Genomic DNA, 143,747 nt, shown 5'->3' on the forward strand with positions numbered 1-143,747 from the left:
TGAGGGTCCCAAATGTTTTTGGAATTTCAAGCCTGTTGCAAAATGACAGGAATCCACAAGATGTTGCTTTGAGGATGTTCATGGAAAAGTACAGAGAAGGTCGGGAGGAGCTCCATTGTGTCTTTGTGGACCTGGAGAATTGTATGAGGAAGTCAGGAGTGATAGAGAAGTGTGGTGCAGGACATGTACGCCAGGTGTGAGACGGTGGTGAGGTGTGCTGCAGGTGTAACAGAGGAGTTCAATGTGGAGGTGGGACGGCACCAAGGCTCAGCCTGATCCCCTTCTTGTTTGCCATGGTGATGGACAGGTTGACCGATGAGGTTAGACAAGAAGCCCCTTGGACGATGATGTTTGCAGATGACATTGTGATCTGTGGTGAGAGCAGGGAGCAAGTGGAAGATAAGCTAGAGAGGTGGAGGTTTGCCTTAGAAAGGAGAGGACTGAAGGTTAGCCGCAGTAAGACGGAATACATGTGTGTGAATGAGAGGGAGCCAAGTGGACAGGTGAAGTTACAGGATGCAGAGATAAAGAAGGTGGAGAATTTTAAGTACTTTAGGCTCAACCAGGGCAATGGAGAGTGTGAGAAAGAGGTGAAGAAGCGGGTGCGGGCAGGATGGAATCAATGGAGAAAAGCGTGTGGTGTGGGACAAAAAGGTGTCGGTGAGGATGAAAGGGAAAGTGTCCAAAAGGGTGGTGAGCCCAGCATTGTTGTATGGTTTGGAAACAGTGGCACTGAGGAGAAGACAGGAGGCAGAGCTGGAGGTAGCAGAGATGAAGATGCTGAGCTTCTCTCTGGGAGTGAGCAGGATGGATAGGATCAGAGGGACAGCACATGTGCTCAGGTGTTTAGGAGACCAAGTCAGAGAGGCTAGATGGAGATGGTTTGGACATGTACAGAGGAGAGAGAGAGAGACAGTACATTGGTAGGAAGATGTTGAGGTTGGAACTGCCAGGCAGAAGGTGGAGAGGAAGGCCAAAGAGGAGATTGATGGAGGTGGTGAAGGAGGACATGAGGTTTGTAGGTTTGAGAGAAGAGGAAGCAGAGGACAGGGTGAGATGAAGGAAGATGATCCGCTGTGGCCACCACTGAAGGAAGAAAGAGAAAGAAGAATAAGACGAAAAGCCATCCATAATATGCAAAGCTTTCAGCTGCTCTCCTCCAAATTCTGGAACACTTTTCGAATTAAAACACAAATCCTTCCATTCAAAGACATGTACTACCTCCAGCCACTCAAACGCGGTCTTTTATTCAATTCATTCCTTCAGTTGTATCCTTTTGTTTTATGGACTGAGGTGTTTTATTCCCTGCTCTTTCAGTGTCATTGTCAGCTGTCCTTGAGAGCATGGAAAGGTGCTTATGAATGCAATGGATCATGATTGTTATTACAGTCCAATGTTGTGTCTCAGTGGCACACGTCAGAGAGCGGGTGGGGCAGTGCTTGGTTCTGCTACCTCACGACATGAAGGTGGTACAGTAGGTTTAATTCCAACTCATAGTCCAATCTATTCCGCTTGCCTTGGCGTGTATTTCCTCAAGGTTTCCTCCCACAGTTCAAAAACATACAAGGATTAATTGATCTTGCAGCATGTTGCAGTTCCATTGTGGAGCAAGCCGAAGTAAATAAATGAGTTCCGCAAAATTGGTTCGATAATTCAGCCACCCATAGTGGGATCTTTCACTTGCTAGTATCTCAGATCTGATCATATTTTCAGCCTTAGCAAAGAGTTCATGACATAGGTGGTTGCAGTGAATACAGAGAGCTGTGATATTTTTACGCCGTTGTCTTAGATGCAGAGAAGATAGTGAGATTATTTCATAGGATGTGTTTGGATAAGATGCAACTTAATTTGTTCCACAGAATACAGTGAAGTTTCCTTCCTTTTCAAAAACCTTTTTTTTTTCTGATTCAAGAGCCAGAAACTTCTCTGTTTCACGCTGCGGGGCAACAAATGTCACCGAAAGAATAAGTTTAAAAAAAAAAATAAAATAAAATGGATAAGTTTGAAACAAGATCATCTAATATTTTGATCTTACGGGAGATGGATAACCAAGCAGAGAACCTTTCAAATTGTCACAGCTCTATTGGGGGTCTTTCTACTCAGCTATCGCACCCACACTGCTGCTGCTGCTGCTGCTCCGTGCTGCACTCCCCTGTACTGTTTCCCCCTTCAAGTACCAATACAAGGCACTTCACTTTTGACACAGCTCATTTTTGAAGGTGGTTATAGGGGGGGGAAGCTCCATAGTAGTGCATATCTTTTTGGAGTAAGAGATTACGCACTTTTCACACATCTCATGGAATCAATTACTCTTAATACTAGTATATATTACAAGAAATTAGAACAATCTCTTGTGTCCTGAAGAGAATGAAAATTCCCGATGAAGCTTCATGCATCATCACGCGTCCGCAATGTGCTATCTGTGGTTTAGCCTACCGCGCCACACGGACCTGGTTTATCCCACACATTTAGATGTTGGATCTGTGGAATATAATAGGTTGATGTCAATAAAATGTTACGTAATTCTGAAATTATGTTCCGGACAAATGGTTTTCTTGTGACTCTGGCTTGAGTCGCCATTATATTCCCTTGACCACGCCTTCTTTGTTGTGACTGGTCAGAGGCAGTGAGCCCAGCATGTATTAGCAGTAGTGATGGGTGGATGAGGTATCATGAAACAGTATTGTAGGGTTGATGAAACACCTTCACCTTCACCTTCTTCTGCCGCTTATCCGGGGTTGGGTCGCGGAGCGTTCGGAGCAAGGAAGCCCAAACTTCTCCATCCGCACAAACCTCCTCCAGCTCTTCCCGGGGGATCCTGAGACGTTCCCGGGCCAGACTGGAGACATCATCTCTCCAGCCAGTCCTGGAACACCTCCCCAGGGAGGCGTCCAGGGGGCAGATGCCCGAGCCACCTGAGCTGGTTCCTCTCGATGTGGAGGAGCAGTGGCTCCACCCCGAGCTCCTCCCGGATGACCGAACTCCTCACCCTATCTCTAAGGGTGCGCCCAGATACCCTGCGGAGGAAACTCATCTCAGCCACTTGTATCCGCGATCTCATCCTTTCGGTCATTACCCAAAGCTCGTGACCATAGGTGAGAGTGGGAACGTAGATCGATCGAGAGCTTCGTCTTGTGACTCAGCTCCCTCTTCACCACAACGGTCCGATACAGCAACCGCATCACTGCTGCCGCTGCACCAGACCGTCTATCAATCTCACCCTCCCCTTTTCCCTCACTCGAGAATACTACCTATATAACAGTTGGGCTACACCTAGAATACTACCTATATAACAGTTGTGCTACACCTAGAATACTACCTATATAACAGTTGGGCTACACCTAAAATACTACCTATATAACAGTTGTGCTACACCTAGAATACTACCTATATAACAGTTGGGCTACACCTAGAGTACTACCTATACATATTGAATGATTTTACTCAAAGGGAGTTGATCCACAGGGCATTTGGAAGGTGCTGCATTGCACACCAGAAAGTTTCTTGCAGCACACCTTTATGTTTCTATTTAGCCAGCTTCCACTTCTTCAAAAAGCGCCAGGTTAATTTCTGCAAGCAGATGTAGGCGACGACGCGCTCCCCCTCGTACGTGTAATTATTTTTCTTCTCATTTTCATCAGAATCCACAGTGCTGAGAGTGTTTGTAATGCTCCTGGAGTCATCATTATCCTGGAGATACTAGCCTTGAGCAGAAAAGCAGAAGCAGCTGTGGAAGCCTCCTAATTGCTGGAAATATCTTCTAGCATCGCAAAATGTGGTTGTCTTCTTCATGATGTGCAGCAAAGTGAATGCGCACACAGAGTCACCAGCCCACGCTGACACGCAACACAGTCTTAGAAGGTTTCAGCCAGGTCCTGTCGATGGGTGTTAGAGAGAGTCCTTAACTCTTCGGAGAACATGACGCTTCCAAGCGTCAACGTCTAATGCATTATTACGTTCAAATAATCTGCATTTTTAGGAAAAGCCTCCTGTAGCACACGTGCCGCGCCAGTGATTCATGCTGTGATCTTCCCATGATGCACCTCCAAGGACACTGTACTGTTCACTTACAGACTCTGACTGTATATGACTTTACCTTGACGCAAATTGCAAGCTAACTGAGGAATCATTTTGGACTTGGAGCAGCTACCACCGTTTATCCCTCCACTCTGCTGGTCCATAATGAAATTTCCCTTGGCAAAAAAGATGTTTTCGCAGACTGCTAGAAAAAGAAATACGTTTCAAGATGTTGCATTATGACCAAAGACAATTCGATTGGCGGTTGCACTGGATTTCAGAAGCATTTCCTCGGATTGTTTTCTTGGTTCAGTGGCGGAGGAGATCATTTTCATAGTTTCGATGGTTGTGATTTCATCGATATTCTTTGACTATCCTAACTGACTCGGCTTTGATCATTGCCACATTTTTTGTGTTTGCGAAATCTTTTTAATAGATCGAGCCCCATATCTGTTCTGAGGAGTTTGACTTGTTGTCAAACCTGGATCACGTTCAGCGATGAACTCATGACCCAAGTCAGTTTTATCAGGGCAAAGGAAATGCTTAACAATTTTTTATTTATTATTATTTGTTTGCTTGTTTATGCTAAGTGAAATTATTACATTTTTTCTAGTGATGTATAGATGAGGCTTCTTGACACAGTATTGAAGGGTAGATGAGGTTTCATGAAACAGTGTCCTGATTTTCAGAGGCCACCAGATGGCGCTGTCTCAATGTAAAATTTCTGCATTTGAACAACTAATTCAATAAAACCTCTCATCATTTCTAAACCAAAAGCTCCATCTAGTGGCCTCTGAGAATTGAGGTTTCATGATACCTTATGTTGTCATCACTAACCTTAACTGTTGAATCATAATCAAACATTGTCCACTCATTCGTTCATATTCAACAGCGCTTCTCTACATCACTACTCCTACGTCATTATGAAACATTTCAGTTGAGGAAACATGTCCAAAATGTTTCTCTTTTTCTGTTCTTTTCTTTTTTTTATTTGAAAGCCACCTGTCCTTTGAAGCCATCCATGTCCAACTTTTGTGAGCACAGTTGCAGCATTGCCCCAGGGATGTCAACAATGGTCAGTCAACCCACCACTTTGTTGTAGACCTGAATATCTGAACAGTTGTTTGACAGATTTCCGAGACGTTTGGTACACAGGGGCTGACAGCCGGCAGTTGCAGGTGGAGGCTTTTTTCAATGTGCTCTTTAGCATCCTGTGGGAATACGAGCTTAAAAAGGTATGCAGAATGTGTGGCGTTTTTGATGTCTGACAGGAACCTGCCTATCTTTTGCTGTGGCAAGTCAGGCTTCGATATGGAGTTTGGACATGTTGTATATGCTTGTTTCCCTTTGTTTCGTCACCATTTACTGTCATTCAGGAAAGAATAAATAAACAAATGAATTGATTTTAATTGAAAACTGCTCTTAGAGTGACAAGGAACAGATACTAGATACTAAAGTTAGGCAGTTGTGTAGACCCAGCACAGCCACTAACCTCATCCCTCAGAAGCCCTCGGTGATTCTTCTGTGGCATGTGAGCCAGTTACAATGCTAGTGCCACCTGCTGTCCCTTGGAGAAAATATGGATTTGACTGTCAATGAGATCAGAGACACCAAGGTTGAGCTCAAGCACGAGGAAACAAATAACATACACAATCCGCAGGGGAAGGTCCTTGGATGAAGCTCATCAATCACTGGCAGCTCTACAACCAAAAACTTCATGTGATGGTGGTAAGGAACACACATGCAAGAATTGCAAAGGCACCATGCAAGATAGATGAAAGAGATGAAAGGGTAAAAGCACAAAAAAGACAGATGTGAGTTTAGACCAAATGAGAGTTGACCGAATACCTTTGGGAGCAATGGTTGATGTTTTGGAACTATTGACAGGAGTCCGCAGATGATCAAAGGATATTTATTGTAGTTGTTGATCACGACACCAGTCAGGTTATTCAAGCAACAAGCGACACAAAATAAGGAAGTGACTGCAACTATCAGTCACATTTCAAATGCCAATAAAAGGGTATCTTGTTAACAGTCATTGCTCGGACACATTTCTCTCTTTACCAATCGAACATTTCAGTAACCATTAAGGGTGGTTTCACACTGCGCGCTCTGTCTTGAGAGAAAGTGCAGAAGTCCGAACACAACCGAGTCGGGTTTTGGCCGCGGCTGGAGAGCTGCACCTTGTCTCTGGAAACTCTCCATTGGGGGTGAGCTTCTCACCTCGGGTGCCTCGACGCTAGATAGATGAACAAACAGTTGATGAGTAGAAAAAAACCAAAAACAACACCAGAGGAGCAGAAGTGCTAGGCTGCACAGCAGGGGGCAAATCAGATTCAGGCCACCTGAGACAGAACCCGCAGTGTGAAGCCACCCTTAGTAACTGAAGAAAGCAACTGACCATTTCGGGGTTATGAAGGAGCCCATGTGTAACTAAGGAAAATGTTTCTCCCTGTCTGTCCTTGAAGCAGTTACAATATTGCTTTGTTCTCTAACACACACTGTATTTTAAACAAAAAAATAAAAAAAATAAATGAATGAATACTTTTACTAGAAAGCCACTGTGCAGGTCCATGAGCTAGAAATTGAATGTGGTGACATTGGTTCGGTGAGACTTTTAACATGTTGCAAGACTTTGAAATCTGTCGGCAGAAAATGATCTTACGGATGATCAGTCAGGCAGAAACTGTCCTCCATCTGCCATTGAGCGAAAAAAAGGAAGAGGCCTTTTTTAATAAACGCTGTAAATTGTAATGATAATAAGGAATGGAAATTGACTTCCTCACACAACTCACTTCGGCTCCACAAGAAAATTTCCATCAAGCGATAAGTGTTTTATCAGTACCTCCCTGCTTTCACTCTTGAAGAAAGCTTTTCATACATGAACGCGTCCGCTCGTAAATGTAACTTCACTTCCAGCCAGGAGGCAGCACGACTCTCTACCAACCACGTCACAAAGATGCATTTTATAGCGACCGAAAATACAGCTTTTCAGACTCGTTGTTTGATTCATAACACTTCCACCAGTGGTTTACCGTCCTCAAGCGAATGCAAATGCAAATTGGCTCCAGGACTTTCATGTCGGAAAGATTCTTTACACTACAGACCATTAACCTCCCCTGATGTTATCCCCACTCTTTGCAAGACTTTGCCTTCGATGACAAATATAGGTGTGTGTTATCAGCTGAGCTGGACCAATTGCTTGTTTTGTTGTGCCGCAAAGATTTACGGGGAAACTTTTGGTGCATTAAACATGATCCGTTTAAGCAAGTTTACTTCCTGACACAATTACTCAGGCACCAATTATGCAGCATTTAAACATCTGTTATACATACAGTACTTTTTAACATACATTAAGTCGGACTTCAAAACAAGGTTCATGCTGTGGTCTGCTTTCAATTTGCATTTATTTTGGTGACTTCCTCCCTTTCACCTCCCTCCTCTGAGATGGAGAGACTTCTTTTAAGACAATACATTTTCATTTGTCACTTGCACTGTGAAAGAAGTGGAAAAAAAATGTCACTAGAACAAGTAAAGTAACATTAGATGGTACGTTTTTGAGACAACAAAGGCAGCCGTCAACACTGCATGTTACTGGATGTCACCATGAATAAAACACAGAGCAGTTTGACTTTAAGTAGCAATTGACATGTTATATGTATAAAAAAAGGAGTTATAACCAATGGCTAACCACAACCACCATCTTTTTTTTTTGTTTTGTTTTAATGTGTCGTGCTACCGTGGAAGGCGCAACGTGCTTCAGTTGAGTGTGTGTGTGTGTCAACATGCAACGCTGAAGGCTGCCTTTGCCGTCAGTATGCCTTTCCCAGCATCAATACATGATGCCACGGGAGTGAGGATGGCAGCAGATTGTAGTGAGACTTACTTATCCTATTTAAAAGTAAAGTCAATAAATATTTCCACCCTTCGCTCCCATGTTAGTCTGTCATGTCGCTCTTAGACTGACTACATTCCGTTCCACTTTACAGTTCATGATGGGAGCGATCAGCTCTCCCCACAAAGAGAAAGATTTTAGGTGGAAATTGTTGCCTCTGGCCATTTTCAGATCCCACTGTCACTACCCTGCTCCCGCCCCACACCCTGTGTCAGTGCTCTACGTTCATTTCATCCGTATTTCTGCACGTTTCCACAGTGCTTACGGATACAGACCAAATGGAGCCGTCCCACCAGAAACTGTCGGGGGGCAGTGTCGCTCTTTCTTCCTGATATGTAGCTTAAATGAGAGACAAAGAAAATATAGCAATGGCGGAAATCAGTTTTGTGAAACAGGTACATTATCAATACTTCTGCTACAGTCGCCATGTTTGTTTTGTAGCTTGTCGTCATAAACCTTTGACTCAGGGCTGCTGACATATTGTTGAACGGCAAGACCAACGTAAAGAACGCATGAAACGACTGACGGGAACATCATTTGAAATATCCGGGAACCATTTTGTATGTAATGGGAGCATGAATGGGAGTTACGATGTTTGGACCTTTCCCTTCTGGCTCCTACCATTGGTCAGGAAGGAACCAAATTATCACTTCAGTTTTCGTTCTGTTGCAGTTCACATCAATCACTGATGAATGTGCACCACCACATCTAGAAAATAGATGGAAGAACTACAATAGCTATGTCAAAAGACAAGGCGTTTAAGTAAACTTCATATGAATCTTTGTAGCTCAATACCTATGTGTTATCTCTGAGTGCCTCTTCAAAAGGATGTGGGTGGAGGCTGAATGAAAGGACAGATCGCATGACACGGCTGGGGATAAGAGACCTGAAGAGTCGAGAAAGAAAGCAGTGACGGCTGTTGAGCAAAATTCTGACAGCTTGACATCTGCATGGGTGGCTGTGAAGTTTGCATCTGAGTGTGCGTCTTTGCACTTCTGAAAATTATAAATGGGAAAATGTGTGTATTAAGTACAGTCCCATCTGACTGAACCCAAGGCTGTGGGAGAATATTTGCTTTGCGTTGGTCCTTGTGTTACGTGGAATGAAAGGGTCTTTATCGGAGCATACTGCGTGGATGAGGTGGTTAACACCAGAAAGATGATGTGTGCCTTTAAACGTAGAAATATCTTCCACTATATTTATCTACACGCAAACTCAAGGGCAGCATGAGGAAAAATACGCCTTGAAAAAGAGTTTCAAATGAATGCTGTGCCGACCATTTGGGTCTAAATGGATAACAGTAGTGGCTTAGTCAAGCGACTGTAGAGCTTCTTAGTGTTGTGATTGGAAGGGACCAGGGCGTATTTATATGCAGGTGAGGGGCGAGGACGTTCCCTGGAAGGCAAATAGATAAATACTAAAGAAACGTACTTCACTGAATGGCATTAAAGTCCTACTGAAACTCAGCTCCCGCCACATTGCAGCACAATATAGAACGATGCTCAATGTGAGGAGGCTGTTGGCCACTGTTTAGTTTCTGTATATTTTCTTGTGTCTTTTAATGTTCGGTATCAATAAATTACCATCACCAATATTGTTCTTTTCGGTGTTGAAAGAAGGAAGTTACGTGATTTTAGTTTCATGTGAAAGTAACTGGGAAACCATCAAAGAGAAACGCACTTGTCTAGACTGAGAGGAAGAGAATATAAGCTCTTCCAGCACCACTTGAAACAAAGTTGTATACAAGAGGGGGGAAGATAAAATGTCAGGTTTGGGAAGAACGTGCCCCGATTGAGATTCAGTGCCTTCTTTTTTAATCACCGATTCAAGCAACGCCGCGCTGAATACTACCAAGGTGTATGAGCCGGAGTGTGTACTTGTGTGTATCATGAACAGAGTTAATGGAACCTTACATCCATCTCGACACCGCTCCAAATTTAAATGAGACATTTTCTCTCTTTGCCTTTTAGCAATGTTGCATATTAAATAGCTGGGGAAAAGCAGAAAGGTTATACATCTTTTTTTTTCCATGGAAAGTGTTTTTTTTTTCTTTCTTTCTGCTTTTTCAAAGACTGAAAATGCACTCCAAGTGAAGGTGCAGTCTGAGATCAGATAAAGTTCTTGGCATGTGGGTGACAAAGGTTCTTCAAACAAGTTGTGATTATAGTAGGCTGACATTTGTGGATATGACAGAAGATCTGATGTTATATTTGACCCTCCCAGTTGGTCAGAGACACTTAAACTGCAAGAATTCTCTATAACCCTGAGAACCCCAATACTAATCCTACCAGACAAAAAAAAAAAACAAAAAAAAAAAAAAACAATAAATATATTAAATAATCTTCACAAGCTGCATTTAGCATTTAACAGTTGCAAATATCATTATTTACCTGCTTAATTCATGACAATGGGAATAAATTCAGCTGGGTCAGTGTTTAGCATGCTGAAATACGTTTTCATTAAAACCTTTTGAGCTGCACTGCAACTGACAGATGTGTTCACACCAAGCGATTCACAAATAGAATCAATGAGAGCGTGGGATGTGGCATGTTTGAGGCGACAGGGTCACATACAGCTTCAGTGTGTTTTCTGCCAACATGTTGCAAGAGTCATTTTCCGCATTACCGTACATGCAGAAGTTGCAGTGCGCTAACCAATCAGGGCCCAGATTTACGCTGGTAAAAGCAGAGAGCAAACATTCAAGCACATGTAGAATAAGCCCATGTTTGAGATACTAACTCGGTAGATAAAGGCATACAGTTCTTCCTCTCCAGTCTAACTTTAGACTCACCCCCAGTACTTTTTTAAGGCAAGTTGAGAGGCTGGGGAAAAGTGAGTCTGGGTGTGTGGTATCAAGTGTCGTGTTTGGTGTGAATGCACAGTATGTACAGCAGGTCGCTGTATCTTTGGGGCATGGGTTATCACCATGTCATCAGGTTTATTTTCACATTAAATTGTGAGATTTCGAGTGAGAAACTCCCTGGGTGAGAACAAGCTTTGTCATAATGAGCTGCCGTTATGAATTCACCTTTTTTTTTTCTCTGGATGACATAGTCAAGATGGCTGTGCTTAAGTTTACCCACCCTTGATATTCTGGGGACCCTGAGGTGTGATGATGGCTCAAAATGTATTTGCAGTAAAATAGAATGGTAAAGAAGACTGTGATTTAAACTACTGAATACAATAAAATGGAAAGGCGACCAACAAATTTGATATGCACTGGTACCCCGGTTGTCGACCACAGTCCGTTCCAGACGGCCGTTCGAGAAGCGATTTGTTGGAAATCTAAATCAATTTTTACCATTACAATGAATGGAAAAAGAAATAATGCGTTCCAAGCCTTAAAATAGTCTTTTGTAGGAGTGAATGTAGAGTGTCTGATGCAGGTGCGCTGTTCCTCTATGTGTGTGGCCGCTGCATGTGGGAGGGGTTGCCGAGTGAGTGAGGTCTCTCCAGAAGTGAAGAGGTGCCCGGTGCGTGTCCAGCTCTGAATGTGCGCTTCTGTGCAGTTTGGCTGTGACAAAGTCATAAACCAAGTCACGCTCTGTCCCAGACTCGCCTCATCCCTGTCCCAGCTCCAGCCCACAACAGGACATCAAACCCTGGAGTGGTGTGGAGAGCGAGCACCTCCCCTGTGACACTCTACCACGGTCCAGAGACAGGAAAGGTTTTACACCTCAATATGAAGAAAAAACAGTCAGTAAATGTAGCTAACGGGACACGTCTGCATACAGAGGCTGCGTTATACACAATAACAAAGCGTGTCATGGGTCAGCTGTTCGCTTCACGCTCTGTTTTGCTTTTTCCGGCTTTTTTCGGAGGCATTTTCTGGATTTTCGTTCGAAATTCAAAGCAAAAAAATCTCAAAATTTTTCTTCAAACTCCGATTTGTTTGAATTGCGGGATGTATTAAAACCGAGATACCACTGTACAAAATTAGGAATTGAGTTTTTAATGGCTCTTATAGTGAAGTTAAGGCCTAAGGTAAGGTTAAGGTGTTAGCTAAATTAAGGTTAATAAGCTCAGTAAGTTAAAGGTATAAGGTATAAGGTAGAACAGAATTGGTCCCATCACTCTGACTAATAAACAGGTATGGTGACATAAACGGTTCCCATGATGCTTTGCAGTTCAGTTAACTAATCACAGTGGTTGATCACTACAACATGGTTCCGCCTCCACAGCCGGTCAACTGAGCAGTACAGCGCTCCGGAAACATTACAGTAAGGTGAAGAAGAAGGAGCCAGAATACATATGGATGAAAGAGTGCATTTTAGCACTTTTATGTGACGTGGCTCAATTGTCCGCAAAATTCTGTATTATAGTGATCGAGGACAGTGATTGGTTGACTGGGCTGCAAAAGCATCATGGGAAATCATTGTTACTGAGCTTGTAGTTGAGGGTGATGGCTTCTCATCTGCTACATTGCTTTATCTAGCGTAGCTATTCGTACGGATCAACTGAACTGAAGTCGGAGGAATTGTGCTTAGTTACGTATTTTGACCTTTGATGTCAGACAGCCAGTCAAAGAGTCAACCCCCTTTGTCAAAAAAAGTAGGCAAGTCATACTGTCGGTTTGCGACCCCTGACTAGCCCATTGTAGTCACTTACATGTAGTTTAAACCGATAGCCTGGGTGGTGCCGCTCCTTTGCACTACAACACAGCAGGGGGACGTCTTCCTTAACTGAGGCACTCTGTCCAACACTGGAAACTGGTGGCATGTGGTCTGAAACATCCATGTAAACTTGATGGATGGACTCGATAAACTCGATGAATGTTGTCGGGACCCATGGAGTCCAGGATTAGGGTTATGGTTTTGACGACATGCATTTTTCATTTCAATAAGCTACAGTGATTCCAAGTTCCCACCCTGTTCCTTTCATCCTCCCTTTACCCTTTCCATATCTCCTTGCATTTGATGTTTTTCTTTTTTTTTCACTGCCTGTCCAAATCTTATTAAAAGTTTACAAAGTTGTCTGACGCCTAGTTCTGAGAGGAATAAGAGACTAATACCTTTTTTCCTTTGGGCCATTCCCTAATCTTCTTTCATTTGTTTATTTGCTTCAAGGGAAGCTGTAACTGTGACTGGCAGCTGCATCCTCTGATGTTTTGCAACTTTTACAACAACTAAGGACACCTTGATAAGATCTTTTTTTGATCATGACTTGCATGCATGAAAGCTCAGCTGTTCAAAGTTGGAGCCCTTTGGCGGTATAGCTTTGTCCCAATAGTGATTAGGCAAACTTTCATTCAAGTGGATTTGTGTGTGCCGCCACGCTTGCCCACGTGTGGGTCCTTCAGACTTCAAGGTCAGTGGAAAATAAATAATTTCACAGCGCCATTCAAAAGGCCATTTTTGGACACCAAGGTAATTTCCTATTCCCTCCCTCCCCCCGCTCTCTCTCACTGTGGCCGGCTTGCCTGTCCGGAAACATAGTCCATTAAAATCAATGAAATATATGCACTACATCATTTATTCGATCCTGATCCCTTAACATCTGCTTTTGTGATTCACCTCGTGCGATCCAATATAACATCCGCCTGTTTTGCTTATGCCTTTATTAGCGTCAATGAAAGGCCCAGAGAGTTCTTCCTCCTCCATCTGTACACAGTGTTATGGACGCCATAATTGGCTTACACCTGAAGCTGATGGATGCCATTATGTAGGATTTAAAAAAAAAAAAAAAAAAAAGTTTGTTGAGCGCTTCGATTGCCACTTGCCTGGTGACTTTTTCTTCAAGGTTTTATGACCATCTTGCTGTTATGTATTAAGTTTCCATGAGCATAAACGTAAAACTGCAAGCAAGAGCCACAGACGTTGTCATGGCATCTGTCCAACAATGTGGACGGATTTAAGGGCTGCGAAAAGAGAGTGAAAAAGAAAAAGAGAATTCCCCATAAAGCAAAACCTTGGACGTCATACTTCACATAGGGCTGTGAAGATTCAGCTCCCCATTATTGCATCTATAAAAACTCATATTATTGAGGGGTGTCGTCAGTCTTTCATCTCACGCAGCCCTATTTTCTTTGTGAGTTGAATAGTTTAATGGATATATATATGGCGAACTTCTCCGCCTGGTTATCTCGCCGGTGTAGATGCCGGGGAAATTCAAGGGCGGAGAACAGCGCGATACGGGCTTGAATGTCAGCAAACATCTGTGGTTTCATTGCTCCGAAGCTAGTTTGCCCACAGGCTTCAGGCTTCAGAGTGCGAGGAACGAGTAGCGGTTAGTCCTGAAATGACGGTATGAGTATCCAATAACAGGACGTGTACAAGCCACGGTCAACATCGAAGGCTCGAAGGCCTCGCTGTCCCCAACTCGTGATCTGATTGGCTATGGCAACTATCCATCAACTATATGTGTCTCTTCCTCTGAGGGCACCTGCGCCTGCACTGTTGCTGCTGAAGGCCTCGGACATGACGACGCAAGCTAGCTGAATTCTGATTGGATGAAAACTCTAACCTGGAAAAGAAGCACTGGGACATACTATGACATGGGTATAATTATTATATATATACTATATATAATGTATTCTAGACATGCTCATGATTTCTGGTTATGTCAGGCCAGCAAAGCAGGCCTTGCAGGTCAGAGACCACTTTCTGGCCTCTGCCATTGGTAAGGAACAGCTCAGTGCATGATGAAGGTAGCCGCGTCCTGTTATAGACAATTCGCAGCATATGGTTCACAGACAAGAGGGTCAATGAGAGCAGATTACTCTGAGGCAGGCAGAGGCGTCAGGCAAGACTGCGTCCAAAGGTCATGGTCCAGATTCAAAACAGGACAACCCTCCACATTTGACCAAGACTGTGGGAACCACAGAGGGATTGTACAGGTGCAAAGTGGGTGCATTGAACCATGTGAGGGACTGGAAATGCTTCTAAAGTCTAATGTCTCAAGTGGAATGTTACAATATTCAAGTGTTTGTCTTGAAACTGCCTACAACCACATAAATGTAGGAGAGTGACTACAGCAAAAGCAACTAGTGGATAGATTTTTGGTTTCCATTTGTCTGTGGAAAAGTAATGCTTCCTCTCAAGGCCACGAAACAAGATCCAACACTAAAAGGCCCAAAGGTTGCTGAAAAAATATATATCCATGAGAGGGTCTGGGGAAACGGGTGAAACGAAAACACCATAAAAATAAGGGGGAAAAAACGAAGGGAAATAGATGGGGAAGTGATCGCTCACCAAAGTTGCATTTGAAAAACAGTAACAGGAGAAGATAAAAACTAAGTACCAAAACCGTAAACTTTAACAGGACTGTAAACAAGTAATGGAGTCAGTGGACCACATGAAGCAAACCTTCTCACAGACAAGAGATTCCCCAGAGCATTGGCAAGAGAGCAGAATATCACAATGTATTCGGTGCCAGAAGAAATTGGTGATGATAATAATCGGCTCTTAATGAAAAACCAAGTGGAGCTACAAAGAGCCGTCTGCTCATGGTGAGCATCCACAACCTATTCTGGTCACTTTCCAAGATGAACTGAAGAAATGAGAGGTGTCAGGGCGTCTGGCAGGCTTGGAACATCATGTCAGGTGACCTGACTAGGATCACATTTGATTACGACTAACTGGTTAAGTCTATAAAGGTAGAAAGACGACAGTACACTTGCAGCAACGCATGTCTTGCCAAGATGGCACGCGAGTCAATTGAGTTTTTATTTTAAGTTTGTGTGAGCTGCTATAAATGTGAGAAGTTTAACTAGACTGGATCTTTTTTTTTTCAATGTGAGATTTGATTATTGAAGTGAAAAAAAAAAAAGAACGGTCATCTGGTGCTGGGGCCACCGTGGTTGGGTGTTGTCTCAGGACCTTGACGGATTGCTATCATCGGCTGCTAAATGAATTCCAGAGACCATCTGTCTGCCAACCATCAGAGGATGAGGATGGGAGATGGAACAGGACTACAACCCGAGGCGTAGAGCCAAGTCAATATCGGGATGGCTTCAACAGACGGAAAAACGCCAGGAGAAAATACACCTGGTCCTGACGTCAGCGTGATCAAGACGGTGACCTCATTGGAATAATTCAAATGGGACATTGCCAAAATATTGATGATCATTTTGTACCCAGGAATTCTTCCTGACACAAGAGGGAGAGCCAGTTATTAAATCAAAATGGTTCCTAACTATTCTAGCAGCTCCACATGTAAATGCGAAGTTTATATAAATGTTGTGTTTGATCTTGGGCTTTTAGATGCGAGATGATGCCTCGCATGGTGAGATTCTCGCAGTGCTGTTTTGAGGTCGATTTAGTCAACGCCTCGCCCCAAAACATCATTGCCCTTGTTCATCTCCATGTTATGCAGAGCTTCCTCCATTCACAGTCCATTAATTCCAATGCTCCATGTTAGAAAAAACAAAGGTGTTCCGACTCATTCCACCTTCATCTCCGTCATTCCATTACCACTGCATTATGTGGGTTTTTTTATGTGCCAGCGTGATTTTTCTCAGAGATGTATTCTATTTGATACTTGTCACAGTATGAGGGTTTCACAGTCTGAGTCACAAAGGATGAGTCAATCACAGCAGGCGACCTGAGCGGGGAGACACATCTGAGACATCTAACTATCTCATTTGATGAGGCTTGTGATAGAGGTGCTCCTCCAACATATGCACAGAAACAATTGCCATGTCGTAAAATTTATGTGACAGTTTGAGGTTGCGGCTAAATGGAGCCAAAAGGACCACGTCAACTGCAAAAGTCAGACTAATGATCCTATTGCCACAAAACTTTCGAGCAGTGGATTTGTCCAGAAATAATACCCGATTCTTCTTCAAACATTCAGAAAGTCTTGTAAAATTCCACACTGATAAATATGATCATCCATTCCCCCAGTGGAATAATTTGAACATGAGTAAGGCTGTGTCCCATTTCTCACCCTAACACTTGTTTTTGACCCTCACACTTGGTTTTGCACATTCACGCGTAAGTGTAGTGTGTCCCAATACTCCTAAGACTGAGGGCCCTCGCCATTCACCACCAAAATGATCCCTTCAAACCAAGGGCGCTCTGGAGCTGACTTGAAATTAAGCGTGAATATGAAGTGTGGATAGATTTCCAGGATACAAAAGTACTTTATTTAAAAACAATGTTGGATAGGAGAACAGGGACATTTTAGTAACAAGGATTACTCTTTCATTTTTGTACTTTCTCTAGCATCACACATTAGTGACCCAAGTGGACACATTTGGGACAACAAGAACAATACAACATATATGTACATCACTATGTTTTTATTTCTTCCTAACAAACAACAGTCAGCTAGCATCCAGGCTAACGTTAACGTCATCATACCTCTAACAGATCTATCACCGCAACATAGGGGCAAAGCTGGCTTCGGCTCCGGCCATTTCTACTCCGTTGGATCACAGTCTAATGGAGAACCCTTCTATACCAGTGGTGGGTATTACATCGATCACGATCTACCAGTTGATCACGATCTACTGGTCGATCACAAAGGCAGATCTGGTAGATCACAGAGCCGTGGGCAACACGTGAGCCCAGATGAATCTATTTTCTGTTTCAACGCTTTCAAAATAACTAACTTATTCAACTGTATGTTGATTCGACTCCCTGCATGTGAGGTGCCATCACTCTCAACAGTAAACTCATTTATGGTGATTTGAACCTGAATAGTTCCCATGATGCTTTGCAGCACAGTCAACTCTCCAGCGTCTTGCTAGAGAATTGACTGGGTTTCGCATTTGTGCACTTTAATGTCAACAACACACTGATGTCTGATTTGACGGGTCTAATATAAATGTCGCCATTATGTGTGTTCAGAGTGCGTTTTCATCACCGATCTATGCTGGACCCTTTTTTCAGAACTTGTCAGAAGCGATTGTCACCTGTTCTCAGGCATTTTTAAGCCGTCATGCCTGAATTACTCACCTTTCTACAGTGTATCAGTGAAAAAATATGCAATATGAATTCATGCAGTAGCAACTGTGACCTTGCAACCTCCTGTTTTGGAAGCTATGTGAAAAAGTCACATTCCTCTTGTAGCCTCTTTTTCTAAGCCTGCTGCGGAAAGAGACAAAATCACAAGCAACAACAAAGAATAAGGCAAACAATATAGAATACTTGATATTTTTTAAAAATAAATATAGTGGTACCTCAGTTCTCGACCACAATCCGTTCCAGACGGCTGTTCGAGAAGAGATTTGTTCGAAATCTGAATCGATTTTTCCCATTACAATGAATGGAAAAAGAAATAATGCATTCCAAGCCTCAAAATAGTCTTTTGTAGGAGTGAATGTAGAGTGTCTGCTGCAGGTGCGCTGTTCCTCTATGTGTGTGGCCGCTGCATGGAGGGGTTGCCGAGTGAGTGACGTCTCTCCAGAAGTGAAGAGGTGCCCGGTGCGTGTCCAGCTCTGAATGTGCGCTTCTGTGCAGTTTGGCTGTGACAAAGTCATAAACCAAGTCACGCTCTGTCCCAGACTCGCCTCATCCCTGTCCCAGCTCCAGCCCACAACAGGACATCAAACCCTGGAGTGGTGTGGAGAGCGAGCACCTCCCCTGTGACACTCTACCACGGTCCAGTGTGGAGACAGGAAAGGTTTTACACCTCAATATGAAGAAATAAACAGTCAGTAAATGTAGCTAACGGGACACGTTTGCATGCAGAGGCTGCGTTATGCACAATAACAAAGCGCGTTGTGAGTCAGCTGATCGGTCCGCGCACGTTATGTTTTTTCCGGCTTTTTTCGGGGCCGTTCGAGTTCTGGATTTTTGTTTGAATTCCAAGACGTTCGAAAACCGAGGCACCACTGTACATGTTTTAACATAACATGGTCAGAAGCCAAAAGTGACACCATTGCTGGTCTCAAGGAAGACCAAGTCCAACTGACACAGCACCCTGTTGGGTTCCAAGGACACTGACTAAGACGGATGTGACTTCCCCACTGAAGGCAAACAAAAGCTTGCTCATCTGGTCAATGAGAAGACTTCCTATCTTATGTTCATATTGTCAGCTGAAACAAAAGAAGAAATCAATATTTGCCATTCAAAAGGACGCAGTAAACTTTCCTCACTACCCTCCTGCTTTGGGGGTGTTTTTCAGCCAATGGACCAGGGAACCAAATCACAGCAAACGACACCATAAAAAGAGCAATACATTGGGATTCTCAACAACAACAACAACAACATGTAGCAAAGCAATTTGGCCTTGGGCACCAGCGGGCACTTCAGCACGACTCCAAGCAAAAGCAACTGTGGTGGAGAAACAGTTAGCGGAAAAACAGCATTAGTGTTTTCCTGTGGCCAAGTCAGAGTCCTGCCTTGAATTCAACCAATTCAGGGAGAGAGGAAGGGCAACCTGAAACCAGTCGGAGATCACCGCTTGCTTAAATACTTGTGGGACATGCATGAAGCTTGTTAGTCAGGGAGCATCTTATTGTTGTAGCCATTCTAATGGTTACTGGGATCACTCTTGTACAGTACATCATCTTGCGTTCTTTTGGTCGACACATTTGCAGTGATGAAAAGATAACGGAATAACGGTTCGCGTTCCATCAGTGCATGTGAACAAAGCCTTTTTTTCGGTGTCTAAAACAAGAATTTGACTCTTTCTGCTTGCTTATCTAATGATAAATGATAGACTCATCTATATCTTCTTTATGGAAACAGTCATATTCAGGGTCAGTGTTGAAGCCTGAGGAGCATTTCCACTTGCAAACAGGAAAATTTTGTAAACGCTGATTCCTTAAATTCAATATTAATATGCGTTCGGAGTGTTTGGGGGTGAAACAATCTCTTTATCATCCAGCCAAAACACATTTCATTATCGCTCGACTGTTCCAAGGGAGAGTTTATATAATATTCCCAAAGCTTGGCTACTGTAGAATTTATGCACTGAGTATCTGTGATCCTCTGTTCTACTTCTCTTTTCTTCTGTCCTTTTCCACAAGCAGAGTTATCTGGAGGAAGATGAAAGGATGACTTTTGCTCATTGGTATAAATAAATGGAGAGAGAGTGGGGTGGGGTGAGGCAAGGCCGTGTGGGAGGGGAGATATCCTTGGGGCGAAAGAAGAGTAGGAGAAAGGGATGAACCTACCACACTGAAGCAGTGAGTAGCTATTGAGAGAGTCAAGATGGAAACTCAGAGAAAGAGAAATAGACGGATGTGAAACTGAAAATAGAGAAACATTTTGAAAGGAGCGCGATTGAGAGATAAGTGTTGTTGAAGCCTCATCATTTAGGGTTCCATTAAATGGTTCTAATCGTGTAGATGGAGCTTATATAAACGCCGCAGCAACCATGAGCCCAAAAATGGATGCAATCTTCAGGCGGCACACCAGAAAGGAAATTGTAATTACAAGCTTTCAATTGAGTGCGACTCTGGTTGACCTTTTATTGATATCGATGATGCTAATGGGGTATAAATGCATTAAAAATATCAGAAGCGCTGGCATCTTTTATTATCAGCTTTATATTTTTTAGCAGTCTTGCAGTCTCAGCTCTGTTGTTGTATTTACGATGGTCGCTGACTACTATCTGCAGTCATTTCTATACGTGTGTTGCCGTGTGATACCCGCCCTCTGCCTGTGCTTGCTGTGTGAACCTGCGGCTAACTATTATTTCTTGTCTAAATCGTTGGTTTCGTGACATTTTATTAGCCAAGGCAGGTGATAAATTACCACATTTCCCACACTGAGATTACTTCTTTGGCTTTCTCCTGCGCTCTTCTTCTTGCCACACACGTTTATGTTGCCCTGGTCCCAATATCAATTATCAGATAAAATGGACCTGAGAACACCGAGGTACAGTATGGTGATTCTGCGATCACTGGTTTCTGTTCACTTTGATGATTTTCAAAGCGCGTTCACACCAACACGTTCCGTTCCTACGTGGAAAAGCTCTTAAGAATATTCAACTCATAGGACTCAGCAGTCTATTGCAAGACGGCAGGAGACAGTACTTCTATTTTCTGCTCCAACTCTTGCCTTTTCTAGGTAAATCTGTATATTCCAAAGACGAATCCATCAACTAAATCAACCCCCTGTCTTGTTGTCCCTCTGAAAAATCCCTCGTCCATGCCGAGCTAGTTTATTGAACTAATCTATTTGCCTTTGACACGTGTTTAATTCCACGTACAGTGTGTTCATGAAGACTTCCTGCGTGTACCACAGTCCATCAGACACCAGGGATCGTCTTTGCAGCTCGTGAGCTCCCACAATGTATAATTATAATATCTAATCCTTTGATATCCTTTTAAATGTCAGACTTTGCTTCACTGACTTTTATTTTAATCCCATTCACCAATGTGACACATCTGATTTAGTAATGGTTATTAGAAATTGATTCAACCAGCGAGCGGACCGAGGATGGATTTGGGATGATAATTCGCTCCATTTCTAAAAAAAAAAAAGTGTATTTTCTTTTAATTTCATGTATGGAGAGGTACAGGACTTTCTATTCAACGTCAAAATAGAGTCGCTTGTGGTGGAGCACCTACACCTTTTGGCTTTTATAGTAACGTTACATACGGATCCAGATATGGACGGAGCATTATGTCCGTGCTCTGCATTCATTTCATCCGTATGTCGGCACGTTTCCACAAAACTTACGGACCAAACGGAGCCGTCAGCTAGCTCCAATGAGACACGAAGAACACAGAGCAATGGCAGAAATTCTCTGTCCTCCAGTCATGATACATCTAACAGCCTCACCACCAACTGCCTCCTACAATGCTGCCTCCACCTCATGTTTAGTGCAAGAGGTACATTAACAACAGTCACCATGTTTGTTTCGGAGTTTGTCGTTGTCATAAACTTTTGACTTTGGGCTGCCCCCCCCCCTCTCTTGGTGGATATATTGGAATACCACCAAAAGCATGTGATCAGTGACGGTAAAAGCTGTTACATGTAAAGGTAGCATAGATCTTTATCATGAAGGAAAAACACAAAACTGTCAAAAACTGACACAATTTGTACGTGAAATAGAAACGTGCTTGAAAAATGTCAAGATTACTTGAACAACATATTTCCACAAATGGATATATTACTGCAATTCAGTTGTTTTATGCACAATAAATAAAACAAAATACTCATGATAATAATAATAATAATGAAGCCTAAATAACTGACAGAATGGTGGACGTAATACAACTTTGGACACCTTTCTATTTATCATTTTGCATAAATATAGGACATTAATTCAGGACGCACAAGCAGGATTATTTTTTTTCCAGTTTCACATGCCATGGCACGTAAAAAACAACAACTGTTTTTAAGCTTCTCCATTGCTTAAAACCCAGTGTAATGAACAATTCAAAACCGTGCTTTCACTGCAGCTCAGTAAATATAAGCAACCAAACAAGCACATATGGACAGATCAGGATTAACATGAGAGACGCAGAGCATTTTGTGTCTGTCCCGCAGAAATACACTGCGTTTAAAGGCAGTCCAGTGGCTTCCCCTGCTAAACTGCGTGGGAGGGACCAACCTGTCACACTCATGTGACTGAGAAGATTTGGATGGGGTTTGGTCTGATGGGAGTCAGCGTTCAACCGACCAGTCAGTCACCTTCATAGGGTTTGACACCAGGCTGCTTTCCCTCTAATTTGGACTTCACATTCAATCCCGTTTCATTTTCTCATAAATCCCGTTCGATCCCGCCTCCCTCCCTTCGCACCAATTAGGTGGTTGTGTTTTAATTTGCAGCAGCAAATGAGCTATTAGCTGCCATTGACACTTTCACCGTGGAAATCTGGAAGGAACTGAGCAGCTGTGACACTTTATTCTCATTTATGAGGGCACACACACACACACACACACACAGCCCAAATGTGAACAAAGCTGCAAGCACCTACTTTTGGAAATACGATTAGCCAAGCAAAAACATGATCTGACAGGGCTGATGAGAAACAGTGACACGGAACAGATGAGCGAAGCCAAATCGCTCTGTTCCGTCGGTGTTAGAAAGCTGTGCAGACGTTGTGGTAACATATTCAAAAGGAGTTTGAGATGTCTTTGCAGTGCTCTCAGCAATTGCGATGGCAGACAAACACAAGCCAAAGGCATGGCGGTGTAGCTTGTCAAATCCAGTCGGAGGTTAAGACACAATTATTTTCAACCAAAGTGGGGAGTGGCGAACACTGCTGGGCCAGATGGGAAGAGTAGGTCATGGGGGACGAAGAAGTTGGAGAAGAAAGCGATAAGGTGGATATAAAGGGAAGATAAAGAAGAGAGGGGGCGAGGGGAAGCGACAGATATGAGAATCAGAAAAGGTTAGCTGGCAATGTGATTCCACTGCAGTTTTGAAGGCTGTTGGACCTGTGGGGATTGACCGTACGAAGAGCATGACAGGAGGCCTGTGGCACACAGCGTCAACCTCAGATCCCACAGAAAAAAAACAAAACAAAACAGTGGGTAACAATAATGATGCAACACGTACAAAACTCATATCAGCCCATCTAATGGGCAGACGACCTAAAACTGTTCTGTCACAAGCAGGATTTAATGGGATGCTTCAGTAGCATGGTGTCTTTTCAGTTAAAAGTTACACCCGGACCACGTCGACTTGTGTTCAAGTCATGCATTATTCTAACAAGTCGCAGAGTCTTGGATCCTGGATTTGGGGAGTCATTTATTTCTCTGATAAAAACCAAACCAAAAAAAAGAAATAAATAATTGCTGACAAATTGTTGGCAATAAGTTGTAGAGTTGGTTTCTTGTTGTCAAATTCATTGGTATCAATATATATATATATTGATACCAATGAATATATATATATATATATTTGACAATAGCACAATAAATCACGATGGTGGCTATATTCAAATATATATACAGTGGAAGCTCGGTTTTCGAACGTCCAGGACTTCGAACAAACTGGAGAACAAAAATTTCGAGATTTTTTTGTGCTTCTGATTTGGAACGAAAATCCAGAACTCGAGCGCCGCCAAAAAAAGCCGGAAAAAAACACAACATGCACGGACTGATCAGCTGACCCACAACGCGCTTTGTTACTGTGTATAACGCAGCCTCTGTATGCAGACGTGTCCCGTTAGCAACATTTACTGACCTTTTTTGTCTTCATATTGAGGTGTAAAACCTTTCCTGTCTCCGCACTGGACCGTGGTAGAGTGTCACAGGGGAGGTGCTCGCTCTCCACACCACTCCAGGGTTTGATGTCCTGTTGTGGGCTGGAGCTGGGACAGGGATGAGGCGAGTCTGGGACAGAGCGTGACTTGGTTTATGACTTTGTCACAGCCAAACTGCACAGAAGCGCACATTCAGAGCTGGACACGCACCGGGCACCTCTTCACTTCTGGAGAGACCTCAGTCACTCGGCAACCCCTCCCACATGCAGCGGCCACACACATAGAGGAACAGCGCACCTGCAGCAGTCTCTACAAAAGCCTATTTTAAGGCTTGGAGAATATATATATATATATATATATATATATATATATATATATATATATATATATATATATATATATATAGATAGATAGATAGATAGATAATATAGATAGATAGATAGATATTAGGTTAGATGTTTTTATTATTAAATGTTGTTGGTACAGCGTGTAACTTAAATATTGCGCGCCCCGCTACTTTTCATAAAACACACCCTGCAACATGCTCATTCGTGATTGGATGATGCAACAAACACGTCATCACAAGACACTAGGTCTCTTATGTGTATGGATATATATATATATATATATATATATATATATATATATATATATACTTGTGATCCTGAGCTTTTTATGGCTGACAAAAACAGATCTTGGACACAAGCAGCTGAAATGAGTGTCCTAGGACGGGTGGCGGGCGTCTCCCTTAGAGAAAGGATGAGGAATCCTGTCACTCGGGAGAGACTGGTAGTAGAGCCCCAGCTTCTCCGCATTGAGAGGAGCCAGATGAGGTAGTTTGAAGGTGTTTCAGCAACGGCCCGCTGGGAGGAGACCGATGGGATGTCCCAGTACCAGGTGGAGAGATTATATCTCTTCAGAACACAAAGTTTAAAGTCTTAAACTTTACTGTCATTTGAGAGACTCAGAATTCTGTTGTTGCACTGAAAAGCTGGGCCAACAGCCCACCAGCAGTGCCAGGTTGGTACTCAAATCCTCACCGGTAGCTTCAGTTCGGTACGTGACAAAACTTGAACCGGTACAGTGCGAAAGCTCCATCAATGTTATACTTCAACAATTGTGCAGAAATCTTTATTTCTTTACGCTGTGTATGTCTTCTTATGCTGTGTACCCAAAGTGAAGTTTGATTTTATTGATTCGACTCTTTCTCTAAAAGCCGCCCTTTTTTCTCTCACTCCAACAATTTCCTTCCCCTCTAACAAGTTGCCACTTCTCTTTCATCTGCACTTCACTTTCCACACTTTTTATTCTGCAGCGTTCGGGCTTTTTTTGAGGGGGGGAGCTTTTAATCTCTTACTTTGTATTATTCCGTGGCCGTCTCTTTGTGTTTCCCCTCTTGCCTTATCTCTTCCCTCCGCGTTTACTTTGCCAATCAAATTCCGATCACATCATTATATCAAAGATGCCTACCCTCCACAACGTTCTACTTTCATGAGATGAAAAATGCTCAGAATCTTTTTCTGAGCTGCGGCGGAATATTAGTCCTGTGCGTCACTGACCCTCTACTTGCACAAGACGCTTTGTTCGACTGTTAAGCATGAGCTAACAGGCGCTTTGAAGCCGCACTAGTTCAAGGATCCAGGTTTTCTGTGTCATTGTAAGTTTGTCAGTGACACGAGCGTCGACGCACCGAGCTCTTCGGCGTCCGTTGCGAGCACTTCAGCGCCGTAGCTTATTAATTAAACCCAGCAGTTTGGCTCCCTTGTTTGTATTGATCCACTTAGCAATAGCATTCATATTAATGAGCTCGTGTGAGATAACTTCATGGGAACGAATCACCTGATGACATTCAGGCCATGGATTGCTCCCTTATCTTGGTCAGAAGTGAGACGATAACAGAGAGGCAGAGGTTATTGTGACAACAGCCGCTTTGGGACGACGGCTCCTGCAGCAAATTAAAAATGGCTGATCACAATGGACGTTAATGAAGCAGCCTGTAAGGTCCGTGGAGCGCTCACGATCTTGATCACTGAAGCACATGTATCAAAAGGCGAAGGAAGAAGGTAACCCGATCGCGATACAATTGCCATTCAGACTCCTGCTCAGTGAAGCAAAGCTGTGTACAATGGAGTGAGGGAAATATGACATGGTTCACTGTGCTGCAGATGGAGGAGGGTGGACTCAAGAACTACGACTGGACAAAAGCCTCTAAAAGCCCTGCACTTGTAGTTTATTCAGACAGTTAAAACAAAAAAATATATAATTTTTAAATACTCCCAAAACTTAAGGTTCCGCAAAGCCAGTCGTTTCTGTTGTGACCATTTTCAACATGGAAACTGGCAAGTGTTTATATTGTTCATTGATTCAGTTTGAGTCACTGTACACGCACTTCCATTCTTCCATTTTCACCTACGTGCAAGCAATGATTTTATATCTACTGTAAGTAATTTTACCAAATATTACGCTATTCATTCTTACGAAGACTGTCTTCTTTAATGCAGAAAAATCTCTCTTTGTATAACTGAATTGAATATCATTGAAGTTATTTGTGGTCAGGTCTATTCACATTTACTTTTTACTAGAATGTAGAATACATTCTCTCAAAAAGTTTATTTTTTTTCCACAATCTGTGCTATCCCAGAAACCACATCTGTAAAGTTCAAATTCATGTCGGTCACCTCGTCGGTTTCCTGTCACCTGGTCCCCTCATTTCAAACATTGCATTTTCAACATGTCCCCTGTCCCTCCTCACCGCAGGTCTCAAACTCGATTGACCAGGGGACCACCAGAGGCAAAGCCATCATTGGCAATAATAAAAATAAGAGCCAGCGCACCAGTTTTTGTGCAACATTGTTGGATAAGCATGTTCTTGTCCAGAGGTTTCCCAGCATGCATTGCAGGACTAAAAGTTGATTTCCAATCGTGTGTATTTGTCCTCTCTGGGTGGAAGTCTAAGGTTTTCGCCAGGAATTTTTTGAAGCGCTGCCCCGAATCTTCCCGATGTCTATTTGCAGAGGTGGTGCGTTACGATCTTTTACATATTGCGTGAACACTGATGTCATCTCATCATACTGTCAAAATCAGAGTTAGAAAGTTTCCCCTTCTAGATACAATTTTTCTTCAGTTCTTCAGTTCTATGCATTAAATGCGAAAGTCGTGCCTCACAGCTCTATGCACTAGCAAGGCCACTGACATGTCGCACTTGAATAAGCTCTAAATGTAGCACATGGAGAAGTTATTTTATCAAAAATAGACACATTGAAGCAGCGCTATTGAGGCTCCTCTGTTGCTGTTCTAAGTCGACTGACGTCTCTAACTGTCGCTCCAGTTTGCTGTGCGAGGTAAGGGACGTCGGAGCAATATACAGGCCTATTTATGCTCAGTGTCTCTCAGAGATCCGGAGCCTTCTGTTCCACAAAGCTTATGGATACGGACCAAATGGAGCAGCACCAATGGAAAGCGTGGGGGGCACTGTTTCTGTTGCCAACCAACACGTAGCTCTCATGAGATAGTCTTTGTCCTCCAGTCACGATCTATTTACCTGCCTCTGTTTTTGTATTTTGTGCAAATGTTACGTTATCAATACTTCTTCCACAGTCACCATGTTTGTTTTGGAGTTTGTTGTTTCATCTGGGCTGCTCCCCCCCAGTTGATACATTGGTGAACAGGAATACCGACACAGGGAACACATTGAAGCATGTGATCAGAGACAGTTGCGACGTTTGAAGCGGGCTAGTCCAATTCCGTATGTAAAGGGAGTCTAAATCACTTGTGTTTTTTTTAGCTTAAAAATTTCCACACTATATTTTCAACATTTGTTGTAGGAGAAATGGAAAGGGGTGGCATGGCAGTTTTAAAGGGAGAATGGTTTTGACGGTCATTCTTTTGTTCGGGGGATAGTTGCCATGTATCCTCCAGGCCACACATGACTCACTGGACACGAGCTCGACACCATGCTATAAACCATTCGTCATAGCAGTAAAAAGGGACATTGGGAAGATGGGTGTCACTAGCAAGACAGGTTTAGTTGGGGGGCGCAGACTTGCAGTGGCAACCCCTTGATGGAAAACGTAGAAAGGCAGAGAAACAGATTCATACACAACATCTGTAAGAACATTGGAGCCTCTGGAGTATACGTTTTATCCGTCTCTAGGACTGAGTCACACAGGTAATGAGTTTCTCATCCAAAAGGATTCAACACAGATGAGTCACAGAACGCACCATTTCTGTCTTTTATCTGTTCATATTGCGGCAGTGTAAGAGCCTAACTCAGATAAATGCCACTATTATTGGTCCTGCCTCTCACTACTCACCCGGGTGCCATCCGTCTGTCGTATCCAACATGCCTTCACATTTACAACGTCTGACTCCCACAAACAGGCTTCTTCTGTCGCATCTGTATCCATCATCCACTGCATAATGAAGTCAAAGAGAAATTCCGGGCCGCGCAGAGTCAGGCTACCTGCTCTCTGAAATGGAGCAGACTGAATTTTCTGCTAAAGTGGCTCAGATCGAGTTTGGACATCAATTCCATACATCTCTGCTAATGCACGCACTTGGCTGTGCTGAGACAATCTGGAGTGAGCTCGATATAAGAACCTGCAGCGATTATGAGTTTCGGTCCACTCAGATAGATGACTGCGAATGCAAATGTGCAAGATTATTATAGACCGGTACGTTTTTGCACAAAACAATTTCATCTGAAGCCACCAACTGTATAAACCTTCACGGCTGAATGATGCTGTGCTCCTCATCTCAACATCGAGGACTGTCCACTTCATAAACAGATTCAATTTTCATTTCACTTCAAACTAGTGATGGACAGGTGTTGAAGGACTGATGAGGTTTCATGAAACAGTGTCCTGACTTTCAGAGGCCTCCAGATGGCACTGTGCAGCTGTAAAATGTTTGGACTTCAACAACTAATGCAATGAAACCTCACATCATTTCTAAACCATCAGCGCCCTCTAGTGGCCTCTGAAAGTTTTGACACTGTTTCATCAGTTCCGCAATACTGTGTCATGACACCTCATCTACACCTATCACCACATCTGACCTTTATAGAGACTCAGAGAGCATCAACGTTTTCCCCATTGTTTAAAAGTTGCTTTAAAATCAAAAGAATTACTAAAATATAAACACAAAACAAAAGACTACTTTTATAGTTGTTCAGGATTTGCATAGAAATTTCCTTAACCTGAATTGATGATTACAAAGAGTCACAGTGACTGAAAGCTACACTTTATATCCGTGCATAAATTGCAAATTTATCTCAAAAATACAATGCAGGATTGTTATCAACTTCAAACTGTAAGGAGCAAATAGATGAATATATTTTTGTCAGGTCTCCCATCCCTAATATTGGGGTGGGAGACCAAAAAAGTGAGGTTAAGGACTAAGAAATTTGATTATAATAAATCCCATCTCTAGAGTCCAGAATCATTTGTGTTGCATGTCATTTATTATTCCTTATCCTGCTCACATCTATGTCTGAGCATTTTTTAGCTGAGGAAATAGGTTCCCTCCTCGCAGTGGCAGTCGTCCCTGAATTTAGAATTTCACTTGTCTTGATGCGCAGCTTTAAAATGCTGTTATCTGATTCGAGCAACCACTTGCATGTACACGTTCATTTCTAAATGAGTGTGAAGGCGAATGTTGATGAAAATACATGCCACAGGTTTTATTAAAACCAAATGAACATCGTATTTTAAGTGCCGATCATCGATTTACTCATAAAGTCTGAAGTCGCGTTTGGGCAGATGCTCCGCTCGATATAATCAGCAATGAGTTCCATGTATGTGGAAATGTCCAAAACTTTAATATTAAACCGGATCTTGTTTTGCAGACACATTCAAACTCCGCACAACTGACACGTCCGATTTGAATCTGATCCAAATGCACTTTCAAATTGTCTTCAAAATAAATAAATCAAAGTTTATATTTATTGGCTTTTTTTCTGCATCTTCAAAGTATTTTTTTGTTATCCGGACATATAATAACATATAATAACCTCCCCCCGTAAATCAGATTTCGTTTTCCATAAATGACTCAGTCGAGTATTAGTGAGCTGAGCGCACAGTAAAGTGAGATATAACCATTTAATGTATAGTACAATTTTAAATATGTATTTTAAAATGTACCCAGGGTACGGATTAACAGTTCTTAATACATTAGCTAAGGAAGCAGAGAACACAGCCTCATGAAGCATCATGCGGCTCATATCTAGCTCAACAGAAGAGAAGATACACGTGATCGGATTTACTTTTGAAACTAGTTTGGATGGTAAGGCGGCAGCGGAAATGAAAGAACTATCAGATTGTCTTGCACCGCCTAGCCCACTCCCCTATTGCTGCTTTAGCGCGTTTGTTGCCATGCAACCATGTGATTTATTTCCCAATTAAGACTTGGTGAACTTGCTTATTTATTTCAAGTAATAACACAGAGCACATAAATTACCTTCCACCATATTGCGTCCTCCTGTTTGGTTTAAAAAAAAAAAAAAAAAAACATCTTGCAGCAGCTTACAAAATGGGAAAGTAGTGCATCAGAAGTACTTTGTTGTTTAATTGCGCTACAAATATTCTCTGAAAAAGAGCTAGCTTGGCATAATAAGCAATTAATTAGCCTGGAATTCATCCCGTACAATGTGCGATAATTCTGTGAAAAAAAAAGAAAATGAAGATAAACTACGGCGGAGCGATGGGACAGTCGGCAGGAAGGTGAAAATACAATCAATTAGGAGGCGCTCATGATTTATATTGTGTATTGATACCAAGGAAGGTTCATTTACTTTCTTCTGCCTTGTACTGATATCATTTGTTTCCAGTGTTTTTGCAGTTATTATAACCTATGAATCTTGCTCTCTCCTGTGACATATAAACCCAGCAGCCTGGCCCTTCTTGGTAGCCAGTCTATAGCTGAGGTGTTAATAATTAACACTGACTATAAAATGTTCATGGAGATTTCTCTATCTGCTCCGGAGTGGATTCTTCTCCGCTCACGTTCTCGGCGCCATTCGTCTTGGTGTTTGGATAACAAATGTTTGCGTCTAAATGGCCCCAAAAAAGCCAGGCGCGCTTCTCTAATAACAGGCGTCTGCGTTGAAATAACAGAGAGGGAATAATTCCACGGGATTTTCCTCCCATCGCTTCTCTACTCTCAACGCAGAGTTGAGAAACCCACCTAGCACTCATGAATGCCAGTGTGGTATTATCCTGGCGTTCTGCCTCCATCCATCTTTAAGACTACTAAAACTTCATTCCGGCAACTCGGTCTCGCACGTCATGACGTCCACAATAACAAAATGAACTTACGTTAACCCGTAAAACTGCTAGTAAAATGATTTGCCTATGAGGAACGTCTTCCGTGACACTCTCCTTCAGCACCCGCTGCTCACCTCATTTCTCTTTGCCTCCTCTTATTCCCTCTCCAGCAATTAGGTGCCGATCATTATCAATAACTGGTCCACATGATGAACTGCCATTGTGGCCATGAGTCCTTGAAGCTGTGGCTGCTCAGCAAGACACAGAGCCTTGAAGCTTCTCACATATTGATTCAAGTCATTGATCCACATGCTGCTGCTCCATCTGGTTTTACCTTGCAAAAAGAAACGCCGAGCACCTTCCCCTGCTGTGCACCTCGAGAACTCGCCCTCTTGTTGGGTACCTCCATCAAGTATAGAATCCATAAGCTCCTCCACCGCTGATGTTTGTGATGGTAGAGAAGAGTCATGCCCAAAAGATTGAGCCCTGGATGTTGTGTAGGAGGGTAGATGAGGTTTCATGAAACAGTGTCCTGATTTTCAGCGGCCAGCAGATGTCACTGTCTTCTGTAAAATGTTTGGTCTTGGAAAAACCAATAAATCAAAAGCGCCATCTAGTAGCCTCAGAAAATCAGGACACTGTTTCATCAACCCTGCAATACTGTTTCATGATACCTCATCTACGCATCACTGGTCAAGGCCATTGGCTGCATTTGGGGTTTGATGCAATTCTGTTGTCCACCACTGGGTGCAAAATCTTAGCATGGTTAGACAGCACTGGATGCGTGAATTCCCACTAGTCGCCATTGAGTTTTACCTGGAAAAAAATTGCCTCTAAATTGAAAATGGAGACACTCCTCTAAAATAACTGAAAATGTGGAGGATTTTGCTCACATTTTCACTCATGGCTCCAATGATATTTTGCCAGTCCGGCTATAATACTTGCAGGATTTAACGCTACATAAAAATCAAACAGTTCTATTTCATGCGGTTCTCACTGAACAAACATCCATATCAATAATAAGCAATGATGGCTTTGATTATATGCTCACAATGAAACAACATGACGAATGACATGCAACAACAAAAAGCACTAGACCAACCACTTCCTCCCTCTGCGGTCTCGCCTCCCCACCACTTGGTGATTGGTCCTGCAGTCAATGACCCCCTGAACTACGGCCGGTCTGAAGTCAAGAAATGATCTTCATTTTTGTGAATCTGGCTGATCCACTTTTTGTTGCTCTCTTCCTCAGAGAACCTGCAGGACCTGGCACAGCGTGAATACCAGACGCCTTCTTGGGTCTGCTTTGCGAACCTACCATAAACAGCGTGACACATATGGCTTCTATTGAATCAAGTCAGTGATACTGGTACGCGGACATTAAATAACAATGTACAGTATACTCATTTCCTTCTTATTAGTGATCTGTATCCCCTTTCCTTTTTCTATTTTCTGTACATAATAGCTTTGTTTGAGAGGGGAAATATTTTCAAAGCTGTTGGAGTGAACAATAGAAGTCATCTTTTTATTGTTCTTTAACTAAAGATGTTTTATTTCCAAATAAGTGGGAGCCAGGATCTCACCCTCCCGTACAAATCATTCAGCGTCTCTGGGTTTGGTTCTGACAGAACTCTCAAAACTAGGTAAAGTCATTATCAGTTTCCATTTTTCAATCTCACTCCGCTTTCATCTGCCTTCACTGCTTTATCTTCTCTTGTTCTATTTTTCATCACAACTTTATCCTCATTCATACCCTCAAACGCTCTTTAAAATTGCAGACGCAGGACCCTAGCCTCCGAGAGACGGGAATCAAAAAGAAATAAACAGAAGTGGTCAGGGTGATCAACAGAAAAGAATTGACACCTCATATCGCCCCTTAAGCCACATTTGGATTTTTTTTTAGAGAATGCTGGTGTCTGTTCTGAGAGGGATAAGACTGTTTTTGTGTGTGCCGAGGCTTTGGAGTCAGACGAAAGGCAGCCACCTGATCCTCAATCCCCTCACATTTCAGCAGGCTAATGAGAGAGTCGGGCTTAAATCTTGGCCATGCGTCTGCTTGCAGGTGTTGCTTCATGTGAATTAATGAAAATGTTTCATGAACCGCAGATTTTGGGGAAGAAATATGATTAAAGTCTCGTGGACTACTTGCAATTTGAAGAGTGTGTGGAGCAGTCGTGGAGGACCATGGGTGATGATATGTTGGGGGTGTGGGGTTGGGGGCTTAAGGAGCGGGCTCTCGACGGCTAATCACCACGTACATTTCAAAGGCTACAGCACCAATTAAAAGTGGTCAGGCTCAATATGGGCGTTTGAGCTGCCACAGTCTGGGATCACACAAGCAACCTGAAAATGATTCAGTCCAGTCGTCTGCTCCAAGAAGCCCAAGTTTCAAACAGCTGCGCTGTGATCTGAGGAGAGTGTTGAGCGAACGCAGGATCAGAGACTGTAACTGGGACAGGTCAGAGGGGATTTACTGGGTCACAGATAAAGGACAACCATTTGTGAGCCTCCAATTATCTTGTCTGTCGATGTGAGGGATCAGTAGGTCCTTGATCTTTGAGTCTTAACATTGAATCAAACGTAAGCACTGCCTTTATTTAGAGTGATGTTATGGGCTGGTATTAGTTGTTCTGTCCCAAGTCCAATTATGGTATTGAAAGCATTGAAGTTCAAGCCAAATGCCGAGGGCAAGGGCTTCGGTTTAAGTGTTAATAAATAGGGGTTTTTGAAACAGTTCATAGTCATTAATCACATTTTTATTATATAAAATTACATAGACTTAACTGGGGCAATTCCCCACTCATGAGCCAACTTTGTCCTTCCATCCAGAAATGCGTGAATGACATGCATGCGTGTCGAAATGTGTATTTGACTTTACATTTCAATGTATTAACCCTGAAGCAGCAGAGAATGATTCACAGCAGTTCAATTTCTACCTGTTGCATCAGTGTTGCTGTAATGATCCAAGATGTGGAGTGGAACCCAAGTGCAGCGATGAGTAACTTACAGGAGGCAAGGTACAATATTTAATTCGCAACAATAAAACCAGAACAGAAAGAGTCACCGAACCGGGAGAATTAAACAAACTTAAATCTGTAAACAGAGAGACAAAAACACAATGAACAGAAATAGTAAATCACCGAACAAACCAGGAAAAATGTGGAAACAGAGGAAGGAACAAAACACGAACTAAGGCACCCGGTTTGCAGAAAGAGTCATCAAAATAAGCAAACAAGCGCGCAGAGAGTGAATGAACAAGGAGAGACAATTTACCACAGGAACAAGAGGAGACGATCTGGCACATGTTGCTGGATTCCAGGTGTTTTTATACTCAGGTGATCGGTGGATGATTGGCTTCAGACGTGTGCCACAAAACAGGAAGGAAGGAGGGAGACACAAAACGGGAATCAAGAGACAAAATAAAAGCAGTGACAGTTGCCTCACACCACCGTAGCATGGTCCATCTCTGTTGCAGCCATTGCATTGGATACACAGCAGTTTGCAGGGTTAATGAAACAGTGTCCTACTGTCCTCCTTGACACTTGACTCTTGGCTTAGAAAAGATGTGAGGTTTCATTGAATTAGTTGTTCAAGACCAACCGTTTCACAGCAGACAGTGCTATGTGGTGGCCTCCGAAAATCAGGGCACTGCTTCATGAAACCTCATCAACCCAGTACTGTGTCATGAAACCTCATTGACACATCACTAGTGTCCTGACTTTCAGACCAGATGTCACTGTCTGCTGTAAAATGTTTAGACTACGAAGTCAATGAAACCTCACATAACTTCCTAAGCAAGAGTGGCATCAAGTTTAGGCAATGTTTTCTTGAATCTGTATTCTTCCATTGAGCGAGCATTTAAGTTCCAAGGTCGCAACGTGCTACTAATATTACCATTTATACACTATAAACAATAAAAATCCCACTCAGGTTGCAGGCAGTTACAAGAGACGCTCTGGTCGTCATTGACTTCGCGCTTGCAAAACGAAACAGGTTTAAATTAGATTCAAACGGCAGGATTGTGATTCATTAAAAATAAGAATTAAAAACAAGCAAATAATACTGATTCAAAAAATATCAACTGAGAGCAATAAAGCTCTAAAAAGCATCTTTTGTACTTCAAAGCCCAAAACTGAGAAAATAAAGTCAAAAAAATAAAGACAACACTTCATGGAGCTTCATTTTCCTCATTTAAATGAGCCAACTGCACCTGTTTTCAATCAGCAATGTTCATCCTCTTTGTCTCTATAATATTGTTCACATGTAAAACAATCTTTTCAAATCATTGCATTGTTTCCATTTAGCCATTTCTAATCTCACACATCGGCTGCCGCGTCAGCCTTGGGAATAGCAAAAACGCATTACAGATCAATTTATTTAATTGATAAAGAAAGTTCACCGGCACGATCAATTATGATACGGGAACAGAAAAATAAATTGTGCATATTTTTTTGAAGAATGGCAATAAACAAGTGACTCTGGAAGGATGGCTGAAGAATCCATTATTATCCAGGGTCAGAATGAGTCGACGCATCCGTGCGAAACCAATATTTCCCTCCAGTGGTGTGTGTGTGTGCGCACTGTGATATTGCACGTGTCTTTTTTTTCTTTATTCAAATGAAATACTGTATGTCGGCATTGTGGGAGTTGGAGGTGAAGTCAAGCATGGTAGGTGTTTTTATTACATGATTAACAGTATTAAGATTCCCCTTCTGTGAGTGCGAGTCAATGACACCTTGGCGCTGTGATGAGCGTATAACCTGTTCTATTTCCTACACCTCCACAAATCAAACAATACAGAATACTCATCTTTTCATCTCCATCTTTGTCCATTTGTAGACCTGGTCTCCAGCTTGTGTGTGTAAACATGAGCATGTGTGTCTCTGCAGACATCTGGATACAAATCTGTTTTTACGGAGGGCTTCACTAAGTATTTGAGAAAAGCTCACAGCTTTCCTTTCCAAAGATCAGACTCTGGCTGCACCCAGTCTTCTCCCATGATACTTTGCAAGCGGAATTTTTGGAAATACTCCAGGCGGTGGCTAAAAGACAGAGAGAAAAACAGAAAAGTGCGATAAGCACAATAATATTCTCAACACACAATAGCAAGTAGACAGCATCATACTTGGAGATGTGCACATTGACAGTACTTTCTGTCACTTTGAAAGTTTTAACTTAGTTTAATTTAGTTTAAAGAGCTGGAATACTATATTCAAGAGTGAATTGAAGAAAGTTGTTTATCACAGATGTTTAGTTGAATGGTGCTGTAATAACCAGACCTCCACCTCCGGTGTTTTTGTGCTCTCAATTGAGCAAAATAACTCACAAATGTAGATGAATATATGACGTTCAGAGTGACTCAAGCTCATGAGTCAAGGATCACTGTTGCAAATTATTGGTTGCACTGGTTAATTTAATTTATTATCATACTTAAATTGTAGTCCTTAAAAATAAATAAATCAATAACAGAAACCCTTCGCGGCTTGGCCATTCTTCAGTATTTCCAGTATTAAAAACGTGTTTTGTGTGACACACATATTGAACCGAAAAGTGAATTAGTCTCTCTCTGCCTTTCCATTTGAATTCACTGGGTAATTCTTTCAGATAACTGAAAGCATCGGGAAATTAATCATTCAGCGCATGGCTAATTGTACGTCTTCTTCATCGTCTTCAATAAAATGTGGACTTGAAAGGTTGTCAGGCAAATTCATTTCAATGGCCAACTTTTAAGCACGTTCGTCTTTTCTTCTTGCAAAACAACTTCTTGAAGTGCGGAAAAGAAGAAAGTCTTCAGGAAAGTACATTTTATCACAATCTTTGTTTAAATTCTGAACAAAAAAAAAATGATTTCACTTTGAGTCCTTGAATTTTATCTCAAAATTAATTTGTGCGTCAATCAGGTTGCATAGACACGTTTGTATCTCTGTCTTTGTGGAGGACCACTCACGACACAATGACTTCCCCAGGCTCTCGCCCTCACTCTAACCACAACAAACTAAACCAGGACTCTGAGCCAAACTTAAACTCAGTTATAAAGCGCCAGCTATTCTGAAGCTGTCATCCTCAAACTGAGGCTTAAACTTGCAAGCAAAAAGTCCCAAAAAAGTTATACAAGGAACACACACATGCACTCACCCACTCTCATATGTTTGAAGCTCTGTCCTTGTGGGGACCTTTCAATGCCATAATGCTTTTGTGAGTGTTTCACCCATAACCTAACCTTCCCAAACAAATGGACAACCTCAGCCTGGACCTAAACTAGTGAATGGTAGGTGAGGTATAGTATCATGAAACAGTATTGTGGGTTGATGAAACAGTGTCGTAATTTTCAGAAGCCACTAGATGCAATCTTGGTTTAGAAATGATGTGAGGTTTTACTGCGTAAGTAGTTTAATGTTCAACATTTCACAGCAGACAGTGCCATCTGGTGGCCTCTGAAAATCAGGAAATGGATTCAGGAAACTGCAACAACCCTTCAACACTGTGTCATGAAACCTCATCCACCATCAGCGACTTAAACCAAACTTAAACCCAATTGTAATGACCCATTTCTTTTGAAGTTTTCATCCTCAAAATGAGGCTTAACTTTGTGGGGACTGGCAAAAATGTCCCCACAAAAGACGAAGAACATCATTCTGAAGCTTCAAATATACGTGTTCCGCAAAAATTTTTTTAGTAAGTCTTTATTAACATTTTATACTGACAGTTAAAGTAAACTTCACCACACTATTTTTAAATTCAAAGTACAAAACATTTAGTCACAATATTCATAATCTTTCATTAGAATCTCAATATGGGTGACTCGAATTTTCATTTTAGGCACTTACAAGTTTGGTTTTTGACCATCCACTATGTCCTCTTTGGGAATGGGGTAGAGAGCCTCATAGGTTCTCTTCTCACCAGAGCTGTGAATTGCATACGAGTTCATCTTGTTGACGTTGGGAGGGAAGTACGACCAGGGAAGGTGAGCCTCGCCGACCCACTTGTCTCCGGTGATATTTGCGTTGAAGACCAAAGGAAGCTGTTGCTGCAGAGAAAAAAAAAGAAAATGAAGGAAGAAACAGCTGAGGAAAAAAAAAAAACTCCTTGATTCGCTACACCAGAGTGACATTTATAGCATACCATGAAAGCATGGCCGACCCCTGAGAGCAGTAACACCAGGTGCTGTCCGTGCCTGTGACAAAATCTCAGATTCATTCCAGACCTTTTTTTCTAAAATGAGACCAAAATAAATAGATAAAGTTTCAAGGCAGCAAAATTATTTGAGTGATGCGTGGGTCTGGGTGGAGAAATAAAATGAAAATATCTCAAAACATTTATGTCACATCGATTACAGCACTGTGTGAAAGAGGAACAATAGAAAGCATAATAAAAAAAAACAGTGCTGTACAAAACAAGAAAAAAAATTAGAAAAACAACCACCAGTAATTGAAGATGCTTATAAAATAGCAGTCAACTGAAGCTTTTGTTTGCAATTCCCTTTAACATCCCTGCTAGTCTGGACTCGTTCTGTGTATTTCGAGTGATGAGTCATTCCTTGATGCACTAGTGAGTCAAAAACTTGGACCAAACTGTCAGTTCAGGGCCTGATACTGCAGCTCACCAGATTCTGGCAGCTGTGATTTAGAATCTCACATTTGAAAGTCTTTCTTCCCATCTTGATACGACAAAGTTCTCTGCCCGCCTCTGCACATCATCCTTAACCCTCCCGTGGGGTTCAAATTGGATCTATCTTTCTAAAAAAAGGAGCGCTTTTTTAAAGAGATGACAGCCAATTAAAACTTCTTCTCACTTCCAAGGACAACTCTCGTCTTGCCGGGGTGATGCTTTTAGAGATTAGATGGCAAACAACTTTTTAATACTGGTGCTGGATATCGGCACGACAATAACACGCTGACTAATGTAGTCGGACTCAACCTTTAAAGTTCTCTGAAACAGTGGACTTTTTGTCCACACTGGCATGGTGTGTGCAAAGAAGCGGTTCATATTTTGTGTTTATAAAGTAAGTATTGGATAGTCTTGTGTTACCTGGTATTAACACAGCAACTCGATTAGTCTTCAGTGCCAGCAACAATGACAGCTCACTTGAGACAAAGAGCTATTCTGGAACAGTCTCAGAACACAGGTCAGAAATGATGTCTACAAGCAGTCGTGAACCCTGGACCTCCACGTTCTTCCTCGTCCCCATTCATCTGTATAGCAGTGTGGTCAACAATTGTTTTGGCAACCTTTGCTCTCCTCAAAAGCAAACACAGACCAAGTATTGATCACTTGCGTTTAACAACATTGAAGCCCCACAAAGGAAATAAAAAATAAATAAATAAAAACACTGGGGCAGTGCATAGCTCTTTCCTGCCATTCTTACTGCCCAACATGGATTTCAGATACATATTTTGTGTTCCTGATATTCAGAGGGCAATGAGCCTAATCGGGCCAAAGGGGGCAGTAGCATCACAGAGCTTCCAAAAGAGACACACAGAAGACGCGAAGAAGACGCTGTGCTCAGGATATGAATGAAAATATGTCAGTAGATACACATTTTGTCACATGAAAGTTAATTCATGACAGTGGTTTGGTTTTATGCTGTCCTTCATTTAAGGTCTTGTCAGTTACAACCTGAGCAGGTCACGTGGCAGGAAGTGCCTCATTGAATTCAATGGTCAGAGAGGGTGTCTTTAGAACTTTCATAAATCCAACAAGGTCAAAATGCGCCTAATTTAAATGACTCCTCAGATTCGCGACCAGGTTCCATTGATATATGTTGATCTGGAGCTGTTCTGTTTACAAACAAACACAGCTCTATTAAAAAACCTCTGCCACATTGTGATTGGCAGAGATTATTGTTAAACAATTCCGATGGTTGAATTCCTTCAGCTGAGAATGAAGGATCAAGGTCCGACAGTTTTACCAGAACAAAATGTTGTTAATAAGCAGTTCAACTCAACAACATCAGAGAAAGTGACATCTGCTGACCCAGCCGTGAAAAACAATCTAAAAGTCCCTTTATTAGATTTAAGACATGCTATATTGCTATGATCTTTAAGTCCATGTCCTTCAGCCCACGCATGAACGGACCCATACAGATTCAAATTAAAACGACGGGTCAGGGCACAATTCAGTTTTTAAACAAATGCATGTAATAGCACAATACTCACGGACAAACCTCCACCTCAAGGTAATTTTCCTTTGTGCTATCCAGAAAGAACGACTCCACAACTGACAAACAAAAAGCAGACGCATGAAATTTTGAAGACAAAAAAGAACAGGCAATAAAAAAAAGAAAGAAATGTAATGATTAAAATGAACAGTCGCATCAGACAAACAAACAACACCCACTCACCTAACAGCACACTGGTTATCAATCCAGATCATAATGGGGCTGGTTTTTAATCGACTGCGCTTGTTAATGAAGCCAAATATGTGATGATCATTAACTGAATACCGATCTTACTTAAGGTCAATTAGATGGAATTGTTATTACTCAACCTCATTACTGCTTTAATTGCAGTGTCACTGAAATAATGATGAGTGCAATTACTGTTATGGTCTTCTAAACATTCCCTTGTCTGCCCGTTCTCTCCGGATATTCACAGCTTCATCCCTGTTTGACCTGCTCTTGCATCACGTACCATCAATCTTTCCATTGTTATTGAGCACAAGAGATTACAGGAAGCACATGGGAGTCAAAAACATCAACGTGTGTACGACATAATGATCTGTGCGGAATGATGCAACTCATTACTGACTATAAATAAAACCACTGCAGAGCTTTAATTTTCCCGTTTTATGCAATGAACTTTGGATTCTTTACACCAGACAGCTTTCTAAATCAAGACCTTAAGCCCATTTGGTCAGTCCTGACAAGTGCATTACACAGATTAAGAACCTGAGATTCTTTGTTTTCAATATTTAAAAGTGTGTTTTTTTTCTCGAGGATCGTCCAATATTCAACATTTTTTTTGTGTCCCATTAGCTGTTTAGCTTGTTTTTAGTTAGTGGTGGGCTTAAGAAGCTCCATGAAACAGTGTCCTTATATTGACAGTCCACCAGATGGCGCTCTCTGGTTTAAACTATTTGGCTTTAAAATGGAACCTCACATCATTTTAAACCGACAGCGCGAAATACTGAGCTCTGAAGTCGAAGACACTCCGTCAGTAAGCCTCATCAATCCATCACCGGCGAGTATATCTTTTTGTAATTGCTGGGCTTACAGTTTATTTCAGTTCATTGTTAGCGACTTCAGTCACTAAAACAGCAGACAGCACGCTCAAACTAATAGCTTTACATTAACAGCATCCAACTCCAGCGATTTGTTAACGCTGAACTCATCCGATAAAACTGTGGTCCTGAAAGGAGACTGCTTAATATTTCATCATCCTCAGTCCACCTCTGCACGAACAACCTCTTTCTATCCTCTAGTACAAAATAAATACCCAGCAAATATATATTGAGTGTTAATGCATACACATACAAGCTTATCATTTCCATGAATTAGCATCTAATTTGAAGGAGGAGATGATTTTCCATTTCAATATTGTGTTGTGACATTGTATTTTCTTTAATACTTTAATAATACTTTTACTAGTCACCAAAAACTATATATATATACATATATTTATATTATCCGAAGCCTACCTTCATAGTCCCAGAGTCCAGGAAAAGGCTGACCAGGTTGCCCTGGAGGAGCCTCTGGATCATTAAAGAATGGTGCGAACACTTGCATCTTTAGCCCCCCTTCCCCGGGAGAGAAGGCAACCCGAATAGGCTCATGAGTTACAGGATCACTGTCCCACGTGTGTCGAATCAAAAACTCCATCTCCTTTCCCGGCCTGAAATGAAAATGCGCTTAAGAGTTTGATATGAAAGTAAGACGTTCACTGTGGCCACAGCAACAACGTACTTTGCTTTGGACAAAATAATTGAAATAATGGAAACACAAAATAATGGTGTTTCCATTATTTTGTCCAACCCCTGCATAAATACTTACAAAGACTCAGAGAGGAGAAGAATGTGGCTGAGAATCAGGAACTGCACAGCAAGCCCTGCATACAACCCCATGTTGTCCCAACTTATGAAAGCAGTGTTTGCAGTGCTGCAGTTGAACATCACTAAGTTAGGTTTCCTGATAAGAAGTTACTGATTTGGCACTTTTTGAAAGCTGTTCCATTTCGCATGAGCTTATCAAAACGCACATAAAAAGCTTACTGAGGCAAATAAATTGAATACAATATTGCACAAAACAAAAGTTAGCCGAGAACATTAAAAAATACAGGGATACATATTGGAAACTAGGAGAAAAAACCCTGGAGAAAAGGAGTAAATAAAGACATATTGTACTATATACTTACAACATCAAGTCTATTTGATATTGTGTTGGAAATGTATCTTGTCCGTCGATGGGCGAATTTGACATCTGAGGAAGTTTTTACTCAATAATCGCCCTAACGCTACAAGCTTCCGTAAAAGCGGAACCTTTGTCATTCCGGACTGTTTTATCGGTGCACCCCTCAACCTCCATTGGTCCAAATTTGTTTACTTCAAAACTGAGAGCGGAGCACTGAACTGAGGTAGAACGAAGAATACAGCCCACAGTTTATAGTAAATGTCCGCTTAGTTGTCGAGTGATAACAGACGAACTCAGTGTTTAACAGTTAACATATAGTCGCCGACGTCTATCGCGCTGGCACAACATGGATTAGCCTTCGCAGCTAACGAAGAAGCAACACGTAACCATAGGCAACCGTGGCAGCGGTTATTTTCCTGCATTAATACTCACTTATGGTTCAACTGTGTCTTGCCAAAAGCGGTTACATACGGTGAAATAGCTTGTTAAGTCGTCTGACTGTACCGGCCATCAAGAAAGCAGCTTTAATAGACACGCTTTCCTTGTAAATGGTGGATATTTTCTGAAGCTGCCAACGGTTCATATGTAATTTTGCTGAACAGGATTTCAACTCATGCTTTATTTTATTTAGTACTCGTTCATACTGAGCACGTCCCTCAGTACTATCGAGTCTCGTGTGACCACAAACAGAAAACACGGGGCTTGTTTTCATCTGATCTTTTTTACAAAAAACAAAAAAAAAACAAAACAAAATGTTGCTGAACTAAATAGTTATTCATGATTGGGTTTTCTTTCACAACTTCAGCATTGACTCTGGAACGCCGAACTATCTATTTTTCTAATATAGTTATAAAATATTTCACGTATGAAATATTTTCCAACGATTACTCATGTAAAAAAAAAAAGAAAAAACGAAAAACTTTAGTTGTGATTTACTGCGTCCACTTGCTGCCAACCAGTGTGTGAAAGGTTGGTAGCTGAAGATGGTGAGAAGACCTGATTTAATAAAAGCCATGTCTATTGAGAGAAACTGAAATGGATGACAGTAAATATGTCTATCATCAATGACATAGTTCATAAGTCTTGAGCGGATACCCAAGACTCATGCAAAATAATCATCATAATCATGTGTGAAAGTTACATAGGGAATTTTCTTCTTCTTTTTTTCTGCCTGGTTCCGAACCATTTATGTTCTGGTTACATTATCTCATCAGTAAGTTAGGTGTGTTGTGTAACTTGGACTGAATTGTGATTTTAAGTTATTTCCATTGAGAGTATGCCAAGTTTTTTTTATTTTTTACTTTTCTCCTGAGAATGAGGCGTGCTATAAGCACATTAATGCATGTTATTGTAGATTTCCTGCTGCTTTCTAGCTGTGAATGCTGATGATAGAGTTGAAAACCTCCAAACTATGCCTATTTGCATTTTATATCTGCACCTTTTCTTTCTTTGCAGGATGGAATCCGACGTAGCGTTCCCACATCGAGGTAAAAACCGACCTCAAATGTCATAATAGAGTGATATCAGGATCATGAAATCAATATTTTACAGATTCTGGTCAACCTCCTGAAGTTATCAAAGAGGATCATTAAATAAGTCATGTTCTGATTCTATTCAAAGTCCTGAAATTTTCAGAGAGGATCATTATATAAGTCATATTTTACAGATTCTATTCAAACTCCTGAAGTTTTCAAAGGGGATCATTAAATAAGTCATATTTACCATTTCTATTCAGACTCCAGAAGTTTTCAAAGAAATATTTGCAGTGGCTAAGAATTCTTATAAAGCAGGAGTTCTCTCTGTTACAAATACTTTTATGGTTGAATATACCCCACCTTATTTGATCAATGTCTGTTTATTTCGGATAATCAATATATTAATTATCAGTTATGTGGATTGTTGAATGTCAATCATTTAAATACTCTGGTTCTTGTAAATGAAGCAAGTAACTTATTTTCTCCATGAAAAATTTAAATTCCAATTGTTGGTTGTTTCCCAATCTAAACAAATGAAATCTGTTAATTCTATACTCACACTGTGTTTGCATGTGTTAGTGCATGGCAGATTTCTCTCCCCCATTTCTGCACTTAAGAAACGTTTCACAACTAACTATCAGTGCTGCTGGATGTTGGGAAGCACATACTACACAGCACATACTAGCGAAGTGTTTAGGAATAACGTGCAATAATAAACAAATTTTCATTCTGATACATATACCTTCACAAAAATCTGTGATGTACATGGATATTTTAATAATTATATAATGATAATGTGGACAATATTTTGTAATGTATTAATGCCCAAAAACCAATGACAGAGGTTCATTCATTTCTGGATTCTGCATCAGCCTTTGCTGGTCAGTGTTCCAATTCACTAGTATTTCATAACACTGTTTTCATTGAGCTGAACAATTGTTCATTTATTATTATGACCATTATTATAACCAATTCCTTAATAGTAAGATATCTATTTATCTGTATTTTAATGATGCGTTGCATTTGGTTACTATTTTGCCCAACAACTTGCATAAGAGTTGATAAAATATTAGTGTCAACAAGCCCAATGACATCCTGAGATGCTTATTGACAAACAAGGACCTGTTCAAGCTGTACGATACACCACCCTGATTTTTTTTTGAATAGATGAATCATTTGTTGGTTAGAATGGGGAAACTCACATTTTACTCCCTGTCACCATCAAAACATTTACCTACTGAAGGTCTGGGAAAATTGGACTTTTTATTAAATGGACCATGCATGTTTTCCCTCTATCATTGTGCAATGACCTCATCTGGCTGCTTCTAGCACAAAGCTGGCATTTATTGATTCTTCTGTACTTGATGTAACTTCATCGTAATCTCCGTAGAAACCGAAATAAACACCGGAATCACTTTGTTTCCAGTTTCAGTTGGCGACTCTCCACGACAGTGTGTGCAAGCAGTACAGTTACAATTTGTATTATTTAAATCCACTGTTAAAGCAAGTAAAAGCAATTCATACATTCCATTTATTTATTTTTTCTTTTTTTTGTGCCACGCTTATAGTATCCCTCGGGGAGTAGGCATTGATGGTTCAGAAGTAGAATTATATGAGAGTATGTTTTGATTATGTTTTTAGAGAAGGCGCAAAGGGATTAAAGGAACAAGAGAAAATATATTTTAGAGAGACCACAGCCGTGCTAAATAATAATGGCTTCCTCAAGACCACCGTCGTCTGTCCTTATTAACGCTCTACTTGCTGTACTTGTGTTCAGCTAAACTCTGGTACTTGTATGATGCTTTCATTTTACTGCATAGGGAGCAATTTTTGTAGTATAGTAGTAAGTGAAATGCTTGTATGCTTATGTTGAGGTGGGTGTTTGGCTGACATGGCAATATATTAAAGCGCATTTTTCAGAAGAAAATTGTAATATCTATTTCATCACTATGTTACATGTATTTTTGGAACCACTTTGCAAGTTTCTAGTCAATGCAACCAAGCCGTTTCTGTACGTAAAACAAGCCTTAACAATTGAAACCCATAACACTGGGTAACTTATTTACATTTGACTGCGCGGCATGATCATAATCATGGTTTGAGTTTATATTTTGGAGCGGATATAGTGTGGTGTACGATAATAAATAAAGGTTTGAAATGGTATGTCATCTTAGCTTCTAAATGCCCTGCAGACAGTTTTTGGTGTCATAATATATGTTGAAGTAACTTTTGACCAGTCTGTTCACTCCAACTGTTGCGTGTGTGTGGGAGAAAGATATGCAAACATGACAAGAGGTGGTGCATCAACATAAAACTAGAAGTTATAGAATATGACCTTGATAATCCAGACGATCTCCTCAACTTTGGCTGCTCGTCTACTTGTTCTGCTCGACATGTTTTATGTAGTAGTATTGCCCTTCTAAAGGTCTCTGTTTATGTCTTCAGGCCACAGGTCAAGTCAGCCTCCGGGCTATGAGCAGTATGAGCGCCTCACCCAATCTCAGGTAGGCACAACTGAACATTAGACTTTGTCCTTTAACACGCTGTGATCTTTAAGTCTGAAGCCACATGTGCTGAGAAAACCTCATGGTGGTGTGAAATATCACTGATGGCATCCCTCCTTAAAGTATTTGGCAGCGTTGTCGGGTAGAGCTGCAGCTTTTACTGCTGCAGTTGAAAGAGAAGCTTCAGGTGGATGTAGGTGGATCTTACAGTGTGTCACACAGACGCCCGGTCTTGGAAGCGCGGGAGGAGACAGCGAGGCAAACACATGACAGAATGACTTTCTCATTTCACATCATCAGCCTCTGGGGATTCTTCGGACAAGGAGGCTGAAATAAATGAAAAGGAGAGTCTGTGAATCGCTCGTTGCAGTGTTTACCCAGCCACCTTGCAAGAAAAGGGGAATTGTACATGAATAATACTTGGGATGAATCAAAATTGTTTCATAACATTTCACTGTTTTTCCTGTCTCTTGCCAGGTTCAGGAAGCGAACCCGGCAGAATCCCCGGCACCCTGGGTGTCGGATAGAAGGTCGGTGAACAGCAGGAATATCACTCCCGGCACATTGTTCTGAAATTACAGCGACTGCACGATGCAAACATGTCATGTCTCCTGAATTACAGTATAATGGATCCACTGATCGCGGAGTACGATCGACATAATGATGAGATGGCTGCACAGCTTCGCGATAATGAGGTGCGAAAACTGCCATTATATGATATTAATGCCATCAAGTCTTTATCTAGTAAAGAACAGGAAACGTAGCATTCTCTAATTTTGCCAAATATACATATGAAACAATTGAATGAGTCTTTCTTTTCCCCTGAATTATTGTGAGACACCTCTGAAGGTGTTGTCTTGGCAACACTTCTGTTTGCTGGCCTAAGCAGCTGCCGGCACAAAAAGCTCAACAAGCTGTCTTTTTCTGGTAATAATGACGAAATGGAGACAGAACGAAAAAACATATTGATTAAACCTGAACCGTTTCTTGGTGGAACTCCACTATCTTGAAGCAGGAGGAGTCATCCACCTGCCCCTTTCTGTTCTATATGGTCTTCTGTATGCATCAGAGCGAGTTTTGGTGATGCTTGGTTGCTGAACACTCACCAACAGCTTATGTGACGGTGACACTGAAGACGCAGGGCATGCTCACATAAATTGTCATGTTCTGTGATATGTTGTGTATGTCAGCCTTAATGTGTGCATGCGCTTTGATGCACTTTGACTGGCAGATATCGATGACTGACCTGAAAGCAAAGTTGGATCGGGTCATTATGGAAAATGAAAGGTAAGAAAAAGTATATTACATTTTGCGTCGCCTATACCTAATGTATGATTGTGCTACTACTTTTGATTATTATATTGTTGACTCATAAAAACAATTTTTATTTCTAAATGTTTTCTGCTATTTCATCCTTAAACCTTAATCAACAGCATGTATTCACAGTCAAAATCATCATTATTTGCTTATTTTCTGTTATTAATCAGTAATTATCGTGTTAGTTGAGCAGATTTTTGGTGACCATTCCATGGTACAATGTAGACAGGCTTAAGAAGGTGCACAAAAAGGCTGGGGTAACGCATATTAACCTACGTATTAATAAATTGTAGTTGGTCAAATTTATAATGATTACAATAACTCCGGACTATAAGATGCAACTTTTTTCTCACGGTCTGAATCCTGCGGCGTATACAACAACATGGCTAATATAAGGATTGTTACAGGCAAAAGAGTGTCATGCTGCTGAAATATTGAGCCTTGTCACATCAAACCGATGAAATCACAGGAGTTTTATTTACCTTAAAGCACCTCCTTAATACCTCAAAATGTGCTGTTTCTATGGCGCAGGAGCCCTTGCACCCGCGGCCTATTGACCAGTGTGATGTATATTTGAACAAGATCGGTTGTCCTTCTTAAATTTAGTGGTTGTAATTCATATTCCGGTGCGATCTATAGTCTAGAATTTACGGTAATTACTATCAAATATGCTGCCAATACATATATATGTAAGTAGTTTATTTTGGGTAATACATTTTCCCTAAAGTGTGACAGAAGACTGGAATCATTGCTGGCAAATAGTCTGTTTATATGCTTATGGATAAGTCATTTATGAATGGTAATAAATGCTCCTCAATATAAAAGTTACTTATAAATTTGATGACATTCTTTTCTGTGTTTGCAATTTCTCATAGTCCTCAATAAAAGATGTTAATTTTCACATTACATCAGAATTTTTGTCTCACCCCACAATCGATGTCCTTCACAGGCTTCATGCTGAGCTACGAGAATCAGTTGAGAAACAACTGCATACACAAGTGGGCATTTCAGGACCAGAGGGCGACTCGATGGATGAGGGAGCAGTCATCAAAAACCTTCAAGAGCAACTCCAGTGTTCTGAAAAGGTCAGGATGAAGCGTATTAATTATGACGACTTCACCTGTTTCTGAACAGAACACAATGAAATGCGTTTTTAAAATTCCCAGGAGGAGTCAGCCATTTTTCTTTTCTTTACCTCTTCTCTTTGCCTGTGTAAAAATACAGGAGCGGACTGACGCAATGGAGCTATGGCAGACTGCCGTCGAACAACTGGACACCATCCAGCAGGGCTATGAGAGGGCTGTGTCCGACGGACAAACCCATGATGCTCAGACACAGCAGCTCAAGGTTTTACCCTCTGCCACAGCTAAATTCGTGTTCTCCTTCCTCATTCATGCCTAGATTGTGTTCATCATCTAATCAACCCACATCTGTCTCCATCCATTTCTACATCAGCGCAGTTGATCCATTTTTTGGTCCATTTCGAACTCCGCCTGAGTTTAGTGCAGGGGATATTTCTATTTTTTCTGCTGATGAAAATTCCAAACCAGGTCCTCTAAACAGGAAACTTAAGAAGCAGAATATTTGAAGGAAAATTAACCATCTCTTAGAAGAAATGTAATAACAAGTTTCATCGAAGGCTTTAACACTGGCTGTATAATGAGCTGTATAAACAGCTAGAGGAACCAGTACAACAGGTAATTGGAAGACTGTCTGGAGAAAGTATTTACAGTACGTGTTTTGGAGGATAGCAAATAGGTAAATAGGTTGACTGCTTCACAGTGTAGCCAGGATTAATAAGCTTGACCATGGCAATGTGTGTGTTCACTGAATGCTTTTAATGAGCTCCAAGCGCTGTTGTTTAGTGGCTCCATTTGCACTTTGTTAGTCCAAACATGCAGTGAATGGTAATTGATTTTTACTGTGTGTGACTCAATGGATGGACAGGTGGATGGATGGGCGGATGGACAGACGCACAGTTGGTTGGATTTACGTTTGGTTGGATCAAAGATTCAAAGATGTGCAGTAAACCTTGCTGGTGGATGGATGAATGATAGTAGAAAGATTGATGGTTGGTGTTGGATGGACGGACAGGTGATTGGATGGCTGTATGGATGGTTGAATTGATAGATATGCAATGAATGGTTATTGGTTTTTACTGTGCAGGAAAGTAGATTGACATACATACAAGTGTTTTTTCCCACTGTCTTTCAGTGCTTAGAACTTTTTTTTCCTTTTACAGGATCAGCTTGCTCACTTCCAACAGCGCTCACATAAATTCCAACTATGGGGTCAGTCACTAGAATCGGTAAGTTACAGCCAAACTCAGTTTGTTGTTTGTATTTTTTAACAGCACTGCATCAGATAAAAACACTTTCATCTGCTGTCATTAGTCGAAGAGAAACATGCTTTAAGTGCTTTTTACTGTGCCAGTTTTTTCAATGTCATTATTGATATTTAAATTTAGTCATTTGTAGAAAGGTCTTGATGAGTTACAGATGAGTTTGTCTCATCAAGTGAGGATGTTTTGGGGCCAAGAATTGATCATAAATTATTTAGTCTTTTCGCCAAACATTCTGAAATGCATGTCTTTGTCTTCCACGTTGTTACACGATACCCATCTAATGTATTTTGTATGAACCCAGCTCAGGTCTTTCCTGTCCACAACCTTATCATGAAACACACTGTAGTGGCTGCCACCTGTCTTTCTTTTCAAATTGCATTTAAAGTTTTGGTTCGAAGGAGTAATGCCACATTTAAGACAGTCATGTCTCTCCTGTCATACCCAGACCAACCAGCAGTTTCTGAAGACGATGACACAGCAGAGCAAAGAGATGGAGTCGCTCCAAAGCCAGCTCAGGTAACTGATATGTGTTACTATTGCATGTGACCTTGTATTCCTGATGTGAACGTATATGGACTGATATATCGCAAGTGAGCAGTGTATTACTAAGAACCATCAGTGCCGAGGTGAAAGTTGTTATTTTCATCACATTTAAGGATGTATTTGAGTGGGAAATTTCTCCTGACACTGATGTATTCTGACACCTTACTATCCAATAATAACCAAATACCGTGGTCAGACTCAGGTAGTAGGTCATCAGATGGATTTTGTCACACATACCAAAGGCCTCCAGAAGAAGTGGCTGATCGTTTATGTGGAGAGAAGTAATGCTGGTGCTGCTAGATAAAGGTCATGGACGACAATAGATTATTTTATAGTCTCACCTGGAACTCTGCTTCAGAAGTGATGGACAAAGGTGTGATGAGGAAACCAAAAAGACCCTGACTTGTGGTTGGAGTGAAAATGATTTTGTTCTGAACACTTGAAAAAAGTACCTTGCAGAAAAGTGTTTATTTTACCTCTGGCAATATTTTAATTTTAGATTTCCAGTTTAGAGGAGGCACAGAGGACATTCATTTTCAACGTAATTTGGGATTATGCGGTTGACTCCATGTTGATAATGAATAAAAAATGAGACAATAATCTTACTTTTAAAGTTATTTTACATCATATTTGCTGTTTGAATATTGTTACAGAATGTCTCTTGCACACTCATGTCGTTCCTTTGGGTGGACAATTATTGTCTGTCATAAAAGGAGGCTTCACAATTGGCCAGATTTGCATTGTGATGTGTTTCTTGAGTTCAGGTCCTTGGCTGCAATTTCTGAGAGTGATAAAATGAAATCTTAGCCATTATTCGAAAAAGAATATAAAGCACTCACTTGAAGTTCAATTCAAATCACCCATCTACCTGCTTTTCCCTATTCTTATGCAGGCAGTCCAAGGTTGAGCTCCGAACCGCCTCAGCTAAAGTGGATGAGGTAACCAAACTGCTACAGAGTGCCCAGGATCAGCTGCAGAAACGGGTGAACTGATGAATAAAAGCAATCAAGGATGAGGTTCCAGTCGGGTCCCAGAAAGACATTTCCAAGTTATCTCCCTTCCCTTTGTTCAGGAGGAAGATATGACCATGGCTCTGCGCCGAGAAGACGCTGCTGAAAGGCGCCTTCACCAGCTTCAGTCTGCCCTGACCCAGATGGACGAGAGGTGAATATATTTATTCTCTTTTTATTGGTTTTAACTTTCACTGGCCATCTTTAGCAGTATTATGAGTGAGGAAAGTGGTAATGCAGCTGCTGTTTTGTCTGGAATTATGGGGAAATGCAAGCACTGGGAACATCATATACATTATTCATGGAAACCTCACAAGTACAGTTGACAGATTATTAAGTTCACAACAAACAAGAGAAATAAATTGACATGTATTTTTCACGCGAGCTGCTGCCAACTATCTTCCTCAAGCACTGGGGTTTGCTCGTGTGTAGGTTTCTGAGCAGCAGATGGAGAGGTGGCAGCACCAAGAGTGTAAGACAATGTGTGGCTGTAACTGAGTAAGCGCGACGGTGGGGTTGCATGTATGTGCGCACACATCTATGTCAGATTTCAAGATTGTTTTGGGGCGCTTGTGGCGGCGAGAGATGATGTCAGCGAGAATGTGAGGCTGTGAAAAACCAGTTCAGTGGGTGCTAAAAACGTAGAGAGAGGCTGGAAGGTTTCATAGAAAGAGAGTGTGTGTAGAATATGCATTTTGGGTTTGTGCATTTTTGCCTTGTGTTTGCGCATAAGAGTGTGTACTTGTATTCATGTATGTTATGTGCAAGTTAAAATGAACTATCACGACAACTCAGACTTAAAGATACAGCCCAGGAGACGGAGACCGTTCGAAGAGAACTCGCTGTGTGGGAGAAAAAGGTTTGTGAGCTCCAGACACGTTGTACGTCACTCGAGGAGGAGAAGTACGAGGCGCTGGCCAAGGTCCGAGAGAGTGTCCAGGTAGCTGAGGAGGCTGCTTTGCACAAAGACCAGGTGCTTATCTCTGCTTATAGTATCACTTCCCGTCACTGTTTTTCCTCTTTAAATGGTTCCAGACGAAACCTTTATTGTCCTGCAGCTATCTTACATGTTTTATTTTTGGTGACTCAGTTGTACTCTGTGTTTGCATCCACCTTCTCTTCAGACTTTGTTAAGAGAGAAACAGAAGACAGAAGAGCTGGAGAAGACAAAGGAGGCCATCAAACATTTGATCCAAAATGCTGTTTCACGCACCAGAAAAGAGGTAAAAGAGCTTGGCAGATGAATATTAAATGTATGAAGTACACCTTTCTTGCTCCTGCGTCATGTAAATATCTTAAACTGACCGGGATTTCTTTATAAGCTAGCGCTGAAAACACTCCGACACAGCACGGACAAGCCAAAAGCGACTTTTCTTGCCGACAAGAGTCAGCTGTACGGTGATTAATGCTGATTAATCGTCCCCCTTCATCATTCCCTTCAACTGTTAAATCCCGTTAATGAAATCCAGTAAGAACGCGCTCGCTGGCTGTCGTCTTGTTCGCTGGCCGGATTTCAACAATTGAGAGTGTTTTAGAGAGACTCTGCTGATGCGTTAAGACTTTCCTCTATATACCGACCTTCTCATGCCTTTGCCTCTTTTTTTTTTTCTTTTTTTTTTGACTGGTAGGTAATTTCCTCCTGGATCCGGAGGTGGAGCTAACAATGCAGACAAAGTAAAGCAATTTTCTTGCCCTAATCTCCCCTCTCCTTCCATGAAAGCTCCATTAAGTGTTGCGATAAACCTGCGTAATCATGACTTAATCCTAAACCTGTTACCATTTGTAGTCAGACCAGAGGCGCCAAATGCCAATCATTCAATGAAGAGGGGGGATTTGAGGCTTGCCCGAAATGCAGATGACCTTTTCTCCTAAGTGGGAGAGGTGTATACTTTCTAAAGCAGAGTTAACAAATCGAGGACTGTGAGGGAAAATAGTGAGTTTTGCAATTGCGGTGAGTACGGTTGTTGTGACGCTTCTTTCTCTATTAGGTGGACAACGTTAGAAAACAGTGCAACATCCAAATCAACCGGATGACTGAGGAGCTCTCTGCAATGCAGCTGGTGATGTTAACCTTTTCTGGAATTGCTTTCGTAAACTCAAATGATTTAGTTGATTTTCACTTTTTCCGTTTTCTCCCGTATCACGGCTGTAGGAGTGCACTGATAAAGACTCCCAGATAGAGAAATCCCTGCGTGAAAGAAGAGCTCTTGAAGAAGAACTGGAGAAGGTAATTTCTGTACTGGTCAACAGTAAGAGGTTCATGAAGCCTCATGAAGCAGCGTCGTAATTGTCAGAGCTCAATATAGATGCTGTCTTCTTTTAAAGTAAAGTAGCAGTCACTATGTGGGGTGGGCCATTTAGAGGCTCTGTGGATGATGACATGGAACTTCATCTGTACTTAGCTACTTGCATTGGGCTGATGTCTTCACGAAACAGTGCCCTAGTGTCATTTCAGAGCTCAGTAGGTGGCGCTCTCTGTTTAAAATGCAATCAAATCCAAGCACTTTTGGGCAGATAGGGAGGTTTAAGTGGGCTTTAAAAATGATGACACTGTTTCCTGTTAGCACATCATTACTATTGGCCTGCATTTCACAATGGATTAATGAACAATCGGTGACAGTGAAAATATCACACTGACGCCTCACATATATGTATGAATGCCTCAAAACATTTTGTTGATAAAGAGACAGACAGCCCTTAGTGATATCCCGCTAAGTAGCACTCTCTGTTCTGAATATCTTTGGATTTGAACCACCGACTGAGCTCTGAAAATGAAGACACGTCCATGATGCCTCACCAGTCCATCTGGATGTTGCATCTTCCAACTGCAGAAATGGGCTCCCTTCCCACACTTACAGTTGCTAGTCATCGGTTAAATTGTCTTTGGCTAGGTTTACAAAGAAGGCAGGGCGGAGCCAGAATTCAGGAAGATGGATGCTCTTCACCAAAAATATCTGGATGCTGAAAGAATGAAAGAAGAGATGAATCTGACACTACAAAGCAACCAAAACAAACTCAAAAAGATGGAGATGGAGTAAGTATCCATGAAACATTTTTCCTCTCCCGTTAGTTGATAATGACGGCGTCGTTGTTTTCCTTCTTCTCCACTTGAAGTTACAATGAAGAGCTTTTACGCTGCCAAGAGGAAGTAAGGCGACTGCAGGGCTTTTTATCAACGGCTCGCGACGACTGTGCTGGAGTCAGTGAGGAGCGGCTCCGGCTTCAGCAGGAAAATATGCAGCTGTGCAAGGAGATGGAAGAGCTCCGTAAATCCACATTACAGGTCCAAAGGAAAGCTAAAGAACAGGTGAACTTCACTATATAACTTTAAAGATAGACCTGTTCTGGCCCCTTTTGTACTGTGAGTTGCTCCTCACGGGGTGTTCTCCTCTTCGCCTTGCAATTATCTTTTAACCCAAGGGATAATTTTGTGTGAAAATCCCACTCAGCACTTTGTGAAATATTCACATCCGGCCATAACCCATGCTAGCTTCAAAGTCACTTTTTTTCTTTTGTGATATTCATTTTTGCCCCTCAGTGAGCGGTCTTGACCAGGTGCATGGCTGTAGAGTTGCTGCCATGTGACCTGTGCAACTGTGCACTGCACATAAACTGAAGTTAACCAGTCGTTTTGTTTTTGCCAGAGCATTAAAATATTTAAAAGAACATCAAAGTCACTGTCAACTTGCCGGTAAACTACAGTGCACTCTGATTTTCAAAGAACGTAGGAGATCCTGAGTAGAGGACACAACAAGCCGTGGGAATGGGATGTTTGTTGTTTTTTAACAACACTAGCACATTAAATTCCACAATATTTGTTTCCTTTTTTTTACTGTATTGGTGTCAGTAGCAGAGTCAGCTTCTGACCAATCCCCAGAGAGTAGGTAAAAAATATGAAAGGTATGAAAAAATTCAAAAACTGTGTGACAAATATGATTAGTAACTTGATCGCCTGGACTTCAAATGTGGCCTTCTCCAGAAAACTGTAAACAAGAGTGAGACAGGTTGTCTGTCTTTCCATATGTTGTGATGGCTACAGTCTGGCGACAGGAACATGTCCCCTGCTGTGGTGTGCAGAGGCCCAGTGTGTCGATAGTTTGTCCTCTGTTTGATTGATAAGCAAATATAGTTTCTGGCTTTTTTTCCTTTTCCTTTTTTTTATGCCTGCTTCACAAATTCAGCAACAGTAATCGACCCAGCACACTTGTAATTCGTTTCCCTTCCTCTGCCCCTGCCTCAAAGTCCCAGTGGCGAAAGAAAACAACACACTGTCATCTATTATTTAAAGATTTACTTTAAATATAGAATTCAATTAAATTAATTCCCACAGCAGCTCTGGGAACATTCATCTTTTGACACACTGCATGTACTCACTGGACGCGGCTGACCTTTTCCCAGCTGTCCCAGATGGAACAGGAGTACAGCCTGAAGGAGCAAGGATTAGACGCCCGGGTGAGGGAGCTGGAGGAAAACAGCCGCAGCTCCTCTGTGGAGCTGACACGTCTCCTGTCAGCGCAGCAGAAAAGCACTAACCGCTGGAAGGAAGAAACCAAGAACTTGGTGCAGACGTTTGAGACTAAAATAGTTCACTTAAGGTAAGAACAGAGGAGTTTGGAGTGTATGTCCCTGAAGAAGGATGAAGATTTTATTTTGTCATCAAACATTCTTCAGTCTCCGCGAGGATACCTCCATTATTGTTCAACTATTCAAGTGAAAAATTAGTTTGAGAGTGTTTTAATGTGGGGGAGCAGAGTGCAACTTCGTACTTTTCAAGAGAAGTGGTATTCATTTTACTATTATATTTAACCTGTTTCTAAATGGAATGTGAATATTTATCGACAAGCTCAAGATTCTGGTTCAAGTTTCAGGTTCAATCTTTGACCGCCAGAATTGATAGAGTTCAGTTGGTTGGCTTTCTGACATGGACTGTCATTGTTTCTTCAGCATTCATCAGGACTTAATTCCAGTATGATCTAGCCATTGCGTTACCACTTTTGATTTGTGTTTGGGGTCTCTGTTCTTTTGGAAAACCCAACTGTGCTTTAGACCCAACTTTGGAATTGGAGGCAATCGTCCTTCTTCATTGTCTATATTACTCTGTGTAACACACCTTTTTGCAAAATAGGCCGGAGCATAATGCTACCACCCCCATGTTTGACAGTTTTTTAAGATCAAGTTTTGTTTTATCTGACCACAAAACTTTCCTCCAAAAGGCCTTGTCTTTGTCCATGTGATAAGAAGCAAATTTCAGTCAGACATTGATGCCAACTCTGGAGCAAGGGCTTCCTTCGAGCACCACAGGCTCGCATCCATGTAGAAGTAGAAACACTGTGGACTCTGACACTTGTGTTTCTGCAGCCTCTGATTTACTACTTAGCTTTTTGGTGGTTCTCGGTTGGTTCTTGATAGTCCGTACCAATTTTCTCTCCGCAGAAGCTGATAGCGGGGAATTTTCCTCCTGATGGTGGCCACAACTGTGCCATAAACTTCATAACTGTAACTCAGTTGGCTCTGAATAACATTCCTGACTTAAGCAGATCAACACTTTATCTTTTCGGATCTGTGCTGAGCTCCTTTGACTTCCCCATTGTAGTGTTTATGGCCGAGTCTTGTGTTTGTGTGACACAACTTTCTCATCACCAAAATTGATCAATTCATGTTGCTGTATGTACATTTTTGGCCCATCCAATTTGGTCACATGTTCTTTGGACACATAACAAATACAGGAGTAATGTGTTCCAGTGACTGCATCACAAAAAATAAGAGCTGTAGAAATTTTTGGAAACTCAAGACAGCAATGACATTATGTTCTTTCCAAGTGTATGTAAACGTCCATGCATAATTTCTGTCTGTTTTCCAGATCCGAGCTGAACCAGCAGAAGCAGCATTCATTTGAGTTACAGATGCAAGTGGAAACCAACAACAATACCATTGTTGAGGTGTGTCAGGGTTCGAGTGGGTTGTCAGAGTGGAATTGTGAAACCCAGGATGCTGCAAAGCACTACTTTTCCATCCGCTGCAAATAACTGTCTCTGTCTATGGATAAAATTTGATGTGATATAAGGGGAGAGAGATCAGTATTTGGTGGCACGGTTTGAAGATAATAGTGGTCATCATTGTGCTGTTAGATGGGAAAAGCATGGCGGACATATGCAGTGCTATGTTGGGGTTTTTTTATGTTTTTTGGAATGTCATTCTGGTTTGATTCGTGCTTTCCCCAACACAACAAACCACACTATTTATCCATCATCACAGTCACAGAGGGGTCACCAAGTCTATTACTTCTGCGGTCTGCCGCTCAGCATGGCAAAGAAGTGAGCTCCCTTGTCAACTCTCACAGCTGGACAGTCCAAAGTTCTCTTGTTAGTAGCCAAATAAGCAGTGTGGGCATTCTGTCTTTTGTTTAATGTCCTTACAATATTTGTGAATAGAAGCAGAACATATGATGAATAAGAAAGGACTGTTTGGCTTTAATAAGTCGACCACTGTGGAAACAAACTTTTATTTCTAAATAACTTACCAGCGTTTCGAGCAAAACCCTGCAGCAATAAAAGATAATGAAAAAAAACTTTAGGAACGTTGTATTATTTGTGTGCCAGTATTAACCGCACTGCTTTAATTTGTGCAGTATGAAAGGCAGCTTGCTGAGAATCAAGAGAAAACAAGTCGTCTCCAGAGGCGACTTTCCCAGGCTGAACAAAAGGCAGCCGCCGCTACACAACAGGTGCCTTTATATGCACTGTTCTATTATCTGTCTTCAATTATTTCATGAGCCGTTCTGTGAAACCGGCGCCATTATGTCAGAAGCATCCTTTGGAATTCTCGGTCTAAGGTCGCTGCCAAGTCACACGAGTCACACCTGTCCCTTTCATGTCCTCCTTTATCACATCCATGTACCAAGTCATAGTTGTCTTCATTTGCATGTGTCTGGTCCCTCCATTTCTTCATCCTCCATGTTCTATCTTGCCACCCAAAGCTCACCTCCTTAACTTACTTCATACTTAAAATCTGGTTTCTTCCTAATATCTCCCAAAGAGAACCTGAGCACCTTCAACTCTGACTCTTCTAACTCTGCTTCTTATGCTAGTGTCAGAGCTGTTGAGAGGTCACTTTACTGTGCTTAGATTTAAGACCTTACTTTGGTTGGTACAATTTTTTCCTTTTTTCTGTTTTAGGTCTTTGAGCGCTCAAATAATTGACTTGACATGAAAGGCACCAGTGTCAGAGGGTGACTCATGAATGTATTTCTGTTTTATTTTGTTTTGTTTTTTACAGCTGAACAACTTGGTATCACAGCGACGGAAAGCAGCAGTGATCGATGCAGAGACTGGATAGACAACCGGATTGAGGTGCAGGAGGTCCATGAATCCAGCTGGAGCTCGGGAGCATCCACTTTCTCTCTGTTCTACTGCGTCAGTGTGGGTTTTCCACCAACTTTTCTCGAACATTCAGAGGTTCATGTGCAGTTGTAGTTTAGCAAGATAATGTAGTTGAGACTGTTCTCTGTGTGTGGGATGGGTCCCCCCTCTGTGACCCTGGAGTAGCAGGTTATGTTAGCATCTTGTTTCATGATGCTGCTATGACAACAGGGATCAGTTTAAATCAAGCATGTAAGGAAGATGTGTTTTGGACCACAGTGCCAAAGGGAAACACCATGAAAGTGCACATCAGATGAAAGGAGCTATATGAACTTCTCTGCCTTTGAATGTGATCAAACTGTTTGCCAAGTTGATTTGTTGTTGTTTTTTGCCCATTGTGTTATATTTATATTTCATTTTGTAATAAAACATATTTAAAACTGTTTATGTATGTGCCCTTTTGTCAGCTAATGACACAAACATATTTGAATTTAAATGCATGTTGTCATTGTCGGCATTGTCATATAATACTGTTATGTAAATACTGAGGATTTTAAACAGGTGTTAACGTTCATTGCCTTGTGTTACACCCCAAAGCCTTTATAATCAATGGCTTTAAGCCCAAATGATCACGTGTGGATCAAGTGAATTTGACGATGTGACCCAGTCAATAGCTGCTTTATACCTATTTTGCAGTGTTTTTCTTACCTACCCGTCAATTTCCGAGTGTCTTTGAACGCATCTGTCAGTTCGCCTGTTCCTACTTCACTCCATGGTTTTCATTCAGGTGAGTTTTTGCCTTGCGCTTCTGCAGCTGAACAACACACGGAAGTCTCTTTAACTCCAGTATTTTTATTTTACTTAAGACATAACTTCGCTTCAGTTTCATTTTGCTTTTGTCCGTCGGTTTCGCGAGTGTTTAGCTGCAAATGTCACCATGACAACACGTACACACAGGGTCCGGGGACGTGTTCACTGGTGAACACCGTGCTTTGCTGTTGCCAACATCATGACTTTCTGAGATGAGCGGAGTTCATTCCGACATCGACGAGCCAGACGGTAAGAATAACATGCATTTTATTGAGTTAACACACGACACAGGCTACAGTAATATAGCAACTCTTTAGATACCACTGTTGAATATGCTTTTAAAAACAGTTTTGTTGGCATTTTGCATGCGAGTTATTGACCTGTACAGCTTCTTTACTTCTTTGCTTTCCAGCAGCCTGTAAGGTGTGGAGCCAGTGAGCGTCCATTTTGGAAGGTTGTTGTCCAACCATGGCATCTGTCTGCAGAAGAGGTCTGACTTGCCTACCTTCAATTCCAATCCGCAAACCTCCTTAGAAGAAATAGTGAGTTACTCAAAGCTTGGCAACAAGTGCATCAACTAAAAAAGAGATGATGCTACCTTTAAAAAGCGTAAGCCAAGTGACTGTGAACCATTTTCTTTCCAGAGTTGTCAGCAATATAGAGCTGCTTTTCAACAGCCACATACTGTAAATTGTCATATAAGACTGTTGAAAGTTTCTTTCTTTGCCGCCACTCCACTCATATGTGGATTTCTTTTGCGCTTTGTTTATCCAATGTCTTTGATTCATTCTCTTTAACTTCACGTGTCTTTATTTTATTGCCTTTGTGAAGGCATCCTTCAGGCTCACTATATATTAAAAAAATAACTTCATTTTCAAACAGTTTGATTTGCACATTTTTTTTTGTAATAGCTGGCAGATAATAAAAAGAGGAGAGCTTTTCGCTGCATGAAATTACCGGTTGACGGTGAGAACATTTGCCTGAAGAGTGGGTCTCCGGATGAAGCCAAATCTTATGTAAAAAGATATCTTTGCTCGGAGGTGAACCAGAAACTCTTTGCCCTTGAGTTTTTATACATTTTCCTGGGCCCTAGCTGATTGCCTCAATATTTACCTCAAAATTATGGTTGTTGACTCAAACAACTTCCAGGGAAAATGTTCTAGCTGGAGACTAAAAGTTGATGCTGATGATAAGAGCAATGTCTTTAACATCTTTAGATGAAAAAAAAACAAAAACCATTCATTTTCCCTCCATGTCATGCAATGTCTATTCTCATGTCCATAATTTGAGAGAGCATAACTTGAGGAAATCATTGTAATTCAAACTATCATTCTTTTCTCAAGACAGTGTTTTGATGGATGATCTGACTGAAGAGCCCTTGGACTCTACTGAGGGTTTTTCTATCAGCTTCAACGTGCAATATTAACGTAGCAAAATGAAACAACTACATAAAATAATGCACTGTGAGAACTGTGTAACTAAGGCAAGGGAATGATGGTTGTTTTTCATTTAGTATATCAATTTAAATGGGTCATTTTGCAAAGCAAAACAGACTTAACAAGACACGTTCCGGTGTCTGTATACGATGAGCTGTCTATTTAGATGCTTTAGACAGACAGCCAGCATCAAGGGTCATGCCCCTCTCTATTAACTTGTGGGGCTGGATGAAGCTGATGCATTTACTCAATAAGCATCTGGTTTTACTTCACCATAAAAAAAAAAAAAAGAAGCGATCATTTGCAACCCTATTTGACGGGCTTTGTTGGAGCAGAAAATTGTCTGTCTGGGAAAGGAGGGAATGTTCTCGAACACACTGAATGCATTAGTGGACGAAGGTATTTCTACATAGTGCAACGTATTTCACCATTTATTTTTTGACATTTTAGAGGAAGCAGTGCTTCCCTTGCTGTCCCAGAAAAATCGCCCCTGGTGTCGAAACCTCTCTGTTGAGATCTTTCTGTGTGGATGACACCTTGTTGTCGCCCATGGCTTTTTACCGGCACACTCAGCTGGGAGAACTCGACAGGGCAGGACTCGGTGCTGAGATTACATCTCTAATAAGGTCATCTCCGGATCCTCTCAGTCAGAGGATGGAGGAGGAAATGTAGACGTTTTCAGACAGTCAGAAACTCTTCATGCATTGATTTGTTTTTCAGCATATTGTTTCCCTACAGATCTATATTTTGTCCTACATTTAAATGACACCTAAAGGTGCATCATGGCGATTTTCTAATTCATGTTTCCTATCAGACCTTCTTAGTGTCAGATGCACAATGTCAGAGTCTTCCCAGGATTCTCAAAGCACAATGGGCAGCAAAGATGATGATGAAGAAGAGTCTTCAGGTAAGAAGCAGCATCACTTTTTTGTGAAGGAAGTGAATCTGTAAACCATTGCAGTCATAGTGCACACTAGGTTCTTGAGTTGTGCTTTTCTCATCATTTGTTGCTTGTCTCATTTGCATATCTGCTTTTATTAAATTATTTTCTTTCAATGGAAAATAAACTTGAAACTTTTGTTCTTTATCTTCATGTGCGCCTTTCTGAATTCTGTTAAAATAAGTTTTTAATCATTATTATCTTCAAATTCTTGCTATTAGACTACAATGCTTTTTTCTGTTTAAATTGTTTATGAGATTCCCGGATCTTTTAAAATAGGGGGCTACAAATTTCCACCATCAATATCGTCACGACTCTACACCCGGTTAACTAGAGATGTTATTGTTGTTCTTTGTCATTGTTACTGTTTGATTCTTCACATTTTCTCTGCAGGGTCGCAGACCAAGCTTCCCAAACTGGATTCTCAGTCTTTTGTACCGAGACCTCCATCTTATTCTAAAGAGACACAGGTAGGAAAAAGACGTGTTTTTTGTCATGAATGTAGCTGAAGATTAACAGCATTTTAATTTGCTCTAAACCAGGTTGTTTTAAAAAGACGTGTTGTTCGGAAAATGCCCATTAAGCAACACCGCACAATCCAAGAGGGTATGTATTCTCCTGCTTGGTACACAGCCCTTCCACCCAAGCAGCGGGAGCCCCTCCAACTACCTACCATACCGTCCACCTCTAAGGTCAGTGACACAGCAAGAAGGCTCATTGCTAAATCTTGGTCTGACCTCTGTTTCCTCCTGATCATTTGGTTTTCTCGCACTCTCCAAAAACATGCAGTGGTTCATTGGTCATTTCTATATGTGCGAGTGTGTGTTGTTTGCTTGCAGTACATGTGCTCTGAAGTAGACTGGTGACCTGTCCATGGTGTCAAGTATCTGTGATGGGCTCCAGTCCATACTTGAATCATTGAAATATTTGTCAACAATATGCCTAATAGTTGAGTTAATACATGGTAACAAATCTTATTATCATATCTTATATACCGAACCTGGGCAAAGTGTGGCCCGGGGCCAAATGCGGCCTGTATTTATGTGGGCCTCCTGGAGTTAAACTATAAAAACTGATAATGTTTGTTTGAGGGTCTTTTTGACCATTTTATTTAGTGCCTTTTTTATACATTTTGAGTGCAACTGAGATATAACTTCTTTGTCAGCTTTTCATTTGACTATTTTAAGAGTATTTTTCTACCGGATAATATGCATTGAAATTTGTTTCAGCAGAGTGAAGACTTATGTTTTGTTGAGTGTATATTGTTCTTAGTTACTTTTTGTTTTATTTCCATTACCTTAATTTGCTTTGTTGTTTTTTTTAATGTAAAACCTACAAAAACATTTTAGTCTCTGTAGTTTCCATGACAAAAATCTTAAAAAAAAAATAAAATGCAACGTCCTTGTATAAAAATGAAAGGTCTTGGGTGAATTATCCTGATCCATTTTTCTCCATATACCAGGATCCAACCTCTACCACTTTACCCTCTGAAAAACCTTTCCCTACCAAGAGTTCTGAAGATACTGACCTCCACAAGTTCAGTCAAGAACACAATATGAAGATCTGCTACGGAGGTGTGATATCCATGTCCAAGGACGAGTCCGACTTTGTGACCCACGAGCGCTGGAACAAGGAGTACGACTATCACTGCAAGCTCAGTCGCATCTCTTTCTTTTCCCTCTTCAAAAAGTGGAAACCTTTTTATATCTGGCGGAAAAACGTTCGCACAAAGAAGCTTCTGGTGGCCAGGAATATCCTCCAAAAAAGTTTATTCATAGTAAACAAGGTAGCTTTTCAGAACATCTTTAAACTGCTGTTTATATGAAACATTTCTGACACTTGCTTTCAATGCTCTCTGTGATTTCAAGTATCTCAGTCCTGCACTGGTGGAAATACGCAGAATGTGTTGCCAAATCAGCGAGACAGACTTGTGCCACTTGGAAGGAAGACATACATACACGCTGACTGAGTTCCAGAATACCCAGTATGCAAAGCAGCAGGAGGTACCGTTGTTATTTAATGTAATAATCCTACATTTAATGTGCCTTTCTATCACTGCTGGGATGCCAGTGACATGTATTTATTCATTTTCCACAGGTACTAGCTGACCTGTCGAGGTTCCGAGAGCTTGTGAAAGAAGTAACACTTTGTTCCTGCCGTAGCTACTTGTCAGATCCTGAATGCCAGTCTATTACTCCAGGTGTGTCTTGCAATGTTTGGAAATTTATTCAGACACAGATTGAAAAAGATAACATGAATCTGTTTTCCAACAGACATTGTGAAAAGTCCTATTCTATTGGAGATAAGCAAGACTTATCTATGTCAACAAATCATCTGGTGGGTATTAGTGTTAGTGTTTGTATTGAGCTCTATAATAATGATCCATTATGATGAATTTTTTACACTGTCCTGTCGAATAGCCTTTAGCAACATTAGAATTGTTTGAGTTTATCAACCCGTTATTGGCAAATATGTTGCTTCCCACAAGGTTTGACCTGCACATTTCGTGTTACTATAATTCCTCATTGGTTTATCTTATCTAGAAAATTCCAACACTATCTGTAGGCTGAGAACCAGTGCATTGCACACATGGTGGCCCATGCACCTGTACAGTAGGACCAGCTAAATGCAGACCAGATTTCGGAAAGCAGAAAACTGCCAATGATTCATGCATCCATGATGATGGACGAAAAACACTCACTCATTATACCGTTTTTTAGCAGTTCTACAGTGGTTAAATGAAATAAACCCTGGTAAATAATTTCAATCTTAATAGGGTAGAAGAGTTTTCCTCATCTTCACTGCAAGTTGTTTCATCCATCCATACATTTTCTGCCATTATCTAGGATCTGCTCCCAACTGTAGATCTCCTGGGGGAATTAGGTCTGACCAGTGGGAACCATGATCCCTCCTGACTGTCAGTCAGGGTCTCTGTACCTAACCCTAACTTCCTGGATGACCTGAGCAGGGAGGCATCCAGACCAGATGTCCAGTCCAGATAGTTAATTTCAGCCACCCTTTTTTCTTGGATCTTACTCTTTTGGAAACTCTCCACAAACCTTGAGTACAAATGTTAGGTAAACAGATATATGAGCACGTTCTTCACCGTGACAGATCGATGATACAACGTGCTCATTGCTGCCTCATCTGGGAGGCCGTTGCCAATGGTAGACCTTGGTTTTGGATGTGGATGAGCCATTCCTCACACCCACATATAAACCATTCTAGTGACAGTGCCAAAAAAAAAAAATGAAAGGACCAAACCTCTGGATTGTTCCTGCGCATAATGAATCATAAAATCCTGGATTACATTTGTCCAATAAAATCTTCCATCTTGGCTTGTGTGCAGTTTCATCCGTCTCGTTGACTACATGGTCGCCAACACTTTACACATGTTGGTGGTGAATGAAGTTGGGAAACTGCTGGAGACCCTCCAGGAGCAGCTCAGTCATAATCCCTGTCCTGCCACAATAAAAAGCTGGGGTCGGCAAGTCAAAGCAGGGTCGGAATGGACCGACACTGAGGTATTCTATGATCTCGAGCTAACTCTAAAGCAGAGTTGACTCATGACGTAACTCTACTTTTAGTGCGATTAATCGTGATTAAAAAGTTTAGTCTATTCACAGCTCTTGTTCTTGATTCATTCTTTTCATTTGTCTCTTTAAATCAGCCGGTGGAAGCTAGTGCAGCCGTCGGAAAACCACTGTTCATGTCCCAACTGGTGCTGGATGTAAATGCCTTGACATACAAACCGTCCAAAGAGATATTTCAGGTTGACATTCACTCGCAAGCAATTGTGCTTTTACCATATTATTGACTGCTCTGTGCCTGTGCACCAACAGGAGGCTTTAGAGGATATTATCTGGCAGTATGGGGACACTGTACTGACAGTCAAAACACTGACGGAAGATGGAGATCTAAGATCACTTACCCATGAGGTACTGTACCAGGTACTTTGTGACACCTAGATATTGTCATTCAAGTTTGAAGAAGCTAAAGATGTGCTGAAACGTATCACAGGTATCAGAAAGTAAATTTCAAGTTGGTCCAAGTTTGAAATCTATAATAGAGAACGGTCACCTCCGCAGCATCATCAGAGACATCAGAGTAAGTTTGTATTTTTACTTCTCATACTGAATAAATGCATCCTGAAACTTGCTCTTTACGGATTAGAAAAATGTGCAACTTTGTACAAGTTTATTTACATACTCTCAAGATCAAGTTTTAACCTTTAGATATGATTTATTGACATTTCACTGCCTCCAGAATCCTTTTTGTGCATTTGTTGTGTAAGGAGCCCTCAAACTGCAGATAAAATTATAATGCATCTGCAATTTTCTGTTCTTTTCCTCAGGAAACATTTCAGTGCGCCTTTGACGTCGCTGAAATGTATTCGAGCACATTTGAGCATTTCCAACAGTTTTATAAGGAGAATGAGAGTCTGAATATGGAAACGCTTCGGCAACAGGAGCATGGTAATTTCCCTTTTTGTCTGTGAACTTAAGAATGTGGTGATGGGTTCGGAAAAGACCTTGGATGTTTATCACGCTGTAAACATGCCAAGAGACACTGTTTAAATTGGATGGATGGATGGATGGATGGATCATAGATGATCAGGTAGACTTCAGATCATTGCTAGATAATTGTTGATTGTAGATTGATACTTGTTTTGGTAATAACCAGGTAATATCTTCATAAAAAAAACGCATGCTAGCCATGTTGGATTAAGAGCTGAGAGCTGGAGCAGAGTAATGGCTTTTTTCCAACAGTTCACATTTTCCCCACCACTGGAGACGACTGTTTTGCTGTTATTTGGCCCTCTGAGAATTTGAGGTTTTATTTCAAAGGTCAACAAGTCAAGGTGTTGCGTTGATCATTCCCCACGCCTCCAGGTTTTCAAGAAATTATGCAGTAGGTTCATTTTGCGGGGACTAATTGCCCCTCACTGTAGAATAATAGGCAAATGGTGAAAGCACTGAGCCTGGCACATTGTCTCGCCCCCCTGTGGATGACCTCACCTCTCAAATGGCTAATTGTGCTGCAGTTATACGTGCAGTGAATTATCCCATCAAGTGAGACATGAAAATATAAATGTAAACGGCACAGCACTGGATGGTTGACAGACTCAACCACTTTTAAAAAATTAGAAGAAGAAAAATGGGACAATAATGGAAGCCCCACAGAAAAGTCCACTGCTCAGTCAGCGGGTAGAAATTAAAACCAAAGGGAAAAACAAGGACTGACCTTAGGCAACAGAACAGTCACCTCTATTAAAAGCAGTTATACCCTGTGTTGCCATATGCCTTCCATGAGGATCATCAGACCAGCTGTCATCCTGAAAACCAGCTGCAAAACCCAGAATGGTTATGCAGTGCCTGTCATCATTTACGTGAATCATATTAATGTCTTCATTTCAAAGGTTTAATGCTTTATGACTGACCTAAACTATATGACTGTAGAGAAAGATGGCTGTCGCCGCCTCTGCTCAGCATCTATGATCGCACGCTCACATTGTTCCCGGGCAGTCTGTGTCTCTCCGTATACCGTAACACCCAAGCAGTCCCTGTTGTCGCTTCCTTCAGGACCATCTCTCTCTTTTGGGAGATTAAAAGCTTGGTCTAGTGTTTACAGAAATAAATGTACACAACGTACAGCTGTTTATTTTTTGGGGTCAGCTTTACGGTGAACCAAATTACACTGTTGAAATGACGCCTAAATTATGCCCACCAAAATCAAGTATACAGTTTTGGATAGGGATGCTCCGAGCAAGATTTTTGCTGCTGCTCACATGGATTGAGAATATGTACACAATGTAAAAAAATAAATAAATAACTTTAAATCATTTTAATTCAGATACGTTTTATATACCTCTTCAAGGTGAAAACCCTAGAAAAACCTTACTGAATGCAGCAATTATTCTGTCATAAGGACACCTGAAAAACATTTCATTTGATGTGAGACATCGTAGGTGAATCTCTAGAGACTGTGCTATGTCCTTGAAGTATTTACATACTGTAGCGGGACTCTGAGAGAGAGTGCACTGCAACACCTGAGAAAGGCTGCTCATCTAGCTCTCTGAAATCAATAATTACTTCTTATCATTCCGAATGTCACGCTTGGACTGGCGGGTGTTGCTAGGCGTCAGCTGCGCTAACAGCCTGCTGCTGAGGAACCAGCGGTCTCACTTTCATGAGCTGGAAAACTCTCCGAGCTCCGTCAAGTGCTGGTGCTTTAAGTAGCCTGTTTAATTTGAAGGCGCTTCCCTGCGCAGCTTTTTCCCATGCATGTGCTGCAGGATGCAAACTTAACATGACATGAAAGAAGCTCCACAGCAGACATGGCGATGCTTTGTGAGCAGCAACCAGTGGGGCTTCATCGGAGCGCCGGCTGTCACACGTAATGAATGACTGGCAATGACCGGCAGCGATCGGCATTCACCGATCGCACTGAAATCGGCCGCTCATGATCGGTGACCGATCGATCGGAGCATCCTTAGTTTTGGACATGGTCTTTGAATGAATGCACGAATAATTGAAGGGAAAAATAATAATAAAAATTCCCTCCTGGTGTTTTGTATTTTTGTTCTATTTGCATTTGAACACTGTTGTTATTATTTACGTTTTTTTTTTTCAAATTTGTTTATGACTGCAACCCTTTTGTGTGGTGTCTAGGCTGCATCATTCTCCTGAATATGTCCTTTGTCTTGTTCAGGCCTGGATTTCTTTGGAAAGTCGCTTGAGTTGTACCACAGCGAGCACAAACTGGCCTTGGCCATACGTAAGACCCGTCATCTCGGCTTGCTGCTTGTCGACAAGAAACAACTGAGACGAAAGCTTGTAACTTCGCCCCTGCGCTGCTTGGATGTCAGTACAAATCAGCACTCAATTAAACCCCTGCTTTTCTTTTCTTACTCCCTCAGATGACACACAAGTTCAGCACTTATAGTGTGGTTTTGTTCACTTATAAATATCAAAAATGGTGAGATGGAATAATTGCTCTGCTGTCATTTGGGTTTCAGGTCGTTAATGAGATGCTCACTCAGCTGGCTAAAAGGAAGCTGGACGCTGTTATAGCCGAAGCTTGCGAGGCCCAGTTTAACCTCGAGCACACTCCCAATACCACAACAGAGCTTGCCAACTACTTGATGCTCCTGGATCAAATTCAAGACCGGGTGAGGGTTAAGCTTTTCAGCCTAAAGCTCTTCTGAAAGGGGTCTGGCAGTACGAGACCATCTGTTCCTCATGTGTTTGGTCGATTTTCAGAAAGTTTGCTGTGGAGGCAGAGGTAGTTGGATTGCCATGATTGAAGTGTTTGTGGAGACTTCATGAATGTAGCGTAATCCTTCCAACAAAAAGTTGGAATTTCTCTGGCTTCCACTCTTGTCCAAGCAATTTTTCACAAGCAGGATTATCGAGACATGAATTCAAATGTGTCAAAGGTCTTTATCACGTTGATTTCATAAAAAAAAAAGACACTCAAAGAACCAGATCAAGTATATAATAGATAGTGGTGAGGGGCTTATGATGCTTCATGAAACAGTGTCCTCATTTTCAGATCCCTCTTTGAGCAACTATATCAATGAAACATGACATGTTTACGCTGAAAGCACCAACGACTGAGCTCTGGAAATGACACTGTATCATGAAGCTTCATCAGGCCATTCACTACTTTGGTGGGTGCCTTGTTCTTTGTCTTACGGCTTTCATGCAGTTCATCCTCCTCCACCTTCAGTGATCTTTCGACAGAATGAAGACTTATGTCCACAACTAATGTCATGCTGCTATCTCAGGAGGCTTGCTAGCTTGTTGCAGGCTTCATCTGGTTTCCAGACTTTCTGGTGTAGGTCTGCAAAGGCCAATCACAAGCCTGTCTTAGACTCCTTTGGGGGAAGGAATGTTTAAAAGTAGCCACTGAAAATGACGTCAAATCGACTTACTGATGCTCTCCTATATTCCCTCTCCAGATTCCATTCCTTGAGGAGGAGGAGGAGACTGTTCATCAGATGTACAATCTCATTAAGCAGTATTCGGTCCCTGCTCCACCCGAGGACCTTGTTCTTTTTGAGACGATGCAGAGCACCATTAACTCTTTAAATTCCATTGTTAACAAGGCTGCATCAAAGAGGGACGCTAACTTGGAAATTCTCTGTAGCTCCCTGCAGAATGACATCATAGAACTGAACTGCAAGGTCGGGAAAGTGAAGCATAAGTCAAAGGTATGTCAGCTACTTGAAAGCTATTTGTGTCTTCTGCTGGCTACTTTGCTATGATGTATTTTATTAAAATCCATATGCAGCATGCTTCTCATTTTATGATTCTACGTATTGATTGAGCTGTTCATGAACCACCCCTCTGTTTTTCTACCAGGATCGAAGAATCCTTGACATCAATTCAAATGTTGCAGAAGTTCACACACTGCTGGATGACATCCAGGTTTCTGTAGATGAGCTGCAGGCGCAAGCTTCTGCCTTCAAGTCGTACCAGAAAAAATTCAAGGTGATGACTTAATATCTGTCTGCATGTGTATACAAGCAAACATCAGGTAGTTTTTTTAAAAAAAACATCCTTTCAGGTGGAGGTGACCAGGTTTGACGCTCTGGATGAGTTAACGTCAGAGTTCCGACTGATGCAGCTCCTCTGGAAATCTCTCGAGGAATGGGACATTTTGCAGGCTGAATGGACTGAGGTGCGCTACTGTAGATGGATTATTTCCAGTATTGTGTCCTCTGATATGACTTCATGTATCTTAATCCATTGTTTCTTAGTCTAAACTGGAGGACTTAGACTTGGAACAGCTGACCTCACAGGTCAACAAATATACCAAGTATTTGGTCCAGCTGGAGAAGGGTCTTCCTCGCAACAATGTGGTACCAATTTTGAAGGAGAAAGTGGACGCTATGAAGCAGAGGGTTTGTAGTTGACCATAGCTTAAGAATTTCTCAACTGTATTCTTCTAATATTTTACTCTTTCATATCTCAGTTGCCGTTGATCATTGATTTACGGAACCCCTGCATGAAACAAGATCATTGGCTGGCATTGGAAACTGTTGTTGGGAAACCCCTGGACAAGGATCATGCATCCCTGGCAGCGCTGGAGGAAATTAATGTCTTTGCTTATGGGCAAGAGATCCAGAAGGTATGATTGAAGCTGTTACAATTATTGAGCTTTCCTACAGTTGTTCGTTCCTTCATTCACATAGCAGGAACGAGGATCGAAGTGTCGTAGATCCTGGAGCATTTTTACCTCCTCGTTCGGAGCAGTACCTTAGAAACTATTCCCCTTTGCAATGGATAAATGAACCCTGTGGACTTTGGTTCGCCATCATGGTTTTATATGTATTTTTACTGTAATTACATTTTTCATTTTCCCTGAACTTCTATTGCTTTCCTCTTCGGGTTGGCAAATAAATTACATTTTCTCAATGTCAGCCTTTGATCAAATTTTCCAACTCTTGGAAACAATGAGCGTTAGTTATGTATAGTAATTACACAGCATTTATGTACACAGTTTCAACAACTTTCTTCTCGGCTGTTGCGTATGTCAGGCGTTTGCCTCAAGCACTTAAGTGCAACAAAACAAGCTATTTGAGTTTTCACATTTATAGAAAACACTGCCAGGCGGAATAAATGCAGCACAATTCAGAGCAAAATATGCAGCTGACAGAGATTTCATCTGTGAAATGAGTGTTTGGGATGCTAATTGGTCAGCCAGTTGTCTCAGGGAGATTAAATGGAACATAAAAAAACTTGCTTGTGAAACCAATTTTATTCTCTCTTAAGCTCTGTTGATTATAGGAATTTTGAATATGAGAGATTGTTTGCAAAGTTTTTTTGTCAAAAGAGATTGAAGGAGCAAAACCCTTTCGTCATTTAAACAATTCAATAAACCTTCCCGAAGCTGTGCGCTGCATCATTCGATTTTGGGTCAATATAAAGAGCTAACAGATACACTTGACATTTCAGGTGTCGGGACAAGCTTCAGGGGAGGCATCGGTGGAGGGGATTATTGCAAAGGTAAGGTTGACAAAATAGTGGTCATTTATTCTCGAGTCACGTGTGTATCATTCTGGATGTTTGGAAGTTTTACAGATGATTTCATAAGTTGCCTCATGGACACAATAACATGAAAATAAATGGTGACATTTTCTGAAGCCTCATAAATGCATCTAGTAGAAGTCCCCAATTGAAGACAATTTAAGCTGGGAATGAGGAGTTTCCTTCATCTGTCACATTCACTATGTTCTGGTGATGGACTCAAGTCATTTTTAGAAGCTCTGTTTTACACTGTATTTGTTCTAGTTCAGATAAAACACACTTAGTTCTCATCACCAGGCCACAGTTTTAATTATCAATGTTCACTTCTAGGTCTCGCCTGTAACATCAGTTTGTTACCATAACAGAGAGCAGAAAATCATCCGCACTGCAGCTCACTATGCCTGGCTTTGATTTGTGAAAGATGAAAACAGTTTTTTGTCTGCTTTATTCTTGGATTCAGGCACTCACTGTGGTTACACACTGTAAGATACCATACCAATGTCTTTTACAAAGATCCATGCAAGAAATGTGAAATGTTATCACGGAAAGATCATCTTGAAATGGTAGTTGTCATCAAACCTGTCACAGAATGCTCCTACTACAACAACACATGATAAACAGCATTTCACTGCGCCTGTTCTCTTCCTCCTTCTTTTTAGCCTTTTCTGAATGAAAACATCCTGTTTCAGTTTGCAGTTCTTCAATGTAAAAGCTTCCTTCCATTACACATGTGACATATTTCTGCGCAATGTGATCACTCGTATTAGGTTGAGGACATTTGGAAGACAACTGAATTTACAGTCCTCTGTCATGGCGACTCCAAGGAAGTCTTCATTTTGGGAGGCACAGATGAGATTCAGGTAAGGCTGACTCGCTCTTCCTGTGTGAACCAGTTCTTTGAAAACTGTGTGTGTTCTGCCACAAAGGTGCTGTTGGATGACAGCATCATCAACGTAGCCACGGTGGCTTCGTCCCGCTATGTCGATCCTATCAAGCCCAAGGTTGACAAACTCACCAAACAGTTGACACGTTTCAATAAAACACTGGTACGTTTTTAGACTGAATTTGTGACTGAATTTGAAGCTGTTTAAAATATGTGCAATGCCGCTCTCTAGTGGTTGTAATGAAGAAGCCCAGGTACTTCTGAATGGGTGCTTGTAAATTGTTTAAACAATCTGCTATTATCAAAGAGCTCTTTCTCACTCAACTACTCTTTAAATGTCCCACCAGGATGAATGGCTCACATGCCAGAGAAATTGGCTCTACCTAGAAAGCATCTTTGTTGCACCAGACATCAAGAGGCAGCTTCCCGAGGAGTCCAAGAAGTTTGTGAAAGTGGACAAGTCCTGGAGAGAGATCATGTACAAAGTGAATAAGATGCCAAACGCTCTGAGAGCCGCCACGCAGCCCGGTTGGTTTTTTGTTTTAAATAAGCAAAGCGATTTTCTTGTGGTTCAGACACAGAGTTGACAGTCTAGCAGTCTGGGGGGTCTGGCAGTGTGTACTTCCAGTCCTGCCCTCATGTCTCACGTCACATCTTTGATTTCACACAGATCTCTTGGAGACTTTTCAGAGAAACAATGAGCTTTTGGATGAGATACATAAGTGTCTGGAAGACTATCTGGAGTCCAAGAGAGTGATATTCCCTCGGTTTGTTGTGGATTCTTCTCGCTATTAAAATACCAGATTTCACCACTATATTTAAATTTCTAATTTGGTCTGCATCTTGCACTGCCTGATTTTTCATTTTTGTTTGTTTCTTTTTCTACCCTTGCCAGATTCTATTTCTTGTCCAATGATGAGCTCATTAATATTTTGGCACAAACAAGGAACCCCCAGGCAGTTCAACCACACCTGAGGAAATGTTTTGATGCGATTACACACCTTGAGTTTGCTTTACTCACCGAACAACCAGCCGCAGCAGGAGGGACTATCCTGGAAGGTGTAGAACCAAGCGGAGAAAAAGTTTACAGCAAAAACATCCTCAGTATGGTCTCCCCAGAGGGAGAAAAGGTCAGTGTGAAGCCTTTCAATCCTGTTTTATCTTGTGTCTGGTCTCACGTTGAGAGTTTTGAGACACTGTGAAGCAACTTTTTTTTTCTTCATTTTGTGGCATTAGTCCTGATTTCAAGGCTATCTAGGATGTGGAAATAGACAATGTCGAAACGAAAAAAAACAACCTCCTTGCTCTTTTCTTTCAGGTTGCTTTGACGAAAGGTTTGAAAGCACAAGGCAATGTAGAAGACTGGCTTTGCAAAGTGGAGGAGGCGATGTTTGTGTCACTTCGACGCCTGAGCAAGGCAGCTATCACTGATTATGAACTGAGGAGTAGGGAAGAGTGGGTCATTGCTGGCCACGCATCTCAGGTACAGATACACTACACCAGGGTTCTTAACCTTTTTGAACACGGGGAGCACCGTTCCCAGAACATTTTATTTGTGATCAATAACCATGTGATCATCCCAAAGATATTAGTCATTGAAAAGTCCAACTAGCAGCAGAACCAGGTGCGAGTCATATATCTGTAGAAAAAAAATACGTCTAATCCAAACTGTTCAAAAAACAATTGGAAAAACTGAATAAAACTCTGAATAAAACAAATATATAAAATAAAGATAAAATATTTTATTTAAACTCCAACGAAGTTATAAGTAAAGTGTATCACCATAAAATTCACAACTGCTTCAACAGGGGCTTTCATGAAGTGTTTTTACTGTTTGGGGGCAGTAGTTTGGTGACGCACTACATATGTGGTTGGGCCCCGGCCCCATGGCTAAGAGGCACTGTATTACATATCATTTGTATCCATCTAACTAAGGGGAAGTTGTTGCTCGGTTACTACAGAGTTTCATCAACGTTACTCAGGTAGACTATGTGTGCTGTTTGAGCAAGTCCCTAGCACTACTGGCACCTGCTGTCCCATTGAGGCCATTGCTATTAATGATGTTTCAAACACTTATTGGGTGTCCAGTTATATTGACCAAATAAATGTTGAGGAGGGTGGATTAATGTCGAGAGTCGAATGAGGGCAGAGGGAAATAAAATCTTAATTGTCAAAGTAAGACATGAAATAATCTCTTTATGCCGAAACCATTATCATAAAAGGCTAAAGTCTTTTCTTGTTATCAACGCTTCACTCCTCTCAGATCTGCAGTCACAACTTTACACGTTGCTTCGTCTTTTCTTGTGGTTAATACAGTAATGATTTGTGTCCACCAGGTGGTGCTGACGATCTCACAGATGATGTGGTGCAAGGACCTGGATGGCTGTCTGGAGGGAGACCACGATCATTTTGCTGCTTTGCAGGAATTTGAACACACAAATATTGATGTACATTCTTTGCTTTCATTACTATTTAAAAAAAACCCTCCCCTTTGTTGTGGTCTGTCTAATAATCCTGTGTCTTGCAGAGGCTTAATGCACTGGCTGCTCTGGTCCGAGGGAAGCTGCCTTCTTTACACCGAAATATTGTGACTGCCCTTATTACTATTGATGTCCATGCCAGGGACATTGTTACTGATCTTGTCCGGCAGAAGGTACGGCGCATGAAACAACATCACTTTTGCCATATTGAACCAAACATTTGCCGCCAAAAGGCATCCGTTTGAGCCATCCTGGACAAACTGCAGTGCAGTGTGTGATCTTTTTTATCAGACAACCATTTAAAGTTGAAGCATTGTGGGCTTGTCTCTTGGGGCAGACCGGCTGTGCCGGCTTTTCCTCCCTGCTTCTGTTTGCCAACGGCCCTCATGATGTTTGGAGCTCTTGCGTCCTTGACCCTATCATAAGGGACCTACCACTGGAGTCAAAGAAAACTCCTTTGTTGGCAAAAGTTCAGACGACTCGTTGTACACTAAATATTTTAAAAAGGAGAGGACACTCGAGTTTTCCAAAAAATGTATTGGCTTACTACTGGAACATTATTGACCGTTTTATTTAATTTACTTTTTGACTCCTTTATTTTTACCCACGTTGCTGTTTTAGCCGAGCAGGTGTGACTGAATGTTTATTTTTCAATTCAAATTACTCTTTCGTTTTAGGTGGACACCAGGACCAACTTCGAATGGCAGCGGCAGCTTCGGTACTATTGGGACATTGATATTGACAACTGCGTGGCCAAGATGGCGCTCTCTACTTATATTTATGGCTACGAATACCTTGGGGCCTGTCCCAGACTGGTGATCACACCACTCACGGTAACAGTAACATTCACACACATTCACACATGAAAGCCACACACAACACCATAAATTGATGACCAGTATTCACGTTATTGCAGCTACACAAAGGTGGAATTCAAGGTTGACATTTGATTTGTATCATTTCGCCACACAATAACTCAGGTCTGCTTCTTCGTATTTGTAGGATCGTTGCTACTTGTGTCTAATGGGAGCACTCCAGTTAGACCTGGGGGGAGCTCCAGCGGGGCCAGCGGGGACTGGCAAAACTGAGACCACCAAAGACTTGGCTAAAGCTTTGGCTATCCAGTGTGTTGTTTTCAACTGCTCTGACGGTCTGGACTACAAGGTGAATTCATGCATCATATATATATATATCCTTTATATACCTTTTATTGTTTGTTATTTTCCAGTTCTTCAGCTCTAGTTTTAAGTGTCTGCCCCACATCCAAAAAACTGTGGTGAATATGTCTGGCCACAAGATGGCAGTGTTGCTGAAGGGCTCAAAGCGTCTTACTGGGAGTTCAGATTCTGGCGCTCCCCTTGTGTTTTTATTGTCATTCAGTTCATTTTATTGATCAGCTCTGTATCCATAAGAGAATTATTACAGGGGCAGTCACTTGCTAGTCAGTGTGGTGAGTTGATTAAATGGCAATTCAGGAGATTCCATTCTCTAAAACTATGTCTGTAACTTATGGCCTCAGGTTACGCACTTTAATCTATTTTTTTTATTCCACATGTCCTCTCCAGATGATGGGACGCTTCTTCAGTGGCCTGGCTCAGTCCGGAGCGTGGTGCTGTTTTGACGAGTTCAACCGGATCGATATTGAAGTGCTGTCAGTCATTGCCCAGCAGCTGATAACCATACGAAACGCCAAGGCCGCAAAGGTGATAAACAGCGCTTAAAAGAATGGGTTTTAACATTATCCTGGCTACACTGTTTGTGTGTTTATGTTATGCAGCTGACCAGGTTTCGCTTTGAGGGCAGAGATATCAAGTTAGTGATGACATGTGCTGCATTCATTACCATGAACCCGGGCTACGCTGGAAGAACTGAACTGCCAGACAACCTTAAAGCTCTCTTTAGACCCATAGCTATGATGGTTCCCAACTATGCTCTCATCGCTGAGGTAAAGTTGTATCACACACGTGTTGTCAACAGTAATCTCGGTTGCTTGTGCGCACGTCTATCATCGTTGTGGCTTCTTTTCCCCAGGTGATTTTGTACTCGGAGGGATTTGAGTCCAGCAAAATTCTAGCGAGGAAGATGACCCAGATGTACAAGCTTTGCTCCGAGCAGCTGTCCCAGCAGGACCACTACGACTTTGGCATGAGAGCTGTCAAATCTGTTCTGGTCATGGCAGGGTCAGAATAATAATGCTTTTATTATTCGCTTACTCATTCACATTCCAAGGACCAACAGATTCAAGGCAACACTACACGTATTGATAGTATAAGAAAAGGAGTTCTAATATTTATGTATTTTTAAAACATGACAGAAAAAGAGATTTATTCTTGCTTCACTGGCTTAAAGGCTAATGTGTGTTTGTGTAACCTGTTCTGGGGGTTGCTGTTTCCCAAACCTGCTTAAATGTCTTCTGTCTGTGTTCTCCATCACCTGTGGTTACTTTTTCAGTGTTCCCTAAGAAAACAAAGTTATCAACGTGTGATGCATCGTTTGACTCGGCTTTAATATCACTCCCCTGCTACTTTCACAGACAGTCATTATCTCCCACTTAAGTGGCGAATGTTCTTTTTTCCTATGTAATGTGAAGTAACACCGCCGTGCCAAAAGACATTTTTCTTGCCAAGTTGCTCATTTGGTTAATTTTGTTATCCTGATGATTTTCCCACAGCACTCTGTCTTTATTTGTACTGCCGTAACTCGAAATTCATTTGAATGAGGTTGCTTACTTGGAATTAATGCAATGCGATGTCTTCATAGGTCCCTGAAGAGAGATAACCCACACCTCAGTGAGGATGTGGTCCTCATCAGAGCACTGAGGGATTCTAACCTGCCAAAGTTCCTCACGGATGATGCAGTGCTTTTCGGGTGAGAGGAAAATAAATATAACCAGAGATGTTTTCTTTTTTTTTTATACATTTGTGAATTCCAGGAAACAATATTGTGTCTATAACATACAAGTACTACAGCAAGACTATAGCTACTATTATTTCTAAGGCCACATTAGTCATGGGTAGATGGTGAACGGCTTAAAAATGATGGTTTAATTGAATTAGTTAGTCATAAACAAGTCCATATCTTTTGCAGCAGACAGTGCCATCTAGTGGCCTCTGAAAATCAGGACACTGTTTCATGAAACAGCAACCTCATGAAACCTCATCTATCCATCACCAGTTGCAGTAACTACTTCTACCCTTACCAACTCCACATTTTTTTCCTAAATAAAAACTGCTTCAAATACATCACAAATCCCAATCTCAGACAAATGCTACCTGTAATACTACCTCTTGTAAAAACTACAAATCCTACTATGACAACTACTTCAATTGATGCTTGTGCTACAATTTGTACGAACACAAAAGGTGCCTCCAGTGTATCCATTGATTTATGACCAAAGAAGCTACAACACCTTGCACCGATTCTGCTACAAAAGTTATATACAACTGGGTTCCAGCCCTGTAACAGCTGCAATTACTGCTTATTATACTGCTACTACTACAGGTATAACCGTACCTCTGCAGCTACCATAAAATCATCACTACTGGCAATGACATGTAACTTCACAGCTACTACTAGTCTCAATGCTACAAAACAACATTGATGCTGGGACAAACCATTACCTGTTTTTCTCATGTCCGTGATCCCTGTATACTATTTGAAATAGTTAGATATACCATTCGATTAGTTGGCCTTTATTAGTCCCACTATCACTATGACATCCAGTACATGCTTCCGCTGCCATGCAAATTTGAAGGAATTGAGTTGAAATTTCAGGTGGGCTTTTTCCTGACAAACAGCATTTATTGTGGTTTTCTTTCTGCCAGTGGCATTTTGTCTGACCTCTTCCCCGGTGTGGTCATTCCCGAGCATGACTACGGCATCCTGCACTCCACCATTCAAGACTCGCTTGTGAAGAAAAACCTGCAACCCCTGGACAGCATGATCAATAAGGTACACAGTTGGATGAAACGGAATGAAATCTAAATTCTTTTTTCTGCTTTAGCAACAATACATGTATTCTTCCTCTAATTCTTTCGGTCTCAATCAATAAACAACAAAAATAATAAAATAAAATAGTAACAGTAATAATAATAATAATAATGGAGATAAAGAAAACCATTCAAGAGTGGTATGTGGAGGTTTCATTTATGGTTGGGGATATCTGACTGTCACCAATTACATTTGACCTGCCGTCTGCAAAAGTATTCGAAGATTAGAGATGTTACAGACCAGACACCCAGACTATTGTGTTTTTCACTTGACTGTAAACAGTGCACATGGAGTCTATTTGGTATAAGCATCCTGCTGGAATTCCTTTGCAGGTGATCCAACTCTACGAGACGATGATTGTCCGCCATGGTGTCATGTTGGTGGGGCCCACCGGTGGAGGTAAAACCACATGCTACAAGATACTGGCAGACACATTGGATACTCTTCATGGTGCAGGACTCAGTGAGAGCAACCCCTTCTATCAACCCGTCAGGATGTATATTCTCAATCCTAAATCCGTCACCATGGGGGAGCTCTATGGAGAGGTGCAACCCAAATGACACTGGTTTTGTTCCTCCGCCGCTGTTCTTAACACGTCTTGATATGTTGTGGTAGATTAACAAGTTAACGCTTGAGTGGGTCGATGGACTCATGGCGCTGAGCGTGCGATACGCAGTGAATGACACGAGTGATGACCATAAATGGGTGATATGCGACGGACCAGTCGACGCTCTGTGGATTGAGAACATGAACACTGTGCTGGATGACAACAAGATGCTGTGTCTGGCCAACAGTGAACGGATCAAGCTTACCCCATCCATACATATGGTGTTTGAGGTCAGTCAGATGTTATTGTTTGTCCTACTTGATTAAGTGATAACAAATATTTGTTGTTCAGGTCCAGGATTTGGCTGTTGCCTCTCCGGCCACTGTCAGTCGCTGTGGGATGGTCTTCATTGACCCTGATGAGCTGAGGTGGATGCCGTACGTTCAAACATGGATCACAGGTCTTGGCTCCAAGGTGATTCTAATATTCGTCTGATTTATTAATGTCTATTTTTGCTATAAATGTTCATTCCATTGTTTAAGGATTATAAAGATTAGCCCTTTATATAGGTGTAATATAATGAGGCTGTCATTGAAATCTCTCTGAGGGAGGCTTTATCTTGTCTTGGAGGCAGGTTAAAGAGAGACAATACTGTATGTATAAATATATTTTCGCTCTCAAAATACAGTGTAGTAAGGTAGTATTGTGTTGTAGGTAGCAGTGTAGTAAGATCAGTTACATTAAAATAGACAAATAAGTAAGGAACAAGCCTATTGAGGTGGCTCTGGCACCCTCCGGTCCCCCTCAGTCTGTGGGACAGTGGAAAATAAATTTGACTCTACAGTTCTTGTCCCATTGTTGTGTCACTCGGACATGCACACAATGAACTCAGTTGCTACTGCTGAACAATGCTCAATCAATCAATGTGAAATTGGTCATCTATGGTTAGACCTCTTATTCGACTAAACATATATCAAATGATTATATGAATCTAAGTCTGAGTATGTGTCACATGTAAAGCTTCCAGAATCAGTCCGGACTTTCTTGTTGGAGTTGTTCGAGCAGTATGTGGACAGTGGTCTTCAATACGTGTGGAAAAATTGCACACAAGCCATTCGTCAGGTGGACATCAGTAAAGTCCACACTCTATGTTCCCTGCTGGAAGCTCTGCTGCTGGGGAAAAAAGGACCAGATCTCAAAATGGTATGTGAAGCTATCAATGAAAACATGCTTTTGAAACAGCTTAAATGTTTCAGTTCATTTTACATTCTGGTGTTGGTTGCAGGATGCTGAGAAGCTGAACTCACTTCTCACTCAAACGTTCGTGTTTTCCTATCTGTGGGCCGTGGGAGGGAATCTCAACAGCGCTCACTGGCCAGATTTTGACAGCTTTGTCAAAAAGCAATTTAGTGACAGGGAGGAAATTCAGGTGACCCCTCAAGTTTGTTTTTGTGTATCGCATATTGCTATGCTTTTATCTGCAGTGTGTTTAATTTCTCATCCAACAACTGGAAACAGGGCATGTTTTTCACTACCTGTCAATAGGACATGAATTTGCTTGTGTAAATAAACCCAGTTCAGTCACATATATGTAATGAATTACAAAAAGGCATGCTTGCCTCACTAAACGTAATATTTTCGCAGAAAAAAACAGTTAATTGGACCCATGTTATGAGCTTATATTTCATTAAATATGTTTATTGCAGGTCCTAAACAACACCCCGTTGTGGAACGTGTACATGAACTATGCTCAAGGTTGCCTTGAGTCGTGGGAGAAGATAATCCCTCAATTTAGGTATGACCCGGAACAACCGTTCTTCGAAATGCTGGTTCCCACCATGGACACCGTCTGCTACGGCTACCTGATGGAAAAACTGCTGTCAGTGCGACGATCTGTTCTTTTCACTGGCGCCACTGGCGTGGGAAAGGTAGAGATGCAACTGCATGTAATGGAGCACCATGCAAAGTGTCTACAAAATTCCTTTATCATTGCTGAGTTTTACTCTCTATATACTCCCTTGTGTTTGATGCTTACAGTCTGTTGTAGCGCGGGGGCTTCTCAACAGCATCCAGGAAAACGCAGGCTATGTTCCAGTCTACATCAACTTCTCAGCTCAAACATCATCAGCTCGTACTCAAGAAATCATCGAATCTAAACTGGAGAAAAAGAGAAAGAACCTTCTCGGTAGAGTCCAAACAATACGTTCCTCCTGAAGTCTCACGATTTTTGTGATTCTAATCCGATATCTTTTCCCCTGCTTAGGTGCTCCTGGCAAGAAGAAGGTGGTAGTTTTCGTGGATGATCTGAATATGCCCAAACTGGACAGCTATGGTTCACAGCCCCCCATCGAACTGCTGCGGCAGTTCCAGGACTTTTCAGGCTTCTATGACAGACAGAAGTTTTTTTGGAAGGGAATAAAGGTAAACTAATCTTTCCACTAATGTTGATGTTGAAGTCATGCTATCCAGATTGTTTTCCCCTAAATAACCTGCTCAATGTGTCAAAGATAATTTAAACACGTGTGTAATTCATCAGAAAAAAGGCTATGAAGGAAATATGACCATCTGTTTCAGTCATGTGTTCCCTGATTGTGTATGTTAATATAGTGATATCATATAAACAACTTTCCTTTCTAGATTAATCTCACATGTTTGACATTTTCCTCAGTTTGATGCATGTTTTTTTTCCTCCAGGATATGACAATTGCTGCTGCCTGTGCACCGCCAGGTGGAGGACGCAATCCTGTGACTCCGAGATTCATCCGTCACTTCACCATGCTGTGTCTGCCCACACCGTCGGAGCAGAGTCTCAAGCACATCTTCAAAGTGAGGGAACGCAAAAGGCGAAGGCGAATATTTAACACACGCAGGAGTGCACAGATTTGCTCATCTTTTTGAAAACTATTTTTGACGCGCTCCTTGTGCCCATTATACCCAATTAAGTTCTGTTTTGAATTCTGTGTCGCTGCAGGCCATTTTGATCGGCTTTCTCAACGAGTTCACTGATGAAGTGAGAAACTGTGGCGGCCAGATTGTAAACGCTGCAGTCGAAATCTATAATCGATTAAGTGTGGATCTCCTGCCAACCCCTGCTAAGTCACACTACGTTTTCAATCTGAGGGATCTGTCAAAGTGTGTTCAAGGTGAGACGTTTTTTGCTATCAATAAAACACCATGCATATTTCAGTGGCCATGTGGTTCTGATCCGAATAGTTGGAGACAATGAGGAAGCAAAGCAATGTATAATTAATATAGTCTGAGTACAATGTTCATGCTATTTTATGTACATGCAAAAATAATATCTGTAGTCACATGACCTCAAGTCTCTGACATTTTTTTAGTACTTTGGACTGGTCACCTGTCTATATTTGGCACATAGAGATGGGCAGCCGCTGTTATCCTGGGAAGGAAACCCACACAAGCACGGGAGAGCATGACACAGAATGGAGTGTTCACTCCTGACTAAAATGACATTTTTACAAATAAAAATGGTTTGTCTATCATTGTTGCACCATCTGATAAATCAACTATTTGCTAGAAGTGTCTCTGTTGTAAAAAAAAAAAAAATTTAATTGTCAGACATAAATACATAAAAACTACTTGTAGGGCATTGTTACAGCATGTGTACAACGCAACTTCCTATTTTATTTCTTTATTCTATTTTGTTCCAGAAAAATAAATAAATTATGAAATCCATAAATAGGTGATTTTAAACATGCATTATCAATGAAAAGTTCCATTAGGAAACAAAAATGGGGATGATCTTTCTGGCAAGAGTCTAGACTCTTGAAATCTTAAATCTCGAGGAAATGCTCTCTGTGGTCGAATGCAAAGTAGGTTGAGTATACTGAGATTGTGACCGCTGCACATGTGAATCCCTCAACTCTGTTTGACTGTGCTCAATATTGTTGAAGAATTATTAAATATCTGACTGTCCGTATTCATAGTTGGATTGATCAGATCACTCTAAATCTCTTCTTTTATTTTATATATTTTTTAGGCATTTTACAGACCGAGCCAACTCAGATTAGAGACAAGAACCAGATCTTCCGTCTCTTCTGCCACGAGTGTCAACGCGTGTTTCATGATCGCCTCATCAACAACGAGGACAAAGATTATTTCAACGGCATCGTCTGTCAGATGGCCAGTAAGATGTTCAACATTATTTCTCTCTTGAAGATCATCTTTTTTATAACACCGCTCCTTTGTTTGACAGAAAAGTATTTTGACATCAAAATGGAGCCGTCATACTTTGTAACCAATCCGATCATTTTTGGGGACTTTATGAAGGTCTGGCTGAATTGTCTCGATAGCTATAATCTAACTTTAAAATGGTCTATTCACACGGATAAACTTGCTCTATTAGGTTGGTGCCGACAAGGAAGATCGTGTTTACGAAGATCTTACTGACATGGACAAGATCCAGGGCGTCCTTCAGGACTACCTTGATGATTACAACATGACGTTCTCCAAGGAGACCAAGCTGGTTTTCTTTCAGGACGCCATTGAGCATGTTTCAAGGTAAAGTCACTTGCATCATGATACTCACTCAAACATCATTTCAGTCTTGTTCTAAATTCTAAATGTTTCACCTCACAGAATTGCCCGAATGATTCGACAAGAGCGAGGGAACGCTCTGCTGGTTGGTGTGGGAGGAACAGGCAAACAGTCGCTCACCCGTCTGGCCGTCCACATTTGTGCATACCAGTGTTTTGAAATTGAGCTGAGTAGAGGATACAACTATGACAGTTTCCATGAGGACTTAAGGAAACTCTATAAGTTAGCTGGAGTTCAAGGAAAAGACACGGTCTTCCTCTTCACGGACACTCAGGTATTCTGCAGTTTTGAAACACTGCCTTTGATTGTGTGTTAAACATTTTGAGTCATATTTACAGATTGTTGTGGAGGAATTTTTGGAGGATGTGAACAACATGCTGAACTCTGGAGAGGTGCCCAACCTATTTGAAAAAGATGAGTTGGAGCAGGTTTTGGCAGCTACACGGCCCAAAGCCAAAGAGGCTGGAATTAGCGAGGAGAACAGGGATGAGGTACTCAGAACACACTCTGGCTCTCACAGGCATCATTCTTATCGCAGGAAGGATGAAAGAACACACACTTCTTGAAATAAGAAACATTGTCAATAAAGGTCCGCAGAAATTGTCTTTGGTTACCACAGTGTTGTTGACTTCCTTATTGCCTTTTCGCAATGGAAACATAATTCATAAAGATTACATGAAAAAAAATGATGTTTGTGGTGTGAAAGTTAAGTTGTGACTTTCTGAAAAGGGCTGTAAATCGAGACAATGAACAGTATTTTAGATTAGATTAGGGCCTTAATAACAAGCTGTGACCCAAATCAAGAAAAATATAACTTCTTTTTCACGGCTCAAACACATTTGATCTCAGTTAAAGGTCTCTTTTTTTGTTTGGATTTTTAGGTCTTCCAGTTTTTTATTTCTCGCGTACGAGAGAAAATGCACATTGTGCTGTGCATGAGTCCGGTAGGCGATGCATTCAGGGCCAGGTGCCGGATGTTCCCGTCCCTGGTCAACTGCTGCACTATCGACTGGTTTGTTCAGGTAAGATGCTTTGCGGCAACAGGTTTTCAGATTTACGATTCTCTCTTGGTTCTTTAGCCTAAGCCGTGCAAGCTCTTTTCATGTGTGCGGGAAATACTAATACAAGTCTTTTATTTATTTATTTTTTCTAATTTGATGCCCAGTGGCCTCGAGAGGCCCTGCTGTCCGTCTCAAACGCCTTCTTCCTTAATGTGGATTTTGGAACAGAGGAGCTGAAAAAAAGCTTCTCCACTCTGTGCGTTGAGATACATGTGAGTGTCAGTGTGATGGCTGACCGTTTCTACGAAGAGCTGAGACGCCGCTACTACACCACGCCAACCTCTTACTTGGAGCTTATCAACCTCTACCTGTCCATGCTTGAGCAGAAGAGGGAGGAGCTTGTGCTGGTACGTTATGTGAAGTTGTGCCGCTGAGAATAAAGCCCATTGGATCTGCATCTCTGTGTTTTAAACTAGAGACGGAGCTTCTAGAGGAAGTCAGCAGCATGTTAGGGTTGTGCAGGATTTGTATGTGGTCAGTGAGACAGTGGTAAGGTGTGCTTTAGAACTCAAGGTGAGAGTGGGATCACATCGAGGATCAGCACTCAGCCCGTACTAGCGGCGTTGATGGACAGACTGATGGACCCTATGGACTATGATGTTTTCTGATGACATGGATGTGAGCATGAAGATGAGTTGGAGGAGATGGTTTCAGGTCTGAGATTGTCAGACATGTTATAATGTTGTCAACCATTGCTTTCCATACAGTATATCATTTAAATTACTGAAGGACAAAGTATTATTTGTGTGACCACTCATTCAACTTCACTGTGACTCAGGCGAGGGATCGTGTGAAAAACGGTCTGATGAAGCTTCTGGAAACAAACGACCTGGTTGATACCATGAAGGAAGAACTTTCCGCGCTGGAACCCATTTTGAAAAAGAAATCCTCTGATGTTGATGCCTTGATGAAAAAACTGGCCGCTGATCAAGAGAAGGCCGATGAGGTGTGATGAAAAATGTGCTTGTGATGTAGTTCAAAAAGAATCACGCCGGCTCTTCAACAGGTGCGGAACATTGTCAAAGAGGACGAGGCGATCGCCAAGGTGAAGGCCGAAGACACACAGGCCATGGCTGATGATGCCCAGAAGGACTTGGATGAAGCAATGCCAGCTCTAGAGGGCGCAAACCAGGCCCTCAATTCTTTGGACAAGGCTGACATTTCAGAGATCAAAGTGTTCACCAAACCCCCAGACTTGGTCATGACTGTGATGGAAGCAGTTTGCATCCTACTGAGCTGCAAGTTAGTACCTCCTTTCAGTGTCATATTCCTCTCTGAGACATCTTCAATACCATGTGTTTGTCTCGACAGACCGGACTGGCCCAGCGCCAAACAATTGCTGGCAGATGCCAACTTTGTTAAACGTCTCATGGAATATGACAAGGACAACATCAAGCCTCAGATCCTTGCGAAGCTGAAAAAATACATCAATAATCCCGATTTTGTTCCAGAAAAGGTCTGATTTACAGTGAAGTTAAATACTATCAGCATATTGGATTTTCACTCATACCTTTGCCAAAGGTGGAGAAAGTGTCTAAAGCCTGCAAATCCATGTGTATGTGGGTCAGAGCGATGGATCTTTACTCTGGAGTGGTCAAAGAAGTGGCACCTAAAAAAGAAAAGCTGGCCAAAGCTCAGGGAAGTTACACTACATGCATTGTTCATTCTAAGTGATGCCAAGTTTTGATTTATTTTTTCCCACTGCAGGAGGAACTTGCTATCACCATGGCCACATTGCGGGAGAAGCAGCAGAAGCTTTTGGAAGTGGAGAACCAAATCAAGGCATTGCAGGATCAGTTCAACAACAGCCTGGATGAAAAAGACAATTTAGGTAAGTGCTCTAAACACTTGCTTTAAGAATGTTGCAGTTGAGTTTAATACTTCCCTTTTTCACATTGCTAGTCCAAACCATGGACTTGACACAGGCTCGACTGACCAGGGCTGGAAAGCTAACTGCTGCTCTGGGGAATGAGCAAGTGCGTTGGGAGGAAAGCATCGCCAAGTATGAGCAGGAGATCATCAACGTTGTCGGGAATGTCTTCATCGGCGCTGCTTGTGTGGCCTACTATGGAGCGTTTACTTCTCACTACAGACAGCTGGTATGTATTTTATCCTGGATAAAGCACTCACTCTCAGCACATTTTTTGACGATTCTATAGTGATATGTAGACGAGGTTTCATGAAACAGCAGGGTTGATGAAGCATTTTCGAATTTTCCAAGGCCACTGGTGGCGCTCTTGGTTTAGAAATAATATGAGGTTTCATTGAACTAGTCCTAGTGAAGTCCAAACATTTTACAGCAGACAGTGTGGTCTAGTGTCCTCTGAAAATCAGGAGACCTCATCTCCCCTTCAATACTGTGCCATGAAACATCATCTATCCATCACTACAATTCTACAGCCAAACAATCCAAGTAAACCAAGGCGACTTCTATCCATGTGTTGCTGTAAAGGGTTAAGTTGTGTTCTGGGTGCTTACCAGAGTAGTTAACATTTGTGAGCGCGCCTCTGCTTAAGTTCACATTAGATCAATATCTATCTGAATTATTAACTAGTTATTGAATCATTCATGAATTCTCTAGATTAGTGTGCAAAGAGAACAGTCCTCTGTCTAGGTGTCTAGCATTTATTTAACACTTAGCATTAAATAAATGCTAAGCGTTTTAACTGCTTTCATTCTATTGTCGGTTGTCTTTGCGTTTATTTTCTCCATTTAGGGTCAACATTAACAAGCTGTTAGCTTTGCCTGTCTTTTTTTTTTTTTTAAATCTCAGAGGGCGTCCTCTCATTTGTGTCGCGCCCTCTCCTCAGTTGATCGACCAGTGGATAATACTCTGCCAGGAACTCAACATTCCTATCAGCGCTAACTTCAGCCTCATCAACATTCTGGGCGACCCCTTTGTCATCCGCCAGTGGAACACTGAGGGTCTTCCTCACGACGTTGTCTCAAAGGAGAATGGCATTCTGGTCACGGAAGGTCGTCGCTGGCCTCTGATGATTGACCCGCAAGATCAAGTGAGTGTTGAGCTGAAATGAATGCAGGAAGTTGTTCTACAAATAAGAATCTTGCTATAGGTTAATGGAGGAAAGCAGCGTCATATAAAACCAGGGAGTTTGAGATTAAAAAACACACATCAACAGCAGTTTTACCTGTTCTGATTGTGACTGAGGAGAACAATACTGTTATTGCGCAAGAAGACAAGTCTATTTACAAAAAGTGGACTTGTGTTTTGGTTCTCCAAGTTACCTTTAGATTTAAATTTTGTTTTCCAAGCAACCGTCAAGGACCCTGGCCAGGATCTAAGGGTCCTCACAGCTGCAGCATTTCTTTGAATTCAGGACCCAACCTTTAAAAGTTATTCATCCTCAAGTCAATTCTAAGGCAGATACTGAGCCAGCGCTGTGAAGGTACTGTAAAACTGGGTTATGAGACGTCCCCAGCTGCTGGAACTGGTTTCCTTTGTGTGTGGGAATGGAGCAGTTTTACTATTCAGCATCTGCCTGGAAATCATCCATTACATCCTGCGTGTTGCCAGACAGTTTTTAAGGAGCTAAATTAGACTACTTAGCGACATCATCTTGGCTCTTTCTGTTGGATCAGAACATGGAAATTTGGCCATTTTGGCATTTTCTGTCGCTCCATTCTTCTCATTTTAAGTGTGTAAATGTATTTATACTTGCGCTGATTGACTGTGTTAAATGTATTTTGTTGACAGGCCAACAGATGGATCCGATCTAAGGAGGCTAAACACGGTCTGAAGGTGATAAAACTAACAGATCCTAGCTTCTTACGCACTCTAGAAAACGGCATTCGCATGGGCACGCCAGTGTTGCTGGAGGAGGTAGGACCTTTCTCACTGCCCATTACCTGTTATCCTGTCCATTAGTGTTCACAAATGAATATGCATTTTGTGATTATCTTTGTGATTTAAGAGCCATCTGTTTTTGTCTTGTGTCGGGGGCCTCCTTAGATAAAAGAGACACTGGATCCAGTTCTGGAGCCCATCCTTCTGAAGCAGACCTTTATGTCTTGTGGCCGTATGCTGATTCGACTGGGCGACTCCGATATTGACTACGACAAAAACTTCCGCTTCTATATGACGACAAAGTTGGCTAATCCACACTATCTACCTGAGGTAATGCTCTCTTATTGAGAGCAATGAATCTTATCCTTTCATTTAAACTTTTTCTTTGATTCTAGGTTTGCATTAAAGTGACAATCATCAACTTCACTGTGACCAAATCTGGCTTAGAAGATCAGCTGCTCAGGTATGCACACCACCATGGCCACCTGTCTAGGAGTCACACTCATTCTCATTCTCTCTGCTTAGTGATGTGGTGCGTCTTGAGAGTCCACATCTGGAGGAACAGAGGAATGAGCTGATCGTGCGCATCAACGCAGATCGCAACCAGCTGAAGGACATCGAGGACCGCATCCTCAAGCTTCTCTTCACCTCGGAGGGAAATATACTTGACAATGAGGAGCTCACGCAAACCCTCCAAGAGTCCAAGGTATGCTTTTACAATCCTCTTTCATTTCCCCAACACCTGCAGTCAGCATTTTTGGTTAATATTATTCGTTCCCACAGGTCACCTCAGAGGCTATTAAAGAGCGTCTGAGAGAGGCCGAGTCCACTGAGGAGATGATCAACACTGCTAGAGAGCGCTACCGACCCGTGGCTACCCGAGGCTCTGTCCTGTATTTTGTTATTGCGAGCTTGTCTGAGATCGATCCGATGTACCAGTTCTCCCTCAAATACTTTAAACAGGTTTGTGTTCACAGAAAAAAAGGTGAATTGAAAGTGTTAGTCCGTTCATTCCTGTTTCTAATAGGCCTTCTTTGACTTTCAGCTCTTCAACACCACCATTGAAACATCGGAGCCAAATGACGTGCTGGAGGAACGTCTGCAGATCCTTCTGGATCAAATCCTGCTCAACTCCTACATCAACGTGTCTCGGGGCCTCTTTGAACAGCACAAGCTCATCTACAGCTTCATGCTGTGTGTGGATATCATGAAGCAGCGTGAGGAGATCTCTGAGGCAGAGTGGCAGCACTTCCTGAGTGCAGCAGCCTCTTTAGAAAAGGTGAGAGCTTTTCACTGCATATTAATCCTTGGATTCTATTCTTCAGCTTCCATTTGACATCTGAACTTGGTGTGTGGAAGTGGTAGTCTGAGTCAAAAGGTCAATGGGGATATTGGGATGCAAGGGTGGTGCATCCATCCATGTGATGAAGTGAAATCCAGTTGAAATTCATTCTTCCAGTGAAATTGAGTTTAGCCACCATATTATTTTAATTATCTCTGACTTACTCATCATTGGAATAAACAAGTCGAGAAAATTAGGTTGCACAGAATACATTTTTATTTCTATCCGCAGAGAGTTTAACTGGCATGTACTCAATTGATGCTATGACAGCATTAAGGATTCACCCTCACATCATCCACTAGTGATGGGAAACCTCCTGTCCTGCTGTGCATCCTGGGAAGATCAGTTTCCAACAGCCTATGTTGTCTAGTCAGTTTTGGAGTAGTTACGCAAAACTAAGTTATCCTTTACATATTACTAGTTATTATTTAAATGCCTTTCTGTCGTTACTCACTATTTAAGTTTAAAGTAATTACTTACACTACAAGTTAAACAAATCTCAGATATGCCCATTAGGTAACGTTAAACACATTACACATTTTGCCATGATGAAATAAGTAATGATAAACAAAATTCTTGGATCAGCATAACTCAATTTTGAGCGAGAGGACATGGACATCATATGTTGTTAATTCGTAATACTTGTTGAAAGTAGCAATGTAGGGGCATTTTACGGAACTTTTAGTTAGAGGGATAGGGTTGGGGTTAGGGTACAGTCTATACTGTATATAGGGTAAATATATCATTCTCTTACAGGTCATTGAGGCAACATTTTCACGTGTAAAAACAAATAAAAGGTGTTGTTTCACTCACTGAGTAAATAAAATCGCCATTAACCATTGGAGTCATAAAAATGGCTATAATTCATGGCTAAAATTTTTTTTAGAGCCAAGGCCCGGTTTAATGTCCGAGATTATTATTACAACATGACAATGTGATGTGGCCGACATGGAGCCTGCAGCCCGTCATCAAAATCTCGAATCTCAAATTTGCTGCAATGAATGATGGTCTGCCATTCAAACCCATTTCAAAGAAGAAAAAAATGGCAGGAATGTCAACAAAAGTCTTCTACAGCCGCTATGAAAGAAATGTGTGAAACATTCTGTCCAAATTTCTGAAAAGAAACCATTCTATGTTTGTAGTTTCAGGTGGCATCTAAATTTGAGACATTTTCATAAGTAGTGGATATAGTTGTAATGAGCTGACTGTTGACCTACTGTTTAGTATCGGATTGTCTGTGTCAAGTGAATGAGGAACCACCCCCACATTAAACTACATACATTTAGAAAGGATATGTTCTGTGTTTGCCGAAAAGTGTATTTTAACAAACATGAAGATGGACCTCCAAAGGAATGCTATGTGAAATAGAGGTGGAAATGTCTTAGAGGTTACTAAGACATTTCCACCTCTATTTCACATTCGCTGTTTTTTTTTGTCTAATTAATGATTTTATCTTGCCATGTCTGGTTGAGCCATGAAAAAGATCGGTGCAGTTGTGTGCTGGAGTCCATGCATTCTCAGTGTGCGCCGGCAGTCAGCCTTCTTCATCATTATTCTGACCGTGTCTTCACCTCTGTGTCCTCCATCTCCCCGCCAGCCATCTCCACACCAATCTTCTGGGATCACCTTTCATGTTTTTAAATGTCCTATTTGTACATATCTCTCCCCAGGATTTAAGCATTTTGTTTTCATTCCATTGAATTTTATTCAAGCTATTGATCCCCTCTCTGCCAGGAATATCCTGAGCGCCCAGATGTACCGTGGCTTAGTGATCTTGACTGGAGGATGTGTTGTGAGTTGGAGGACGCACTGCCATGCTTCAAGGGCTTTTGCAAGGAAATCACCAAGACTCACATACACATTACACTTGGTATCTGGACCTGCTTTTCCACCTTATTATTTCTGACTCACAGTTATTTGACATTGTTTCCAGGTCTATAATAGTCATGAATGCAACGTGTATCTGAATTTTAGGACGGTTTGAGGCGTCTTTAAATCCAAAGGAGTGGCAGGACTATGTGTCAGAGCTGCCACCACTGGGAGAAGCCAAAGGAAACGAGATCTGTGGCCACTGGAATGAACGGTTGGGTGCATTTCAGAAGCTTGTCATCATCAAGAGTTTCATGGAGGAAAAGGTGAGTTGATATTGTGGGAGAATGTTGAATTGTAAGGAGATTAATTATTTTTTTTTCTGTTGCTGTCCAGGTGGTGTTTGCCTCGACAGAATTTGTGATTGTCTCCATTGGGAAGCAGTTTGTGGAACAGCCCCCAATTGACCTGGCCAATCTCTATAATGATATGTGCCCCTCGACGCCCCTCGTCTTCATTCTGAGCACTGGGTCCGACCCCATGGGGGCCTTCCAGCGCTTTGCAAAAGAAAGGGGGGTTTTAGAAAGGTACTAGAAAGTATTACAAGAATCCAACAAAGTGTTTTTTTTTTGTTTCTAGGAATATGTAAATAGGTTACAGATGACGGACTAGAATACGGCGCACAGATTGTTTATATGTGAATCTTCTCTTGGGTTTTGAGGATATTGGCTGTTTTGGTTGGCACCGTCTCTCCTCTTCATGTTTCCAAACCATCTGCTCTCCCTAACTGTCTCCAAACATCTCCACATGAGCTGTCCCTCTGATATCCTCATCCTTGTCCTTTGTATTCACTCCCAAAGACGGCCTCAGTATCTTCATCATCTCTGACTCTTCAAATCTCTGGTTCAGAATCTCTAAAGCTTATATCATGGCTGCTCTCACGACTTTCCTTCCAAGCTTGCCTTTCACTCAGTTTTTTTGTCTTTGTTGCTCAGGGTGGAGTCAATTTCTTTAGGTCAAGGACAAGGACCTATTGCAGAGAAGATGATTGTGGCCGCTCTACTGAGTGGTAACTGGGTCTTTCTTCAGAACTGCCACTTGGCTGTATCTTGGATGTTAGCCATGGAGGAGTTGATCAAGACTTTCACAGAACCCGGTAAATTAACAAACCCTCAACTAACTTTTTTTCATATACATTTTTATTTATTTATTTTTGTCTTGCTTTTTTCAGACATGGACAATGCTAGTTGTTTACTTTATTTTATCATTAACAGACAAAGTGTCACCATTGGTGATCAGTTGGCACATCGACATAGTTTCAGGAAGTGTCTGTAAGGAAACTATCTTGGTTCCATGACACAGTGTTGAAGGGTTGATGAGGTTTCATGAAACAGTGTACTGATTTTCAGAGGCCACCAGATGGCACTCTCTTCTGTAAAATGTTTGGGCTTGACAAGTAATAGGATGAAATAATTTCTGAACCAAGAGCGCCATCTAGTGACCTCTGAAAATTAGGCTACTGTTTCATTAACCCCACAATACTGTTTCATGGTGCCTCATCTAGCCTCCACTACCAGAAACACTAAAAATTGAATCCAGAAAATAAGAACTCATTTTGCCAAACCCAGTTCTTCATATTGGCAATGTTTCTCAAATTATTTCAGCCAAACGTTTTCCTTGATTGTCTTTGTGAATTTCATATTTCTATCAAAAAACACATCAGTGATTCATTTTTTTATTTCCTGTGAAGGCACATCCATCCATGAGAACTTCCGTTTGTTCCTCAGTTCCATGCCAACCAAAGTGTTCCCTGTTACAGTCCTACAAAACTCTGTCAAGGTACTGAAGCTTTACTGCCAATGAGCACTTGCCGCATTGACATTTGCTCAGTTATTATGAAACGTCCTGGAGTTTGGATGCCAAGTTTGGAAAATGTAAAGAATCTATTGCATAATAAGTTGATAGCAAATGGTCGCACTATATACCAATAATTTATTACGAGAAAGGTGGTGGACATTCAAAACATTGACTTCCTGGGAGGGGTGCAACCGAAAACAACTGAGCAGCACTGCATTAAGGTCATGGCTATTCGAATCAGGCTGCATGTTCCACCGTAAGTTTGGAGATGTGTGAAATTCTACCTTGTTCTCTGTACATTTCATGCAACTGAAGAATAAAACGGCTTCAGACTCACTTAAAAACAGTTCCTCCTCCAGCTTCAGAATGGTACCACAGGACCGCCAACGCTTTGTTCCCCAAGCCAAACCATTCAGTCGAGGATGCCCTCCCTGCATTGTCTTCTACTTCTTTCTCCTGTCAATGCAGTTGTGCACATAACTCCATATACAATTTGTTTGACCTATATTTCAGACGCAGTCTGTATCCACACTGTTAAAAAGTGTTTTACAAATCACTTTGCTCAGTCAACAACAATACATACAGTACGCCAAAATACCCAAACAGTGTGGTAAATCATTGTGTAGTGTTCATAAAATAAATGAGTGTAAAACGGAGAGGACACCCTGTAGTTATGTAGCAGTGACATAATGCTTTTTGAAGGTTGCAAATAGGTCTTTATTGAAAATGATGACTCTTATTACGAGTCAATAATGATTGCGTTTCCACCTTGAATCAACCCAACAGCGCGTCTCCTTCTGCCCTCAGGTCACTAATGAGCCTCCCAAAGGGCTGCGAGCCAATATGCGGCGAGCTTTTGCAGAAATCACCAATGATTACTATGAAGAGCACGTGCTTCATCGACAGTGGAGGAAGATTGTCTTTGGGATCTGCTTCTTCCATGCAATCATCCAGGTGAGCCGCGCCGCCTTTCAAAGACACTGTCGAGCGTTTCTTTTCACTTTTCACTCGCTTTTATCTTCCTTCCCGTCTGCTTAGGAGCGAAAGAAATTTGGTCCATTGGGATGGAACATTCGATACGAGTTCAATGACAGTGACAGAGAATGTGCTCTGCTTAACCTCAGCCTTTACTGCAAAGACGGAAGTATTCCATGGGACGCGCTTATCTACATCACTGGTGAGGACACACATGGACATTCAGTCTGAGCAGCTCCTCATTTACCATCGGGTTTACATTCGAATTACTCTTTCAAGTGTTAATTTCAATTATGATTAAAAGTATATTGCCGCCATCCACATTTTCAAAACTAAAACTCACTTAATTTTCGGTTTTAAAGTATAAATGAATCAACTGTTTCTCTTCATTACAAAGTGGTTTACAGTTTTAATGTGTTTTTAGACGTCCAGCAGGCCAAATCAGTCATTGCACTTGTGCTGGAGTTAGTTATTCGCCTATTCGACTATCAGAATTCAACGCGTTGTTTCAAATTACCGTAATTCCTCACTGGTTTATCCTCACGTCATGTCATGACGGTGAGTCCCAGATTCACCTCCTCATGAGGTGAATCTAGATCTAGATTCATCTATCTATCATCTAGATGTCTGCTGTAAAATGTTTGACAAGTAATTCATTGAAACTCAATTGAAATGTACAGCATTTCTAAAGCAAGAGCGCCATCTAGTGGCCTCTGAAAGTTATTATTATTATTATTATTATTATTAATTACACTGTTTCATCAACCCTGCAGTACTGTTTCATGATACCTCATCTATCTATGATAAAAGAGGTTAACTTCATCACCATCAGTCACATCTGACTTACACTATTGAGGCTTTATTTAGAAAATGTGCTGCTCACAACCCTGAAGTGTCAGATGAAAGTGAAAGGGACCAAACACTTTCTCTGAGAGAATTTCAGCAATTCTCCTGCCAGATAAACCCAGAGCACCTTTATGTACCTGTGGTTATTAACTCAGACAGACTTTATAGCCAGAGCGCTCATTTCGTCTCCGTAATCTGGTCCCATCCAAGCACGATGCGAATCATCATGTTTTACATGAAGCAGCGTTGCTTTTGTCTTCCCAGTGTGCGCCAAATTTTCACCGCCTGCAGCATCAGCAGATATTCCTCAGATTGTCCGCTCGCCTCCTCTTACATAACAGTGTCTTCCGGCGAAGTGTGCTCCTCCACTCCTAATACATCACTGTCTGCTTTTGTGTTGGCTTGCTGGTATCGATCTTTCTGATTCCTGCACCAGAAGCAGATCAAGAGACCATTTCGGTTGTTGTGTTAGTTGGAGTTGATGAGTCAGGTAGTTAACTCTGAAAAAACAGGACATTAGAAATAGCTTGGCTTTTGTCATGTTGTTTATCTTGTGCTTAGACAAATGTGCCCGCGGTCTTGTTTGCTACTTGTGTATTTTTCACACCACTGGGTGTCCTGCTAGGATGTGTTGCAGTCTGAAAGGTCCCACAACTCCTGAGGGACTTCCTTAAATGACGTCGCATGAGATACTTACGGATTTGTCTTTGCTCATGTGGGCTTTCTTGTGTGTGTGTGTGTGTGGTTTGTCAGGTGAGATCACGTATGGAGGCAGAGTGACGGACTCTTGGGATCAGCGTTGTCTCCGAACTGTCCTTAAAGGCTTCTTCTCTCCGCCCACTCTCGAGCCCGGATATGCCTTTTCCCCTTCAGGTACGGCCCAACTTCAATTTATCAGTTGTTAGTAGAGTGCACTGGTTTCTAAGAGACAGGTTTTTTTTGCCACAAATAAATAAATAAACACGAAGAAGCCATTTCAATTATTTTTACATTAAAAAAAAAAAAAAGAAAAGAAAAAACAATTTTTTTCTGTAATGAATTGGAGACAGGCTTGTCATTTTTATTGTTTTCTTTGTATATATTAATCTGTCCTTCTTCAGATTCTGGTTGCATTTCCGCCTCCGATAGTTGAAAGGTTGAAGGTAGAAGAGGGGTAATATTAAGAACACCGTAGGGCCCCACTTGACCCATACTTTGGTCTCATAAATTATCTTTTTGAAATCTCACTGAAATAATAAAATTTTTTATAACAAGTATATATACGTATATATATTTGTAACTTAAACATGGATGGATAAACAGGATGACAACAACAACAACAAACATGGAGGAATCCATGCATCAATAGCAAACAAAAGCAATCTGTTTGCTTTTGTCCAGCGATGTTTTTCGCGACACAATGGCCAGGGTTTCCACTACTCTGAATGTACGTAATGTTTTCATTAAAAGAGCTTTAGTTTAAATATGGTGATAGAAAAACTTCAACATAGCCACCATCGTGATTTATTGTGCCCTTGTCAAACTGATGCAAAATAAACAATATTTTGTTGTTTAAATGTATGGATGGGTCCATGGGTCATTTTCATTCAGTAATATACCAAATCCCACCCCCAAGTTACACTTATAAGTTACAAAAATATAAATATATATATTTTTTTCAATTCAAATTGAAGAAAAAATATTCTGTTTATTTATTTCAATAAAAATGCTTCAGAACAAAAAAAAAATTCAATATCAATACTGAATAAACATGTGTGTGCATGTGTGTTTTAGGGACCTACTATGCCCCAGATACGGATGAATTGGCAGAATGCAGGGATTATATTGAAAGCCTTCCCATCATCGATGATCCTGAGGTCTTCGGCATGCATGAGAACGCAAACTTGGCCTTCCAGGTATGGATTAATAACCACAATTATTGACTCAGAACTACAGTATGTTCTTTTCTGTGTGTACCTTCTTAGCGCCAAGAAACTCAGACCATCATCAACACAATCGTGGATATAAACCCTCGGTCGTCAGCACAGCATGGGGCTAAAAGCAACGACGAGATCGTGTGCGAGCTCGCTCAGTCTATACTGTCCAAAGTCGTGGGTGAGAATAAACTTCAAAGCTTGTAATTCGGCAGTTGCTGGTTTGCATAGTGGGTATCATATTTTTGACTGTGAGCAGAGCGTCTGGACATGGACAAGGCAACGGACGCATTGTTCGTCAAAGACAAAAATGGGCGACTGAACTCACTGACCATTGTGTTGGGCCAGGAGGTGGACAGATTCAACAATCTGCTGAAAGTTCTCAGGGTAAGACACAAAAACACCTACCAACTCATGCGTGGTCTGTTTGCGTTACAGGACTCTTGTGCCACTACTATTGTCTCTGCTATTGTTTCTGATGCCATGTTTACATTTGATGTAACTATAACATAACTCTGTTATATCAATCAAAACATCTAGATTTAGAGTTGTTTTTCATCATCCTGCTCAGCTGTTGTGCAGAAGGAGGGGAGATTGTTGAAGTAAATCCTAAAGCTAAAAAGTCTGTCCTCTTTTCTTCGACATCAGCGGTGCCAAGAGAGGTCACCAGGGTGTTCCAAGAGTCTGAAAGCCCCAGCATTTGATATTCATCCAGAAGTGCCGAAGGCTTCGGCTGCTTAACAGATGTCACGGCTGATAGGAATGAGAGAAAGAGCACTAGACAAGACTGGTGGACTCCCTCCCTACTTCACATCGCCTCCAAGGCACACTAAACTCTGAGTTAAAGAGAAGGATGCGGCCACTTTTACAAGAGTTACTGCAAAGTTCACCTGGGTTTGATGAGTTGTTTGTTTACATAGTAAGAGCAGTAACCAGCTATTTTTTGCAAAACAAAGTCCAGATCAGAAACTTTTGGTGGTAGCAGCTCACAAACACAGTCAGAGGGTCACAGCAGCTGATACTCATGCAGCGTTCTGTGTTGTGATATATGCTTGTTGTGGTGAAAATAAATGCTTAACTTGCTCAAACTCAGTCAGCTGCTGCACTGGAGATATCAAGCTCCCTGGTGTGTCTACCAAGAGAGTGGTGTACAATACTCATGAATGTGTCTTTCTCGCCGTCAGATTTCGCTGATCACCTTACAAAAGGCCATTTCCGGATTAGTGGTGATGTCTGAAGAGATGGACAGAATCTACAACAGCTTCCTCAAGAACCAAGTCCCGTCCCACTGGGCCAACTCTGCTTACCCTTCTCTGAAAACCCTGGCCTCCTGGGTTCGGGACTTGACCTTCAGGACCTCCTTCATCCAGGTTGGTGGATTAGAGCAAGGCAATCCAAATCCGTCCTTGTACATTACAGCGTACCTTTTTTGCCAAATGCAAAACAAAGATGGTAGTATCTAGTGTAGGTCTCAGTCTAGTTCTCATTTCTGTTCTGTTCATTAAAAATGTCCAAGTATTTAAACATGCATTTACTGAGATATTTGTGGGTCCAAAAAAAATGTTGCCCAGCAAGTTTGACATATCAATGATGCTAACGCAATAGAAACATATTTGTGACACAATGAGCCCTCTGGGCATTTATCTCTCCTCATGCATTATTTCAATCTCTTTGGCTCATCTCCCATAACCACAGCAATTCTTCCGTACCACTGGACTGAAAGTACATCCCTCGGTCATAAAATTAGCCTCCTCGTACACACACATGGACAAGACAGAACAAAAAGAAAGAGCTCCACATCATCGATGTGTAATTCACTGTGCCGGCGCAGGTTGACTCACTGAGTCGTTCTCGGGTCCCTGAAGTGACCGGACGTTCTCCACGGCTTGTTAGACACTGAAGGCAGCATATTTAAACTGCTGGGTTATTTAAAGTTGTGCGTTTACAGACCACTCCCTCTCCTCTGCTTTTAGTCTTGGATTGAACACGGCAATCCCAAATCGTTCTGGATATCTGGGTTCTTCTTCCCTCAAGGCTTCCTAACTGGTAAAAGTTTCTCCTTTGATCATGACCTTTTTGACCTCAGTGGTCAAACGCTTAGGATAGAAATTCCTTAGTTTAGAGCTTTTCAAATGCTCCTCTCTTCAGGCGTCCTCCAGAATCACGCCAGGCATCACAATCTGCCCATTGATGAGCTCAACTTCCGATACAACATGGTGCCCGAGTACATAGACCAGGGGGCGGAGACCTACGAGTGCGAGATGTACGAGGACAAGAAGGTAGTGTCTCAGTAACCAGTAGTCTTTACTGGTGGTGAGAGATGTTCGCAGTCCGATAGTAAAAGTCTGTTTTCGAATAAATAATATGTTGAAAATAAATATTTGGTCTTGAGGCAAACGTTTATAACATTTGCACAGATAAGCAAAAACAGATGCAGCTTTTACTCCTAAATAAATGCAAATGTTTTGTATTTCACTTTTTACTTTCACTTTGTGATGTTTTTAGACTTGAATAGCTTTTAACCACATCACATCCCCTTAAACCTGTTTGGTAGCAAATAGGAAAGTCTTTGTTATAGTGCATGCCACTGCCCAGTTCAGCTTCCGTCAGTACATTGATTTTATTTTATTTATTTTACCCAGTATTATTGTCCTACACTGATTTTTTTTGTACATAATTCGTATTATCAACATTCAGAGGTTTCTTCTTCACATACTTGTGAGGAAGAGGCTGCACTCGGTAAGTGAATGATACAGTATGGCCTATTAAATGTTGTTAAAGTACATTTTTTGTCGCCTTAGTCCCAAGAATATTTTCTTTCAAATGTCAGGCTTGGTCGCTAATGGTAACTTGTCAGAAACGACTGGATTTCCTGGTGCTGTGTATGTAGCTCTTGTGGATGACTGTATGGCTTCTCAGCGCTGCTGTCCAGCTGGCCAGCCACAGTATGAACTCAAAATCCCAGAAATATTTCAACTTCTCGTGTGACTGTGGTAACAGACAGTGTTCAGGTGTGAACAGTCATTGGAGGTTGAAAACCTCGGATGCCATTGATCTAACTGGCTCGTGCTTGCAGTTACCAAAGCCAGAGAATGGTGTGCTGGTTCACGGAATGTTCATGGAGGCAAGTCGCTGGGACGACGACAACATGGTAATCGAGGACGCATTACCTCGGGTGATGAGCTCAGTGCTGCCCGTGGTCCACTTCGAGCCGGAGCAGAACTATGAGCCCGAGCCGGAGCTGTATCACGCACCCCTTTACAAGACCTCCGCACGTCAGGGAACTCTTTCCACCACAGGTAACTCAGTTAACATTGATCAAGCAAGCGTGAGAGTGGAATCGATGAGGGTTTGTGCGTCTCTCAACAGGTCATTCAACCAACTTTGTTGTGACTGTTATGCTGCCTTCTCACCGTCCTAGCGACTACTGGATTTCCAAAGCATCGGCTCTCCTCTGCCAATTGGATGACTGAAGTTTAAGTTAAGTTAAGGTTGTATTTGCAGCTCTAGTTTCCTGCACCGAGAACGTGACTTGTACACATATACAGTATTGTCAACTCGATGACATGGCAATGTTCTCTCCATGCTGCGAACGTCACATTCTTCTAAGGCAAAACAACAGCAAGACAATAGATGGGTGTGTTTAGCGAATACGTACTGCCCCCGGGGGAAAAGATGAAGCGTTGGACCAGGAACTGTGGATGTTCGAACAGCGATGACTAAACACACAGATGGCTAGCAAGTACAGGCTGCTGAACCAAGGGCAGGAGAAAGTACAGGGGGAGCGATGATAATCCAATGATGGAATAAGCGCATGTAGCGACAGAATACGGTTCCACAGACAGAGAATGTGGAGCAGTGAGACAAACCCAGTGGTGCAAGTGAAAAAAGCATATGGGAACATTCAACACTGACCGCTATTAAAGAAGTAAACACAAACCGGAACTTACCTCAGGTTATTTCTGTGTATGCATAAAATGTCAAATAAAAAGTATCCACTGGAATGTATTCAGGCATTGCTGTTGCAATTCCCCCTCCATTTCTACTACACTTTCTGCTTCGATTATTCCCATTTACCTGCCTCCCTTAGTCTCATCTTGCAACCATGACTTCACGCTTTCTTATGGTCACTGAGCATCAGCCACTGAGCCTTGCTGTATTCTACCTCTGAGTCAAAGGTTGTTTTGTCTGGTGACATTAACAGATCCCTCCAGAATATGACTGACTGTTGCATGATTCTGACTTGCCATATCTGCAGCATGACTGCTACGTGAGTTTTCGGAGATATATACTTACAAAATCTATGTTTTTTTATGCAAAATATATTACTAAAAAAAGTTTTGCCATGTCTCAGTGGAGAGCTTTTTCTTTGTTCATTCTGAAATCGTATCAACATTCTGCGGCTGAGCCCCAAAAACATGTTTTACCCTGATGACTGGAACTTTTTCAGATACCGAATGAGTTCAAAGTATTCACATTAGCTGGAAATTACACTCTGCTTCCCCTCCGGGCTTCATCGCTTCTCCAATCTCCTTCAGCTTTCAAGCAGCAGCCACGACACAGAAGTGAGATAATGCTGCGCTGCTAATGCCCTCTTCACGCCACATGTGCTGTAAATGACTTGGCAGTTGCTGTCCTGTAGACCCGAGTAGTTTCTTGGTGTGGTGACTTCGGATCAGATCGGCGTCGTCTGTGGTGATGGCAGTGTCAGTCTGTGCTTCTCTTTATGTTTTGAAATCCTGGTTATATGGCAGTATGTCATTTGACAAGCCCATGACATGAACAGGTTTATTCTTGTTTGTTTGGAAGATATAAAAGATGCTGTTGCGAACTCATGGTCTCATGAAGTTCAGCCTAGTCCGAAGTCATTACACACAATGCAGGTCACTGTGTTTATCACAGAGCAGTGATTTGTCAATAACCCTTGCACTGGCTGGTGTGAATTATCATCGTCCAGTGTCACCATGACGACACTGAGTTTAAGAGGCGATGACTTCAAGTGCTAAAATGTGTGCTAACACTTAAATTCTGACGAAAAATGGAGATCCAGACGGGGGCGATGAAGTCTGAGGCATCAAGGGCAGATTAAAACAGAGAGCTGACATGAATATTTGACAATTCCTCAGAAGGTTTATTAATCTGTGAGGTGCCCGACAGGGGCTCGTGGTTGTTTGCTGAGTCAGATGTGTTTGCAGATTAGTCTAGACTCCAGGGGTCATTCTTCCGTCGGAGCGTGACTCTTCAACTGTCGAACAACACCGGCTCATAACGGATCAGCAGTGGAATGAGATTTTTAAACGCGATTAAACTTTGACTCTGACCCTGTTTCCTTGTCTAGAGTTAGCAGACTGAATATCTGGGCCAGTAGGTCCATTCATCCACACAGACGAAACAAACTTAGCAGTTGACCGACAGTTCCACAATGCTTTGCGGAGTGACCTTATATATTGTTGCGTATCTCCTCTTGGAAACAACATAAAATTGCAGTTGGAGCCAAAGTGGTAGGTAACAACCCATTCTGGTTCGATAATTTACTAGCAGTTGTTTTAATTCAGAGTTCTTCCTAGTAGAAGTTAGTAGTTAGTGTTGGGCTGGTGAGGCTTCATGAAACACTGTCCTCACTTTCAAAGTTCAGGAGGTGGTGTTCTCGGTTTTAAAGTGATGATGTGAGGTTTCATTGAAATGTTTTCATCTCAAGATTTAAGAGCAGTAAATTCAGGAAGCTTCACCAGCACATCGCCAGTTTAAAGGCAGTAATTAAACTGGTGTCACTGAAGGTTACAAGTAAAACTTGAGCAGTGAAACTTTGAGAAAGCTGCTAGTCACGACCCTGTGGCTCATGATGGCGTCATGAGGTTTCATGAAACAGTGTCCTCATTTTCAGAGCTTACAAGGTGACACTCTCTGCCCTTTGATCTTTGGACTTAAACAACAGCTTCTCTTCATCTTTAAGAGAAGAGCACCAGCTACTGAGCTCTGAAAACAAGGTCACTGTTTCATGAAGCCTCATCCGCCCCTCACTACTTGTAGTGTCTGGCCGCTTTCATCGACCAAAATAAATGCTTGTGAAAAGTCATGGCAGAATTTGCGGTGAAGATCTAACCTATGTTACACCACCATATGTGACCTCTCCACGATACCACAGCAACATCAAAGGCATGTGATCAACATCGATTCAGGGGTCAATGCAAAGTGTCCCGCTTCATGAAATGGGGTAGCAGCTGTGTTGTTTTCACGTTACAGTCCACAGAGATGTGACCTCGACCAAGTGAGAGACGTTGCAAGCATCATTCATGCAGGATCGCAGGACCTCGTCCAGATGCTATCACACCTCATTTAGTACAAATTACCGAGAGGCAGTTGCAGTGTGTCGCTGCCTGGTAGAATGAACTAAAACTGAGATTTGTTTGAACATCGTGAGCATGTTAGCGCAGCTGCGCAGCGTCTTTCTACAAGAATTATGGAATGAAATAGAATCCGATCTGACATTTTTAACTCAATGCTGAGACTTTTTTACGGAACGTTGAAGCTTGTGTGTTGTCACTCCTCAATACTTAGATAGTATGTCAATTTAAAAAACCAAACACAGAGAATAAAACGTTTGAGTAAACGTTTCACCTACTCTTAAACATGAAGGGAAAAGTGCCGTCCAGTTTTTAAGCACCGTTTGAAATGGGAAGTGGAAAGAAGCTCGGTGAAGAGTGTTCCATCCTGCAGCTGAAGCATTTTCAGAACCTGTTTCAAAACAGTGGTGACAAAGCTGGTGGTGGGCAGCCACGCCACACTTCAGGGACTGTTTGTGAAGTTCCACCATATTTTCAGTCCATAACTGTGATCTTTTTTTTAAGGCCAAACCAGTTGCCATTAATCGAAGGGTGGATTCTTTTGACTTTCAAGGCCTGTGTGACCAGTGATGATCAGAAAGGTTAAGAACCCCTGCTTTAAGCCAGAGATCATGAGGACAATCTTTTATCAGTCCAATCCCTCTCGTACCTAAACATATGAAGCTGATATTTGACAAACTTCAGGTAACAACAGATCACTGATACTAATCTCATGATTTCAAATCCACTCCACGGTTTATGTCTTTTGTTTCTGTAATTGTCGTTTCCTGTTTCCCAAACAGCCAACGTCAATCTGGCTTTATCGGCAACCAGTGTGACGACTTGCCACCGTGACATTGTCAGTCTGGTGCAAATAATAAAGAGCCACTCACACAGCGTTTTTCACCTCGACACTTCCAGGTGCATTTTAATTCAAGCTCTTTCGCGGAACAGCCTTTCATTTCTCTGCATATTCACCAACAGTGAGCCTGTATGTACAAGTCCTGGACAAAAAGACAGACACGGTTGGAAGTTGATGAAGCACATTAGACATCAACATGACGCCTCATGACATCATTTACAGTCTTTCAATCCTTGTCTAGGAAGAGCTCAGTGGACATGTTCCAATGACGACTCGCCTCCGCACAAGCAAAGATGACAAGTCCTGGTTACATAAGACATGAAACACTTGGTTTGGTGCATCATTTTTACCCTTTAATGCAGGAAATCACTTGGTAGGAAAGTGAAAACTAGTGAGGTTTTTTTTTCTTACCACCATGGCATTATCAAGTACCAGCAGAACAAAAAAAAAAAAAACCTGAAAAAACAAGTTGCTGGTTCCAGTCTCCCAGCAGTCAGTATGCAACCTGGCATTGAGGTTGAAGTGAGGTCTAATAACTACCTGAGTTTCACAATGAAGAACAAATCTGTACCCGATGTTTTCTTTAGACTATGGAGAGTGTGACAAAGAGGTTACGAAGACAGACAGGATGGAATCATTGGAGAAAAGTGTCAGGTGTGATGCGTGACAAAAGGATGAAAGGGAAGGTGTCCAAAAGGGTGGTGAGGCCATCAATGTTGTCTGGTTTGAAAACAGTGGCACTGAGGAAAAGACAGGAGGCAGAGCTGGAGGTAGCAGAGATGAAGATGCTGAGGTTCTCTCTGGGAGTGAGCAGGATGGATAGGATCAGAGGGACAGCACATGTGCTCAGGTGTTTAGGAGACCAAGTCAGAGAGGCTCGGTGGAGATGGTTTGGACATGTACAGAGGAGAGAGAGCCAGTACATTGGTAGGAAGATGTTGAGGTTGGAACTGCCAGGCAGAAGGTGGAGAGGAAGGCCAAAGAGGAGATTGATGGAGGTGGTGAAGGAGGACATGAGGTTTGTAGGTTTGAGAGAAGAGGAAGCAGAGGACAGGGTGAGATGGAGGAAGATGATCTGCTGTGGCCACCCCTGAAGGGAGAAGCCGAAAGAAAAAGAACTACAATTTACACTTTGTATTTGAGTCCACTATTCACTGCCTGCTGCTCCCTGTGAGTTCACCCTCTAGAAAAGGCCAAGTGAAAAGACTGAGAGAAACCCAACACTTAGGTTTGGGTGCCGCGTCCTGTCGGTGAGGAGAGACAAAGACGCACACAAATCCATTTCATAAGGTCACTCTTTAATCCTGCTGCACGTTGTTTGCGAAAGATTAACCAGTGTTTGCCTTTCGCCGAGCATTACAGGGTAGAATCACAAATGCTATCAGCACGGAAGATTAAAAGAAAATTCCCCTGGAGTGACATCGCTGCTTTTAATAATAACTCCATCCTTTTTTTTCTGTACGGTCACTTAGTTTTACCGGACAAGGGAACAATACGAAGACTGCCACAGTTCATGCATCTTTTTTCATCTCTTCGAAGCTTTGCGAAACAGTGTCCTCATTTTCAGAGCCCACTAGATGGCATACTCTTCGTTGCACATCGATTTTAAGTCTCAGTTTTCAGACCTGCTGAGCTTTGAAAATGAGGGCCGTGATTTTGTGAGCTGTGGTTCAACACTTTTATGATGAATCCTTTGCTACAGCAGCAGCAACACTGTATATCGCGATGTATAATATGTTTGAGACAAAGGAGTCTTTAAAGTGACATGGCAGTATACGTGGACTTTATTTGCTAAACAACCTATGTTCCCTGAGCACGAGGAACACCAGTAAATACAGTAAAGCGTGTAAATCCCCGCCAAACCCCGTCTGTCCAACACCTTCTCCCCAGCAGACAGGATATGATAAGCAATGCATCATGAAGGAAATGTGAGCGGCTGAAACTTCCTGAAGCATTTTTGGAGCACAGAAGTTGGTGCCCTTGCTTTAAAAATCATACAAGGTTTCAGTTCAATGGTTGTCCGAAGACAGTGGAGCAGAGAACCATTGAGTGGGCTTCAAAAATGAGAATACTGCTTCATGAAGCTTCATCTGCCCATCACTACTCTTAACAGCCCAGAATAGGACCCAATGTAGCAATAATAGGAGGATTAGTGAACCTTTTTACGACACTGTCATATGTGTTAGTGAGTCATTCCACAGTACTCGGGGCAGAAGTCTACGTGATGCAATCCCTTACATGTCCAGAGTTGGGTCTCCTGGGTTGGCAGAAGCTGTGCCCTTGAGTCAGTAAAACACAGGTTACAGCAGCCCTTGATCATATTTCTTTCTGCTTCAAATGAGGATTTCATGGGCACTGATGCTTTCAAAATGATGACTGGGAGGCAAAACCAGCTTTACAAGGATTCCTTCATGTTCACGTCACGTAATTCTGTACTCAGGGTCTGATGTGGAGTATGCTGTGACACTCTGGGTTAGACTGTCCATAAACGGTAGAAACTGGTTGACTGCAGCTTCTGCTCTGCCATTCGTCGCTGCACTGTCAAGCTAACTCCACAAGTTCCTCACACATGTGCTTGTCATGACAGCATACTTTTTGATCTGAAATCATTGCTAGTCATTCAGAAACAAGCATCTAGTCACTCAAGTCTCTGTTTCAACATGTGTTTCTTCCATGTTCTGCTACAACATAAAAACCTGGACCAACATAATGTGAGTTGAGCACCATCTTGAAGGTTGAGATGCCTTTCTACTCCTCGACGACTACTGGAACCAGCGGCGGTAAGGACTAATGGTGGCCTGCAAGTGTTTGGTTTCCTCAGTTTGGCCCTGACTCAGAGGGGGCTTTTGTTACTTCTACGAACACAGCACAATATACAGTATTTTTACATTGAAAAGATTTGCTCTATTTACATTTGGTGCAACAGTTCTTTGAAAACACGTGACTGTACAGAGATGAGCCTCAGTAAAAGAAACAGATCTTGAGAGTGCTGGAGATAAGTGAGGCAGAGATGAAGAAGAAAAGTATCTTGGAATTTTTACATTGTTGACCACTGGATGTAGCTGCCACAATAAACAAAACACAAGTACAGTACATGTGGGTGTTCAGGTAGTGTTGTCAGGGAGGCTTATGTGGCACTGTCCAAGTCCAGTCACCATACCGACTCATGTGAAGTCCTTGGAAACAGCCTCGATGAAGTTGGGTGCCGACATGAGGATGGTGACAGTGCAGATGATGGAGAAGAGCGAGAAGGCCACCAGGCATAACCGATCCACTACTGCCGCCGCAAACTTCCACTCACTGCAGATGGACTCGCACTCATCCTGCTCCCGAAACCGGCTGGCAATGTACTGCACTTCCTCCAGGATCCGGGTGATCTCAGGAACCTGCTCCAGGAGCAAAGTCCGAGTCTGCTCCGAGTGGATGTCGTGCACAGTCGTCGAGCCATTCGGGTCGCTACACATCACCACTCCCGAGTCTGTGCTGGGTGGAAAAGCAGCCTTGTCTGTTCCCATGGAATGATACCCAAAGTACAGCTTCATGTTCCCGTTGGTCGTGGTAGACTGGGGGGAAGTCTGGCTTGGAATGGTGCTCATAGGAATGCTGCTGGTGCTGGAGTGGTGAGTCTGTTGCTGAGAGTATTTGAAGGTCTGAACGCCACAGGGAGCCACAGCTGTCTTTCTGTCTTCTCCAGGTTTTTTCATCCGGAGAAACCAAGCGCACCAGTTGAGGAGGAAGACTCGGACCTGGAAAACCAGAGCCATATTCCATTTGATGGGCAATGACAAAATGGAATTCTTGGAGACACAGACCTTTAAGAAACTTTTGTCATAAGATGTCAGGGCAGATACAGATAGTGGTGACATTATTCTTAGGCCAAGTCACTCAAACACCAACAATGATGGACACTGCTTCACTGCTTTTGCACCCAGAGACAAAGTATCGAACGTCAGGGTCTATTTCACGTGTGAGGGAAAGATGATGCATGGGATGGCCTGATGGCTCCGGGCAGCGTACTCTATCACGACATCAGGGTGAAGAAAGAGCTCAGCTCAAAGGCAAAGGCTCCTTGTTCACGCTCTCATCTGTGGTCACAAGCTTTGGGTAGTTTAGTTCCGTCTCCACAGTTTGAGACTGATACTGAACCGCGGCTCCTCCCCATCGACAAAAGAAAGTTAGGGTGAGTTGGGCACCTTTTTAAGGGCTCCTCCTGGTAACTTCTCCAGAGGCTTACTTCGGACGTGACCAACTGGGAGGGGGCCTGATCTGTGCCTGAGAAAGCCTTGGTATCCCTTAAAAGCTGAAGACGGTATCTGGGAAAGGAAGGATTTCCCTCCCTACTCCAGCCACCTGCTCCATGACCTTGGTGGACGATGAATTCACTGCTCTTATTCATTCAATATTTTCTGGTCCCATGCAAGTAGTCAGGAGTTAGTCCTTCACTGCACTTCATTTCTAACTTAGAAAAAGTCACCTACCCACTTCGGCATCTTCCCTCCATGTGGATCATGATGGTGGAACTGCAGTACCAGAACGGTCACCACCACAGACAAACCCACGATCATCATGGTGCTGGCAAAATACTGAGCTGAGGACAAAGAAATTTGTTTTATATGAACATGTTTCATTGATATTCATTGGCATTTGGCTGTTGCCAGTTTAAGTGCTTTTGGAATTCAGGCTTGAATCGCTGTAAAGTCCCGTCATATCACTCATTCACATGGTATCTTGACTGTGCGTTTTCCACAAAGCCACAACACCGCTCTCGGTTATCCAGGGGTGATGGTTATTCCAGGGCAGGCTGTTTTAGCTTCTCATCTGTCTGCTAGCTGTGTCTATGTCACGCCTGCCAATAACATGCAGCTTCCCAATGGCGTTCAGTGAGCTGCCAACTGATGGCAAGCGAGCCTCCCTCCACTTGAGAATGTGATTGACAACCCACTAAAGATGTGCGGCAGGATCGACCGGGGGATGTTTTGACAGTTGCCTCTCGTGAGGTCTTGAATGAGAAGTGGAATTTAGCGGAGATCGATGTGACAGTTAACAGGATTCGAAACTTCGAATCTCAAATATTAGATGAAGTGTAAATGTGAGGCAGGCGATATGGGCCACGTCCCAACCATTGGGTCACCTGAAGTTCAGTCGGCAAGCTTCTCCATCTCCATCTCCATCTCTACCTTTACTTCCTACATATTGTGGGAATCATGACAGTTTACTTAGGATCATATTTGTCAAGTTATCTGCTGTTGAATAAACTGCTTTATAATGCTTTGTCTGATGAAAGATTGAATCCAACAGACGCAGAGATAATGGATAAGGTCACCTCACTTTGATCCAGTATGAGAGGTGTGTGTTTGATAAGGATAGTGGGGAAAGATGCCTGGATGGAAGAGTGAGTTATGAAAGGCAGGAACCACCTGGCACCAGGACCACTGAGGAACCCAGGAGAGATCAAACCCAGAACCGGAGTTTGTGAGGGCAAACATCTACCTTCCCCCAAGTGAAGGAATGTGGAAGATAAGGAACCTCTGGGACAGTGATGGGTCAGGAGGAGGAGTTATGGAGCCAGGCAGAGATGGGAAGAGCCAGTCCACCAGCAGAAGCAAGCCAACCAGAGGAGAGGACCGGATTATCTGGTTACAGCGTTCCACCCAAAAAAAGCCAGAAAATGGGCAACAACAAGAGGATTCATCAACATCATTTCAACCCAAGAGGTGTCGACACCAGATCAGGAATGTGGCGCCATGGCAACGGGGACCCCAAGAGACCAGGACCAATGAGTGGAGACTCCACCCCAAGATGAAGTGAAGTGTGTCATAAAAGGGTCAGGGCCAGAGATCGTCTTGGTCACTCTACACCACTGGAGCTAAGGCTAAGTCAGGCGTAGTTGTGCACCCAGAGCTAGAATAAGAATAAATTCTTTTGGTTTTTGGGAGTCATTCTCACGAATAAACAAACACGTGGAAGATACAATACAAGATGTATATTCCTACAATCTTCATCTTCCCTTTGCTTCCCTCTTCTCTCCAGCCTGCACCTCTTCCAGCTTCTCCTCAACCTCCCACTTAGTTTATTTTTCTTATGTCACGTCTGATTTGTGTGATCGATTTTCTCATTCAGCTCAAGGCTGTCAATTCCCAGACTGACAGCTCTGACCACTGGTGCGGCAGATTCTCCTGTGTTGTGTGGTGCTTTAAGACTGGAAGAGGATTTTAGCAGGGAAGCGGATCAGCTGGGATCTTAAATACTGTACATAACATGTCCAATCTTCACCATGAATGAACACCAAATTTTGTTGAAGATTTTAAAAGGGAAGTGCCATTTATTTATTTATTTTCAAATGGAATGAAACTATGAGCAGCTCTGAAAAGTGTGTCATATTGCAAGTGTGCTGGGCTCAGGTTCAGAAATGAAAGAAAAACAATATTGATGGGAAAAAAAATAAAAATGAAAAGATGCAGACCGGTTTCAGAGAAAACATTCGAATGCAAGGAGAAAATGTAGATGATTTGACAAAGGTATAAAATAACCAAATGGTGATCAAGATCATAGTGGCATCAGCAAATAACTTTAAATATGTATTTAAAAATGTGAAAATTGTAAATAAAAAAAATGTTGTGTATGAGCATTTATATATTTAAGAAGGGAATAAAGTCAACGTGAATTCTTTTGACTATTATTTTTGCATTGAAATTATGCTTGATCTCATTTTTTTCCCCTTCCTTTATGATTTACTGATTTTATGATGATTTAAATTTCATGCAAAAATGAAATTCCATGTTCAAAACCGGCCTATTGTTTTGAGACTGTAATGACATGAAGAACGTTGGATGTAATTTTCAAAGTGAAGCAATGATCAAAAGCACTCGCGTCTTACCGATCAAAGGGACGGAGTCTGAGGTGGCGGGCATGATCTCTGCCACCAGCAGCATGAAGACGGTGAGAGACAGCAGCACCGTGATGCCTGCACGACAGCCGAGACACACGTCAGTGTTTTGACACAACACCTGTCTTAAACTGCCACTTCTGATGGCTTTGTTTCTTTCTCTCAGTATCTGCTTCCTCCCTGAGTCTCAAGTCACACACTTGTCATGGCGCACAGATGACTAGCCTCGCGTCACGTGTAGTTGTGGGTTGGTTAACTGGTGCAAACACGTCATCTTAGCCGAGAGGACGATTATTTTGGAGCCATAATGTCAATATTAGTAAACAATGATTGTACTGCAGGGATAAACTCTGCTGTGGAGAGAGACACATATGTGTCCTGGTGCATGACTGGACTCATGAGTCACTGTCCTTGTGTGTTAGCGTGTGTCTGTACCCAGTGAAATCTTTTCCCCTGAGTCAGCAGGAAGCAAGAAGACCAGAAGCGCTAGTCCAGAGATGAGCACGCAGGGGATGAGCAGGTTTGTGCCGTAGTAGAGCGTCCGGCGGCGCATGGTGACCGTGTACGTCACGTCAGGGTACGGCTCTTTGCAGCAGTCGTAGTACAGCTCATTGCGCTTGGCGGGCACACCTGCAGGAGACGTGACGGATTAGTGTCAAGGACGCGTTTCTCTTTCTCTGCTCCTGGACTGTTGTTATAAACTGCGGACTTTACATTGTTGGAGATCAAGCTCAGCAACCTTCTACCCCTTGTTTAACCACCACCCAAGAGAAGGTCACTGAGGAGAAAACCTTTGGATTCTTTGGAGCTCCTGACCTTTCTCTTAAGCAGAGCTTTATCCCGCAACATATGCACTGTCAGCAAAATAAAACATTTGGACTGGACGGATACTGTAAAAATAATTCATAAAACCACACTCTGAGACCAATATTTTACTCAGTAAGTATCAAGCCTGAAAGCTATTTGAGTTGCTCCACAGTATTATTTTGAAGGAATTTGTATGACTTGCAGTTCAGTCGCAGTGTTTTTGTGTGTCTTTGAAAACTCCACTTCTGTTGGAAAGGGCTGAGAAAATTATCACAAATGTTCCCCAACACCGTCAGCTACTGAAAAGAAAAGGGCCACAGTTTGTGAAGGCTGTTTCTCTTGTCTGCCTGCCACTGTACTTCAAAGTTGGCCAGTATCTTCGCTAAAATATTGGGTGACAAACAATATGAAGGTGCAGTGAGGAAGGAGCTAATGTGTGTCAATATTTACTCATGAGAAAAGGTGTTATTGCCAGTGGTGGAACTGGAGAATTTGACCTGACTTCAGATGTTTACAAGGCGTATCATAACTTGTCAAAAGTGCATCAGATTCACACCTAAAGAAACTTATCATCTCTTCCGCACCATATTGAGGAATACGATCATGCCTTTAGTGGGGCAACATTTCTCAAGTCTCATATTGGCAGGAAAATCACAATCCCCATCAGATGGTGCTATGTTTGCGTGTACTTACTTTAATCGAACAACATAAGCTTCAGTGTCGCCAAGACTGGCCGCAGGCTATGACTGATGTCACGTGGTGGGCACTTGGTTGAGCACATGGTGGATTCAGATCCAAGTTGCACTTGCACTCTTTGTATAGTTCGAGAATTTAGAGAATTTTCTTTTGACTTGCTTTTTACACACTTGAATTTTTATTTTATTTATTTTCTTCATTTTATAAGAGGTTCAATATAACATCCCATTAGCATCAAACATGCATTTTAGAATATTTTTTCTCTTTTTATTTAAATCTGCTCTTGAGGAACAAACCTCATTTTGTTTAAAACCTTGTGAAATGACATGAAACTGGGCGATCAGCGCAAAGATATTTGCCAATGAAAAGTCCAACCAGCAGCAGAACCAGATGCAAGTCATGAAAAAAATAAACTTAATGCAAACTGTTAAAAAAAACTGTTGTAAAAACAATTGTGTATAAAATAAATATAATAAAACAGCATCTAAATATCATCATATATTTTCTGTTTCATAAATGAACGTTAAAGAAGATAAGTAAAGTGTAAATGAAAGTATCACCATAAAATTCATTTTAAAAACTGCTCCAACAGGTGAACAGTTTTTACAGTTGGGGGCGCCATCATTTTCCTTTTTCGTTTTTTCTTTTCAAGCGCGTCCTATGGTTAAGAACTCATGAGTTTCTCCTGAATGACTGAGCTCCTGAGCTCAGCCTGTGGAGAAAGCTCATTTCATCCACTCGTATCGCCGACACCGCTCAGAATTCGTGGCCACAGTTGAGAGTGGGAATGTAGCCTGGCTACAAAAGGGACTTAAGCTTTTTGCTCAGCTCTTTTTTCACCACGACAAACCAATACAGAGCCCACATGAAGGTCTGTTTTTCTGGTTTGACTGTCTTGGTGCCGTACTGTCTTGTCTGATGCCCCCCATGCTAAATGTCCTCCCCATGCATCCTCCATTCCGTACCCACGACACTGTAACCTACTCTTGTCATATGTGTTGTGCTTCTGAGCGCATCTCCCTCATGTGTTTCTACGACTGAATCCTTAAGCACTTTGAGTGAGATCGTAATGTACATTCCACGGATAAAGTATGATTGATACTGACCCAGACGCAAGTTGTTTCAAGCCCGATGCCGAAGATTGTATATGTCTGGCGGTGTTCTTGAAGAAATTCATTTTAAATGAATGAAGCGCAGTGGATTTAATTTCGTTTTAACTGAACACTGCGGGGCACAAGCCTTGGTCAGCCATCAATAAATGTGATGGATTGCTCAGCTGATGAAACGTGTGTGTGTCCGTGTGTGTGTGTGGAGAAGCTGGCGTGGCTATGATCTAAGGCACCAGGACAGTGTGTGTTTCTGGCCAGCTTGCTGCCAGAATTAACTCAACCATCTCTGGGCCAGCTGTCACTTCCCCGTGCACACACACACACACACGCACACACACACACACACCATCAATCCATCAGCCAGCTGCGTCCTCTTTACTTTGTGTGAATGTTTGCTAACTGCTAACATCTGACCAACACAGAAGCCTGTAACAAGATGTGTAATTATTCATCGAAAGAAAAATAGATATTGTACTTGAAAGAAGAAATATAATTGAAAAAGAAACTGCTTGAAATTAACTTCAAAGATGAATCACTTGTTGCACGCTCTTGCATGAACATCATGATTGTTTTTTTGTTGTTTTACAGCGCTCACATTTGCAACACTTGACTGCATTAGAAGGATGTTTTTCTGTTCAACTTCACCAGGAGAAGTTTTCCTTCTCACCCACAAGGTCCCATTCCCCGTTGGGTATATAAGTGGAGATGTCCACGTCCATCATTTGGAGGTCCAGCAACCAGCCGTTGTGAGTCCAAGAGCCGAACTTCAAGTCGCACTTCTGCACGTCGAACGGGAACCACCGCACGTCGATATAGCAGGTACTCTTCAAGATTCCTGGACAAAAGTGGCTTATCTTTAAAGGCATTACAAGTTATTACACTTCATTTCGTCTTCATTCGGGGGTTCACTCCTTCATAATGGCTGGATACTGGTCCAACAAATGTGCCATGCTGTGACCCACACTCAGGAAATGATTTAGAAATGTACACGTTTGACTAAGCTCCACCTGTTGGACGGCAGTGACTCAGGTGGTAGGCACTGTCCCATGCAAGTTTAGTTCTATCCCATGGATGATGGTGGTGGTCACAGCCCTTTTCCCCCATGGCCACTGTGCCTACAGTCATAGCTTACCGCCACCTGTGGTATAAATGAGTTCCTGTGCTTCATTTGTGTAACCCATTACAGAGTTTAGTTTGAAGTTTGGGTACGTAGAAAAGCTTGAAGACGAAGTTGAGAAGGTCATACGGTTCAGACATTGGGAATTCAACAAACTGATTTACTGGGCAAAGGAAGAAGAGGAGGACAACCTCTGATGTTGATGGATGCGATGAGGGACAACATGAGGAGGATGGAAATGACCAAGGACGAAGCACAAGATAGGTTGAGGTGACTGAGGCCGACTTGCGGTAGCTACCCCTGACGGGAAATGCCGAAAGTCAAAGGGGATAACGGAAGACAGCTGTAAGACCAATGGTATAAGGCTGTGTCCAATTTCTCACCCTACAACAGGAGACTTGTTTTTGACCCTAACACTCGGTTTTGCGTGTTCACGTGTACATGTAGTGTGTCCCAATACTCCTAAGACTGAGGTTCACCACTTGAAATGATCCCTTCAAACCGAGGGAGCTCCGCAGCTGACTATGAAGTGTGGATAGATTTCCAGGATACCACAGTACTTTATTTAAAGACAATGTTGGATAGGACAACAGGGACATTTTAGTTAGGAGGACTACTCTTCTTCCTCTTTGTTTACGTCCTCTCGTATCACATGTTAGCCACCCAAATGGTCTAGCGAGTCCGACAACATGAGCAATACAACACTATGTTTGTATTTAACAGTCGGCTAGCATCCAGGCTAACGCTAACATCGCCATACAACAGATCACCGCAACATGCCGACCAAGCCGGCTTCGGCGCCGCCCATTTCTTCTATGTTGGTTCACCAAACCAAGTTAGATTTTCAGTGCCGATGCAAGAGGTAGCATTTCCAAAACGTCTCCAACACTGGATATGCAGGAAACAAAACACAGCACAGCAGCCAATGACACGTTGTCTTTACGCGTGACGTCATGAAGTGGACTTCAATCTTGGTCGTCGGAGGGCACTTCATAGTGGAGGGCGCTCAAAACCAAGTGCCAGTGTCAGGGTGAGACATGGGACACAGCCTACAACACCATTTCAAAATGGTGGATGTCACAAAGCAGTGTACCACAGTAGATGAGGGGTGAGCAGAGCGGTTAAACACTGCCATCCAACTGCCTGCGATCGCTCACCTGGGGGGATGTACTGACAGGATCCGGTGGCATTGACCAGCACGTTCGTGTGAAAGGTGGCATCAAACCTCTCGTCAGCGCTGCAGAGAGTGAAGGAACATTAGGAGCACGCCTGACCACATCATCTGTGTTATCGCTACACCACCTCCACGCACAAGTCTCACTGAACCAAAGAGTTTATGTGATAGTCTGTGGCTGTCTTTTTAGCTCAGTGCTTTGCTGAGAGTTTCCCATCCAGTACCAGCAAAATAGCAGACAACATGGCCATAAAATCCGACATTCAGTCACATCAACAAAATAAAACAGCTTCCATGTGAGTGTGGTGCTGCAATCTCTATGCTGCGATCATTACATGTTTAGATATTATACCATTAAATATAATATTGATGGGGTTTTAGAGGATATAACATATGGCAGGGTTTCTCGCTGCACTCCGCCTCGACAAAAACTGCTACCCACCGTGACCATGACGACAACCCACCACCTCCCACCCAAAATTCCAGTTAAAACTGACAGAACTATGACGTTACAAACACAACAAAGTTGCACACCCAATGGCACACAACGCCGACCCCTCCGCCAGTCACCGCCTCAACTACAGAGTTTTCTGAACGCAACTGACATGTTTTTTAACAACAAATACACATACATGTGTGTGTAGGCCAAAAAAATGAAGTGCTTACATGGCGATGACAAATGCTAGACATTTTCTGCGATGTGTAAAAATATCCTGAAAGATGATAAATACAGATAAATACATGCTGCTCTGTGAACTGTCAGCTGCAGCCAATTGAAACTATTTAGAGCACAGACCTTCTCCTCCCGAGCAACACCAGCCTTCCTAATGTGCTGTTAGATGCTTTCAAGGGGAAAAGAAAGGACTGACGGTTTTTGTACAGTGGGACACATTATGAAGTGAAGTGACACAAAACTTGATGTTTAGCTATATGGGAGTGATGGAGAGAAGGCTTTGGTTTTGTTTGTTGTTCTACCCTGAATGGGTTGAAATATGCAAAAAAAAGATTCAAAGAATCATTTTGAAGCATGTTTTACGAAACTACTTTTGGCACAACAATTGTAGAGTGATGAAGTAGCCTGTCTGCTGGTGCATTGGCACATTTGTAATTTTCATTTTCAACCCTTTTCTCTGCCTTTCACTTCCACAGAAGCTGCAGCAGTCGAGGATCCAGCGTCGGCTCATGTGGGGAATATTGTCTTTATCATGAGAGAATGATAATCCCCCCAGTAAGCTGCTTAAAACTGGGTTAGATAGCTAAAACTCTTTTCTTGTCCCTCCTTATGACACACTTATTTCTACCACAAACACAGAAACACACCAGGCCATGCTTTACCAGATGAATCCTCTGGTACCTGGTAGGAGGAGCTCAATCTACCGTCTTTGTTGTGCGGCGACGTCCCAACCTATTATTACCCGAGTGAGGGTTGAAGGGTATAAGAAGAGCATGAGGGACAGACACAGCAACCTCGTTCAACCCTTCGCATTCAACAGCACTATAAAAAGATGGGTTTTCCTTTCCTGTAATTCTTCAGTTATTGATGCAATAAAAAGGCGGTTTGAGCTGCAATAACTGAAGAAGCAATTTTGTCGAATGCGTGTGAATGAGTGTTAAAAAAATCATTTGCGCTGACACTGCTTCCAAGGATTAGTAGCAGACGAACAAAACAGAGCTTTAAATACACAGTGCATAGGCTCTCAACGCAGCCCAAACTCACAAACCTGAGCCAAATATTCATGTCAGAGATCTGATGTATGACGTAGGCATCTTCATCATATCATCAACATAACACAATTTAAAGTCCCATCCAAACATTTTTAATTCAAAAGTCAATGGCTTTTGATGTCGCCTTGAGACACTGAGGAAAGCTGAGTGCAGTAAGTGTCCCTCTCTTCAAACTGGTGCATGTATCACTGACTTTCTCCTACCTGTCTGGCTAGCTTGTGTCCGACTCACGACCGGGATCGGTTCCGACCAACTGGTCGTAAGTCAGGTGTAAGTCGAATGTCATTCAAAATAGCCGACGCGAGGGTTATAGGTTCGACTGTAGTGATCGATGGCTGTGTGAGAGAGAGATGCTGGGATACTGTGCTGCTGTAACTGTCGTACGAGTTGTCGGGCTGCTACGTGCTGCGGTGCCAGACTTTGAATAAAAAAAAATAAAAATAAAAAAAAGCATGTGTTGGCCTTGGTCGCAAGTACGGGTGGACGTAAGTCAAGCAGGTGGGATGCTACTTTTATAGTGAAAGATAAAGTTACGCCCGGCCACCATCACTCCACAAAAAGAAAACATCGAGTTCCTCTTTGTTTCCTTTGAAGTGCTGAAGCAGTTGGAAATCGGAGCATGCCTTCCTGCACAAGCACCTGAAGTGATGGAGCTAACATTTTCCAGAGGTTCCAGACAGACACAGCAAATTCTGAGCTAAGTCAGCAGTCTTGTTTTTTCACTTAAAACTTCCCAACTTGCAATGTTCTTGAGGGCTGTCACGTCACATTTACATCGGTTCAACGCTTACACAGCAAACCTTCGCAAAATTCCCTGCCTCCTCCTCCACCTGTGCTACGGAGCTTCAAAGCCTTCCAACGAATATGTGAAGGAATGAGCCCTGACTTCCGTCATTCGAACGTTCCTCATGTCGTTTTTTTTTTCAGCTGTTGTTTTTCAAACATGCCACAGCTGTTTTGCAGCGGGCTAAATGACGGGGATGGTTTTAGTTCACCGTGCAGCCAACTGCTGGTAATGCTCAGCCTAAAGCAACTCGTCTTGAGAGACGTGTTGCAGGCTTTTTTGTTCACCGCTTTCAGTCTGAATCAACGCTCCAGTCCGCATGCACAATTCGTTTTCTTATTTTTCTTATTATCATTTTTTTCAAGCACAAAGGCAAAGGTTTGCTGTTGTATTTACCAGGCCCAGAACTGTTCATTCACTTCAGTCTTATGCATGACTCATTTGAATTTTCCTCCCGGGTCCGATTAGTTGCCCACTAGATTTGTGCACTTGGTTCTGACTCGCAAACTGAATGGATAATGTGAGGTCTGGGGTAAACATTTTTCAATAATGTTTCCAAAAATTTATAATTATTATTATTATTTTGACGCTTTTTGGAATGTGTGTAAGATCATAACTTGTTAGAGCTGAATTTCATCACTATAACTGAGACATCTCACCTGACTTCTGCAATGTCCAAAGGGTTTGGCCCTAAAACTGAACCTTGAAGAACATCTAGTGCATATTAGTGGTACACGGTACATGTTCTAATGTCGAAATAAAGCTTGTCCGAGTCTATATGGTTCTTCACCAAAGAGGTGTCAACGTGACTCTTTTCCAAGTAAATTTATAACTCATAAGAAAAAGAATAACTACAACAAGAGACAAATGCCGTTCTGAAAGGAGTCACATTAACGTCTGTTCAGGTATGGATCAAGTAAATTCAAACTCGTGTCATTTAGACACAATAGAATGTGCTGTGTAGAACAGTGGTCCCCAACCCCTTATCTAAGTCTGAACTATCTTTCATCTTGAAAAGCGTTTTATTTTGAAAAATGACCGGATTCTCTTGGTTAAGCCTGTGTCACTTGAGAGCCTAAATGTAGCCCACAAGCTCGCAAAATGAGTCTCTTTGTGACGGGGAGAAGGGACAGGAGAAGAGCCCATGACCTACAAGAAGAAGAAAGTTCTTACATACCAGGAGTCATACTTGAAATATGGATTTATCCCGTCTACCATCTCTCCCAGATGGGACCGTGTCGTTGCAGAGAAACAAACTTAAACTTGTCATGCTCTTTGTATTCAGTTGTGTGACTGTATGCTATTTTGAAGGCATGTTTAAACGTAGCCATAGCGACCAGAGTCAGAGAGCGTTAGGGCACTGGTCGAGAGGAGGAGCGTTTGTGAGTCATAGCCGGCACACAAACATTCAGAGGCCTTCATACTTCATACCCCCCGGGACAGGTTCAGATTGTCAAGCGTTGACCTGTCCGCGGGGATAAAAAGGCTGGGGACCACTGGTGTAGAAGATGGAAGAGCAGTGTAGCAAAACGAATGAGAAAAAACATGAGATTTTTTTTCTGCATTTGGAAGAGACAAGATCGCACCATGGAGCTATCAGCTCTGTGTCTCTCTTAATGTTGTGAACAACTGTCTCTACCCGGCTCAAATAAGTTGCCAGGTAGAACCAGGCGGGGGAGGACGGGCGGCATGACTGGGCCTGGGCCCCCAAAATGACTAAAAATGCCCTTAGACTGTAAAAGATGGAACACAGTTCTATGGCATTTGCTTTTTTATAACAAGTACAATAAAGCTACTCAGGTTGCCAGACAATACAAGATAGATAATATCTGCTTGTAATGAACAGAACACGTTGAAACAGAAACATATTTCCTGTGTCTCTTCAGCTGATTCGGTGACACTTGCTCCTAGCGGATGTAGCATTACAAACCACTCCAGGTATCTGTTGTCGACAGCTATTCCAGAGCTCCAAGAGAGAAAGCCTCTATTTCCACCCGAAAAATGGGTTCAGTCACAAGCAGAGGTTGCAGCCGGGGTTGAAATCCAAGCAGGAAACGTTTCAATGTTTTGTTTGTATTCAAGCTACAGCATGTTAAATGGGATGCCACTGTGCCTCCGCAGAATGCAACAAAGTGAAGGTATAAGCGGTAAAAACAGAGGTATAAAAAAAGGTCTGAGGTCATTCATTTTGACGTTTTAAGAGCAATTTATTGTGAAAATACATTTTTCTGTATCAAGACATTTCAGGTGCTTAATGTCGCATTTTCGCCAAGCGGTCTGGGTCGGTACGTAAAAGACCGCTACTGCTATAAGGGCGTAACCTCCACCGATTCATTGGACAGGAGTGAGCAGAATCTGAGGGCAGCCATTGTTTTTAAAGAGCGACGCAACGAAGGAACGGCAATAATAAAATCAATAAATGCGCGCATTTACATTGGCCTAAATTATGACTAAATGACCAGCTACACAGGCATGTCCGTACTACCTACCTCAGAATTGAAACTCCCTCGTCCCGCAGGTGCTCCTGCTTCTCACACGCGCACAGATACATGTGCACAGAAGGTCGCAAACAAAGGGCTGAGACAAAAGCCCTGTGACTCCCAGGAGGCCGTTCTGATTCCCCTCAAATTAAGTGTGGAATACATTATGCAAATCTAATACCTGGAAATGCCAGTTTTCCACGTCTCTCATACATATTTGTGTTACCCTCACAACCGCACAGGAGTGTTCAGACGTGTGCAAGACAACTTCCCTTCATACCGGAATACATTTACAGAATTACAGTGGAGACATTTCCACAAATCCATTCAAGATAGAAGAAGAGTTTACCTGTTGTAGAGGAGAATATCTGGGACCCACACCTGGTTGGACGGGAAGCGCAGATTCTGCACTCCAGGGTAGTTTTCAGGGTTCCATGACAGATAGATGTCAGTCCAGTACTAGGAGGAAGAGAAAAGGGAGGTCAGATCAGAAGACAACCGACTGTTTAGACAGCAAGTTAGCACCAAATGCTAGTTCTAATCTGATGCTTGTGGCGATGAAGCAACTTTCTTATTTGTCTACTGTCATTGCATTTGCTATTGACATCTTTTCTTTGCCACATTTACATGCGAATCAGTGCTCTGACAGCAAAACAGCTCACATGCTGCCAACCACTCGGTTATTTATTCATTTGCATGCGGACCGTCCAGTTAAGTTCCGCCTACAGGATCTTGTGATTTCAGTAGAGGGGAAACATTTGTTACAGTGCATCATGGAAGGTGGAGTCTGCGTCATCCTGGGACACAAAAGTCCACCTGACAATTGCAGGTACGTTACGCCTTAGGAGTGAGAATGTGTTAGTGTGGCGACAAGAAATCAATTCAGCAATGCATTGTAACTCTACAGTTTCTTCAGTTTCAATTCAGCAAACCTTTTGAATTGATCCAACACATGGCCAGTAGGGAGCGCTGGTACGTGTGAACGCCAAAACAAAGGAGAGAATCTCGTGGTGAATTTCCGGCCCAAGATTATTTTTTTTAATTACAAAACAATTACATAACTGTGAGCCTGAGTTACACTTGAGATGCAATGGTCTGACTTGTATCAGATCAGCGATCATATTATTTAAAGTCATGCGTGGGGGTTGGGAGCACCCCCTACGTGTGGGCGGAGTGGGCCTGGGCTAGAAATTCTTTACCAATTTCAGACAGATTCCAGCGATGAAGAGAACATAAACCCTGCTCCATCATCGCACGCTTTATTTTACGATTACTTTTTTTGTATCTGAGTGATCCCGTAACGTGGAGGTGACAAGATGCCTAAACAAAAATCTACACGTGCACCAGGAAGGCTAAAGAAGGCACAATTCAACAAATATCGGCAGGTACCGATATCTTGTAGGCCACTTGTGTTGTGGACCGATAAGTGAATAATGGCCTAAAAACAGTCGACCTTTGTTTTTGGGATGTAAATATGATTTTTTTTTGTCCACTTCTCCTTCAGCTGAGTATTGGCAAGAACCTCCCCACGATACGAATCGAGATACTTGGGTCAGAGAACATAGTATTTGCATATTCTACTGCCATAAATGTAGTCTAAATCCAAATAAATGTAATCGGCATTAAGAGATTACATATAAATATTGTATTGAAGCATGTGATAATAAGGACTTTTTTTAATTTATTTTTTTTACAGCATAAACATATTTCAGTAGCTCAATTCAGGGAATCATACGATCTCATTATCTGTCAGAAAATGTGTCGCAGTTCATCTCACAGGTCACATGAGAAATTAAATAGATTGAGACCAGTCTTTCGGAAGAGAAGTCATTGCAACATAGCATCACATTAGCATCAGTGCACACACACACACACACACAGAGGGAAACCTTACCAGCTGCAGCCAAGCGTTGGTGATCAACACTTGGTTCTTTTCATCCTGAAGGGAAGCGAGAACAGAAGGAGAAACAGTCATCAGCAACGAACTCTTTCTTCTTCAAGTGAACAAGCAGAAGAGGCTGAACTGCTACATACGGTGATATTAATAGACTGATCTGTAGCAAGGTCAGAGGTCGTCCCTGGACAGTATACACTTGTTAGACCAGGTGAGGTAAGAGTCAGACACACGTTTTTGAAAACATCTTTTTTTTGCATCAGGAAAATAAAAGTTTGGGGATATTGATTCTCTGCCCGCCTCCACACTCCGCTCCAGTAACCTCTGTTCTCTGCTCTTGAAGAGAAGCAGCCAGTCCCCAACAAAACTAGAGCATCTGTTGTTCAAGTGTAGTGTCAAGTTGTTGGCTTTGTTTCTGTTTGTTTTAAAGTGGGATTTTCTTCCAACTGTAAAGGGCAGCTCCCCGCACTGCAGCACAGTAATCGCCACATAAATCTGCTCAGATTGGTTTTACAGAGGGGATTGACAGACACTTGTGCTTCAGGAAAGCTCCTTACTGGACTTGAATAAAAGTCCAATGAACTGCTGGGGACAGGATACGCAAAGTCTCATGTATAGGCACTAGACCAAGAGATAACATAAACACTTTTGGAAATGGATGCAACAGCAAGGACCTCACTGACTGAGTCAGAAGAAGTCGATCGAGAAGGAAGGAAAACATGGGGGCGAAAGTAGTGATTCGTAAAAGAGATGCCCCTTGAGGTGGCATCATGTGAAGCGAGCCACCTGCCAGTGCACATCTCCAGGCTTCTATGGATGAAATAACTGGTACCAAAAGGAGACACTTACCTCCTAACCAGGATGCTACATGATAAAAATGTGTGACAACAGGGCTGTCACATTATCAGATGAATAAAAATAATAATTATAACAATAGCAATATTTTCATGGTGTCCACAGATGTGTAAGTAATATTGTACAATGATTCAAATTCATATTTAACTGGACTTATGATGGGAAAATACTTGTCCTATGAAGCATTGAGGCAGACGGTGGTTGCACCTTTTGCACCAACTTCATGCATATTTAACAGTTCAGAGACACTCTGAATACAGTACGATTTTAACAAAACAAAATCATCTGTGGGTAACATTTAGCACTCTACTAAAAGTCCTTTTTTTTGTTTTAACTTTTTTCGATGGACTTTCTTACTCTGTTTCTACTGGGTTACATGAGCGAGTTACACAGTGTTCCTGCTCTCCATTTGAGCCTGAAAATCACCTGCAGTCTGTGGTTCAGTGCCCTACATTCCAAAAGTCACATTCACGCAGGGCTCTTATTAAACCAGCACCATGAGTACAACATGATACCACATTCACCTGCAGGCAGTAAGCACGTCTACATATAGAGTCCACGGCAACAGACGGGTTCATCACGGTCGGTGGGCACCACCCTGCCCTAGTTCCCTGGTCGGTGTCACCCAGCAGCAGATGGAGAGATCACTAAGCACCAACACTGCATTATTAACCACCTCCCAGTTAGCCCTGTTTTGACTCAACTGTTGTTCACAAACACCAATACAAATATTGTTTTGAGGGAACACAGTGGAGCTGAAATACTTCTCTACAATGTCTCCCTGTGGTGGAATCGTACTGACATGCCAAGGCTCAACTGCATGTATAATGGAACAGAAACAGTTTCCACCCTCCAATCTGATGGAAGTGGTGTGACACTTGTCAGACGTGTGTCAGCTTTATTTCTCAACTTACTTGAGGATGAATGCTTCAACAAACACAAATATACTTGTTTTTTCAACTGCATACCAGACACATTTGAAAAAAGTGGCCAGAAAACGGATGGATGTGTTCACGTGGGGTGTGATCTGCCACTTCCCACCAAAAATAATGAGATATTTTCTTCCAACACAATGAAGGAAACAAGAAAACAAAGAGTATATGGAACTCATCTGCACACTAAAAAACCTTGCTTGGTCCAAAGTTTGCATTACTTTTTTTAAGGGTCATACTTTAGATTAAGGAACATTTATGACTCTGAATAAACTGCGTATACATGTGTGTATTTGCAGTATATTAGCCGGTAGTCACCACCTTTGAATATTGCTAATACTAACTACATTTTACCCTGGAACACTCTGAACAATACCTTAAGTATGAAGTGTGAATAAACAAGTCATAAGTGGGACGCTTTTTTTTCATTGAAAAAAAAAAAACAGAACAAGCAACACCACCCATCAAATATGTAAAATGTATTGTAATTAAAAAAATATTTAATAATAATGACCCGAGTTCTGTACAAAATCTATGCATTTATAGTCACTCAATTGAAAAACTTCCCCATCAATGTCACCAAAGCTTTCATGCTAGCCACGAGGCTAACGTCACCACTGTCACTTACTGTATACTGACCGAACACCTGCTGAAATTTTGCAGTATAGAGGCCTACATTTGTTGAAAAAAAAAAAAAGGCACAGTGGGTGTATGTTTTTGTTCCAACCATTGGTTATCCCACCAGGTGTCGGCTGAAACAAGCTGCCCTGATATGGAGCTAGATCTCTGCCACCGACTTGAGTGAACATGTTTTGGTTGTTGTACACTCAGGACATGTTTTCTGTGCTCACAACCATCCGGTTGTTCGATCAACGTCACATACGCGCACGGTCAACCTCGGTCTGCTCGCTCAGCGTCGCATACGCGGCCGCTCAACACCACTGCCGCTCACTCAGTATCATACGCTCAACTTCAGTCAGCTCTACGCGCACAACTCCGGGTGCGCACAAGCCTGCCACCAAAGTCAGCCAATCACTGAGCTGCCGCTTGAAGTCCTCTGCTCTCATTGGCTGAACATCTCCACCAATCACAAGACATTTCAGTGGACGGGGCGTGCGCGTGTATGCGACATTGAGCGACCAACGGGATGGTTCTGGGGGCAGAAAACATGTCTTGAGTGTACAACAACCAAAACCCGTTCGCTCAAGTCTGCGGCAGAGATCTCGCTCTACACGCTGAGACCACCTTCATATGTGGTCTTGTCCTGTGTGTGGCCACAGATTTACATACAAATGCAAAATAGGTACGATTGGCTGGTGGTCTGCGGTGTTTCTTAATTGGGAAAAAAGTGTGGTGAAGCAAAGCGTTGTCTGACCTGGAGGCAGCCGCCAGGTTTAACAGTTTAGCTTCAGTGCCGCAGCGGCGTGCTATGAATGCATTAGAATACATTGAAGTCACGGTCAGTAAGTCAGGACGTACACTTCCAGACAAAAGCTTGACACTAGTTTCCTCTTCAAATAGCCAAAGCTGATTCCTGACACGACCGACCGTGTTAAAAATAACAGACACACTGAAACAAACCACATCGATGATCTGCAGCAGAGTGAGGCCCAGTTCCACCACAATAGGCGCTGAGTCATTGTGAACCGGTCTCTCCAGCCGATTGTAGTCCACCATCAGATCACGGAAGAGCTTCCTCTGGTACTGACCGCCATGACAGCCTGGAGGGCAGAGAACAGAGGGTCGATAACAAAAATGAAATGTTGTAAAAAGCCAGAAAACTGAGTTGGATTGAGATACAGAAGTGGTTTTTATTTGCAGTGCAGTGCAGAGAAGTAAGAAATAGATAGTAGCATGAGTTGGGTTTTTTTTTAACTATTATTTTGGTTGTCAACCAATAAATAAACAAACAAATATATATATATATTTTTGTATATATATATATATATATATATATATATATATATATATATATATATATATATATATATATATATATAAATACATAAAAATGTACATGAATTGTTGATAACACTTGTATTGTGTCTTTTTAAAACGTAATATTTTAATTTTAATTTCTCTAAATGTGATGTGAAAGGTATGTGTCCTTTGATGTGTTCTTTGTGAAATGGTCCCATATTTTTTTTGGCTAGCGTGGGTCATGTAGCCTCGGCCATTTCTGCCCTTAAATCGGATTGTGCGAAGAGAAAGATGACATTAGGACTGGTCAATTATTGAGCATGTTGACCTGTTCGCACCTTTTAATCGTCAGTTATAGAAAGTTCAGAAAAACTTTTTTTTTGAGGAAAAAGATATTACAATGAAATTACATAACGTTTAACACACAACATATCGAAAAATGGACTAAACATTTTCTTACTTCTAGATTCCCTCTTGTTGCAGTAAGCAACCACAGGTTTCTAGGCAACATATGGGAAACGATTACTTAAGTGAAAAAGAGGAGAAGTTGGAGAGACTGAGGTGTGTGCTGGAGAGAGGACGAATAAAAGTCAGGAGAAGCAGAGTGGCAGCAAAAGAGAAAGGTAAACTTATCAGGCCTGTCATGATATTTGGTTTAGTTCTCACAAAAAGACAAGAAGCAGAGTTAGAAGAGTCAGAGTTGAAGACGCTCAGGCTGACTACAAAGGACAAGAAAGCTGTATATCAGAGGGGCAGCTCAGGTTTGGAGTGAAAGCTCAGGAGACCAGACTCAGGAAGGTTTGGGAAGGTGGACCGGAGAGACTGAGCACATGTTCGACGGAGAAGGCTGAGATACCAGGGACAAGTAGAAGAAAAAGACGACCAATGGGTCATTGATGCCACTGAGGAGGATCGGAAAGCTGTGACTGGGTTAAGGTGCAAGAGGTGAACTTCCGGTGGGAACAACCTACGTGAAACACTGAAACAAATGAACTGCTACCTTCCTTTTCCACCCAGCTTACAGCATGAACTCTTTCCCCCCGTACATGAGTATGGCACGGATGCTAACAGTCGTCTACATCCAACCGTCTGTGTGTGTGTCTAATTACTGCAGGAGATTATGGACGGCGAACAGTCACTGACACGTTAAGAACCATTTCCACGCACAGTGAGCTCGATGTGGGCGAACACAGGGAAGCTAACACTTCCAGCTGGAGGCAGCAGATTTCAAAATACTTTTTTATTTAATCATATTAAACTCACTGTACTGCCTTAATGCCTCGGCTCTCCTATTAACTTTTGCTTCATGATGAACTGAGACCTTTATATTGACACAAAGTATAATAAATTACCCTTTCGCTCAGTTTTAATTTGACTGTCTTGAAAACAGGAAGTGAATAATTGAATCCCTCCCCCCAGAAAATGACACAGAGAAGGGCAGACGGTTTTATCTAAACAAACTGCACTTGGGTCCATTCCTCAGAAATCATGACAAATGGTACACAATGTCAGATGTTCGGAATTTGAAGACTGACACGCCACATTGTTCAGTTGTCTAATAAGCGTGAAGAAGTAGACCTACACACAAAACAATGCGTAATATCTTCCAGGGCTTCCGCCACACTGAACTAGTGTTAACTAGTGTGGCGGTGCGCCACAGCTTAAATGAGATGAACTCTCATGTGATCAAACGCATTAAGACAAAGTGGAAACATCGAAATGAAACGGATAGCACATAACACATCATGGCGGCGGACATGAACATGTTTCGCCCTGTTATTCGCTGAAAAAGAAACATGATAATGACTGTTGTATGTATGTTGCTTGTGAAAGTCAAGTCGCACGTTCTGGTCAGATATATAAAGAGATGCAAGAGGACGGCTTCGGTTGGAGATCGGTTTACTTAAAAAGAAGCGATTTTTACTGTCACCAATTCAGTAACTGGCGAAACGTTCCCTTTTGTTTCTCTGTCACCTCTTGACTGGCTGTGTTCCATGCCACAGTTTCAAGAAATCCTGGTGGAAACCCCTGTCTTCCCTCATCTAATCAGTGAACTTCATTCAATAAATATGGTCGAACCTCTATATTGCAGAGGATTTCAAGCACACGTACAAATCTTGTGTCGCTAATGAAAGTGCCAGTCGCCCGCCTTCTTGTTCTGCTATTTAAAAGGAGATGGCAGTTCATGTGGCTGAGCCTCTGAAAGTGTTTTCGCAGGAGGGATTGTTCTTGTAATTCTACTTGACAATCCAAACGTTAACACCGCCGCAGCTTTATTTCTCCATTGTCAACATCTTCCATGTGTTTGTGCTGGAAGCTTTGCACATCAAACGATACCATGGCAACTCAATTCAAGTTCAAACAGAAGCTTCTCATTCGATTACGTTGTAGCTCCCAATATTTAGTGCACGCTTTTTAAACATGCAACACAAGCTCTTGACCAACAAAAACAATATTCTTATTCGTATATATATATATATATATATATATATATATATAGTGGTACCTCGGTTCTCGACCACAATCCGTTCCAGACGCCCGTTCGAGAAGCAATTTGTTAGAAATCTGAATCGATTTTTCCCATTTCAATTTATTGGAAAAAGAAATAATGCGTTCTTAAAATAGTCTTTTGTAGGAGTGAATGTAGAGTGTCTGCTGCAGGTGCGCTGTTCCTCTATGTGTGTGGCCGCTGCATGTGGGAGGGGTTGCCGAGTGAGTGAGGTCTCTCCAGAAGTGAAGAGGTGCCCGGTGCGTGTCCAGCTCTGAATGTGCGCTTCTGTGCAGTTTGGCTGTGACAAAGTCATAAACCAAGTCACGCTCTGTCCCAGACTCGCCTCATCCCTGTCCCAGCTCCAGCCCACAACAGGACATCAAACCCTGGAGTGGTGTGGAGAGCGAGCACCTCCCCTGTGACACTCTACCACGGTCCAGTGCGGAGACAGGAAAGGTTTTACACCTCAATATGAAGAAAAAACAGTCAGTAAATGTAGCGAACGGGACACGTCTGCATACAGAGGCTGCGTTATACACAATAACAAAGCGCGTCGTGGGTCAGCGGATCGGTCTGTGCACGTTATGTTTTCCGGCTTTTTCGGGGGCATTCGAGTTCTGGATTTTTGAAATTTTTGTCCGTACTCCGATTTGTTCGAAGTCCGGGATGTTCGAAAACCGAGGTACCACTGTATATATGTATGTATATATATATAAATATATATATATATATATATATATATATATATATATATATATATATATATATATATATATATATATATATATATATATATATATATATATATATATATCATTACAAAGGCAATTAAAAACCCTCGTCCAAACTCAATATAATATAGAACTGATGGAAGTACTACTTCATTGCAAGAGGTAGCAACCTGTCGTGTTCAGCATTATATGGCCAATGAACTCTCAACTGAGATCCAGCAGCAGCTCCTTTGAGTGACGACTTTCCACTTGGCTAATGAGGTAAAGGCAGTGACAGCGTGTGGGCAGGTGCTGTCAGATCAGACAGCAAACTGCACAGTAACCGTGGACGGCCATATTGAGAGAGTCAGCCAACAACTCATTAAACGCCGATGATGGGAAGTGAGTTCACACTGGAATTAAACACAACTTTGACGCACACACCTGAGGAAGACAGCAGCAGCGAGTCGGTGTTGAACGCCTCTGGGTCTGTATGACATGGTTTAACTGAGACATATTCGATGAAGAAAAGTGTTTCCTGACTGCAGGCTTCACTTCTCTTGACCAACCGTGACACATCAAAACAAACACGGGGCTCTCTGTGAGTACCAAAACAACTGGAGCACACACAGAGGTGTGGTTCGGACAGGCAGAACCACACACAGGTGCCCCTCTGGCGCTTGTTCGTCTGGACATTGCATGGTACCTTGTCACTGTGATAAAGCTGTCCGCTTTCCGGCTCTAAAACTCTGGACTTTTACACAAAATGTTTGACGTCGCAGGTCAGCCTTGCTTCTCAACTCAGCTACAGTCCTCAGGAAAAGTCCACTGACTAGGTTGTCTTGAAACACAATGGGACAGATGAAAAATATGAAGAAAAAAAACACTTCAATATTGCGCCCTTTGCATCACGTCCAGCAGGGTGTTTCCAGACATTTGGTGGAACGAATGCTGAAATGGCATCAAACACAAGCTCTTAGCGTAGACAGAGCCGGTTGCTGTCTGTCCTTCACCTACAATGAGGGCCAGCAGAAATGAGGCCACCTCATTGTTTCACTGTGATATACTGTATATATTCACAACTACAACACATTCATACAGACATTAATGGCTCTGGCGACATTAATCTGACATAAATGTAACATAAACACACAATAAACATTGTGGATTTTAAAGCAAATTAATACGGTTTTGATTTTATTTTGCTCCACGTCTGCCTGTGTTTTCCTATTGTTTACCTGAGGGCTGGACTCCCACTGTTGACACACACCTGGAGCGGATTATCTGCAAGTAACACACTTGTTAAAAGCCCCTCTCCCTCCCTCTGAGCCCTGTCTGGTTCACTGATTCCCTCATTTCTTCCTTCCTTCTTTCTGCATGTGTTTATTTGCAAATTAACCAATTGCTTACTCTTGTCAAATCTCCTTGCTGCTGGTTACCACAAGTGATGGGTAAATGAGGCGTCGTAAAGCGTTTCGACACAATGACACTCTGTGTTGATACTGTGTCACTGAATTCTGACACCCGCTGGACATTACAAATCCCTGCAGGCCACCTATTTGACAGACGGAATGAACACACATCTATATCCATAGCCACTCAAATAATATCAAGATTTAAGATTGATTTATTGAGGATGGTTGTGGACTTTGTTTTTACATTTTTATTTATTTAAAAAAAATTGTTTTTCCAATGTTTAAAAAAATACTCAATTAAATCTGTTGCGTTTCTTGCAAAAAAAATAATAATAAAGAATCGATTATAATAACCAAACCTTCAAAAAAGCACCTGGTATCTTTGTTTGTAAACTTATGTGACTCTCCTATTACACCGAGTACTGAAAACCACAGGGCCTTATGGGAAGGTGAAATAGGAACAGAAATAACAGCAGAATGTTGGTCTAAATGCCTATGCAACATCCACTCTTGTTCAGTAAACTCAAGGCACCAGTTGATCCAATATAAGGTAGTACACAGGCTTCATTACTCTAGAGTGAAGCTTCACTCATTTTACCCATCCACATCTCCATTATGTATCAAATGCAAACAGTCTGAGGGAACTTTAGGTCATATGTTATTTTTCTGCCCTAGACTCACTAAGTACTGGGAAGAAATATTTCAGATTTGCTCTGAGGTTTTGTGTAGAGATTTATCTCCGAACCCTGGAACAGCCATTTTAGGTAGCTCACAACAAATGGAAGATTTAAATAATTATCAAAGAGTGGCAGTTTCATATAGCATGGTTCTGGCAAAAAAGACTATTCTGCAGTACTGGAATAAAGAAGTTCCACCTCGCTCTGATATATGGCTGATGGAATTTTCAAATACCATTTACATGGAGAATATTCGGTATGCTTTAGCAGGTAGAACTGAAAAGTTTACACGGATTTGGCAGCCCTTTTTTATGTATATTACATCGCACGGATGACTCTAGACACCTCTGGACTGTAATGTTCTCTCTGTAATATAATGTACGAACGCCTGAAAGGATCATATATATATTTGCTTGTGTGTGTGGAGTGCACCCTTTCCTTTTGTTTTTGTTTTTGTTTTTTTGTTTTTTTTTTATGGGGGATATGGTGGGATATGTATGTTCTGTCTTGCATTATTGAAAACTGGAAAATAAAATACTACAAAAAAATAATAATAATAATAATAATTTGAATAGAGAACTAAGAATTACCTACCTTGGAATTTAGTTGAATTAAAATGGTACAAGACAAGTTGAAAATCTGAGACAAACTGTCACGAGTTACCACTCAATAATATGGAATACGAAAAGGCTTGGCGACATATATATTTGCTCCAATAGATTGACACATCGATCTATTTACTTATTGATCCAAACTAGACATTACAACTTCTCTTCAAGCAACTAAACCTGATGTGCACAGTAACCTTTTACTGATGTTTTTTTCTAAGTCTGAGTCCACGGCATAATGCACACCAGTCCATGTCATTACATAACACATAGAGAAAAGCATATGATGGACGGCTAAATGGAGGCCGGGACAGATGGAGCCATGATTACATGACAGCAGAAAAGCCGATCCTTAAGCCTTTTTCCTCGCGATATGCGACAACAAGACCAGTCGTTTACCGCAAGAGTCAAATCTTCATGTCATCTTTTGGTTCTGAGTCAGTTCACTGTGCCCTGTGGACCAACAGAAGAAGGTCACCAGGGTCTTGAAACACATAACATTTAGATTTCTGCCAGTGAGAAAAACAGAATTTCTTTTGCCGGTGTTCAGCATTGCACCTAATATCATCGGTGGACGACATGGTTTGGGACTGTTATGAACTATATGACAACTTAACAAGGCATGTGTTCTCCAGCGGTTGTTAAGTGAAGTGAGATTAACGCTGTCAGAGAGAAAAAAAAAGGGATTTAGCCCTCATTACGTGCATTAAAGAAAGATTGTTGATGGCTCCACTCATGTTGCTGTTTCAGACTGAGTGAAGCTGGTGAACGGCCAGTCGCTTCATTTAATGTTAACATTAGTTACGTTTCAGCTGAATCTGGGGACGGAATGAAAGAATTTAGAAAAATATTCCACCGTATTTTTCGGGTTCACACCACAGCGTTAAAAAAAATAAATTAAAAAAGTCGCATTTTCGGGGGAAATTTATTCTACAAAATCCACGGCATGAAGCACCACAAAAGATCTTCAAAGATCAAGTGTGACATGGATGGCAACTGAACCAAGAAGCGGCTGAGAAACTAGGAAGCCAATACGTGAATTTTGATATTTATTGCACTGATGACAGTGAAATTACTTTCTGTTAATTATGAGAAATAAACAGATATCACTCATCTGCAGCCGCTCTCACATGGTCTGCTCCTTCAGGTGTCCGGCAGCACAGAATCGGAGCAAGGAGCGTGGAAATTCTGTTCACAGTTCCGCCAGATTTCCTGTCCTTTTGTGATTATCATGTCTCTCTCCAGACTGTTTTCCATTGAAAAACACAAAAAACGCAACTGTGTTTACTTGTATGTGTTGCGTTTTCCTGTTGTGAAGATCAATGGTGTGAGATTTCAGGGATCCCGAGCGACATTCTTGACCAGTCCTTGGACAGAATCAAGATTAGCACAGAAACAATGTAATGTTCATGAAATAGCATTTCAGAACAGCTGAAATTTATATATATATATATATATATATATATATATATATATATATATATATATATATATATATATATATATATATATATATATATATATATATATATATATATATATATATATATTTCTTGGAGATAAGATACAAAACTTGTGTAAAACAGCAGGGAGCCCAAATGACACTTTGTCCCTATTCTGTTCCACAGACACTGGACTTTGCTGACCACAGGTGAACCCACGACTCCAGCCCGGAGCTCGTACTTCTCACCCTGGACAAGGTTTCTGTCTGACTCTGGGCAGAGGAGGGACACTTTGAGCCACCTCAGATTCACACCGCCCGTTTCACACCATAAAATCACCCAAACATTAGCCTTCTGGAATCCTCATTGATTCACCACTCATGAGTGCCGTAATGTTACTCATCGTTGTGTAGGTGGTGAAGCTGGTGCCAACAAGTGAATGGATAAACAACAACTCAGATGGCTGTTGTTCATTTGTTCGCTTTCAGAAAGTTTGATCATCTTGAAATACACTGCAGTACTCATCCTGGAATCCCACACATTTGAGTAAACCACATGGTTTAGAAGAGTCTCTGAGTCATGGAGTGTGAGCAAACAGTCATTTTACTTCCCAAGCTAAAGGTTGCATCGGCAGCATGATGCAAGCAAGTGGAGCATTTATTTCTTTTTCTTTTTTTTTATTTTAGTCATAGTCATGCCGATTTCAGAAAACGTAAGTACGTACACAAATCTAACTTTGTAATCGCAGTAAAATAGTTGATAAAATGACCAAGGACCCGGTGCTCACGACGCCGGATAAAATGTAAGAGCAATTGTCATTTGAGGAAAAAGCCAGAGTAACTTTAAAACTCATGGAATTCACACAGAAAAAAAGTATCCATGCATCGTTTTGTTTCAGTCCCATGTTTTTGTTTTTTTTTTCTATCTTCTGCGTTCACGTCTTAAAGACAACTCATACACAGATGATGCTCCCAACACCTGCCCGTCCTGCACATGTCCATGTCCATATCATAGACTCATGGCCTTTTCTCCTCAGTTGCCTGCTGCACTACTGAGGCTTCACAATTGAATTTAGACTTTCATTCTTGATCAATACGTTTTGGCCTGAGGCTCCTTTCCCTTCCAAGAACAATACTCAGTTATTAGCTAGAATGCTAATGCTGAACATCCGTGATCACACAGCGACAGCGGCGACGGCGCCCGCGGGCATCCGTGTATATGTATCCGGCATCTCTGATCGCATTCTCTCATATTTCCACTTCAGAGCGTCTGAGGCCAGCTGTCAGTGCTAAATCACAGACGCCATTAAAATCTGTTGTTGAGAGATGAAAGAAATATTTTGAATGCCAAGATCCCGAACCAGACACATGGGCAATCCAAGAGTGTTGAGTGTGAGTTGTTCACCCTTGAAAGTGCTCGCAGCCTTCAGAGTCTGTTTCACCAGCTGTGTCCACAGCCTCATCATTCACCAGCCCTCTCAGCGGCACTTATGGATGCTCCAATATATTTTATGACGGAAGCTAAATAGGGAATAAATATGCAAATCCATCAAGTCAACAGCCGCAGATTGACCTTAAGGGTTTTACTTACCGATAGATGACGGTGAAGTCGTGAAATAAACTTCAGCACATATGTGTTGCAATGCACCACAACAGGCCCGGAAGGTTAAGTAACAAAAGTCAGACGTCCTTGGACCAATCTAAAGGACGGTTCACCAAAAAGTAAAGATTGAAAGCTTACACATTCAGCAAAATGTTTATTTTCTTAAACTCATCATTCGGTAGTTCCAATATTCTCTTCAAAAATACAGAAGAAGTTAAATTAAAAAACCTTACTGCGGATACATTTGCGCACTATAAATGCGAGTATTGTCAGAGGGACCGATAACTATCTTGAAGTATTTCCTGAATTTTGCGGTTTTCCACAGACAGGCTGCGCCACTTCAATTAAAGACCAAGTATGTGCAATATTGGTTGGACTGTCTTTGTCAAAGTGAGCTCCCTTGGGTGAATGTGCACAGTTTGACCAGCAAAGTTACAATGGAAAAACACCAGCACAAACAATGAGGCGCTTATTGGGCACAAGGTGTTCAGGATAGGGATTTTCCAAGATGCCCGACTCACTAAAACTCACTCCCAGACATGAACGTCCTTTTTTTTCCACATTGGTTTCATGTTTTTCTTCTGTGACATATTTGGACATAGTTGTTTATTGCCATCAATTGAGGTCTCTTTCATTTTTTTATTGTATTTCTTTTTCTTCTTCTTTTTTTATTTTTTGACAAAACCTGAATGACCTCTTTGTATCTGCTCAATAGAGTCAATGGTTTCCGCAACGTACACGATTGTGACGCACAGCCACGGCTTCAGAAAAATGATCTCTTTTTAAAGATGAAATCTCATGTTATCACACGTATTAAAATGAAGTGGAAACATCGGAACAAGCGGAAGACACGTCATGAAGGGGGAGGTGGACATGAACATGCCGGTTTTTGGCCGAAAGATCCCGAAAGAAACATCATAATGACTGAAGTCTGTTGCTCGTGGATCTCAAGTGAAGAGACCGACCATGTGAGGACGGCTGCAGATTGGAGAAATTGCTTATGTTTAGGGTTAGGGTTTTTTTTTTGCGTTTTTAATGTATTCAGGAAATGTCAACTTTCCCCTCTCCTTCCTTGTTTCTCTATCACTTGGCTGCATTTTGTTCGATGTTTTTTTGTTTTGGTTTGTTTTGGGGGGGGTTTGGGGCGCTCTGCCACAATTTCAAAAAATCCTGGCAGAAACCCTGGAGTCGCATTAAAGTATGATTCAAAACAAAGATGTACGTGATCAGAATATGCAGCACTAATTTAGACAATGAGCCCCCATGACTAAGTCGATTTCTGCTTTGATCCGTCAGACTTTCCTTCAGACCTATCCACTCTTATGGGTCCTTCGCCTTTTACAAGCCATTTGCCTTGTAAAAATACATAAAGAAGTTTGGCCAAGTTAGGATCGGCTGCAGAAGAAATGAATGATGTGGCCTTAACATTCTTTAATAAACAAAGGTGTTTAAACTCAAAAAGGTAAAGGAAAACTTAAAGCACCAGCTCCCAAAAACCTAACTGAAGTATCAAACTTGCCAAATCAACAAAGTTTGCGCTTGATGTTTTCATTATGATGTCGATAAAAAAGTCTTTACAGGTTCTTTGTGTCAGCTCTGCAATAGTGTATCTGACATTGTGACAATACTGCTATTAAGGGTGTTTCTATTTTTGGTGAGCTAAGCTACTGAAACGTCCCAGTGTTTGTTTGGTTCAAGGTGATGAAAGACAGAGGAACACAAATAAGTCCCAGGGTCACAGCAAAAACTGCTGAGAAGTAATGATCACGCTGACTTATTTAACCAAGTTTAGTTTGTGTTTTCCATGAATAGAGCACTGGCATCCCTGTGCATCAATATCCATCGGGTCAAGACATACACCAGAGCATCTGTACGACAGCACACTGCTCTCAAACACTGTCAATAAATACGACTTTTTCAAAAAGTGTGCATCCATCAGTGTCTTGTGAGAGTTTAAAGCCCTTGCAGCCAGATAAATTTCCACCAGCCGATGGAAGAGCAGATGAGCTGTCAAGAACTCAAGAGTACTCTGCACAGTATGTGCAGGGCAGCAGCTCCACTTAAAAGTGTCTGGTGAATGAATGAGGGATCACCTACTCTGCACTTAGGAGACACTTTAGTCTCTTAAATCTGTGACCTTTCAGTGAGAAACATCACCCATGCATAATGGAGAGCTCCAGCTTGTTGTCAGTACATTTTGGTTCAAGGGACCATCCTCTCACCGCCTGGTAAGAGGAAAAGGACATGAGACTGTATGGCCACTCTGTCAGTGCTTCATCACTTGTCATTGTTGGAACAAATTGTGAACATGATTTAATGATGAGCATAAATGTGCACACAACGATCAGCATCTCCAAACAAGTGCTACTGAAAAGTAGAGCCAAGTGACCTTGACTGCAGCCACTCAAATGCGCAGCAGAAATTTTTAACGTCCTTACCACTTTTTCAATCCATTTTACTTGGTAAATACATTTTACAAACAAATGTAACTGATGAGTTAAAGTTACTTCATGAGTGAATGGGATTCAGTTATGGATGGATTTTGTTCACAGCTACATGCGGTGTTGCAGATGTCCTCCCAGCTCCGCCCCCTCCGATGACCCCCCCATCACCCGATGTTGGATTTTCCCACTTAGAACCCACCACCCTGGGTCTAAAATCCAAGATGGCTTCCACAAACGTGAACAGGAAGTAGAACTTTTGAATACCGGTCAATGAAATACATCAAAGGATACTAACAAGTTTCGTGAATTTCTATATCTTCTTCGTCCTTTTCTTGTTGTGAATGCCAAACACATTTATCAAGTTTCTGATATTCAGACCACGCACACTTAAGAATAGCTTTCGTTTCCTTTGCCATCTTCTTTTCCGACCTCGATAACTGGAATGCACTGAACTCGGCTGGGAAGTCTTTCCCTGCTCGGACTTCAAAGGAGGTAACTCGAACGCAGCATCAATCTTTTGTCAGCCACCACGCCCCAGCGCTTATTGGCCTCTCCATCGCATACTCTTGTACATTGCGCCCTCATACATTCCACGTAACTAATGACAAGCTACAGCCTGTGTGTGCCTCTACGGATTACAAGGCGAGTGCCTTATAGCAGAGATTTCATACACGCTAGAGAACAGAGGTGAGTATTGGCAACAACCGCACGTTACGCATCATGATACTTGTGTGTTGAAAAATACGCACAACACAAGTGTCGTATTCAGAGTAAACATTCACTTTCAAAGCAGAATCAAAGAAGAACTTAGTTAAATTTGAAGCAATACCTTGTTTTCATCACGTTCACATGGAATACTCAAGCTTAAATAGAAACAGTATTCGGAAATAAGTGATCCAACCTGTCAGCAAACTTCTTTCTGATTCCTGAGACAACCGGCTACATTTGACACGGCACATAAAGGAATAGAATCACTGAATTCCTCATCCTCTCCTGTCCTACATTGTGCTTTCAAATCTTTAGAAAACTCTTTGAAAACTCTTTTTTTCTATGATGTACACTTCAAACCACAGTAATTACAACTGTGATTTTTTCAGTAAATGACACGTGCTGTTGCTATTTAAATGAAGCCTGAAGAATGAACACATCTTTAATGCCTCAGATTCAAGAAGAATCATTTTCCATTCCGCACATTTCGAGCGCAATGATGTGTCGTCTCCACTTACTTATCTTGTCGTCAAATTGCAATGTATTTCTGTGACAGTATTATCCCATATGAACGGCGCCCTCTGTTATAAAGGTTCTGTTTGACAAATGGTTTCCCAGCAAGAGGTGGAAACACTGAAAATCACATGTCCTGTTTTGTAGAAACCATCATTTGCGATATGTTCTTCCATTTTTTTATGTTGCTTGCAGACCAACATTGTTGCCTACCTTCTGTCAGTTTTATTTTGGGGTCATATTTCTTTGATTTTATTTTGAAAATGTAAAAAAAAAAAATGCTCCAAATACTGTCATTTTTTATTCTGTTGTTTTTTTGCTGCTTGTTGCAAGTATAAAGCCAAGGATGATGTTTCCAATAGACCTGAGCAACACAGAGCGCAGATGCAATGTATGTGTCTGTGGACAGGGCCTTATTTTACATTTTCATCGTGGGGTGTCATGTATGATCTTGTATGTACCGCGGAAAAAACAGTTGAGAAACACATGTTCAGCTGATCATCTTAAAGTACATTTGCAACAAACTCAAGCAAGATTTTGACAAAAAAAAGTACAAAAATGTGCACTGATGGTGAAGTTGAGCTGTCACTACTTTTCAGAGAAATGGTTGAAAATACAGCATAGTGGGATCCAAACCACCAGCGCCAACCGCCATTTAGTCTTTATCAAGCGACATTGTTTATGTGATTATTGTCTTGAATTTGTTTCAAGAGCATGAGCCATGACTTCTTCTGTGTTTTGCAGTTATCATTGCAGCGCCACATACAGGCCTGGCACGTGTACTACAGTGCATTAGAAAAAGATCGGGTAGTAAAATGTGTTTTCATGAGGAACAAGAAGCATGAAACACTGCTTAAATCAAATAAATGTTGCTGTATGCTCCATATTTAATGGTCGAAGGAGACGCAAAACCAAGCGAGAACAGTGGAGGGTGGCAGCCTGAACTGTTAGGAGCTGAACAATGCAATGGTTTTCACTGTTCCTATCTGATTCCAACAGTATTTTAACAGCACAATAACATCGCACAAAAAGCCTCATGAATAATAGAGATGTTTCTGCGCCCTTCCACTGGCTTCATTATATTCTACCTGTGACTTTGCCTCACATCAGCAACATGCCAAGACGGATTAAGACCTGTGTTGCTCACGCGATAAAAACAAGTAGGTGTATTTAGAAAGCACAGTAATATGTGTGTGCAGTCAAACGTGTTCCTGAAATGAGCGTCGAATGTTCCCATTTGGTGAGCGAGCAGGTTGATCCAAACAGTAGTGTAAAACCCTGAAGCGTCGAGCACCGTTGAGGACAAACTTTGGTTTGGACGTTGCAGCCTCGACAGCTGCTGAGTACTAAACCAATGGCCTCTTCACTTCTGACTGGGATGGACTTTATTCCGAGCCATAGTTTCCCTATTATTTTTGTTTCATTTTTACCAGGGCTGTTCATGGATTATCATTTTTAATCTTGTTTCATCACACCAGGTGACGTCTGACTTACTTTCTAAATGGAACTTAAAGGAAGATTTAGTCATTGAGTTAACGCATGAGTTTATAGTGTGTTTGAACAAGATTATAAAAATATATCTATTGACAGCCTAGTGACATGAAATGTTTTCTGTTTAAGCACATCATGCGTCAGTGGGGAATCCAAAAATATATATTGCCCGGGGCTCCAAAAGGCTCTGGTCCAGCTGTGGTCTGTGCGTGAAGTTTAATTAAATCCACCTGTTGAATGAGTCACTGTGACTCGCCATCTCACGACGCCACATAAGTCTCACATTTGTCGGAATAATTCGCACCATACTTTGATTTAAACCTCCTTCAGAGCAGGTCTCCAGTGTCACTGAGAAGCGTGAACGCAGCATCTGACCTGGGAGGCTTCGAATTCAGGACCAGTGTCATAGATTTCATAGGGAAATCGAGAAACTTGACACGGAATTTCAGCATCCTGGATGTGTTTTTGTGGCTGGAGCGCGGGACGACAGATTCTCCCTCCAAAAACCCAACGCGACATCTAAAATCGTTGGGGTCCGGTGACTCACCTTGGCAGCAGAAACTCATCCATAGGTGGACGGCGACGAATAAAGATCCAATTCCCCTCCGAAGCTCCATGGCTGCGACGTTCGGGACTCGTCGGGAGCGTCAAACTTCTGCGAGCTGAGGCTCACTCTCTCTCCCTCTTCTCGCTCTCTCCCTCTCACACGCACTCTGTCTGCCTCTCATTTGCTGCGTCTGTGGCCGTGTTTCCCTCGTCTCACCGCAAAACCACACGCACAGAACGCGCTCATTTGGCTCGTAAACCGCAGGCTGAGCTGGTGCGCGTCGGGTCGCTTGCGCCACATGCGTAAATGCGCAGTAAAAGACCAAAAAGCGACATTAAAACTAAGATAAATTAGCCTGATGGAATGCGACTGTTGTATACAAGAAACTCACAATAATATTTGTAGTAAATGCGACTCCGACTCCGTGTTTCATTGTCAACAGTAGCCCCACGCGCCGGTCCAGTTACGAATCCAGGGCTCCGGAGTTCATCTCCTAACGTCACAAAGAGCGCGTCGGATGAGAAATGTCTTATCACTGCATTTGTTTGATCATCATTTAAACGCAAAATAATGTAAAATAATGTAGAACAGATCAAATGTCTGTGTGGCCACTAAAGGTCTCACAAAAGAGCAACAAAAATGACAATAATTCAGGTGTTGCAACTGCCAGATCTGTGATAGTTTGTCAAGAGTGAGCAAAACGGACATACATACATACATATATATATGTATATATATATATATATATATATATATATATATATATATATGTATGTCATACATATATATATGTATGTACTATATATATATATATATATATATATATATATATATATATATATATAGTTTTAGTTGAGGGGTGAAAAAGCTTTATTATATGTTCTAGTAAAAACAGAAAAAAAAAAAAACTAAAATATATTATTTAAAAAAAGGTGAACCAACTGAGTAAAACTGAATTATTCCCTAACTTCATTCTGCTACGTCTTCTCCTCATAGTGATGCTTCTTTTTTTTCTTTTTTTTTTCTTTTTCATTGCCTGCGCTCATTATCTGTTTGCCTCATCTCTAAAATAATTGCTTTTGGATTCTTCTTATCTACGGCTTGCAATTTCTTTATTAGCATCCCCA

The 143,747-nt window shown here is 41.9% G+C and overlaps 4 protein-coding genes across 17 annotated transcripts; 2 read left to right on the plus strand and 2 right to left on the minus strand.

Annotated features, from left to right (window-relative positions):
- Positions 1-34,241: 34,241 nt before the first annotated feature.
- On the minus strand, positions 34,242-42,694 carry LOC128754718 (UPF0462 protein C4orf33 homolog). Of its 3 annotated transcripts, none has more exons than XM_053857541.1 (7): positions 42,577-42,684; positions 42,216-42,320; positions 41,864-42,057; positions 40,384-40,444; positions 38,351-38,402; positions 38,056-38,255; positions 34,242-36,270 (listed from the first exon to the last, which is right to left on the minus strand). In XM_053857541.1, the coding sequence occupies exons 1-7, from the start codon at positions 42,639-42,641 to the stop codon at positions 36,174-36,176; spliced, it is 774 nt and encodes a 257-aa protein (XP_053713516.1). In that variant the 5' UTR covers positions 42,642-42,684; the 3' UTR covers positions 34,242-36,173. The 3 variants fall into 3 exon arrangements, with proteins under 3 accessions (XP_053713516.1, XP_053713518.1, XP_053713517.1); XM_053857543.1 differs by having other exon boundaries at positions 42,216-42,270; positions 42,577-42,667; XM_053857542.1 differs by lacking the exon at positions 42,216-42,320 and having other exon boundaries at positions 42,577-42,694.
- Positions 42,695-42,731: 37 nt separating this feature from the next.
- Positions 42,732-59,508, plus strand: LOC128754717 (sodium channel and clathrin linker 1-like). Of its 2 annotated transcripts, none has more exons than XM_053857538.1 (22): positions 42,732-42,795; positions 44,028-44,059; positions 46,493-46,551; positions 47,029-47,081; positions 47,174-47,246; positions 47,783-47,838; positions 48,818-48,953; positions 49,093-49,215; positions 50,111-50,176; positions 50,658-50,728; positions 51,648-51,738; positions 51,828-51,919; positions 52,561-52,738; positions 52,890-52,988; positions 53,754-53,825; positions 53,918-53,992; positions 54,657-54,799; positions 54,880-55,072; positions 56,164-56,360; positions 57,626-57,704; positions 58,394-58,489; positions 59,041-59,508. In XM_053857538.1, the coding sequence occupies exons 2-22, from the start codon at positions 44,029-44,031 to the stop codon at positions 59,098-59,100; spliced, it is 2,043 nt and encodes a 680-aa protein (XP_053713513.1). In that variant the 5' UTR covers positions 42,732-42,795; position 44,028; the 3' UTR covers positions 59,101-59,508. The 2 variants fall into 2 exon arrangements, with proteins under 2 accessions (XP_053713513.1, XP_053713515.1); XM_053857540.1 differs by having other exon boundaries at positions 51,648-51,693.
- A 259-nt stretch (positions 59,509-59,767) lies between these two features.
- LOC128753852 (dynein axonemal heavy chain 6-like) lies at positions 59,768-102,708 on the plus strand. 10 transcript variants are annotated; one of them, XM_053856001.1, is made up of 84 exons: positions 59,768-59,910; positions 60,081-60,182; positions 60,346-60,423; positions 62,184-62,276; positions 62,703-62,779; positions 62,852-63,001; positions 63,772-64,095; positions 64,178-64,312; positions 64,407-64,509; positions 64,583-64,646; positions 65,659-65,833; positions 65,980-66,081; positions 66,152-66,247; positions 66,330-66,416; positions 66,664-66,784; positions 69,021-69,172; positions 69,328-69,480; positions 70,273-70,524; positions 70,676-70,804; positions 70,881-70,994; positions 71,074-71,217; positions 71,289-71,444; positions 72,272-72,322; positions 73,111-73,203; positions 73,270-73,389; positions 73,574-73,754; positions 73,897-73,993; positions 74,122-74,356; positions 74,545-74,709; positions 75,563-75,673; positions 75,754-75,879; positions 76,384-76,539; positions 76,709-76,870; positions 77,272-77,409; positions 77,484-77,651; positions 77,738-77,886; positions 78,467-78,574; positions 79,531-79,657; positions 80,029-80,241; positions 80,312-80,533; positions 80,595-80,717; positions 81,264-81,446; positions 81,529-81,672; positions 81,950-82,171; positions 82,281-82,428; positions 82,507-82,664; positions 82,938-83,069; positions 83,215-83,386; positions 84,244-84,390; positions 84,460-84,533; positions 84,610-84,764; positions 84,843-85,074; positions 85,139-85,291; positions 85,682-85,822; positions 85,966-86,208; positions 86,640-86,807; positions 86,868-87,103; positions 87,173-87,317; positions 87,383-87,496; positions 87,566-87,692; positions 87,764-87,960; positions 88,672-88,875; positions 89,577-89,702; positions 89,832-89,996; positions 90,062-90,129; positions 90,192-90,372; positions 90,450-90,629; positions 90,712-90,945; positions 92,743-92,878; positions 92,983-93,143; positions 93,214-93,404; positions 93,813-93,973; positions 94,568-94,656; positions 95,482-95,628; positions 95,713-95,851; positions 97,249-97,368; positions 98,269-98,390; positions 98,460-98,589; positions 98,668-98,795; positions 99,593-99,778; positions 100,382-100,454; positions 100,557-100,687; positions 101,485-101,707; positions 101,778-102,708. In XM_053856001.1, the coding sequence occupies exons 3-84, from the start codon at positions 60,402-60,404 to the stop codon at positions 101,879-101,881; spliced, it is 12,084 nt and encodes a 4,027-aa protein (XP_053711976.1). In that variant the 5' UTR covers positions 59,768-59,910; positions 60,081-60,182; positions 60,346-60,401; the 3' UTR covers positions 101,882-102,708. The 10 variants fall into 10 exon arrangements, with proteins under 10 accessions (XP_053711976.1, XP_053711977.1, XP_053711975.1 ...); XM_053856002.1 differs by having other exon boundaries at positions 86,068-86,208; XM_053856000.1 differs by having other exon boundaries at positions 80,029-80,095; positions 80,153-80,241; positions 86,868-87,317.
- Positions 102,709-105,641: 2,933 nt separating this feature from the next.
- Positions 105,642-142,773, minus strand: LOC128753682 (neuronal acetylcholine receptor subunit alpha-7-like). 2 transcript variants are annotated; one of them, XM_053855621.1, is made up of 10 exons: positions 142,621-142,773; positions 127,634-127,773; positions 124,266-124,310; positions 122,721-122,830; positions 117,366-117,445; positions 115,759-115,926; positions 112,915-113,109; positions 112,471-112,557; positions 110,072-110,181; positions 105,642-109,339 (listed from the first exon to the last, which is right to left on the minus strand). In XM_053855621.1, the coding sequence occupies exons 1-10, from the start codon at positions 142,688-142,690 to the stop codon at positions 108,758-108,760; spliced, it is 1,587 nt and encodes a 528-aa protein (XP_053711596.1). In that variant the 5' UTR covers positions 142,691-142,773; the 3' UTR covers positions 105,642-108,757. The 2 variants fall into 2 exon arrangements, with proteins under 2 accessions (XP_053711596.1, XP_053711597.1); XM_053855622.1 differs by lacking the exon at positions 142,621-142,773 and having other exon boundaries at positions 127,624-127,771.
- Between the last annotated feature and the right edge of the window lie 974 nt (positions 142,774-143,747).

The sequence above is a fragment of the Synchiropus splendidus genome, chromosome 2 (genome assembly GCF_027744825.2).
Source record: "Synchiropus splendidus isolate RoL2022-P1 chromosome 2, RoL_Sspl_1.0, whole genome shotgun sequence".
Lineage (NCBI taxonomy): Eukaryota > Metazoa > Chordata > Actinopteri > Syngnathiformes > Callionymidae > Synchiropus > Synchiropus splendidus.

What these genes read in the sequence shown, in the direction of transcription:
- LOC128754717 (XM_053857538.1), top strand. Translation starts at nt 44,029, where the DNA reads ATGGAATCCGACGTAGCGTTCCCACATCGAG. An exon ending in AGCGCCTCACCCAATCTCAG is followed by an intron (nt 46,552 to 47,028) that starts GTAGGCACAACT and finishes GTCTCTTGCCAG; the next exon opens with GTTCAGGAAGCGAACCCGGC. An exon ending in TCGCTCCAAAGCCAGCTCAG is followed by an intron (nt 50,729 to 51,647) that starts GTAACTGATATG and finishes ATTCTTATGCAG; the next exon opens with GCAGTCCAAGGTTGAGCTCC.
- LOC128753682 (XM_053855621.1), bottom strand. Translation starts at nt 142,690, where the DNA reads ATGGAGCTTCGGAGGGGAATTGGATCTTTATTCGTCGCCGTCCACCTA. An exon ending in GATATTCTCCTCTACAACAG is followed by an intron (nt 117,446 to 122,720) that starts GTAAACTCTTCT and finishes CACTCTCTGCAG; the next exon opens with CGCTGACGAGAGGTTTGATG. An exon ending in CGGGGAATGGGACCTTGTGG is followed by an intron (nt 113,110 to 115,758) that starts GTGAGAAGGAAA and finishes CGTCTCCTGCAG; the next exon opens with GTGTGCCCGCCAAGCGCAAT.
- LOC128753852 (XM_053855994.1), top strand. Translation starts at nt 60,402, where the DNA reads ATGGCATCTGTCTGCAGAAGAG. An exon ending in CGGAATGGACCGACACTGAG is followed by an intron (nt 65,834 to 65,979) that starts GTATTCTATGAT and finishes TCTTTAAATCAG; the next exon opens with CCGGTGGAAGCTAGTGCAGC. An exon ending in TGGACGCTATGAAGCAGAGG is followed by an intron (nt 71,218 to 71,288) that starts GTTTGTAGTTGA and finishes TTCATATCTCAG; the next exon opens with TTGCCGTTGATCATTGATTT.
- LOC128754718 (XM_053857541.1), bottom strand. Translation starts at nt 42,641, where the DNA reads ATGTCAAATTCGCCCATCGACGGACAAGATACATTTCCAACACAATAT. An exon ending in CTTGAGGTGGAGGTTTGTCC is followed by an intron (nt 38,403 to 40,383) that starts GTGAGTATTGTG and finishes ATTTTGTCACAG; the next exon opens with GCACGGACAGCACCTGGTGT. An exon ending in GGGTCGGCCATGCTTTCATG is followed by an intron (nt 38,256 to 38,350) that starts GTATGCTATAAA and finishes TTTTCTCTGCAG; the next exon opens with CAACAGCTTCCTTTGGTCTT.